Raw genomic sequence first — 122,927 nt, 5'->3', positions numbered from 1 at the left:
ACAGCCAGTTTTTTAAAAAAAACCTGCCGAAAAAAATGAGATCATCAAAATGATGATAAGAGGCATGGAGGAGCTCAGCTATGAGGAAAGATTAGAGGAACTGAATTTTTTCTTTCTTGAGAAGAGGGGGTTGGGGGGACGGTACGGCGGGAAATTCAAAAATAACAAAAAGTGATATTCACTCAATACACTAAAATCCCATAGTAAAACGTTACTGTATCAAACCATTTCACATACATTTTGTCCCGAGTGCTTTGTCCTGCACCCTGCCTACATTTTTACTGTTCTTTCTGCCTGGAAACTGAGAAACATTCATGGCATCCAAAAAGCGTCCCTTTAGGTCAAAATCGGTTTTAGACCGGCTAGAGAACAGCGATAGTAAATCAGAACCACTTGCAGAATTGAGTGATAATGATTCGTGGGGGAAATTCGTCATCAGACACTGAAAACGATTCTGCGACTTTCCTCAGTGATGTGCAAACTTGCGCTACATTTCAAATTTCAGTGTTTTTGGTTTGATTATATTATTGAATTAAATTTATTATTATATTGTTATTTTTTATGATTATTTATTAAATTATAATTTATGATTTCGGGTTTCAAGTTTTATCCTACCTGGGATGTTCACTAGATTCTTGTTCGGACAGATTTCAGTGAGTTATTCCTAAAAATTACAGGCCTACAATAAAAAAAAATACATATTTCCATGCAAAAAAATGTACCGCTTTGAGCACAGAAATAAGGACATAATCAGACCACTAGGGAGGTTAATGGTTGAACTGGATGGATTTTTTACTTTTTTCAGCCAAACTAACTATGTAACTATGCAAAATAATCACCATGCCTCTTAGTGACATTCCCTATTAACTTCTAAATTTCCTTATATTACTCAAATCATCCCCTAAGTATGAATAATGTCTTCATACATTAGAATACACTGGATGACCATAAAGCCCTGGAACCCAATTTGTGATTTGGGAGTCACATGTTCCCCTTTGGTACTTACTGTTGAGCCCTCCGAAGCTCTGCAGACAGAAGATGTTTTTGTGCTGCTCAAAAAAATTTAAAAAATATTTTTAGATTGGCTTCTAATAGACAAATAGTTTGTTTCACACAATTTTACTTTTTTTCTGTGCTGTCCATCCCTTTTCTCTGTTTATGGTTTTTCTCTTTTGATCTTTTTTATTAGATCTTGCTAAAGGAAATATCAACTCTGGCACAAGAAATGTTAAAGCTGGGTACACACGGTCCAAATATGTCAAAGGACTGGCTGTTGTCAAAGGAACATGTTGTAAAACCAGCATTCGATCAGCACTTGCAGCCAATGGCTGCGGGTGTGCGTGTGGGGGAGGGGACAAAAGGGCACGTTGAGATTGGTACACTAACTGCTTGTGTTAGTACGGTGAAGCTGAATGGTTGTATCACCAGAAATGAGTTGTATCATACATAAAGCAATCTTAAATATTATACCAGTAAATATTGCACTCAGAAGTCAAGAAGGAGAATGGGCATATAACTGGCAGAGAAAGTCCCATAACTAGAGGATCCGAGCATCTGGCCTAAGCAGTCGTTAATGACCTGGCCACCACCACTGCAGGGAGACGCTCATAGTGCTGGCTGGGAAGGACGTCTCTACACAGGATTGCTGTGCTAGTCCACTGGTGATTGGACTTTCTCTGCTTAGTTATATGCCCATTCTCCTTCTTGGCTTGTGAGTTCAATATTTACTGGTTTTAAGATTACTTTACTGAAAATAATCTTACTATACTATGTGGCTGCTTGGCGTCCCTCTTTCCCTTTGTTTTTTTTTACTGAAAATTAAGCCACTTGGTTATATCAGGAGCAGCACTTGAGGCTCCTATATCAAGCTGACCACCATTGACAAAAAAGGGTATTCAAATGGACCTAATACACCAGCGCAGTCAGTTCTAGGTTTCGCGTGAAGGAAACAAATGGTAGAACTAGGGGCAGAGTCAGCGACCGACTGGTGGTAGCCTCTAGCAGCCCACTGGCCGGAATCTCCCAGGGCACGGAGTCTAAGCCTCAGCCTGCTGGTTCACCAGAGCCCCTGATGGTGGGGATGGACTTGAAGCAGCCTGAGACCAGGTTGCGACCACCGAGGAACACCAGCTGTGGTAGAGGCGGAAGCCAATGGCGTAGAGCAGGTGAGAGCCAGATGTGAAGAGGTATGCGTGGTCAGACGGGCCGGGTCAGTAACAGCGGAGCAGACAGTGCAGAGCGGCAGGCAGAAGAATAACAGGTCACAAACCGGGTTCAGTAACAGCAGGTCAGGCAATCAGGAACAGGTAGAGAATAGTCAGGACTTAGCCAGGGGTCAGAGCAGGAGAAGGCAGCAGTATCAGGAACAGGCTGGGTCGGCAACAAGGTATCAGGAACACAGGAGTAATCAGGAACACAGGAACAGGACAAGACCATAAGGCGATTTGGGCAGGTTTAAATAGGCTGCCCTGTGCTCTCATTGGTGCGGCCGCGATCACTAGTGCGCATGCGCTTCTGTCGCCGCGATCGCCTAGTATTCAGTGCTCGCTGGATCGGACGAGTCGGCGCTCTGCGCATACGCGCACCGCCGAGGCGCCAGGCGGACTGACAACTCATGGGGCCCCCGGGCAATAGGGGATCATGGGGCCCCTGTATCCTTGCCCAAACTCAAAAAAGCCTATGAAAAAGGCACCAGGGGCATCTCATGGGGCCCCCTACTGACCCCGGGCCCTCGGGCGGTGCCAGAGTTTCCAAATGGTCAATCCGCCCCTGGGCAGAATGCGACACATTATGCTCATGATGGGATCCATAGTGAATACAACCAGAAAAGACAGGTCATCTCAACACATACTGCTCTCTCTGCTTCTGCTCTCTCTATTTCTCACAAAATGTCTGAAATAGTTATTTTTTTACTATTTTCAGTGCATTCTGGGCATTTGGGAAGGTCTCCTGAGGTTATCTTTTTAAAACGCTTCTATAATATCACCATGACAAGGCTATGAACTGTCACAGAGAATAAAACTGGATTTTTGTACTTGTAAAATCCATTTCTTGGTGTTCGTTTACCGCGTAAAGAGAAGCCATGTTAACCCTTGCTCATTAGGGGTATGCACCACCAACAGGGGATTGGACACTGGCAAAAAATAGAGGAAATTATCTCCTATATAACCCCTTCCGTACAGGAAGTACCTCAGTTTTGTAGCATGCCATCCACCCCAACATAGAGGGGAAGGACCTCTGTGTCTCCTGATATACTCCAAAATATGGACTTTACAGGTAAGTACAAAAATCCAGTTTTCTCTATCGTACATCATGGGATGTCCATGACGGTGACCATTCAGAATCTGTCTGGTCCATCCTTGCAGTGATGATTGGAGAGTAGAGAAAGCAGCAAGGATTTCCGAAGGTAAGTACTGCAGGGGCTGCGGAGGGGGTCAAGTGTTAGGCCATCTTTACATATTTTCTGTAAAGGTGAACTAACCCTTTAAAGATTTACATATATTTCTGTTCTATATCCCCCATGTCTATAATTTGTTTTTAATTTTATGCCCCGAGTTTTGGAGATGTTATCCATAACCTTCTTGAAAAACGTGTCATTATAGATCAACTGTGAAAAATCAATTCTACAGTATACAAAAATACAACAAGGTATTAACTATGTAAAAAAAAAAAAGTAGATGAACTCAGAACCTTACCTTCATAATGACCATGTCACCACATGTAACATGATTACATACCTGTAATATCTACTAGCTAAAGCAAACCTGAGAATTGTCCATTCAGGCCAAACCAACTGAATGATTTTATTGGCCCACCTATAATATATTGGTTGTTTGCTGTAATATAAATCATAGCTGAAAAAAATTCACTTACATACATCAATGTATTTATGTATGTACAGTATGAAAATGCTTTGCATGCATTTCTGATGATGAAAAAAGGCTCTGGACAGCATCTGGATCAGTTAAAAAACGCTCCTAAACGCAAAAGCTGCTAAATGCAGTCAACCGCGTTTACAAGCGTTTGGTATTTGAAACGCCAGTAAAATCTACTGCTGAACGCAATTTTGGTGCATTAAAAAAATGCCTGTAAATGACGATGTGTACATGGACACATAGGAAAACATTAGGGTGAGTTCAGGGGCTGCTGAAAAAAATGCTGAACAGCTCCTGAATGTCAGTTTAGGAGCTGCAGTGTACATGAGCCCTAAGACTTAGGCTCCATATACACGGGACCAGGGGCGGACTGACCATTTGGAAACTCGGGCACTGCTCGAGGGCCCGGGGTCAGTAGGGGGCCCCATGAGATGCCCCTGGTACCTTTCTCATAGGCTTTTTTGAGTTTGGGCAAGGACACAGGGGCCCCATGATCCCCTATTGCCCGGGGGCCCCATGAGTTGTCAGTTCGCCCCTGCACGGGACATTTGGAAACCACTTCTGAACGATGGAAACTGACTGCTGGAAAATGTAGGTTAAAAAATGTCTGTTTAGCTGCATTTGCATACCGCGTTTATGAGGGTTTGCGTTTAGAAGCGTTTTTTAAGATAACCTCAGGAGACCTTCCAAAATGCCCAGAATGCACTGAAAAACAGTAAAAAAAAGCAACTATTTCAGACATTTTGAGAGAAGCAGAAGCAGAGAGAGCAGTATGTGTTGAGATGACCTGTCTTTTCTGGTTGTATTCACTATGGATCCCATCATGAGCATAATGCGGCACTTTCTACCATTGTTTCCTTCACGCAAAGCCTGGAACTGACTGCGCTGGTGTACCGGGTCCATTTGAATACATTGAAAATGCTTTCCATTCATTTCTGATATTGAAAAAAGGCTTTAGACAGCATTTGGATATGGAACAGTTAAAAAACACTTCTGACTGCAAACGCTTATAAACGCGGTTAGCCGCATTTACAAGCGTTTACAAGCGTTTGGTGTTTGAAATGCTGATAAAATCTACTCCTGAATGCAAGTTTGGTGCGTTCAAAAAAACGACTGTAAACTCAACTGCCTGTAAACGACGATGTGTACATGGACACATAGGAAAACATTAGGGAGAGTTCAGGAGCTGCTGAAAAAAATGCTGAACGGCTCCTGAACGTCAGTTTATCAGCTGCAGTGTTCATGACACTTATTGCTCAGCTTACCTGATCAGTTGCGCCTTTATCCCACTACTGACAGCAAATTGATAGGATCAGTTTCTGTCTGTATGTAGCCCAACTTGTCCTCACTTATCTCTACCACTGGATCCAGGAGAAATAAAGCTCCAGACACCGAAGTGTAAAAGCAGTGTTTCTAAAAGTTTAATACAAAGCAAGAAAGGATATACAGAGCTCAACAGGCGTTGCTTAATTCAGGATAACCAATGAAACATTACACTCTTATCAGGATAGTTAAGTGAGAAGCATATAAGGTGCATCCATTTACAGAGAAATGAAAGCAATCCCTGAGAAATGAAACACAACTAAAGCTGTTACATCTCCGAATGGAGGCATTATACAAAATGGATGCCAGTTTAAAGATATATCTTTTTACAGTGTTAAGTTCAATTTTATTCATTGCAGTACACCTTTCACCACAGCTTATCACATTGAGGCCCAGACCAGGGGCGGACTGACCATTTGTGCTCTCGGGCACTGCCCGAGGGCTCGGATCAGTAGGGGGCCCCATGAGATGCCCCTAGTACCTTTCATAGGCTTTTTTGGGTGTGGTTTGAGTGTGGGTGAGGACACAGGGGCTCCATGATCCCCTATTGCCCGGCGGCCCAATGAGTTGTCAGTTCGCCCCTGGCCCAGACTGTCTAGCTCAGTGTTTCTCAACCTTTTTTCAGTCAAGGCACCCTTTAAAATGATGGACAATTTCAAGGCACCCTTTAAAATGATGGACAATTTCAAGGCACCCTTTAAAATGATGGACAGATCCCAAGGCACCCTTTAAAATGATGGACAATTTCAAGGCACCCTTTAAAATCATGGACAGATCCCAAGGCACCCTTTAAAATGATGGACAATTTCAAGGCACTCTTTAAAATGGACAATTTCAAAGCACCCTCTAAAATGATGGACAGATCTCAAGGCACCCTTTAAAATGATGGACAATTTCAAGGCACCCTCTAAAATGATGGACAGATCCCAAGGCACCCTTTAAAATGATGGACAATTTCATGGCACCCTCTAAAATGATGGACAGATCTCAAGGCACCCTTTAAAATGATGGACAATTTCATGGCACTCTTTAAAATGGACAATTTCAAGGCAATTTTTAAAATGATGGACAGATCCCAAGGCACCCTTTAAAATGAGGGACAATTTCAAGGCACCCTTTAAAATGGACAGATCCCAAGGCACCCTTTAAAGTGATGGATAATTTTAAGGCACCCTTTAAAATGATGGACAGATCCCAAGGCGCCCTTTAAAATTATGAACAGTTTTGAGGCACCCCATTCTAAAATGTAAAGAACTATTCAAATAGTTTTTTATAACACAGCAACATCCACACACGTAGGGCACCCAACATTAGAGCATGCGATTTGTGTGCAGTGCAATTGGAGCCATACATTTTGTATGGCTCTATTCGCACAGCACCCGCACCAAAAATGTGCAGGAATCTTTTTTTGGTCTGCACTACAATCGGATCACATGTGTATTCACACCTATGCGATCCGAATCTGCACATCACACTGCGTTTTGCGGACCGCTTTTTGGGTGTTGTTAACTTAACATATACACACCGGCAACGGTTTGCATGAACAGGGTGCGATTCTGATGCGGTGCGGAATTCGCACTGAAAATGCAACGAATTCCACACCACATCAGTATGAACCAGGGCTTAAAGCAGCATCTCCAGTTACACGCAACTGAATGATCTTCAATTTTGGGAGCAATTAACAAGTTCAGAACTGGTGCTAGATTTCCTAACAGATGACCCAGCATGCACTGAATAGAAGCAGCCAATATTGAATGTTTATATGTAAAATAAAGACTTTATAAAAATAAAAAATAGCAACGTAAAAGGAATTAAATTTCAATTGATCAGAATCCACCATAGCTACCCTTTAAGCATGATATTCAGATGACCTCTTGTGGAATTAAAATCTGTTAATGAAATACAGCATCAAAATACAAACCAAAAGAGCAAAAAACAAAAACGTGCGAATAATCGTAATTGTATCCTTTAATATTCTTAGCAGATAAATACAAAATGTAACGTATCAGCAGATTATTTTTTGAGCCTGTACTGGGACATACAAATCCATGAGAATGTGTTTCTGTTTTATTGTTTGTTCTAGATTAATGAGAAATTTGGGAGCAAAAGAGTCTAGGTATTATTTAAACATGGTTTTAACATTTGCTGACATTGATTTCTCTTTGATTACAGTTAGAGAAACAACAGATGGGACAAAGAAAAAATCTGGAAGTAAACGAAAATCAACGTGAAATTTGATGGAGCACATATGTAAAGTTCCACACATTTGTACATACATATGCAGTATTATGATTTAACCATTTCAATACCGGGCAATTTTACACCTTCCTGCCCAGGCCATTTTTTAGGTTTCAGCGCTCTCACACTTTGAATGACAATTGCGCGGTCATACAACATTGTACCCAAACTAAAATTGTATCATTTTCTTTACACAACTAGAGCTTTCTTTCGGTGGTATTTAATCATTGCTGGGGTTTTTATTGTTTGCAAAATTAACAAAAAAGTCTGAAAATTTTGAAAAAAAACATGTTTTTCTTCGTTTCTGTTATAAAAGTTTGCAAATAAATAATTGTTGTTCATAAATTTAGGCCGAGATGTATTCTGCTACATGTCTTTGGTGAAAATAACCCAAATTAGAATGTATTTTTTAGTTTGTAGGAAAGTTATAGAGTTCACAAACTATGGTATAGATCTGAATATTGATCAATCCTGAAGTACTGACAGCCAATCTAATTTCTTGAGGTCCAAGAATGTCAGAACAGTACAGATATCCCCCAAATGACCCCTTTTTGCAGAGTAGACAGTCCGACGTACTTCATAAGAGGCATGGCAAGTTTTTTGAAGTTGTATTTTTTTGTCATAATTTTTCGGAAAATGAAAAAATAAAAAAAATTATTTTCACTATTTTTTTTTTACATACTGTCACCAGTGCAGTACAGCGTCATCATATAACTGGCATGGCGGTGATCAGGGACACTGACTGGTGACAGTGTGAAAAAAAATATATATATATATTTTTTATTTAAAATTTTTTATTACATTTTTTTTCTTTTTTTTAAGTTTTTTTTTTCATGACCAAAGTAGTACAATCTTACCATAGTAACATTGTACTACTTTGGGGAAGTGATCAGTATTTTTTTTTTTTTTTTACACAATTTGCTTATAGCAAAGAATTACTTTGCTATAAGCAAGCATTTACCTGAATGACATTGATTCATTCAGGGTTTTTTTTTTTTTGTGCTTAGCTATGATTTGGCCACAGCTAATCACATGACATGTGCATGTGATTAGCTGTGACCATTCACAGATAGACACTAGTATACAATGGATGGCATGAATGAAGCCATCCATTGTATACAGCTGTCATGTGACCTGCTGTGATTGGTCACAGCAGGTCACATGGTACCGGCAACGGGAGCCGGTACTCAGATCTGTCATCGGCCGTGTCCGAGGTACACAGCCGGTGACAGATCGTGCCGCTGCGCAGCTGCGGACTCCATTTGGCCATAGGCTGGGCGTCAAATGATTAATATAAATCGAATTATGTTAGTGTTTGATATTACATTTAAGAATATAAAATATGTAACATGCAGTAATGTTTTCTTCCTTGATATTTTGATTGTCTTGGACAAAAACAACAGAAAGTAGGTGGGAATAATTTTGGCATCCTCTGATTTAATTTGGGTTTAAATTAATTCTATTGCAATAATTCTTATAACTGTATTTTTGTTACCCTTTTTTGCTTATTATTTGGGTGGTGCAGTTGGTCATGTCTTTGTAGAATATACTTGGGAAATCAGGGCCTATGTCTAACTGTGTTATTATTTTTGCATGACCTAGGTCCTGATTGCCCAAGCTGCAATAACACCTAAAGAGGAAAATTCAGTAAAAGTTTAAATTCAAAATGTCCAGGCTCCCTTCCCTTGTAAAATTCAGTGTATAATAGTACCTGCAAAGAAAAAAGTGGATTAATACCTACATAGTTAGTCTGGCTGAAAAAAGACAAAAGTCCATCAAGTTCAACCATTAAAAAAAAAAAGTTATAATCCTATATTCACAGTTGATCCAGAGGAAGGCAAAAAAAAAAAAAAAACAAACCATGACCCAATTTGCTCCTGCAGGGAAAAAAATTCCTTCCTGATCCCCCGAGAGGCAATTGGATATTCCCTGGATCAACTTTACCTATAAATGTTAGTATCCAGTTATATTCTGTGTATCCAAGAAAGAATCCAGGACTTTTATAAAGCAATCCACTGAGCTGGCCAGAACCAACTCTTGAGGGAGTCTATTCCACGTTTTCACAGCTCTCACTGTGAAGAAACCTTTCCGTGTTTAGAGATTAAATTTCTTTTCCTCCAGATGTAAAGAGTGCCCCCTTGTCCTCTGTGATGACCTCAGGGGGAATAACTCTACACCGAGTTCACTATATGAACCATTGATGTATTTATACATGGAGATCATATCCCCCCTTATGTATTATACATGGAGATCATATCCCCCCTTATGTATTGTACATGGAGATCATATCCCCCCTTTTGTATTATACATGGAGATCATATCCCCCCTTATGTATTATACATGGAGATCATATCCCCCTTATGTATTATACATGGAGATCATATCCCCCCTTATGTATTATACATGGAGATCATATCCCCCCTTATGTATTATACATGGTGATCATATCCCCCCTTATGTATTATACATGGAGATCATATCCCCCTTATGTATTATACATGGAGATCATATCCCCCCTTATGTATTATACATGGAGATCATATCCCCCTTATGTATTATACATGGAGATCATATCCCCCCTTATGTATTATACATGGAGATCATATCCCCCTTATGTATTATGCATGGAGATCATATCCCCCCTTATGTATTATACATGGTGATCATATCCCCCCATAATGTATTATACATGGTGATCATATCCCCCCTTATGTATTGTACATGGAGATCATATCTCCACTTATGTATTATACATGGAGATCATATCCCCCCTTATGTATTGTACATGGAGATCATATCCCCCCTTATGTATTATACATGGAGATCATATCCCCCCTTATGTATTATACATGGTGATCATATCCCCCCTTATGTATTATACATGGAGATCATATCCCCCCCCCTTATGTATTATACATGGAGATCATATCCCCCTTATGTATTATACATGGTGATCATATCCCCCCTTATGTATTATACATGGAGATCATATCCCCCCTTATGTATTATACATGGAGATCATATCCCCCCTTATGTATTATACATGGAGATCATATCCCCCTTATGTATTATACATGGTGATCATATCCCCCCTTATGTATTATACATGGTGATCATATCCCCCCTTATGTATTTTACATGGTGATCATACCCCCCCTTATGTATATAAATGGGGATCATATGCCCCCTTATGTATTGTACATGGAGATCATATCCCCCTTATGTATTGTACATGGAGATCATATCCCCCCTTATGTATTATACATGGTGATCATACCCCCCCTTATGTATTATACATGGAGATCATATCCCCCTTATGTATTATACATGGTGATCATATCCCCCCTTATGTATTATACATGGAGATCTTATACCCCCTTATGTATTATACATGGTGATCATATCCCCCCTTATGTATTATACATGGAGATCATATCCCCCTTATGTATTATACATGGAGCTCATATCCCCCCTTATGTATTATACAGGGAGATCATATCCCCCCTTATGTATTATACATGGTGATCATATCCCCCCTTATGTATTATACATGGAGATCATATCCCCCCTTATGTATTATACATGGAGATCATATCCCCCCCTTATGTATTATACATGGTGATCATATCCCCCCTTATGTAATATACATGTTGATCATATTCCCCCTTAATCTTCTCTTCTCAAGAATAAATTCAGTTCCTCTAATCTTTCCTCATAGCTGAGCTCCTCCATGCCTCTTATCAGTTTGGTTGCCCTTCTCTGTACTTTCTCCAGTTCCCCAATGTTCTTTTTGTAAATTGGTGCCCAAAACTGAACTGCATATACCAGATGATGCCTTACTAATGATTTGTACCGGGGGAAATGATATCTCTCTCTCTGGAGTCTATACCTCTTTTAATACAAGAGAGGATTTTGCTTGCTTTAGAACCCGCAGCTTGGCATTGCATGCCATTATTAAGCTTGTGATCTACCAGAACCCCCAGATCCTTCTCCACCATTGATTCCCCCAGTTGTACCCCCCCCCAGTATGTATGATGCATGCATATTCTTAGCCCCCAAGTGCAGAACCTTACATTTATCAACATTAAACCTCATTTGCCACATAGTTGCCCAATTAAACAGAGTATTGAGGTTGGCTTGTAAGTTGGAGACATCCTATAAGGAGGTTATTCCACTGCACAGCTTGGTGTCATCTGCAAAGACTGAAATGGGATTTTTAATCCCAGACCCTATATAGTTTATAAATATATTAAAAAGTACGGGTCCCAACACTGAACCTTGGGGTACACCACTGACACCCCTAGACCATTCAGAGTATGAATCTCCACTCTCTGAATATGAAAGAGTAGGTGAGGGTGATGTAACGCTCCTTCCAGTGAGATCCTGGGGAATGACGAACAGCCAAGAACTTTGTAAGGGGATAATCTTACACTTCAGTATCTTCTTGCAAGATTTTGGGTATTTCTCATTTCCTGGAAATTTTGCCAGAAGGATATTGACATCACACCCTGCAAAGCAGAAGACAGCGATGATGTAAACATGAAATTACTTTGCCTGATATATCTGTTACTTTTTCAAATGTGAGCAAAATACTGGTTCAGTTTATTGTTGTGTAGGCTCACCACAAGCCTTCAAAAAGACAAAAGGATACAACGAATAAAGTGTGCTAAGCCTATAGGTAACTGCCGCCTGTAATACTTGATTGAAGGTGATCCCTTTCCCCACTCACCTTGATAAAGTACACTATTGATGCTGCTCCCCTACAGTTCAAAATGCAGCGCACACTGCTAACTCCACTTCTGTTATCCCAGGACCTACAGCCACAAAAAAACCCAAGAAAAACCTCCCAGTCACCTGATGACCCCAGGGCCGGCGCTACACTATTTTGCGCCCTAGGCAAGACCAGCTACTTGTCATGTCCCCTCCGAGGAATGCCGATTACCGGCTCTCCTCTCCTCTCGAGCTGTCAGTGTGACAGCTTGTGAGGACAGAAATGCCGATAACCAGCATTTGCCTATTTACATGCGATCAGCTGTGATTGGACACAGCTGATCACATGACCGAGCCGACATCTTCGGCTATTTCCATTGATCGGTGATCTGCTGTGCCCGAGGGACACAGCGCACCACCGATCACCGCGTTGCGCGCTCCCGGAGCCGCGCACGCGCGGTTAGAGTGGTAGGACGTCATATGACGAGAACGAGAGAACCGCCTTGCGCCCGTCATTACCATGTATGGCTGGCAGGAGGCGGTTAAAGGACTTCAGACCAGATAGATGACACAGTTTCAAAGACTTTACTTAACCCATTCACACCGGCGCCTCCCGACCCTTTAAGGCAGTGGTTCTCAACCTTCCTAATACCGCGACCCTTTAATACAGTTCCTCATGTTGTGGTGACCCCCAACCATAAAATTATTTACCCAGTAATTATAATTCATGAAGTGTCGTTTTTATCTCCAATACTGCTTCTTTCAACATGGTAGCTGCTTTTAACAGAGTAGCTGCTTTCAACACAGCAGCTGCTTTCTACACAGTAGCTGCTCTTTACACATCGGAAATATGTGTTTTCCGATGGTCTTAGGCGACCCCTGTGAAAAGGTTGTTCGACCCCTAAAGGGGTCGCGACCCACAGGTTGAGAACCACTGCTTTAAGGGGTTTATGAGGCCGGGAGGTGGGGCGGGGCAGTACATTTGTTTTAGAATGGTATGCAAATATGCAGCCACTCAGTGTCAAGGCCCAGCCACCGAGAGGCCGCATTTTTGCGTACCGTTGGCGTGAAAAGTTTAAAAGTGCAGACCAGCATACAGTCCAAAGAACACAAAGTCCAAAGTACAACAGGACTTTTCTAAGTACTTTCAAAGACAGTCATTGTTCCTAATTCCCTAGTCCCTAACCTAACCAGGCTATGTCTGCTTTTGGTGTTCCTGCAGCAGTAGAGTCCATGTGGTTAGAGCATCCAACAGAGGCATTCCCCAGCAGCCGGTGTCTTTGGGGCGAACCCCAAGTTTTGCATCTTGATGGCAGGCTGTGTCATCTTTGTACCTTTTCCAGGTGTAGCTCTCTTTGGAGAACCAGGGAGATAGCCAAGACTTTGGACAAGAACCAAGACTAGACAATAGCAACAGCAGCAATGGACCTCTTGACCCGGCCCACTGTTCACTTTTATATACAAAAGTGTAGTGGGTTGGACCCAAAGATTTTGCCAAAAGCCAAGAGTCAGGAAGAACATAATCTATTTATGTACTTATAAAGTGCCATCAATTTACTCAGCGATTTACATACATATATCGTTCATTCACATCAGTCCCTAACCCTCAAGGGGTGTACAATCTAAGCTCCCTAACTCACATTCATACATACACATACTAGGGACAATTTAGACAGGATTCAATTAACCTACCAGCATGTCTTTGGAGTGTGGGAGGAAACTGGAGTGTCCAGAGGAAAGTCACGCAAGCACAGTAAGAACATGCAAACTCCAGGCAGGTGGTGCCGTGGTTGGGATTCGAATCAATGACCCTAGTACTGCCAGGCAGAAGTGCTAACCATTACGTCCTTGTGCTGCCCATACATTAACCCCTACTCTCCTGTCCGGGGCAGCACCTAAGTAATTTCAGCCTGCCTACATGCCTGTTCCTTGAGCGGGTAATTTGGAATGGTGATGTTAACCGCTTCCTAACCGCCCTATAGCAGAACTACTGCAGGGTTGCGCAAAATCACGTATATACGTGATTCCATATTTCCGGGTAGGGGGCTACAGCTGTTGATCACCGGGTCCCAGCCAGCACCCCGTGATCGCCATGTATTACTGACGGGGGAGAGACCTGTATGTAAACAACACAGATTTCTTCCGTCAGCACCAGCATGCAGCTTTGTATTGCTCTGCATTGCAGAGCAATACAAAGCAATGTGCTTACACAGTAAAGCTCACACAGACAAATAGTAAAACAGCACACAGTTAACCCTTTGATTGCTCCTCATGTTCACCCCTTCCTGCCCAGTGTCATTAGTACAGTGTCAGTGCTTTTTATTAACACTGATCACTGTATTGGTGTCACTGGGGATGTCAGTGTCAGTTAGTCAGTTTCCCCTCAGTGTCAGAATGCCCCGCAGTCCCAGTATAATTCACTGATTGCCGCCATTACTAGCTTTATTAAAAAAAAAAAAAATCCCAGTATATATACCGCCATTTGTAAACGCCATAACTTTCACCTAAACCAATTAAGTTACACATACTAGATTTTTGTTTTAGCAAAGACATGTCGCAGAAAACATTTTGGCCTAAATTTATGACAAAATTTCTTTTTTTAATTTTTTTTACTGGATATGTTTTATAGCAAACAGTCAAAATATTGTTCTTTTTTATTCAAAATATCAATTTGTTTTGTTTATAGCGCAAAAAATAAAAAATACACAGATGATCAAATACCACCCAAAAGATATCTCTATTTGTGGGAAAAAAAGGATATAAATTTAATTTGGTTGCAGAGTTGCATGACCGCGCAATTGTCAGTTAAATTAACGCAGCACCATATCCCAAAAAATGGCCTGGTCAGGAAGGGGGGTAAATCCTCTAGAGGGCAAGTGGTTAGCCCTTTGAGGACCGTAAAAGACACTGAAAACGATTTTGCGACTGAGCTCAGCAATGTGCGAACTTGGCGCTATATTTCAAATGTCAGTGTTTTTGGTTTGATTATATTATTGAATTACATTTTTTATTATTTTTATATTATTTTTATGATTATTTATTAAATTATAATTTACGATTTTGTGTTTCAAATTTTATCATACCCGGGATGTTTACTAGACTCTTGTTCGGACAGATTTCAGTGAGTTTTTCCTAAAAATTACAGGCCTACAATTAAAAAAATACATATTTCCATGCAAAAAAATGGTACCGCTTTCAGCACCAAAAATCTGAAATAATCATACCGCCAGGGAGGTTAATCAGATGATACACACAATTAAAAACATGGAACAAATACGTCCCTTGGTCCTCAAAGGGTTAAAATGGAATTATAGGCAAAAAAAAAAGACATCACAGCAGTTTTTGTTTTTCTTATTCCAACCAGTAACGTAGTTTTTTTAACTTTTGATCCCACCAGTAGACCAGTTACTTTTCCAATTCCTGTAACAAAGTGACAACGCTGTTTAATATTAAGTGAATTAGCACAGCAGTGTTGTCACCCTGTGGACAAAGTAGTCCTAAATAGACTTGTAGCTTTTAAATGGACTATGAGTAAAAGACAAGCATATTAAAGGCCTGTTCATACCAGAAGCTGTGTTAGAACTTAGTTACTGGTGTGTAGTGTGATGACAGTGGGGCTGATGCACTTTACTGCAATATCACAAAGTGAAGATTCAGTAAGTTCCATTGGCCACAGTACGGAGTAATGTGTCAGAGTGCTTTGCATTATGCCGCTTTACAAAAAGTACTTCATGGTATATTTTGTTTCAGTACACAGCACCACAGTGCAGTGGTATAAATGTGAATTGGCCTGATAGGAACAAAGGCTTGCCTTGCCCAGTGCAGTCCCGATGCACCTAGTGTGAACAGGCTCTGAAGTCCAGATCCAGCTATCATTTTTTATGAAGTTGCAGAAAGGTGATTCTTTTTTTTAATAAAACCTGACTGCTGTAACTACTACAACTGCGCTGGCGTCTATTCAGTCAATTCAGGCACATAGGCTATATAAAGAAGTGACGCACGGAACAGGTGTAATGGCTATACCTTGCTGAGGAAGTGCAATTGCTGAAACGCGTCCAAGGAGCCATTACGCCGTGACGTCCTGCCACCAGGCTCCTGTTATAGGTCCGGTGGCCCCCTTTAATATATTGTATGGTCAGTATACTTTTACTTTTATTTATTTATTTACATACCTTGAGTTTGCCATTTACCCACGTGGATTAATAAATTACTTTTATCAAAATACTACACTATGGGCTATTATTTTTGTTGACTCCCCCGAGAGCCAACAATTCATTCCTAGAGCCCACACCTCTTGGCACAGGAGAGATCCCTATATTGCTGACACCAACCTACCACCACCTGAGAAGAACGCCAGATCCAGGGTGACCCACCAGGCTCTATATCTGAGAGGCTTCCACTGTGGTATTCGGTGATTCCCCAAGAGAGACGACTACTGACCAGACCAATACCAAGAGGGAGAGTCCGTTATAAGCGGTTCAGCTCATCCATCCCATCCCTGAGGGGGACCTCTGGTTATTGATTATATGCATATATAGGATACGCATCTGGTGAGTACGTATTTTAGCTATTTTATCACCTCGCCACCTGGAACATTGAAGTCACTTATATCTCCTGTTACCATCACCTACCACTGATTGTCACCGCTTTACACATTTATTTTACATACTGTGATTTTAACTTTTATCATATGTTCAGCTGGTTTATGGACTGGAAGTATTAATTTGCAATATTTTAGCGCTGCACTCTCTTTTCTTTTTAAATACTATAACTGCCACTTTTGCTGGACAGCTTTGCCTTGTACAGGAAGTGGAGATTGGCCTATTACGTGGAAGGTGTGTTTTTGTCTCCGAGTCGGTGCGTTGCGGCTGCAGTCCTAGTATGAATATTATGGTTAAGGTTCCGCAGGGGGATATCAATATTGTTTGGTGCCTTCCTAGACCAACAACTTCGCCTGTATGTTTCTGTTTTAAGGAATGTTTTTGTGATTTAAGTTGATATGTTAATAAAAGGCTGTGAAGGCCATTTTACTCCAACTGTGTTTGGTCTCCTTTATTGGTAGATGGGGAGTTGGGGGGGAAGGGGTATTTCAAGAGAGTCGGGTTGGTATGGTTTTAGTTGCTTTGGTCTTAGTAACACATCTCTTCTATACTAGTCAAGTGGTGCCCGTAGCGAAAAAGAAAAGAAGAGAAGAATAGCAGAAGGCAGACATGACTAGGTGAAGAAGGGAAAGAAAGATAGGAAGGGGTTAAGTTAAAGGGGATGGTCTAAAACAGGAAGGTTACCTGATTGGTGATGGTAGTACAGGGTGGGATCTTCGATGATTTTGGGAAGTGTTGGGGGGCAGATGATCCAGTGCTGATATAGCAGTTGAAGAGGAAACATCCCTCCTGCCCTCCCCTGGGATGTTTTGGGTCTTTCAGTGCTTGCTTTGTTTAGTTTTGGGGGCAGTTGTTGGCCTTTGGAGGTGGCAAATTATTTTAAGAAAAAGGGTATGGTTGGGACCCAGCTGTGGTATGGTGTGCCCGGGTGCATTCCTGTTAACCAAGGTTTAACTGGAAAGTGGAGGTTCTACACTGCGGAAGGTGTGTTTTTGTCTCCGAGTCGGTGCGTTGCGGCTGGAGGCCTAGTATGAATATTATGGTTAAGGTTCTGCAGGGGGATATCAATATTGTTTGGTGCCTTCCTAGACCAACAACTTATCCTGTATGTTTCTGTTTTAAGGAATTTTTTTTTCATTTAAGTTGAATTGTCAATAAAAGGCCGTGAAGGCCATTTTACTCCACTGGTGTTTGGTCTCCTTTATTGATAGATGGAGAGTTGGGGGGGAAGGGGTATTTCGAGAGAGTCGGGTTGGTATGGTTTTAGTTGCTTTGGTCTTAGCCAACACATCTCTTCTACACTAGTCATGTGATGGTGGAGGTGAGCAGTAACTTAGCAATGTCCTGCGAGTATTCCAGTCAGGCTTCACGAGGTACGTAAATAGCCTACACCTATAGCAAGGACATTATTCAACTTTAGTCAGAGACACACCAAGGTTTATTTACTAAAGTTGGAGAGGGAAAAATCTGGTGGGAAGGGATATTTCGAGAGAGTCGGGTTGGTATGGTTTTAGTTGCTTTGGTCTTAGCGAACACATCTCTTCTACACTAGTTATGTGATGGTGGAGGTGAGCAGTCACTTAGCAATGTCCTGGGAGTATTCCAGTCAGGCTTCACGAGGTACGTAAATGGCCTACACCTATAGCAAGGACATTATTCAACTTTAGTCAGAGACACACCGAGGTTTATTTACTAAAGTTGGAGAGGGCAAAATCTGGTGGGAAGGGGTATTTCGAGAGAGTCGGGTTGGTATGGTTTTAGTTGCTTTGGTCTTAGCGAACACATCTCTTCTACACTAGTCAAGTGAAGGTGGAGTTGAGCAGTCACTTAGCAATGTCCTGGGAGTATTCCAGTCAGGCTTCACAAGGTATGTAAATGGCCTACACCTATAGCAAGGACATTATTCAACTTTAGTCAGAGACACACCGAGGTTTATTTACTAAAGTTGGAGAGGGCAAAATCTGGTGCAGCTGTGCACTGTAGCAAATCAGCTTCTAACCTCAGCTTATTCAGTTAAGCTTTGGCAATAATTAACTGTGGATCAACTAAGATTATAACTTATTTTTTTTATAATGGTTGAACTGAATGGACTTTTCTCTTTTTTCAGCCAGACTAATTATGTAATAAAACCTGGAAGCTGATTGGTTTCTGTGCAGAAGTGAGCCTGATTTTGCCCTCTCCAAATAAACCCCACAGTTTGTTATTATCCACCGACACCCCTTATCTGCACAGGCAGGTTTCTGGTAAAGATGAACTAACACTTTCATAATGCCATTTGGATTTTGAGACCCAAGTTTAGCAATTTTGGTGTATTCAAAGAGTCCCCCCAATGGCTGAACAGCCTGTCCTGGGAGTGGTACACCAGTTCATGCCTTACCCCCTGCACACATATAACAGGGGGGAGGTGCATCCAAAAGCAATGACCTGCAAAAAACCCACAAGAAAGAAAAGGATACAGCACCTCAATGGCTAATGAACAGGATATATTTAATGGACGTAAAAAATGACAATGCACATCCCATGCATTCCCTCCCCCCACCGCCCACCCAAAAACCAGTATTCATAGAGAACTGAACACACAAGTTACAACTTAAATCAATAATTGATTAGTAAGATAAGTTTAGGTAGAATTTTAAACATACCTTGTATACAAAATAAATGTATTCCTAACATTCATCATTTTTGTCCCTTGTGTTTACGGGTGTATACCTATACTGTAAACCATTTGCTCTCCAGAGGATTTACCCCCCTTTCCTGTCCAGGCCATTTTTTGCGTTACAGCGCTGCGTTATTTTAACTGACAATTGCGCGGTCATGCAATGCTGCACCCAAATGAAATTTGCTTCCTTTTTTTCCCACAAATAGAGCTTTCTTTTGGTGGTATTTGATCACCTCTGCGTTTTTTATTTTTTGCACTATAAACATAAAAATCCAATCAATTTTGAAAAAAAACACAAAACTCTATTTTTGACTTTTTGCTATAAAACATATCCAATGAAAAAATTTTAAAAATCAAATTTCATCATAAGTTTAGGCCAAAATGCATTCTGCTACAAAAAAAATCTAATATGTGTAAATTAATTTGTTTATGTGAAAGTTATAGCATCTACAAATGGCGGTATATATGCTGGAATTGTTATATATATATATTTTTTATACTAGTAATGGCGGCGACTTATAGCGGGACTGAGGTGGGCATTCAGACACTGGGTGGGAACAAGGGGCGAACTGACAACTCATGGGGCCCCCGGGCAATAGGGGATCATGGAGCCCCTGTGTCCTCACCCACACCCAAAAAAGCCTAGGGGCATCTCATGGGGCCCCCTACTGACCCTGGGCCCTCAAGCAGTGCCTGAGTGCCCAAATGGTCAATCGGCCCCTGGTGGGAACTGACTAATGGCCACTGACATTCCCAGTGACAGTAATACAGTAATCAGTGCTAATACAAAGCACTGACACTGTACTAATTACACTGGTAAGGAAGGGGTTACCATCTGTGGCAATCAAAGGGTTAACTGTGTGTTATGTTGTCCTCACACTGTGTGCTGTTTTAGTACGGAGACATGCTGCTGTGCAGAGAGAGAGAAAGCAGCATGTCCTTGCTGACAGGAGAGATATCTGTGTTGTTTATACACAGATTTCTCCCCTCTCAGCTTTACTGCTGATCACCGAATGCCGATCGAGAATCGCCGAACAATCCCTGTTCTGGCCAAAATTAGGGTAGCTTACACCGATTTCACTGCACATTGTGAGCTTTACACAGTTCACAGCAAGTTAGATAGCACCCATCTCACCCGACAGGAGACTCTCTCACATCATCTAGCACTTTTCTTCCTTTTATCCATTGGAGTTCATGGGGGTTATGGCTGAAGCTATCAGCCATAACCCCCCTTTTTTTGTCTGCCAGCAGTTTTCTATCTCATGAAAGCTGTCTGAGCAGCTAATTAGCCACTGGATCACTTTCATAGGCGGCAGGAGGGGTCAGGGTCGTCCCTCCCCCCAACTCCCCGCATGCTTACCGGTGTTTCCTGGGCTTACTGCTTTTACCGACAAGCCCAGAAGCGATCCGATGGTTCAAGCGGCTGGCAATAGAAGTGATCAGAGACCAGATCATCTCTGATCGCCTCTCTGATCTTGGAGGACCAGAACGACATCATGATGTCACTTCTAGTCTAGGGTGGAAGTAAACCTTTTTTTTTTTTTTAAAGCAAAAGACCCCAGATCTCTCTATAAAGAGGACCTTTTCTTACCTTATTTCTATTACAAGGGATGTTTACGTTACTTGTAATAGGAATAAAAGTGCTAAAAAAAAAATTAATTAAAGTCGCACACGCATATGTAAACGGTGTTCGCACCACAGACTGTGAGGTATCGCCATGAATTTTAGAGCGAGAACAAAAATTCTGGCACTAGACTTCCTCTAACTCCAAACAGGTAACCTGTAAAAATGTTTACAGCGTTGCCTATAGAGATTTATAAGTATCGCAGTTTGTCGCCATTCCACAAGAGTGCAACATTTTAAAGCATAATTTTTTAAATATATTCTTCAGATTTTTTTTTTTTTAACCTCTTGCCACTGGCCGAATACAAATGTGCAGCCTCCCGGCGACTGGGCCTAGACACAGAGCGGCCGCACATTTGCGTTCTATTAAAGAAAATGTGCTGAGAGCGTGCGCCCTGCGCGCTCCCAGCACACAAGTTCGGTACTCACGGAAAGGTCGCGATCTCCTCTTTCGATTGGGACCTTTCCCAATCATGTGACCGCCGTGACAGCAAATCACGGTGGTCACATGACCCTAAAACCCAGCCCCACCTCCTGGCTTCTGGAATCCTTCAAGGGCCAGGAGGCGCTGGCGCCAAGGGGTTAACATATAAAACAGTAATTTTAACATATATTTTTACATATATTTGAAAATTTATTTTAAAAATATGTTTCATTTCAACATACAAAATGTATTTTGTAATAAAAACGCATTTCAACATACAGTATATATATATATATGTATATATTATATATTTATTGAAATATATTTTGAAATATACTGAATATGGCAAAATTGTAGCATTTCAAATATATGTAAAGATATGTTAAAATTACTTTTTTATATGTTAAAAAAATCTGAAGAATATATTTAAAAAAATATATTTTAAAAAATATTCTTCATATACTTTGTAATATATCAAAAATGCATTTCAACATGCAGTAAATATATATATATATATATATATATATATATATATATATATATATATACACACACACATACATACATACACTGAAATATATTTTGAAATATATGGAATACGGCCAAAATTGTAGTATTTTAAATATATGTCGATATATTTGGGAAGAATATCTTTAAAATATATTTCAAATATAATTTTCTTCCATGTGGGTGTATATATATATATATATATATATATATATATATATATATATATATAGTGTTTTTTTCATTCATCAAAGGGTATTTTTTGCTCAAAAAAATTGCGTTTCAAAAAATATTGCGCAAATACTGTAACAAAGTAAAAATGGAAACAATCTCCATTTTATGCTCTAGGGTCTCTGCTAAAAAATTATATATATATATATATATATATATATATATATATATATATATATGTGTTTGGGGTTCTAAGTAATTTTCTAACATAAAATTCTGATTTTTACTTGTAAACCATAAGTGAACAAGTGGACAGAGAGAGTTATCTTATTTTTGTACATGAACTTTGTAACTCGTATATCTATACTTCCACTGAAATAATGCAAACTTTCACGAATACCGGTAATTCACTCTTTTGGAAATTGATTGGCATATGTTGCAATGCATTCCGCAGAGTGTTACTCTGTTAATCTGACAGCAAAGTTTACTTTATGCAATTCTGGATTCACCGACCATTACAAGACTGAATACAAAGTACAGTCTTTTTTTTTTTTGCATTACAGCGGGTAAACCTCCCACCCATGTCATTCTTTAACAGAGATTGTGAAATAATAGTAAGGGTGTAGTTCTTTGAAACACTAAAATCAAGGCTAGTGAGTGACCCAGAACATTTTATCTCCTGCTGGAGCACCGTATATATCATATAATGACTTTACCAGAATTTTTATTTTTATTTATCGGCGTAATATGCTGTAGGGCAGAACCAGCATCTGTATCCGAATCAGCTCCAGGTAAGACATACAGACACCCATGATAGCTGCCAATAAGATGCATAATATTTGACGGGCTGACATAAAAAGAAAAAAATTGTGCATTATGGGGTTGATTTATTAAAGGCAAATAGTAGACATCTGCATGCCAGAAATATTTGCTTCGTTTCACATACTTATTTTTGTTGAAGAATTTTGTTTTGTGATACTTTATTTATTTATTTTAGGTACTTATATAACGCCGTAGTTCACAGTTAGAACTTACACTACTGTAGTTATCATGGGGAAGAATGAAATTAAACCATACCCATAATGTGGATAATATTAAAAAAAAAAACATCCAATACATAAATTAAATAAAATATAGCTAGATATAGAATGTAATTTATATTTATTACTATTTATAAATAGCTTAAAGTAAAAAGAATTGTCGAGTATTATTATTTATTTTATGTAATTATATAGTGCTGTCAATTTACGCAGAGCTTTACATATATATATTGTACATCTGCATCAGTCCCTAATCCTCAAGGGACGTACAATCTAAGGTCCCTAACTCACATTCATACATACACATACAGTTGCAAGACAAAGTATGTGAACCCCTTGGGATTACGTGGAGTTTTGCATGAATTGGGCATAAAATGTGCTCTGAACGTCATCTAAGTCACAACAATAGAAGAACACAGTCTGCTGAACATAATACTACACAAACATTAGATGTTGCCATGGTTTAATTGCACATAACATGTAAACATTCACAGTGCAGGGAGGAAAAAGTATGTGAACCTTTGGACTTAATAACTGGTTGACCCTCCTTTGGCAGCAATAACCTCAACCAAATGTTTCCTGTAGTTGCAGATCAGACCTGCACAACGATCTGGCGTAATTTTGGACCACTCCTCTTCACAAAACTGTTTCAGTGTAGCAATATTCTTGGGATGTCTGGTGTGAATCGCTCTCTTATGGTCATGCCAAACCATTTCAATCGGGTTGAGGTCAGGACTCGGACTGGGCCACTCCAGAGGGCGTATTCTGTGCTGTTGCAGCCATTGTTTTGTTGAATTACTTGTATGCTTTGGGTCATTGTCCTGTTGCATCACCCATCCTCTGGGGAGCTTCAGTTGGCGGACAGATGGTCGTACGTTTTCCTGCAAAATGTCTTGATAAACTCTGGAATTCATTTTCCCATCAATGACAACAATCCGTCCAGGCCCTGAGGCAGCAAAGCAGCCCCAAACCATGATGCTCCCTCCGCCATGTTTTACAGTGGGGATGAGGTTTTGATGTTAGTGTGCTGTGCCTTTTTTTCTCCACACATAGTGTTGTGTGTTCTTCCCAAACAACTCAATCTTGGTTTCATCTGTCCACAGTATATTTTCCCAGTAGTGCTGTGGAACATCCAGGTGCTCTTTTGCAAACTTCAAACATACTGCAATATTCTTTTTGGACAGCAATGGCTTCCTCCGTGGTGTCCTCCCATGTACTTCATTCTTGTTTAATGTTTTCCTTATTGTAGATGTGTCAACAAAAATGTTAGCATGTGCCAGAGATTTCTGTAGGTCTTTAGCTGACACTCTGGGATTCTTCTTTACCTCATGCAGCGTTCTGCGCTGTGCTCTTGCAGTCATTTTTACAGGACGACCGCGCCTAGGGAGAGTAGCAACAGTGCTAAACTTTCTCCATTTGTAGACAGTCTGTCTTACCGTGGAAACATGAACATCAAGGCTTTTGGAGATACTTTTGTAACCCTTTCCAGCTTCATGCAAGTCAACAATTCTTGATCGTAGGTCTTCTGAGAGCTCTTTTCTGCGAAGCATGGTTCACATCAGACAGTGCTTCTTGAAACCAGTAAACCCAAAACAGGTGTGTGTTTTTTAAGGGCAGGACAGCTGTCAGCAACACATCCAACATCATCACACTGATTGGAGTCAAGTTTGGCTCACTCCTGGCTGCAATTAGCTCTGGGAGAAGTCATTAAGCTAGGGCCTCACATACTTTTTCCTCCCTGCACTGTGCATGTTTACATGTTATGTGCAATTATACCATGGCAACATCTAATGTTTGTGTAGTATTATGTTCAGCAGACTCTGTTCTTCTATTGTTGTGACTTAGATGACATTCAGAGCACATTTTATGCCCAATTCATGCAAAACTCCACGTAATCCCAAGGGGTTCACATACTTTTTCTTGCAACTGTACTAGGGCCAATTTAGACAGGAGCCAATTAATCTACCAGCATGTCTTTCGTTATGTTGAACCAATTTTTTTTCCCAGAAGATTGCTATATATTTTCGGGTGGATTTGATATTCATATATTAAAAACTATTCTGAAGGATTCAACATTTTTGAACACAATGGAATAAATATAATGAAATATTTTTAAAACCTACAAATTGCATTAGACTGTTGAACTGAACTGACTGACTGTGACAATTTTCAAATTCAATTTAAATCACCAGTTTACTTGAATCCAAATTATTGAAAACATTTGAAAATTCAATTAATTTCCCCATGGGCCTAAACTACTATCGCATCATGTGACGTCATCTGAATGAAACGAATGAAATTATTCCATTCCATAGAATGCATGAATGTAAAAAAACCTTGAGCCTTTACAACCACTTTAACTCCAGGAATTCAGCCATTCTACAAAATGTTCTGGCATACTGTGAGTTAAATCCAATGAAGTACGCCACCATGTGGAGTCATCTCTCCAATTAAGATCTCACAGTTTTATGAAGCTCCGGGAACACAGTTATCATTACACTCCCGGGACTCTGACAAGAGTAAAGATGCCGTCTCATACAACAGTCGCTCCCTCCCATTTCACAACCCAGCGCTCCAGAGAGAGCTGAGCGGGCAGAGTAGATGGTGGTCACAGACTCAGCGCTGTCTGCTCAGAACGGCATGGAGCAGACAGTTAGACACACTTAGAGCCTGCCCCTCAACTCTGCTGCCCATTCACAAGAGCATATCTTGTTGCAGATGAGTTCACATAACAAATGCTCTGTGACTGGGATACAGACTGGGATCGGGCACAGAAACTGCATGCAACTCTGCAGCTGCTGGAGCGGAGACCAGGAGGTCCAGTGTTCTAGTGCTGGAAGTATAGTAAACGCTATGCCAATGGCACTCTGTAAAAATGTAAATTTTAAATTAAAGAGATATGTCCATGAGGTGGCATGCACCTCTTTCGATGTAATCCCTAGTGGAACAGAAAGTGGCTGAACTCCCGGAGTTCAGCATTAAATCAATGTAAATACATTCCAGCTGCATCAGAACAAAAGCTGTGCAAAGTCTTACAGGTCACAAGTAGCCACAGCCTGAGTAGAAAAATGTGTCCCCCTACCAGTATCTTTGCTCTTTGTGTGGAAGCAGAGAGTAAGCGTCAAGTTTAAAGATAGCAATTTATAAGAGTGCCTGCTTATAAGAGCATTGTTGTTTCTGACCAAATAATATTTGGGTGATTATGGTGCTTTAATATCTTCAAACTTTATGCTGGCCAGATACAGGATCATGTCTAACAGAAGAGACAAGCTCAGTGAGGTTTCTTTGCTATACTAACACCAGTTAGCAACCTTCTAAGAAGAAGTATACTGATGTTTCTCTAAAGTAGAACTGAAGCAGGGGCGGACTGACCATTTGGAAACTCGGGCACTGCCCGAGGACCCGGAGTCAGCAGGGGGCCCCATGAGATGCCCCTGGTACCTTTTTCATAGGCTTTTTTGAGTTTGGGCAAGGACACGGGCCCCATAATCCCCTATTGCCCGGGGGCCCCATGAGTTGTCAGTCTGCCCCTGAACTGAAGGCAAAACTTTCTCCATTTTTGGATAGAGTAGGGAAGGTTAATCCCCCTTGGCAATTTCCTCTCTATTACTGTTCTGATGACAACCTCCATTTTGATTTATTTCGCTTTTGGTGGTAACGATCATCCAGATAAATAGAGAGGGTTATTCTTCATAAGAGAGACTCAGGTAGCAAAAACAACCTTAGATGTGTTCTAATCCCTCTTTACTCTACATAAAACTAAAAAAAAAAAATTCTTCAGTTATATTTTTGGGTCATCTTCAGCTTTTTGGCTAACATCAAGTGCAGTATCTGTTCATATCAGTGTCCACTAGGGGTGCTCTACCATCATCCTGGCATTGTGGCTGGGGTGGCTGGCTGGTATGATGGGGGGCTTCACCCATGAGGAACAGAAACTGGGTGCTCACTGGGTAAGTTGGGGCACAGGAATGACTCTCTAGTGGAAGAACCTGAGGGGCCCCATGCCTTCTGATTTGGCTGTGCTACCTTGTTTGGCAAGGCAGGGGGCCTGTGGTGTCAAGCACCCCCCCCTGGGAGTGGTACCCTATGGGGTGCTGGAGTAGCACTATGGGTTTTGGGACCCCACTATGTGAAACTGCACTTGGCCATGACACCTAAGCTTTTTTCTGCGTTACACCTCATGGGCTCCCTGGCCAGCTCTAGGTGTGTCTAACTGTCTGCTCCCTGACGTTCTGAGCAGACAGCGATGAGACAGTCACCACTGTCTGTTCTGCCCTCTCAGCACTTTTTGGAGTGCTGGGTTGTGAAATGGGAGGGAGCGGCTGGCTCGGGCTCTCAACGACTTGCTGAGAGGCTGAGCCAGGTGCCGCTCCAGACTCTGGGGTGGATCCCAACTTTGAAGTCAGGATCTGTCCCCAGCCTGGACCAGCTGAGTGAAGTAGCTGAAAACAGGTCACAGTAGTGCTAAAGGAACTGCACTCCTGTGATCCAGAGAAGTACAGCCAAAAGAGCTTTAGTTGTACTTCTTCTTTAAGGCTACCAACTCCTGGGTGTTCATGGCTCTTGCCCCTTGTGGTGAGCTATAAATACAAGGTGAGGCAGCCTGAGCTCTCCTTGCATGGGAAGATCAATGAGAGGGAACTGGTGCATGATGTTATCTCTGCTTAGGTGTTTCCTCCATTGAAAAGGGAAACACCCAGTCAGGGTGCTGAAGAGAATAAAGGACTTTATAGACTATACACTATTCTAAGGTATGGGTTCAGCAGCCTGGATAGGAAACTGCCTGAATGGAAAAAAGAGCTAGAGTTGGGGAAGAAGTGTCTGTATAGCAGCCTCTCAACCAGGGTGCCCAGGCACCCCGGGGTGCCTTGAGCTTTCTTCAGGGGTGCCTTGGCAAAATGTCTAAAAATTGCCCAAAACTTGTATACAAGCCAGCAGGTGGATCAAGCCTACCTTTTAGTTACACAAAGCCACAGGTTTTCACCATTACAACCTTCTAGCCACTGGTGTCCTGACTGTTACGGATCCGCCAGTTGGCACCTCTGGCAGCCCACTAGGCGGAATCACCCGGAGCGTGGGGTCTAAGTCCCGGTCTGCGTTTTCACCAGGGCCCCTGATGGTGGGGATGGACTTGGAGCAGAACCAGGACCAGGTCACGACCTCCGAGCAATACCACCCGTGGCAGAGGGAGCCTCCGTGGATAGAAGTAGGACAGAGTAGAGTCAGATGTGAGGAGGCCAGCAGGACCTGGCAGGATAAACCGGCGGTTGTCACCGTGGGAAATGGCGTGGTACCGAGACAGTAGGCAGAGAGTGGTCAGGTCGCACGCTGGGTCAGTTACCGGGGTCAGTTCGCAGAATGGTCAAACAAGCCGGGGGTCGGGACAGGAGAAGGCAGCGTAGTCAGGGACAATCCGGGTCAATCACAGGGGAAGGCAGCGTAGTCAGATAATCCGGGTCAGGGCAGGAGCAGGCAGAACGTCAAACAATCCGGGTCACAATCACAGGAAACACAGGTATCAGATCAGACCTTGCGGCGATTTGTGACAGTGCAGGGCATCTTTAAATATCGCGCCCTGCACTGCCATTGGCCGCCCAGGACGCGCCCCCGGGCTGTCATTGGTCGCCCGAGGCGCGCCCGCGGCTCCTACTGCGCATGCGCGGCCTCCTGTCAGCCGCGGCCCGCCGGGATCTGGTGCCTGTGTTTCGGCGTGAGCCGCCGCTATTGCGCATGCGCCGGGGACGGAGCAGCGGCGGACCCTGACATTGCCCCCCCCTACGGGCACCCTCCGGGAGCCCCACTGATTTCTCCACCGCGGGTGGCCACGAAAGAACTCCCGGATGAGCCTGGGAGTTTTCCTCAGGACCATAACCCTTCCATTTTATCAAAAACTGCGTCTGGCCTCCCCTCCTACGGCAACTGAGAATCGTTTCTACCTCGTACTCTTCTTGTTCACCTATGGTGACTGCCTCAGGAGGCCTGGATTCCCGATCCGGGAAAGGGTCCGATGCGGCCGGTTTCAGAAGAGACACATGAAACACCGGGTGAATCCTGAAAGACTCCGGCAGTTCGAGTTCGTAAGCCACCTCGTTGATGACTCGCTTGACTTGGAACGGGCCAACAAATTTCGGACCCAATTTCCTTGATGGACACTGCATCTTCAAGTTGGCAGTGGCCAGCCAAACCCGGTCTCCAGGTTGAAGCGCCAGTTGCCCCCTTCTCTTCCTGTCAAATGCCTTCTTGCTGTCCTCCTGGGCTTTCGTGATGGCCTCCTGAACTGTTTTGTTATTGGTCGAAAGGAAATTTAGGATGTCTTGAGATGCTGGTACTGAGCTCTCTGGCATGAGATCGGGAAGAAATGTTGGATGGTAACCGTAATTGGTGAAGAACGGGGATTGCCCCGTAGCGGAGTGGTTCGAGTGGTTGTAGGCAAACTCCGCTGACGGTAACAGCGTCAACCAGTCGTCCTGTAGGTAGGACGTGTAGCATCGGAGGTATTGCTCTAATACTTGGTTGGTCCTCTCTGTTTGCCCATTGGTCTGGGGATGGTAAGCGGACGAGAGTGACAACTTGATTCCCAATGCTTCGCACAAGGCCTTCCAAAACCTTGAAGTGAACTGGGCTCCCCGATCTGATACTATATCCTCGGGAACTCCATGTAGTCTAACTATTTCCTTGATAAATATTCGTGCAGTTTCCGGCGCGGATGGTGTCTTTTCCAGGGGTACGAAATGGGCCATCTTAGAGAAGCGATCGACAATCACAAATATGGCAGTGTGGCCTTGAGATGGTGGGAGTTCGACAATAAAGTCCATGGCTATCATTTGCCAGGCCCTCTTTGGAATTGGCAACGGGCGCAACAATCCCCAGGCCTTGCTTCTGGAGGGTTTATTCCTCTGGCAGGTAGGACAAGTCTGAACGTAGCGCTCGCAGTCCTTGACCATGTTTGGCCACCAGAATGAGCGCTGCAGAAGTTCCAGGGTCTTCGTAACTCCGAAATGGCCCGCCATTGGATGGTCGTGGCAGTGGCCCAGGACCATGGTTTGGACTCCTTCGGGTACTACGATCCGACCCTCCTTCCACAATAACCCTTCACGGTTCAGGAGAGGCGTCCCAGGCGGCGCTGGTAGTCCCACGGAAGCGTCAAGAAGTTTGGAGCGGAGTTCCGTCTGTAGGACGAGGAAGTTTCCGGATGGTAGGATCGTGTCAGGTCTTGGTGTATCGTCGGGGTCCTCAAACATGCGGGACAGCGCGTCCGGCTTAGTGTTCTTAGAGCCAGGTCGATAAGTTATGTGGAAGGTAAACCGGGAAAAGAAAAGAGCCCATCTCGCCTGGCGTGGCTTCAGTCGTCTGGCTGTCCTCAAATACTGCAGGTTTTTGTGATCGGTATATATCAGGATGGGGTGTGTAGCTCCTTCCAGCAAGTACCGCCATTCTTCCAGGGCGGTCTTTATGGCCAGGAGCTCCCGATCTCCGATGTCGTAGTTTCGCTCGGCAGGTGTCAATTTCCTGGAGAAGAACGCTACAGGATGTAGCAGCTCCTTGGTGCCGTTTCTTTGAGACAGGGCCGCTCCTACCGCGTTTTCTGAGGCGTCCACTTCCAACACGTATGGGAGAGAAGAATCGGGATGACTGAGTATCGGAGCAGAGGTAAAAAGTTTCTTTAGAACTTCAAAAGCAGTTTGTGCTTCGGTAGACCACTTAAAGCGGATCCCCTGTTTAGTCAGTTGCGTGATTGGGGAGACCAGTCCGGAGAAGTTCTTGATAAATTTTCGATAAAAGTTTGCAAAACCGATAAAACGCTGCACGCCCTTCTTATCGGTGGGTATCGGCCAATCCAGGATTGCCGAGACTTTCCGGGGGTCCATCGCGACCCCCGCGGGGGAGAGAACCAATCCCAGGAATGTGATCTTATGCTGTTCAAAACAGCATTTGTCTGCTTTGGCGTATAGCCTGTGTTGGCGCAAACGTTCCAACACCCGCATCACGTGATTTCGATGAGCCTCCAGAGAGGGCGAGAAGATTAAGATGTCGTCCAAATAGACAACCATGAAGATATCAAGGAAATCACGAAACACGTCGTTTATAAAATGTTGGAAGGTGGCCGGAGCGTTACAGAGCCCGAACGGCATGACCAGGTATTCAAAGTGTCCGTATCGCGTACGGAAGGCCTTCTTCCATTCATCACCTTCCCTGATACGAACTAGATTGTAGGCCCCCCGTAAGTCTAGCTTAGTAAAAACCATTGCGGACCTTAACCTCTGGAGGAGCTCGGGAACCAGGGGTAACGGGTAGCGTTTTTTCACCGTGATCCTATTCAGGTCGCGGTAGTCTATACAGGGCCGCAGTGTCTTGTCCTTCTTCTCTACAAAGAATAGCCCGGCCCCGGCTGGGGACATGGAAGGGCGAATAAACCCCTTCTGAAGGTTTTCGTCTATGTATTCCCTCAAAACTCCTGACTCGAGCTCCGATAAAGGGAAAATACGGCCGAACGAAATTTCAGATCCGGGCAGGAGGTCTATGGGACAGTTGTAAGATCGGTGTGGGGGAAGTGTGTCTGCCCCTTGCTTACTAAACACGTCCAGAAAGTCGTGGTAGGCCGGGGGAATAACCTGGGACAGATCTGTATCCCCATCCATGCATAGGAGTAATTGGGGGACCACGGGCCCTGAGACGTGGCAACTTTTCAGACAGTATGTGGACCGAAACTGCACGGTTCCCTTCTCCCAGTCAATCTGGGGGTTATGGGCTCGCAGCCAAGGAAGCCCCAGAATGACCGGGAAAAGGGGGGACGCGATGGCGTCCAGACGGAGGAATTCCTGGTGATGATCAGCCATTGAGGCGAAAATAGGGGGTGTCTCCTGATTCACCACTCCCAATTTTAAGCTAGACCCATCCGCCAGGAAGATGTTCAGCCCCCTTTCCTTGGTCTGGAGTGGGATACCTTGCTGGTGAGCAAACGTGAGATCAATAAAGCAGCTACATGCCCCCGAATCTATGATAGCTGTCACCGTCAAGGTTCTTCCTGGGAGCTGTAAAGACACCGGTATTGCCAGATAACTTGACTGATCACCCCTTTCTGCAGATAACGGAAAAAAACTAGAAGTGGACTTACATTTTTTCGTAGGACAGGAGCGCACCCGGTGGCCAGCTTCTCCACAGTACAGACAGAGGTTCTGTGATAGTCTCCTCTGACGTTCTTCGGCCGATAATGTGGACCGAGCCAGTCCCAGTTGCATGGGTTCGGAGGTGTCCTCAGGTTATGAGCTCCGGGTAGTGCTTCCTGTGGGCGGGAATAATCCCCTTGATGGTACCCAAGCCGCCCTTTGACCCTGGTTGCTTCGTTCAAGCCGGCGTTCTCTCAGTCTGCGGTTAATTTGTATGGCCAGCTCGATTAGCTTCTCTAGGGAGTCAGGTAGGCCTACCCGTGCTAACTCGTCTTTGAGTGACTCAGATAGCCCGATGCGAAATTGGTGACATAATGCCGCATCGTTCCATCGGGTGTCCCCCATCCAGCGTCTGAATTCAGACGCGTACTCCTCGGCTGCCCGGCGACCCTGCCGCAGAGAGTACAAGGTGGACTCTGCGGAAGCAGCTCGCTGAGGGTCGTCATATAGTATGGCCATGGCTCTAAAAAATTCAGTCACGGAATCAAGATGGGGGTCGTGATTCTCCATCAGGCGATGAGCCCAATCCTGGGGCTCATCCTGAAGGAGAGAGACTATAAACCCCACCTTGACGGTCTCGGTGGTGAACGTGCGGGGCTGCAGGTCGAAGAACAGGATGCACGCATTCCGGAAAGCCCTGAAGCGGCTTCGGTCTCCACGGAAGCGTTCTGGTAAGGGAACGCGGGGTTCAGGAGTAGGGGGTGCGGCCCCTGCTCCGGGAGCTGGGGTAGCAGGTGATTCCCCAGGAGAAGCTGCGGGACTCGGGCTCTGTGCCGGGGATGTAAGGGTGACTAACGTCTCCATGCGGTCCTCAAGGTGGGAGTATCGGGTATGAAAAGTCTGGACCGCTTGGGTTAGGGTCGCCAGATGCTGGCAGATATCCTCCAGGGAGGCCGGGCCTGTTCCTGACTCTGTCATGGCCGCAAGGTACTGTTACGGATCCGCCAGTTGGCACCTCTGGCAGCCCACTAGGCGGAATCACCCGGAGCGTGGGGTCTAAGTCCCGGTCTGCGTTTTCACCAGGGCCCCTGATGGTGGGGATGGACTTGGAGCAGAACCAGGACCAGGTCACGACCTCCGAGCAATACCACCCGTGGCAGAGGGAGCCTCCGTGGATAGAAGTAGGACAGAGTAGAGTCAGATGTGAGGAGGCCGGCAGGACCTGGCAGGATAAACCGGCGGTTGTCACCGTGGGAAATGGCGTGGTACCGAGACAGTAGGCAGAGAGTGGTCAGGTCGCACGCTGGGTCAGTTACCGGGGTCAGTCCGCAGAATGGTCAAACAAGCCGGGGGTCGGGACAGGAGAAGGCAGCGTAGTCAGGCACAATCCGGGTCAATCACAGGGGAAGGCAGCGTAGTCAGATAATCCGGGTCAGGGCAGGAGCAGGCAGAACGTCAAACAATCTGGGTCACAATCACAGGAAACACAGGTATCAGATCAGACCTTGCGGCGATTTGTGACAGAGCAGGGCATCTTTAAATATCGCGCCCTGCACTGCCATTGGCCGCCCAGAACACGCCCCCGGGCTGTCATTGGTCGCCCGAGGCACGCCCTACTCCTACTGCGCATGCGCGGCCTCCTGTCAGCCGCGGCCCGCCGGGATCTGGTGCCTGTGTCCCGGCGTGAGCCACCGCTATTGCGCATGCACCGGGGACGGAGCCGCGGCGGACCCTGACACTGACAACCAATGACATCATCATTTAAGGAGGATGTCAGCTGCCTGCACAGGATCTTAGTTTGCCCCTCCCCTGCCCCTCTCCATCAGTGCTGGGGTCACATTAGCTCAGTGATGGAGAAAAACTGAGGGAGAAGAGAAACATTGGAATACTAGTCAGTACCAAGGGTGCAAAAGTGTATTTGCTTTGGAAGAATAAACCACCTCTAATGTTGGGTGTCCTACATGTGTGGATGTTGCTGTGTTATATAAAACTATTAGAATAGTTTTCCATATTTTAGAATGTGGCACCCTTTTAAAATGATCAACAGCCTTGAAGAACCTATTTTAAAATGGGGTGCCTCGGGAATGTCCATAATTTTAAAGGGTGCCTCAAGACTGTCCATAATTTTAAAGGGTGCCTCAAGACCAGGGGTGGACTAACAACTCATGGGGCCCCCGAGCAATAGAGGATCATGGGGCCCCTGTGTCCTTCCCAAACTCAAAAAAGCCTATGAAAAAGGTACCAGGGGCATCTCATGGGGCCCCCTACTGACCCCGGGCCCTCGGGCAGTGCCCGACTTTCCAAATGGTCAGTCCGCCCCTGCTCAAGACTGTCCATAATTTTAAAGGGTGCCTCGGGACTGTCCATAATTTTAAAGGGTGCCTCAAGACCAGGGGCGGACTAACAACTCATGGGGCCCCCGAGCAATAGAGGATCATGGGGCCCCTGTGTCCTTCCCAAACTCAAAAAAGCCTATGAAAAAGGTACCAGGAGCATCTCATGGGGCCCCCTACTGACCCCGGGCCCTCGGGCAGTGCCCAACTTTCCAAATGGTCAGTCCGCCCCTGCTCAAGACTGTCCATAATTTTAAAGGGTGCCTCGGGACTGTCCATAATTTTAAAGGGTGTATTGATTGAAAAAAAGGTTGAGAAACACTGCTTTATAGGAACTATGTGCTGTATTGACTTGCAAATTCTCAGTAAAAGTTCCCGAGTTATTTCAAAGGTGCCTGGTCTAACGTTATTACTAGAGATGAGCGAATCGAACTTGGCGAAGTGGAATTCGTTTCGAATATTAGGAAAAATTCGATTCGCATCGAATCCGAATTTTAGCAAACTTCGGATGCACGAATCGAATTTTCCCCGATCAGCCGGCAAAAGTGTCACTGCAGAGAGCTCCGCTATTTCTGACAGTTCTCTGACAGTTCTGACAGTTCATTTACAGCGGTTGAAACATTGTATCTATTTGTTTCCATTTAGGATACAGATGTTTTTATTCGGAAATAAATAGATACAATGTTTCAACCGCTGTAAATGTGAAGGAACTGTCAGAGAACTGTCAGAAATAGCGGAGCTCTCTGCAGATACACTTTTTGCTGTACTGGAATTCTTCTTCTTTTCATTCTTCTTCTTCTTTTCATTCTTCTTCTTCTTTTCATTCTTATTTTCATTCTTCTTCTTCTTCTTTTCATTCTTCTTCTTCTTCTTTTCATTCTTCTTCTTCTTCTTTTCATTCTTCTTCTTCTTTTCATTCTTCTTTTCATTCTTCTTCTTCTTCTTTTCATTCTTCTTTTCATTCTTCTTCTTCTTTTCATTCTTTTTCTTCTTCTTATCATTCTTCTTTTCATTCTTCTTCTTTTCATTCTTCTTCTTCTTCTTTTAATTCTTCTTTTCATTCTTCTTCTTCTTTTCATTCTTCTTCTTCTTTTTATTCTTCTTTTCATTCTCTTCTTCTTCTTCTTTTCATTCTTCTTCTTCTTCTTTTCATTCTTCTTTTCATTCTTCTCATTCTTCTTTTCATTCTTCTTCTTCTTTTCATTCTTCTTTTCATTCTTCTTCTTCTTCTTTTCATTCTTCTTCTTCTTTTCATTCTTCTTTTCATTCTTCTTCTTTTCATTCTTCTTCTTCTTCTTTTCATTCTTCTTTTCATTCTTCTTCTTCTTCTTTTCATTCTTCTTCTTCTTCTTTTCATTCTTCTTTTCATTCTTCTTCTTCTTCTTTTCATTCTTCTTCATCTTCTTTTCATTCTTCTTTTTATTCTTCTCATTCTTCTTTTCATTCTTCTTCTTCTTCTTTTCATTCTTCTTCTTTTCATTCTTCTTCTTCTTCTTTTCATTCTTCTTCTTCTTTTCATTCTTCTTCTTCTTCTTTTCATTCTTCTTCTTCTTCTTCTTTTCATTCTTCTTCTTCTTCTTTTCATTCTTCTTTTCATTCTTCTTCTTCTTCTTTTCATTCTTCTTCTTCTTTTCATTCTTCTTTTCATTCTTCTTCTTCTTTTCATTCTTCTTCTTCTTTTCATTCTTCTTTTCATTCTTCTTCTTCTTCTTTTCATTCTTCTTCTTCTTCTTTTCATTCTTCTTTTCATTCTTCTCATTCTTCTTTTCATTCTTCTTCTTCTTTTCATTCTTCTTCTTCTTTTCATTCTTCTTCTTCTTCTTTTCATTCTTCTTTTCATTCTTCTTCTTCTTCTTTTCATTCTTCTTCTTCTTTTCATTCTTCTTTTCATTCTTCTTCTTCTTCTTCTTTTCATTCTTCTTCTTCTTCTTTTCATTCTTCTTTTCATTCTTCTTCTTCTTCTTTTCATTCTTCGTCTTCTTCTTTTCATTCTTCTTTTCATTCTTCTCATTCTTCTTTTCATTCTTCTTCTTCTTCTTTTCATTCTTCTTCTTTTCATTCTTCTTCTTCTTCTTCTTTTCATTCTTCTTCTTCTTTTCATTCTTCTTCTTCTTCTTTTCATTCTTCTTATTCTTCTTCTTTTCATTCTTCTTCTTCTTCTTCTTTTCATTCTTCTTTTCATTCTTCTTCTCATTCTTCTTTTCATTCTTCTTCTTCTTCTTTTCATTCTTCTTTTCATTCTTCTTCTTCTTCTTTTCATTCTTCTTCTTCTTCTTTTCATTCTTCTTTTCATTCTTCTTCTTCTTCTTCTTCTTTTCATTCTTCTTCTTCTTCTTTTCATTCTTCTTTTCATTCTTCTTCTTCTTTTCATTCTTCTTCTTCTCATTCTTCTTTTCATTCTTCTTTTCATTCTTCTTCTCATTCTTCTTTTCATTCTTCTTCTTTTCATTCTTCTCATTCTTCTTTTCATTCTTCTTTTCATTCTTCTTCTCATTCTTCTTTTCATTCTTCTTCTTCTTTTCATTCTTCTTCTTCTTCTTTTCATTCTTCTTTTCATTCTTCTTCTTCTTCTTTTCATTCTTCTTTTCATTCTTCTTCTTCTTCTTTTTTTCATTCTTCTTCTTTTCATTCTTCTTCTTCTTTTCATTCTTCTTTTCATTCTTCTTCTTCTTCTTCTTCTTCTTCTTCGTCGTGCCCCATGACTGCCCAAATGAGTGAAGTGTGCGGTGATTCTAAGATCGACGGCACTCATCTGCATGTCATACTGACTGACAGTATTATTTCTCTTCCCCAGCAGACTCCAAGGGCATTTAAATTAAAGGTACAGTGTTCTGCACTAATATAAAGGCTCTCTGAAGCCTAGAAACCCTTTTAATAAGTTAAATTCGCGGCGAATAAATTCGCATCGAATCGAATTTCTCCCGCAAATTCGGCGAATCAGCCGAATCGAATTTTTGAATAATTCGCTCATCTCTAGTTATTACAAACGGGGATGCAAGTAATGATGTATCGAAAGAACAGAGCTTATATCAGGGCATGTGTATTATCAAAGGTTCACAAGTGGAGAATGCCGTAAGTAAGAGACCTGATTTCCATTACCATGGCTAACCAGTGGAAGGCTTGGTGCTAAAGCTGCCATCCGAATGACCATGTACTGTCCTACAAAGCAGGGATGAGAAACTTAGAGATCTGTTAGTAAAAGCAGGACACTTTACACATAGTTAGGCAAACATTTAACCCCTTGATCTCCCTAGATATTAACCCCTTTCCAGCCAGTGTCATTAGTACAGTGACAGTGTATAATATTATCATTGACCACTGTATTAATGTCACTGGTTATGTCAGTGGCATTTAGACAGTTCCCCCCAGCATCAATTAGTGTCAGATTGCCCTCACCCCCATTATAAGTCGCTGATCACCACCATTAGTAGTATAAAAAAATAAAAATTCCAGTATGTACTGTATACCATAGCTTGCAGACACTATAACTTTCATGTAAACCAATCAAAATACACTTACTGGGATTTTTTTTTTTTTTATCAAAGACTTAGCAGAATACATTTTGGCCAAAACTTATGAAGAACTTATATTTTTTTTTTTTTATTTATTGGATATGTTTTGTAGCAGAAAGTAAAAAAAAATGTTTTTCAAAATTTTCAGTCTTTTTTTTTAATATATATCGCAAAAATTTGAAAACCCACTGATGATCAAATACCACCAAATGAAAGCTCAGTGTGTGTGAAAAAAAATGATATATGCAGTATATTGTTTGGGTACAGCATTGCATGACTGTGTAATTACCAGGTAAAGTAGCGCAGTACTAAGTAGCAAAAAATGGCCTGTCATGAAGGGGGTAAAATCTTCCAGAGCTGAAGTGGTTAAATAACGTTTCCAGTTTGTGGTGCTCAAATACAGGTAGTGTTCCGTTCTCAAAACACTGACTATGTGTGGCTCTAAACGGACAGCTAAACCCTTGTCAGAATCTCCAGCAAACAGAAGCCCACTGCTTGTGTTGTCTACCAAAGAATCCAACTTTATTTTATAGGTGAAACTGAAACACAATACAATAACAGCATATCAGTATACATAGAATACCTAGTGTAACATAAATGACAGATGACACAGAAGAAAGGCACTTACAGGTGATGATGTCTCAGGCCCCTTGGGAGAGAAGCAAGCACACTGCATCCCCAGTGAATAGAAGTCTAAAATGGCTGACGAGCTTCCTAAACCAAGAGTCACTTCCTGTCTGAGAGCTTACATATGCAGAGGAGACCTGCCATTCATGTTTGCCACTAGATGGCAGTGGTTCACTACATGTCCCATATAAGTAACTTCAATTCAATTAGCCTGTGAAGGCAACACACTCCCTGCCTGATATAATATATTATATCACTGCCCATGCATATCTACTGTACAGGGAAAACACATAAGAAAATACATTTCGGCCTAGATTGGTAACATAAACTAAAACATGAGTCCACAACATATCAGGGTCTTTTGGCTATGGTACTTCAAGCTTATGGCCCACATGAAGAAATAGTTTAGTCCATAAACCCATCTTCGGATTGGAGTAGCCGCCCAAGGCCAAACTATCTCCAACCCCAATTGTAATCCACAGGATGGAATTTAACTCAATGGCGAATGTCTCGCCTGAACGCTATCAGTGAGGAGCTCTCTGCTATGTATTGTGCCAACTACACAACAGAAATGCTATTCAAAGGAGAACAATGACATCTGAAACTGGTCTAGTATACACTTTAGCAGTCCCTTGTTTTGTCACTTTGACTTCAACCTTTCTGACATTACCATCTTTACTTGGCAATGTATTTGTGACAATTCCCACAGGCCAGTTGTTTCTGCTTTCTTGACTATCTTTCAATAAAACAACATTTCCATCTTTTACGTTGGGACTGGTCTCAGTCCATTTCTTGCGACTTTGTAAGGTACACAGGTATTCTCTCCTCCATCTCTTCCAAAACGTATCAGCCAGGCATTGGACTTGTTTCCATTGCTTTACATGAAGTTCTGTTGTACTAAAGTCCCCATAAGGGGCCGATAAAGAGTCTACCTTTTGGGTCAAGAGCATGGCAGGCGTAAGAACTGTAGGATTATCAGGATCTGTAGATAGAGGTACCAAAGGTCTTGCATTAATGATAGCCATAACTTCTGCCATGAAAGTACTCAAAGTCTCATGAGTCAAACGAGTAGGTTTAGCTTGGAGTAACATTGCATCTAAAATGTGCCTAGCTACACCTATTAATCTCTCCCAGGCACCTCCCATGTGAGATGAGTGTGGAGTGTTAAAGATCCATGTGCATCCTTTGTCTTGAAGATAGTCTAGAAGTTCTGTATCATTTGAGCATATATGCAGCTCTTTGCATGCTCCTACAAAGTTAGTACCTCTATCAGAGCGAATCAACTTAGCTGGACCACGAATAGAAAAGAATCTTCTTAGAGCGTTAATGAAACTGGATGCCGACATGGACTCAACCAATTCTATATGCACTGCTCTTGTAGAAAGACATGTGAAAAGAACAGCCCAGCGTTTGCTGTCAGCACTGCCTCCTCTAGTTCGTCGTGTTACAACTGCCCAGGGGCCAAACACATCAACACCCACACTAGTGAAGGGAGGTTCAGGATTGACTCTATCTTTTGGCAACTCTGCCATCTTTTGGCTTTCCAATCTCCCTCTGAGCTTACGGCACACGACACATTTGTGAATAATTGCAGACACTAAACGTTTTCCACCAAGAATCCAGAAACCTGCAGCTCTGATTGCACCTTCTGTTATGTGGCGCCCTTGGTGAACTATCTGGTTGTGATAATATCTTATGATCAATGTAGCAATGTGGTGATCATGAGGAATGATGACAGGATGCTTCTCCTCATCTGGCAGCGTGGCAAAGGATAAACGGCCACCTACTCTCAATAGTCCATCTTGATCTACAAAGGGACTCAGTTTTGTAAGACGGCTTTGTTTTGGAAGTGTCCTTTGTTGTTCAATACAGTCATATTCTTGTCTGAAACATGCGTGTTGTACAGAAGAAATTATAACTGTTTTGGCCTGTGAAAGTTCTTCTAAACTGACTCTTTCATGGAAAACTCCCCAGCTTCCGGGTTGATCATCATTCGTTTTCTTTTGGAAGCTTTTGGCAACATGAATTAATTTTGCTATAACCCTGCTTAGTCTCTTCCAGTTGGAAAATCTTTCGAAACAATGCGTCCGTAGTCTGGTGTCAAAGGCTTTAGTACTGAAGTTTACTACTTCTGACCTAATTTCAGGATCAGCTTCAGGATCCACTAAAGGATAAACATTGTTGTCATCAGGACTATCTACAGCTGTCTGATACAGAAAAGGTGGACCGGAGAACCATATAGAGTTCTGAAGGCAAGCTATCTGTGTAGGCCTGGTAGCATAATCTGCAGGATTTTGTTCTGAGGGTACGTAGAACCACTGCTCTGGACAGGTTGTTTGTCTGATCCTATTCACCCGATTGGAGACATACAAGAAGAATCTCTTTGTAGTGTTGCAGATATAGCCTAAAACTGTTTTACTGTCTGTAAAGAATTTCACAGCATCTAGGCTTAGGTCTATCTCGTCTCTCACTAGCTCATATAGTTCAACCGCTAGTACAGCTGCACATAACTCTAGGCGTGGAATTGTATGTGCCGGCCTAGGGCTCAGTTTGGATTTTCCCATTACGAATCCAACATGACAGACATTTCCTGCATCACTTACCTTCAAGTAAGCGACTGCACCTATTGCTATAATGGAGGCATCTGAAAAGATGTATAGTTCTCTCTTGCAGGCCTGTGACAATGAAACAGGAACATAACATCTGGATATTTGAAGACATTGTAAAGCTTGTAAAGACTCTGTCCATTGTACCCACTCATGGAGTCTCTCTTGTGGAAGTAAGGCATCCCACTCACTTTCTCCACTTGACAGTTCACGAACTAAGGCCTTACCTTTTATGGTGACTGGTGCTACAAACCCGAGAGGATCATAAAGACTGTTCACAGTGGATAGGATCCCTCTTCTTGTGAATGGCTTTTCTGCTAAAGAAACCTGAAACACAAAGCAGTCTTTATCTAGATCCCAGCTTAGGCCTAAACTCTTCTGTAAAGGAAGGGTGTCTGTTCCCAGGCACAGGTCTTTGAGATCTTTAGCTCTATCTTCTGCGGTGAAAGCTTCCATGACTTGTTTGCTGTTAGAGGCAATCTTATGTAGTCGCAGATTAGACTCCGCCAGCATCTGTTTTGCTTTGTTGAGAATGTCGACTGCTCCTTCAGGTGTGTTAGCTGAAGCAAGTCCATCGTCTACATAGAAATGTCTCATCACAAAGTGTTTGGCATCTTGACCATAACTTTCTGCACCTTTCTGGGCAGCTTTGCGCATGCAGTATATGGCAACAGCAGGAGACGGGCTGTTACCAAAAACATGTAGTCTCATTCTGTACTCTGTCACCTCTTTAGCTATGTCATTATCCTTGTACCACAGGAAACGCAGGAAGTCACGATGGTCCTCTCTCACTAGGAAACAATAAAACATCTGTTGCACATCACCTGTGAAAGCAATAGGCTCTTTCCTGAAGCGTAAGAGGACTCCCAAAAGTGTGTTATTTAGATCTGGGCCACTCAGTAGTACATCATTCAATGAAACACCTCCATGTTGAGCACTGGAATCGAACACAACTCTTATTTGGTCTGGCTTGTGTGGATGGTAAACGCCAAACATCGACAGATACCAGTGTTCTTTACCTTCATCCAGTGACGGTGCTACTTCAGCATGATTATTATCAAGCATCCTTTTGATGAATTCTGTAAAGTCTTTTTTCACTTCAGGCTTTCTTTGCAAGGTTTTACATAGTGTGTTCAGGCGCTTCAAGGCCTGCTCTCTGTTACTGGGTAAGTAACACCTTGGTGTGAGAAAGGGTAATGGAGCTACCCAATTGTTGTTTTCATCTTGGAAAGTCTCTTTATCCATGATATGGAGAAAAGCTCGATCATCTATAGACATTGCTTGTTTGTCGTCATCTTTTGTTCTCTGGAATACTGAGTTCCCTAAAGTGTCAGACTCCATGCCACTACTAATGTCTCTATTGTAACTAGAAGGAAAGTCACAGTATGGTTTTGGGATGTTAAGGGTTTCTTTCACAACAAAGCTGTTTTGGCATGGACTTAGAAGGGATGTGCGTCCATTCAGTAGCACAGATGTCTTTGACGTATTGACACTGTCAGGCCGATGTACTGCTCCTAGACAAACTTCTCCTACTATGACCCACCCTAGGTCAAGTCTTTGGGCATAGGGGGCATTAAAGGGCCCATTAATTTGTTGGCGTACCTTATGTACTTGTAGAATGTCTCTCCCAAGAAGTAGAAGAATAGAGGCATCTGTCTGGATAGCTGGAATAAGGTGAGATATTGAATTGAGATGAGGATGATGACGGGCTACTTCTGGTGAAGGGATCTCTGTTTTATCATCCGGTATCATATCACACTCTATCAAAATGGGAAGTGAGAGATGGACTCTCTTGTCAAGAGACTCAATAGTAAAGTCAGTAGCTCTTCTTCCTGAAGTTTCTATCATTCCTGCACATGTCTTTAGGGTGTATGGGATAGCACTTGATGTAATGTTGAAGGCATCGAAAAAGTCTGACCTTGCCAGTGATCTGTTACTCTGTTCATCCAGAACTACATACATCTTAACTGCCTTCTCCTTTTTTCCTGTGGGGTACACTGTTGCTAGGCAGATCTTGGCACATGAGCGTGGACTTGTACTGTCGCCACAGATTTCAGTGCATTTGGACATTACTGGGGTAGCTGAATTATCCTTTTGCTCCCTGCCCTCATCTTTCTGCTCTTCAGCGACCTCTAGTGGTTGATGCAATGTATCAGGGTGTAAAGCTGTGATGTGTCTGTTACTGCCACATTCTGAGCAATCCGCTTGTATTTTGCAGTCTTTTGCTAGATGCTTAGTGGATCCACAACACTTGAAGCAGATGCCGTTTTGTCTAAGAAAGGCTATCCTTTCCTTGATGGGTTTACTTTTGAACCCTTTGCACTTGTTTAGAGGATGGGGCTTTTTATGAAGTGGGCAAAGTCTGTCAGGACCTTCAAAGGTGTTTACCTTGTAGCTGCTTGGACAGCCTGGGTCCTCAGAGGGAACCGCTGTCTTGTGGGCGATCACTGAAGTCCTATTGTAGGATCGAAGTGGCTTTTCTGCCTTTGGCAGTTGACTGCTGGTGATGAAGGAAAAGCTGGGATCACACCGGATCCTTGCTTGCTGCTGTACAAATCTAGAAAACACAAAGAAAGGGGGAAAGGGGACATCATATTCTTCTTTGTATTTGGCTCCAACACTCACCCATTTTTCTTGCAGGTTGTGAGGTAGTTTCTCCACTATTGGCTTAGTACCGCTGGCGGTATCTAAATGTGCAAGTCCTCTTAAATAGCCTTCTTCTTTGGCACACTGGACTTCCCAAAGAATATCACCCAGCTCTTGCAGTTTCAAGTTGTCTTTGCTGTTTAGCTTGGGAAAAGACTCAAGTCTTTTCATTAGAGCACCTTCAATTGCCTCTGGTGATCCATATCTTTCCTCTAGCCTTTGCCAGGCCATATCAAGTCCTGCTGGAGGGTTAAATATATGTACCCTGCGCATCCTTCTTGCATGTTCTTCTGACTCCGTCCCAAGCCATTTTATCATCAGGTCCAGCATCTCGGCTGCTGATAAGCCTAAGTCTTTGACTGCATACAGAAAAGAAGACTTCCATGCCCAGTAATTCTCAGGGCAGTCATCAAACTTGAGAAAGCCCGAATTAACCATTTCTTTACGGATAAGATATTTAGTGACATCTTGTGTACTCTGGTGTTTGGATTGCTGTACTAAGGATTCATTTTTAATCGCTCTGGTACTGCTGGCCTCATCGGTTTGTTTTCGTACACTCAGGGGTTCTGCTGGTCTTGGTTTAGATTCAGCTGATTCTGGATTGGTTTGTTTTTGTACACTCAGGGATTCTGCTGGTCTTGGTTTAGATTCAGCTGACTCTAGATTAGGGAACTGTTTTGTTGCATTGCTGCTTGAAAGTTCTTGGACATACTCCCTTGTGCGTTCTACTGAGGAGAGGGGTTTCTCAGGCACATATGGGCCTTCGTGGATAGACCCACTTCCATACCGTTCCATTTCGGCATAAGCTGCGGCCTCTGCTGCGGCGGCGGCGGCTGCACACTGACGCTGAAGAATATGCAACTTTGCTTCTTGTTCTGATTTTTCTTTTTCTTTCTCAGCCCTTTCCTTTATAATGGCAGCCTCTGCTGCTGCAGCGGCGGCTTCTTTCTCAGCAATTTCCTTCATAACGGTGGCCTCTTTCTCAGCGAATTCTAGCTGAACACGAGCTGCCTCTGCTTTGGCGCGAGCTCTGGCTAAAAGGGCACTTGCTGATGAAATCTGACTGGACCTTGCTGATCTAGACGAGTGTGAGCGTGCATCATCTTGCTGGACACTTGGCATGCTCTCCCTGCCTTGATGTGTCCCGGGTGGCTGATCTTCAGCCTTATACTGTCTTCCTGATCTTAGACTCATTCTGTCTGTGCAGTGACTCCTATCTCCAGGCTTGTTGCGCATCACCTTTTCACTGTTCCATTCTCAAAACACTGACTATGTGTGGCTCTAAACGGACAGCTAAACCCTTGTCAGAATCTCCAGCAAACAGAAGCCCACTGCTTGTGTTGTCTACCAAAGAATCCAACTTTATTTTATAGGTGAAACTGAAACACAATACAATAACAGCATATCAGTATACATAGATAAACTAGTGTAACATAAATGACAGATGACACAGAAGAAAGGCACTTACAGGTGATGATGTCTCAGGCCCCTTGGGAGAGAAGCAAGCACACTGCATCCCCAGTGAATAGAAGTCTAAAATGGCTGACGAGCTTCCTAAACCAAGAGTCACTTCCTGTCTGAGAGCTTACATATGCAGAGGAGACCTGCCATTCATGTTTGCCACTAGATGGCAGTGGTTCACTACATGTCCCATATAAGTAACTTCAATTCAATTAGCCTGTGAAGGCAACACAGGTAGGTTCTGCTTTAAATCAAATTTACGTTTGTTTTTCAGGCAATGAAAAGAGCTGTAGTCGCCCACCGCCAGTCCAGAATGGATACATCATAGAAATACTAAAGCAAAGCTATCCATCGGGTTCTATTGTAAGATACATATGTGTGAATTTTTATAAACTTGAAGGAAAGGAAATAATAAGATGCAAAGATGGAGAATGGGAACAGGCGCCAACGTGTCGAGGTATCTTGGTATATTTTTATTTGTTAAATGATTAATTGTCCCCCAAAGTGAAAACACTGGGTCCCCCTTACCTGTTCAGAGGCTGCCCACCCTGTTTTCAGTCCCAGTAGCACACCAACCAACTCAGGATCCAGTCTAGAGGCCTTTTTAAGATTTATTGCAGATCTTGAACAAAATACAGGGAGGAAGGTTGAAGGTGTAGGACAGGGGTGTCAAACTGGTGGCCCTCCTGGGCCTCATGGGACTTGTAGTCTGGCAACAGATGGAGGGCCACCAGTTTGACACCTGTGGTGTAGGATGCCCAAAGTACAAAAAATCTTAAAAGGACAGCTTCCTGAATATCCTGCTTCAGCAGTACTGGGCTGTGTAGTAGCAACCTTCAAAAATAATGTTGATAGAAGAGGGGACAACCAGTATATCTGTAACCCCATGTGAGCATTCATATTCTTCAAGCAGCAACTTCTGCTGTCTCACCCTCAATAAGTACTTGCATACCTGGAATTACAGGCGAAAGGTCCCACCTCTCCAACCCAGCTCCCACAGGTAGGTTTCCTTCAGGCCTTCATCCCCTAGCTCCTGCTGAGGCCTAGTGACAATAGCATCTCTGGAACCCACACATGCCCCCTCCGGGGGGGAAGCCCCAGGGGAAGAGAGTCTGATCGGCATTTATCTCATACCTTCCAGCTTTCTGAGATGGGAATAAGGAACACCTATTAGCAAAAGTATGTAAGCATAGAACACACCCCCTGCCACGCCCCCTTAACTTGTTGCCGAACGCAGATAGCCGAATGACAGCTGCACTGCGGCCAGCCAGTTCTGGGAGGGTGTCATATGACGTCCTCCCAGAACGCGCTCTCCTGCGCACTCCTGGGGGTGCGCACCCGGCGATCTCCGTGATCGCTGTGTCCTACAGACACAGCTGATCACGTGATGTGTTAAAAGGCCAATCACAGCGGCCTTTTACCATATCGTGATCAGCCGTGTTCAATGACACGCTGATCACAGGGAAATGCAATTGCCGGTTCTCGGCTACACTGTCAGAGCGTGAGGAAAAGTACTGCCGAGAACCGGCAGTTGTCAGAGCAGGGATCGGCACCGATTATCAGGGCACTGATGATCAGCGCCCTGATGATCAGTGCCCAGCAGTGCCACCCACAGGGGCGGACTGACAACTCATGGGGCCCCCGGGCAATAGGGGATCATGGGGCCCTTGTGTCCTTGCCCAAACTCAAAAAAGCCTATGAAAAAGGTACCAGGGGCATCTCATGGGGCCCCCTACTGACCCGGGCCCTCGGGCAGTGCCCGAGTTTCCAAATGGTCAGTCCGCCCCTGGCCACCCACCAGTTCCACCCACCAGTGCCCATCAGTGCCACCCACCTGTGCCCATCAGTGCCACCCACCTGTGCTACCAACCTGTGCCCAGCAGTGCCACCCACCAGTGCCCATCAGTGCAGCCCAGCAGTGCCGCCAGTCAGTGCCGCCTATCAGTACCCATCATCAGTGCCGCCTATCAGTGCGGCCTATCTGTGCCGCCTCATTAGTGCTGCCTATCAGTGCCGCCTACCAGTGCAGCCTATCAGTGCAGCCTCATCAACGCACATCAGTGAAGGAGAAAAATTACCTGTTTTCAAAATTTTGTAATAGAAACAAAGAAACTTTTTTTCAAATTTTTTGCTCTTTTTTTGTTTATAGCGCAAAAAGTAAAAACACCCAGCGGCAAGTAAATACCACCAAAAGAAAGCTTTATTTGTGAGAAAAAAATGATTTAAAAAATTCCATATGGGTACAATGTTGCATGACCGCGCTTTGAATTGTCATTCAAAGTGCGACAGCGCTGAAAGCTGAAAATTGGCCTGGTAAGGAAGGGGGTTTAAGTGCCTGGTAGGCAAGTGGTTAAAGGAGAATTGTGCAAAAATGATTAGTTAAACCCACAAGTGCTTTTTTTTTTTTACCACTACTATTCCTTTATGTTGGCTTTTGACATTTACAAATGCAGCAATGTAAACATTAGATTAAAAGTTTGGCACTTTTTCTAGATAAATAGTGCATTTTATATACTACTATATATGTAGCACCAGGGGCGGACTGACCATTTGGAAACTCGGGCACTGCCCGAGGGCCCGGGGTCAATAGGGGACCCCATGAGATGCCCCTGGTGCCTTTTTCATAGGCTTTTTTGAGTTTGGGCAAGGACACAGGGGCCCCATGATCCCCTATTGCCCGGGGGCCCCATGAGTTGTCAGTCCACCCCTGTGTAGCACCCACCTAAGGGACAATTGAGGAGGAATGAAGGACAGAGGGACTTCGTTCCAAATGAGGGACAGTCTCTCCAAATCAGGGACAGTTGAGAGTTATCTTCTCTTCAGGCACACCTCCTGGGTCAGCCCCCAAGGATTATTTAAAGTCCAATAAACATTCATAACCCCAGCGACTGATCCTCCCACTCTATAGCTGGAATATTCTTCCATCAGCAGACAGGAGCAATCTACCACCAAGCATAGGGAAACACTTGAGTAGACCAAAAAGGTTATTTGCAGCTCAGCTGGCTACAGCAGACCATATTCTAAATGTATCCAGCCCAGGACATGGGTGCTGCGTAAATTTGAAATATCGGGTTTAAGTGGGATCAAGTTTTCATGAGATCAAAAGGCCCAGGGAAAGCAAACAAATATGTCTGTTCCATTTTAGCAGATACATTTTAAATTGAAATACACATAGCTTAAAAGACAGCTTCAGGTTTAGTGACGCTGTCCTTTAACCCTTTGGCTGCCAGCACCCGGAACTGCCCCCACCCCTACCCGCCATGTATCTGAGCTCCGCTTGCCCATTTGTGCACCTAGGGAGCGCCATGGCAGGTGGAGGGGAAAGAGGAGAGCGGAAGAACTCCTCCACTTCTTTCTGTGAACCGGAAGGGGACATGTTTGTTGTCCCTTCCCGGTCACTTACTTGGCTAGCACGGTCAAGAAGCAATGTATTGCAATGCGGTCTGCATTGCAAAACATTGAGTGGAGCTCAGAGGAGACATTGGTGGTCTTTTAGACCCTGCATGTCTCAAGAAAGAGAACCTGCCACCTAAAAGTCATCACATAGGGGACTTTGTGTTTCCTATATGATGAAAATAAAAGGTAAGTAAGAGAAAAAGATGTGTACACGTGAAAATGCTGATTGCGATACATGTTACATATTACCGCACACACCGGAGTGAGAGCAATCATTCTAGCATAAGACATCTTTAGTAACGCTAGAAAGATGACCTATAGGGGCTTTTGAAGCATTGCCTATAGAAAAGTTAGGGTACTAAAGTTTGTCGCCATTTCATAGGCGGACACAAATTTAAGGTTTGGCTTGTTCTGTATCTATTTACTCAGGGCAACCTTGTCTTTTATATTTTGCCAAAGGTTTGGGTAATTTATTGCCTTTGTTTTTCCTAAAATTCACTTTAGTGCATTTTTTACTGAGATTTAGCATTTCCTAGACCTTTGCAGTAATATTGTCTGACATAAAAAAAAATTGGAACTGCCACTATTTTATTCTCTAGGGTGTCTGCTTGCAGAAAATATATCAAGTTTTGGGGGTTTTGTGTAATCTCCAGGCCTAAAATTATATTTTTTAAATGTCTGCATAAAATGCAAAAACGGCTTTGGCAGTGAAAGGGTTAAATGTTTCCCACCACCTGTCTGCCTGGCAGTCACCTAGCACTGTATCTATGAGCTGATTAATTCCATTTTTTTCATATATCCTTTCTCCATTTGCAGAACCTTGCACCATTACCAGTGCTGATATGCTACAGAACAATATTCGTCTAAAATACAAGAGTGGAGATGAAAAAACAAGGAAACTATATGTTACGCATTTTGATAACATGACATTTGAGTGTGTACCAGGATATGAGATAGCGGATGCAAAACGTTTGAGAACTCAGTGCTTGAATGGTGTAGTAAAATACCCAAAATGCCTAAAGGAAGGTGAGTAGTATAATCGCTGTACGTTCTCCACTAATACACTAATAATAAACATAAAACAATGAAAAGAAACATTACAAAATATGTCTATTGAACTATTTGTAACTGTCAGTTCATTACTGACTATCATAAAGTCATAAAGACTTAGGCCTGGTTCACATTGGTACGACTTGTGACACACAGAGTCACATGACAAGTGAGATCTCATTATGTTCAATATGTAACTGTCAGTTCATTACTCACTATCATAGAAAGACTTAGGCCTGGTTCACATTGGTGCGACTTGTGACACACAGAGTCGCATGATAAGTGAGATCTCATTATGTTCAATGGTGGCCATGCCAATCAGTGTGATCCAAAACACTGATTTTTAAAAAATTTCCTGCACTACTTTGGTGTGAAGTCTCATCAGCATTATATAAGAAGCATTCCTGAGACAATTTGATAAGCTAATTTTTTTTTTAACCCTCCCAGGTCATCAGTGCTGCCTAAAAACTCTCTTGCCAAGTGCACTTCATTTGCACCTTCACACCTTTTTTAAGTCCCATGCCCCCCCCCCAGTAGCTCCAGAACCCTTTCAACCATGGAGTGTTACATGTTTTGGTGGAATTGTAGCGTGCTAAAACATGTGTCTGCAAACCATGATTGGAGTGTGATTAAAAATTAGAATAAAAAAATTTCCAAATGCATGGCAACCCATACAGAGAACACAAGCTTTGCTATTATTTATTTCAGGTACTTATATAGCGCCGTCAATTTTCGCAGCACTTTACAAATATATTGTATATTCACATCAGTCCCTAACCCTCAAGGAGTGTACAATCTAAGGTCCCTACCTTACATTCATACATACACATAATATGGACAGTTTAGACAGGCTCCGATTTACCTACCAGCATGTTTTTGGATTGTGGGAGGAAACCAGAGTACCCAGAGGAAACCCATTTAGGCACAGGGAGAACATGCAAACTCCAGGAAGGTGGTGCCATGGTTGGGATTCAAACCAACAACTCTAGTACTGCTTGGACTAGGCTGTCTCTTTGCTGGACTGGGCAGTCTCTTTGCTGTATGGGAATGTCACTTTGCCGGATTAGACTGTCTCTTTGCTGGATTTGGCTGCCTCTTTGCTGGACTGGGCTGTCTCTTTGCTGGACTGGGCTGTCTCTTTGCTGGACTGGGCTGTCTCTTTGCTGAACTGGGCTGTCTCTTTGCTGTATGGGAATGTCACTTTGCCGGATTAGACTGTCTCTTTGCCGTATTTGGCTGCCTCTTTGCTGGATTTGGCTGCCTCTTTGCTGGATTTGGCTGCCTCTTTGCTGGACTGGGCTGTCTCTTTGCTGGACTGGGCTGTCTCTTTGCTGGATTTTGATGTCTTTTGCTAGATGGGGATGTTTCATTGCTAAATTGGACTGTCTCTTTGCTGCATATATAGGAAACACTGGGATTAGAGAGAAAGCACACATATGTCACACTCCTTGTACCCCAAAAATACCATAGGAAGGCAGGTCTAAGCAGTACTTTCAAATAAATTGCTGTGGAAGAGCAGCTAGTACTCACTACAGGTACAAGTAGGTTGAGGTTGTGAGTATTGTAGGAGGTTGGAGGAATTGAGGAAGTTATTGCTGAATAACTCCCAGCTTTCTGTTCTAAGTATTCTGTGAGTATTGCAGTAATGGTGGATGAGAGGAGGGGGGGTAGTGGATAATAACCGCCAGATTTCTGTTCTGAGTATTCTGTTGAGTGTGTCACTGTTGTGGAGGAATCCTCAGAGTCAGTTGCTGAGGGGTGTGGGCTACAGGTAGAACTACTGCCATGGGAATTGCGTGGCCTTGTAAAGTCCTTTCCGCTTCCTCTGATGTTGAATGGTGCTGGGAGGGTTCTGCACCCAAGCCACCCAGGAAGGTCCACTGCCACTTGTAAACATAGAAGCCAGCAGAGAAAGGTCTTCCACAACTCACTTCCTATGTGGCTCCGACTGATGACATCTTCTAATACAGAGGCAAGCAGAAGAAGCGGGTAATGGAAGACTTCCTCTGCTGGCTTCTGTGTTTACAAGTGGCAGCGGCAAGTTACATAGTCTGAATGAAAAAAGTCAAAAGTCCATCCAGTTCAACCATAAAAAAACAAGTTTTAATCTTATATCCACATTTGATCCAGAGGAAGACAAAAAAAACCAGCAAAGCATGATCCAATTAGCTCCTGAAGGGCAAAACAATTCCTTCATGATCCCCTAATAGGCAATCAGATATTTCCTTGGCCAACTTAACCTATAAGTGTTGGTATCCAGGTATTTATTCTGTGTATCTAGGAAAATAATCCAGGCCTTTTTTAAAGCAATCCACTGAGCTGGCCAGAACCAACTCTTGAGGGAGTCCATTCCACATTTACATTTACTTACAGCTCTTACTGTGAAGAAAAAAAAGAGTGCCCCCTTGTCCTCTGTGATGACCTCAGGGTGAATAACTCTACAACGAGTTCACTATATGAACCACTGATGTATTTATACATGGAGATCATATACCCCCTTATGTATTATACATGGTGATTAGAGATGAGCGAATTTCTCAAAAATTCGATTCGGCTGATTCGGCGAATTCCAGTATGAAATTCGATTCGATGTGAATTAATTCGCTACAAAGTTAACTTATTAAAAGGGTTTCTAGGCTTCAGAGAGCCTTTAAATTAGTGCAGAACACTGTACCTTTAATTTAAATGCCCTTGGAGATGAAAACAAATGGAAACAAATAGATACAATGTTTCAACCGCTGTATGGAGGGAATGTCATAGAACTGTCAGAAATAGACTATTTCTAACAGTTCTGGGACACTCACTCCATACAGCGGTTGAAACATTGTATCTATTTGTTTCCATAAATGGATCCATTTATGGAAACAAATAGATACAATGTTTCAACCGCTGTATGGAGTGAGTGTCCCAGAACTGTCATAAATAGTCTATTTCTGACAGTTCTATGACATTCCCTCCATACAGCGGTTTCAACCGCTGTATGGAGTGAATGTCCCAGAACTGTCATAAATAGTCTATTTCTGACAGTTATGGAACATTCACTCCATACAGCGGTTGAAACATTGTATCTATTTTTTTCCATAAATGACATTCTGCAGATACACTTAGAGGAGCGCTGCAGATACACTTTTTGCCGGCTTGGAATTATTCTTATTTTCATCCTACTTCTTCTTCATCCTCATCCTCTTCTTCTTCTTATGAGGATGAGGATGAAGAAGAAGAAGATGAAGAAGAAGTAGGATGAAAATAAGATTAATTCCAAGCTGGCAAAAAGTGTATCTGCAGCGCTCCTCTAAGTGTATTTGCAGAATGTCATTTATGGAAAAAAATAGATAAAATGTTTCAACCGCTGTATGGAGTGAATGTCCCAGAACTGTCATAAATAGTCTATTTCTGACAGTTCTGGGACATTCACTCCATACAGCGGTTTCCGGCAAAAAGTGTATGTGCAGAGTTCCTCTATTCTGCAGATACACTTAGAGGAGCTCTGCAGATACACTTAGAGGAGCTCTGCACATACACTTTTTGCCGGCTTGGAATTATTCTTATTTTCATCCTACTTCTTCTTCTTCATCCTCATCCTCTTCTTCTTCTTCTGAGGATGAGGATGAGGATGAAGAAGAAGAAGAAGAAGAAGAAGAAGTAGGATGAAAATAAGATTAATTCCAAGCCGGCAAAAAGTGTATGTGCAGAGCTCCTCTAAGTGTATCTGCAGTGCTCCTCTAAGTGTATCAGCAGAGCTCCTCTAAGTGTATCTGCAGAATAGAGGAACTCTGCACATACACTTTTTGCCGGCTTGGAATTATTCTTATTTTCATCCTACTTCTTCTTCTTCTTCTTCTTCTTCTTCATCCTCATCCTCTTCTTCTTCTTCTGAGGATGAGGATGAGGATGAAGAAGAAGAAGAAGTAGGATGAAAATAAGATTAATTCCAAGCCGGCAAAAAGTGTATGTGCAGAGCTCCTCTAAGTGTATCTGCAGAATAGAGGAACTCTGCACATACACTTTTTGCCGGCTTGGAATTATTCTTATTTTCATCCTACTTCTTCTTCTTCTTCTTCATCCTCATCCTCTTCTTCTGAGGATGAGGATGAAGAAGAAGAAGAAGAAGAAGAAGTAGGATGAAAATAAGAATAATTCCAAGCCGGCAAAAAGTGTATGTGCAGAGTTCCTCTATTTCTGACAGTTCTCTGACAGCTTCTTCACATGTACAGCGGTTGAAACATCTGTATCCTAAATGGAAACTAATAGATACAATGTTTCAACCGCTAAACATGTGTTCCTTCTGTCAGAGAACTGTCAGAAATAGCGGAGCTCACTGCAGGGACACTTTTGCCGGCTGATCGGGAAATATTCGATTCACGCACCCGAAGTAGGCAAAATTTCGGATTCGACGCGAATTGAATATTTCCTGAAATTCGACTCGAATTCCGGTTCGCCTGGTTCGATTCGCTCATCTCTAATGGTGATCATATCCCCCCTTATGTATTATACATGGAGATCATATCCCCCCTTATGTATTATACATGGAGATCATATCCCCCCTTATGTATTATACATGGAGATCATATCCCCCTTATGTATTATACATGGAGATCATATCCCCCCTTATGTATTATACATGGTGATCATATCCCCCCTTATGTATTATACATGGAGATCATATCCCCCCTTATGTATTATACATGGAGATTATATCCCCCCTTATGTATTATACATGGAGATCATATCCCCCCTTATGTATTATACATGGAGATCATATCCCCCCTTATGTATTATACATGGAGATTATATCCCCCCTTATGTATTATACATGGAGATCATATCCCCCCTTATGTATTATACATGGAGATCATACCCCCCTTATGTATTATACATGGAGATCATATCCCCCTTATGTATTATACATGGAGATCATATCCCCCTTATGTATTATACATGGAGATCATATCCCCCCTTATGTATTATACATGGTGATCATATCCCCCTTATGTATTATACATGGGGATCATATCCCCCCTTATGTATTATACATGGAGATCATATCCCCCCCTTATGTATTATACATGGAGATCATATCCCCCCCTTATGTATTATACATGGAGATAATATCCCCCCCTTATGTATTATACATGGAGATCATATCCCCCCCTTATGTATTATACATGGAGATCATATCCCCCCTTATGTATTATACATGGAGATCATATCCCCCCTTATGTATTATACATGGTGATCATATCCCCCCTCTTATGTATTATACATGGAGATCATATCCCCCCTTATGTATTATACATGGAGATCATATCCCCCCTCATGTATTATACATGGAGATCATATCCCCCCTTATGTATTATACATGGAGATCATACCCCCCTTATGTATTATACATGGAGATCATATCCCCCCTTATGTATTATACATGTTGATCATATCCCCCCTTAATCTCCTCTTCTCAAGAGAGAATAAATTCAGTTCCTCTAATCTTTCCTCATAGCTGAGCTCCTCCATGCCTCTTATCAGTCTGGATGTCCTTCTCCAGTTCCCCAATGTTCTTTTTGTGAATTGGTGCCCAAAACTGAACTGCATATTCCAGATGAGGTCTTACTAATGATTTGTACCGTGGTAAAACGATATCTGTCTCTGGAGTCTATACCTCTTTTAATACAAGAGAGAATTTTGCTCGCTTTATAACCCGCAGCTTGGAATTGCATGCCATTATTAAGCTTGTGATCTACCAGAACTCCCAGATCATTCTCCCCCATTGATTCCCCAGTTGTACCCCCCCCCCCCCGCAGTATGTATGATGCATGCATATTCTTAGCCCCCAAGTGCAGAACCTTACATTTATCAACATTAAACCACATTTGCCTCATAGTTGCCCAATTAAACAGTGCATTGAGGTCGGCTTGTAAATTGGAGACATCCTGTAAGGACGTTATTCCACTGCACAGCTTGGTGTCATCTGCAAAGACTGAAATGGGATTTTTAATCCCAGACCCTATTACTCTAAATGTATTAAAAAGTAAGGGTCCCAACACTGAACCCTGGGGTACACCACTGACACCCCTAGACCATTCAGAGTATAAATCATTAACCACTACTCTCTGAATACGATCTTTTAGCCAGTTTTCTAACCATTTACATATGGATTTTTCCAAGCCTGTAGAATTTGCTTTACACAATGGCCATGTGTGGGGAACTGTGTCAAACGCTTTTTCAAAATCCAAGTATACTACGTCCACCGTTATCCCTCTGTCCAAGTCTATCATGTCCACCGTCACCCCTCTGTCCAAGTATACCACGTCCACCGCCACCCCTCTGTCCAAGTATACCACGTCCACCGCCACCCCTCTGTCCAAGTATACCACGTCCACCGCCACCCCTCTGTCCAAGTATACCACGTCCACCGCCACCCCTCTGTCCAAGTATACCACGTCCACCGCTATCCCTCTGTCCAAGTCTACCATGTCCACCGCCACCCCTCTGTCCAAGTATACCACGTCCACCGTCACCCCTCTGTCCAAGTATACCACGTCCACCGCCACCCCTCTGTCCAAGGTTTTGCTCACCTCCTCATAAAAAGAAATCAGATTTGTTTGACAACTTCGGTCTTTCATGAATCCATGCTGCCTGTTGCTTAAAATATTTTTTTCCAGCAAGAACTCATCTATGTGGTGTTTTATTAAACTCTCCAGTATCTTCCCAACTATAGAAGTTAAACTAACAGGTCTATAATTACTTGGTAAAGATTTTGACCCCTTTTTAAATACTGGCATCACATTAGCCTTAGACCAATCCAGTGGTTCTATGACAGAGTTCAATTCTTTAAGGACCCGTGGGTGTATGCCATCTGGTCCAGGTGCTTTATTCACCTTTATTCTCTCTAAATATTTCCAGACCATATTAGTGAACAGATCATCTGGAGCTGTGTCAATACCACGCCCATTATGGACAAGAGCTCCCCCATGCTCCTTTGTATGCACAGAGCTGAAGAAGGGATTTAATAAATTTGCTTTCTCTTGTCCCCAGTCACCCACTCTAGATTATTTTGTAAAGGGCCTACATGCTCAGACCTGACCTTTTTAATAGTAATATATTTGAAGAATTTTTGGGGGTTTGTACTGCTATCTTTTGCAATCTATCGTTCATTTTCAATTTTTGTGGCCTTGATTTCTTTTTTACATATTCTATTATATTCTTCGTAATGTTTAAACGATGATAGCGTTCCTTCATTTTTATAAAAGTTCTTTTCTTATTACTTATAGCTTCTTTAACTATGGCCATAAGCCACATAGGTTTGATTTTTAGCCTTTTAAACTTGTTGCCCATGAGAATATATTTTTCAGTTTGTTTACATACAGTCTTTTTGAAGAACTCCCATTTCTGTGTTGTGTTCATCAATGCCAATATTCCCTCTTAGTCTGAGTCTTGGAGAGCAGCTCTCAGCATTGGAAAATTAGCTCTTAAAGTTGAGCATTTTTATTTTCCCATATGTGCTTGTTGTATACAGCTAACAATAAATTAAAGCATGTTATGGTCTCTGCTACCTAGATGTTCTTTTATATGGACATTAGTAATAAGCTCTGCATGGTTTGAGATTCTCAGGACCAGCAGAGCATAATTCCTAGTTGGGGCCTCTATGAACTGTACCGTAAAATTGTCCTGTAGTAGACTGATTCATTTTTGCCTTTTAACTGTTCCAGCAGTGCCATTACTTCAGTCAATTTAGTATCCTGAAAACAGGACCAGTACTGGGAGGTGTCGATACAAAGTACTGTACCAGCATGTTGCTGCCAAAAAAACCTGTCTGGAGATATGTATAAAGCGGTATGAAACCTATTTGGTTCTTGTCTAGGTTACTGTACATTGCAAGAAACAGAAATGGCACTTAATAATGTTCGCTATAGTGAAAGCATGGAGATTGAAAATGGACAAGCTATTGTATTCATATGTACTGAGGGAATGGCGCCAGAAGAAAGCCTGGAAGCCAAATGCCAGAACAGAAACATAAAATACCCAAGATGCATTGCTCCACGTAAGTTTAAATAGTCATATTTTAATATTTATTTTGTGTTTCATTAGATTGCAGCATACGTTAAAACAATGCAAGTAAAGCAAACTGTTGCATCATAGTGACACAATAAAAGTGATCAAAGAAAGTCCCAACTGCGGTGACCTAGGGTAACAATGCACACTAACCAGAAGTGCACATTAATAGTGCAGTGTAGGAAGGATGGAGTTCATAAAGTAGTCATTAGCATGGGAAGGGTTGATGAGGTACGAAGTAGAGCAGAGGAGTGGGGAGCATCTTTTCTCCCAGATATCGTTGGTGCACAGTGGAGGAGCAGTGCTTTTTTGGTGGAGCCGTGATCATTTTCTGCCATCTAGTGGATTTCTTCTGCCCAGCTCTGTACCATCGTGTGGACCTTCATTGACCAAGGGAATACATCTACCCTTCCCATGCTGATGACTACTTTATGAACTCCATCCTTCCTACACTGCACTATTAATGTGCACTTCTGGTTAGTGTGCATTGTTACCCTAGGTCACCGCAGTTGGGACTTTCTTTGATCACATTTATTTAATTTCAAGCGCTGCACTTTTATTTTATTTTCATGTGAGGATTTTTTTGGTTATCCTGTGTGCCTTAGCTGCTTGTTTATTGAAAGCGCTCACTTATTCTCTGTTTGATGCATCATAGGTAGAGGTTGTTGTCATCAATAAAAATCAGATTCTTAGGGCAAGGCTTTCGGTATTACATAACATTTGCAGACAAACTACGCCTAAGTAAGTTCATTGGTGAGGGACACCCTTGTATGTATTATATACCCAGGCACCCAAAGGTAGTACACTGGCCTAAAGCATTGCCCAATCGGTGTGCCTGGGTAGAGAAAGTATAGTATTAGGAGAAAGTATGAAGAACAGAGAGATAGTAGGAGTAGAGAGGAAAACATATAGTGGGAGGAAGGAGAAGGATAAGGTAAAGGTGGAGATAATGTAGCCCCCCCCCCATCCAATAGTGCCCAAAAAAATGCTTGAACAATAAAAGTTTATATAAGTAACAGGGAATGATCAAAATGATTTAAAAAATAATGATTTATCCATGGTGTCCAGACTTTTCAGAATTTGCTCACAGAGTCACCAAACATAGTAACCATTTTCCCATTTATTAAGTACCATGTCATCTTATTTTTGACCTGAGAAACCATTGGTAACTTAGACCACCATGCTCTATCCAAGGTTTGTTTGCCAACTGTAAAGATTTTGTAAGTAGTTTTGTTTGATATTATGTGCAAGCATTGGGTTGTAGTTTAAGGAGAACCTCGTAGAAGTTTCTACGTATTCCTTTTTCCTAAACCGTATAAACCAGCTTGTAAACATCAATCCAAAATGTTTTAATTTTGAGACTTTCCCAGCAGTTATGTTTAAGAGTACCTAGCTCAGTGGTGGTCAATGTTCATGATATGGAGGGCCTCAAGTGCGGCCCCTGACATCACCAAGGGGCTGCACGTAAAATTCAGTTATTCATTATCAGAGACAACAGAGAGAACATAGTCAAAGAGATTGTCAGAGACTGTGGACATAATACAGGAGATGGTCAGAGATTACAGACATGATACAAGAGATGGTCAGAGATTACAGATATGATATAAGAGATGGTCAGAGACTGCAGGCCTAACACAAGAAATGGTCAGAGACTGTGGACATCCTGCCGGAGACTGTTAGACACTGTGAAATAAGAGTTGCTGGAGACTGGGAACCTGACTGCTAGGAATCACTACTATAACAATGCAATATGGAAAACAGATTTGTGTCTCCAGGAGTCTTGAGGACCTCACAGTATGAAAGGGCTACATGCAGCCCCCAGGTCACAGGCCAGTCACCAAAAACCTAGCTCTTTACACCCTCTAAAGAATGGATTCAAAGAGTGATACCAGAACTTCCCGGTCCCAGTGGAAGAATATACCACCTTAGTTTATAATTATCCTCTACAAATGCTGAGTTAATTGAGCCATGGGCCGTGACCTTGGACTCTGCATATCAGAGCCATACAAAGCAGTGTGCTTACAGGTGAAAGCACTAACACAGCCCACAGTAAAACAGCACACAGTTAACCCTTTGATCACCCCAGGTGTTAACCCCTTCCTGCCCAGTGCCATTAGTACAGTGTCAGTGCTTTTTATTAGCACTGATCACTGTATTGGGGTCACTGGGGATGTCAGCGACACCAAGTCAGTTCCCCCCAGTGTCAGAATGCAGTTCTGCTATAGGTCACTGATCGCCGCCATTACTAGTAAAAATAAATTTTTAAAAATATACCGCCATTTGTAAACGCTATAACTTTCACGTAAACCAATTAATTTACATGTATTTGGATTTTTTTTTAAGCAAAGACATGTAGCAGAATACATTTTGACCTAAATTTATGACTAATTTGATTTTTTAAATTTTTTTTTACTGGACGTGTTTATTAGCAAAAAGTCAAAAATATAGTTTTTTTCTCAAAATTGAGTCTTTTTTTATAGCACAAAAAAATAAAAATGCACAGGTGATCAAATACCACTGAAAGAAAGGTCTATGCTTGGGGAAAAAAAGGACATACATTTCATTTGGTTGCTGTGTTGCATGACTGCGCAATTGTCAGTTAAAGTACTGCAGCGTCGTAACGCACAAAATGCACTGGTCAGGAATTGGGGGGTAAATCCTCTGGAGGGCGAGGGGTTAAAGATTTATTGATGATTACAGACCTGCATTTATTTTTATTTACTATTTTATATATTTTTTTATATCTTTAAAGTGGTTGTAAAGGCTCACAGTTTTTTACCTTCATGTATTCTATGCATGAAGTAAAAAAAATCTGTGTTGAGCAGTGCCCCCAGCCAGTAATGTATTTAGGTTTTGTGCTGCCCTAGGCAACACAAAAATTGTCTGCCCCCACGGACACCGACTAACACCCCCCCTTCCCCCTCCCATGGAGAGAGCCTGACATTGCTAACATTGACGAACAACACCCCTGCCCCCCACCCGGGACAGCGTTCCACTACACCCCCCTTTGGCAGACACTCATCTTCACAGCTCCGAACATCCCCAGGAACGAGAGTCAGGCTCTACATACACTATCAAGCAGCTCGCAGCTTCTCTCGGATCCCACCTGGTTCCCATACCGCGCGTGTCCCTTCTTTCATCCCTTCTTCTGGGGGGAGGTGCTGCCCCCCTGAAAACTGCTGCCCTAGGCAAGTGCCTTGTGCTAAATACACACCAGCTCCCTCAATACTTACCTGAGCCTCATTGTGATCCAGTGATGTGCACAACAGCCTCGGCTGTCTCGAGTCTCTGCCTCCTCATTGGCTGAGACAGCAAGCGGGAGCCATGGTCAATCACAGCCAGTCAGCCAATGAGGAGAGAGAGGGGGCGGTGGCAAGCCGCAGCTCCGTGTGTGAATGGACACATGGAGCAGTGGGTACCCCCATAGCAAGCTGCTTGCTGTGGGGGCACCTGACAGGAGGGAAGGGCCAGGAGAGCCCAGTGGTGTATTTAGGTTTCGTGCTGCCCTAGGCATCACAAAAATCAGCTCCCCCCCTCATGGAGAGACCCCAACACTGACCAACACCCTCCTCCCCAATGAAGAAAGCTTGACACAACACCCCAGCCCCCCCAACCAAGAGAGCCTTCCAATACGAAATGCCCCCCATACACTGGCAACCCCCCTCCCACCCCATCAAGAGAAAAGACACTCACCCCGAGAACAAGAGTCAGGCTCTGCATACACCATCAAGCAGCCCGCAGCCTCTCTGATCGCACCTGGTCCTCATGCTGTGTATGTCCCTTCTTTCGGGGGGTAGTGCTGCCCCCATGAAAAATGTTGCCCTAGGCAAATGTCTTGTTTGCCTTGTGGTAAATATACCCCTGGGAGAGCCTGCAGGGGACAGGTAAGTATAACATGTTTGTTATTTTCCAAAAATAAAAAAAATTAACCTTTAAAATCACTTTAACCATTTGCCACTCAGCACAGTAGAGTTAAAAAACGTTGCCGTCTGCTTTGAGGTTTGGGGGGCACATTAGCGCACCCCCTGCTGACCTGCACTGTGGTTGGACACAGCGTGATTTTGTCAACAGATTTCAGCCAATGATTTATGGCTGAGACCTGCTAATTGGCACAATCACAGCACAGAGCCCTGTGTTAACGTGCAAAAAGCAGCGACCTGGCTGTTTCTTCTCCCTGCAAAGCAGGGAGAAAAAACAGTCAGATCTCTTAGTAAAAGCAGCATATATTACACACATTATATTTGTTAGGCACACATTTAACCCTTTGACTGCCCCTTGATGTTAACCCCTTCCCAGCCAGTGTCATTAGTACTGTGATTGTGTACAGTATTATAGGCGTTCACTGTATTACTTGCACTAATATTGTATTAGGTGTACTATTGATGTCAGTCAGTTAGTGTACCTCCCAGCGAGGGTCTGTTAGCACCAGAATGCCTTCCACACTATCACAGTCCCACTATAAGTCGTTGATCACCGCCATTACCAGTATAGCAACAAAGCTGCGTGAATTCCAGTATATACGCATGCCGTAGTTTGTAGACATTATAACTTCCACACAAACTAATTAATATACAGTAACTGGGAATACATGTAGCAGAATACATTTTGGCCCCTCAAATTATGAAGAAATTGTATTTATTTATTGTTAGATATATTTTAGAACACAAAGTAGAAAATGTAATTAGTTTTTTCAAAATGTTCTGTATTTTTTCTATTTATATTATTATTATACAGGATTTATATAGCGCCAACAGTTTGCTCAGCGCTTTCAATATAACGGGAGACAATACAGTAACTATACAGTTCAATACAAGAGGGATTTGAGGGCCCTGATCCTGGGAGCTTACAATCTAGGAGGGAGGGGCTAGTGGTACAAAAGGTAGTAACTGTGGGGGATGGACTGGTAGGAAGAGTAGAAGATTCCATTATTAGCTGAGGGCAGGATAGGCTTCCCTGAAGAGATAGGTTTTCAGAGATCGCCTAAAAGTGAGCAGAGTAAGCGATAGTCTGATAAATTGGGGTAGAGAGTTCCAGAGGATGGAGGAAGCTCTGGAGAAGTCCTGGAGACGAGCATGGGAGGAGGAGACAAGGGAGCTAGAGAGCAGGAGGTCTTGCGAGGAGCGGAGAGTATGGTTTGGGTGATATTTAGAGACAAGATCGGTGATGTCATTTGGGGCAGAGTAATAAATGGCTTTATACGTTATTGTTAGTGTTTTGAATTTTATATAAAAAAAAAAATTAAAAACCCAGGGGTGCTCAAGTACCAGCAAAAGAAAGCTCTGTGTGCATGAAAAAAAGATCTAAATTTAATTTGGGTTTTGCATGACCGCGCAATTGCCAATTAAAGTAGTGTAGTGCAGAAGGCCCTAGTCATGAAGAGGGGTAAAACCTTCCAGACCTCAAGTGGTTAATTATAGCCTGCAATATATATTCTTTATTATATTTTTAGGGATCTGTGACCCTCCTGAGATTTCAAATGGAAAACTGATTCCTAAAAAAGATCGCTATGATGCTGGATCTTTGATAACTATCGAGTGTGAGGAGCTTTATGTACACAATGGGCAGAACAATGCAATATGTGAAGAGGGTCGGTGGAGTGAGCTACCACAGTGCTTCAGTAAGTACCATAGCAGTAGAAGTCATTTTGGACCATGTTAACCTCTGGTAGACCTAAGGAAATGGAGTGATCAATATTACCGTTCATTGGCTAATTGGGTTTATATGGGAAGGTGTCTGAAAAACATTCAGCTGTTTTCCACTCTTCCAGTACTACACATCATTTCTTTAGATACACTTTTTCTACCTAGCCAAATCTGAATTTATTTTTTTGCAGAGCCTTGTACAGTTTCCAGCACCGGTTTAGATAAAAACAACATTGAGCTTGTCTCACCAGAAGATGCTCTTATGACACATAAGCATGGCACAGACATAAGAGTAAAATGTAAAAGAAAATTTAGACGCCGAGGGCAATTATCGGCTTTCTGTTATGATGGAGAGATGAAATATCAAAGATGCTTTTCTGGAAGTAAGTAGTCTTTTTTATACCTTATTCCTGCCTAAAGTGTATGTCCAAACATGTTTCTGATAGGATGCAGCCTCAAGTGTGGCAACCAACATCACCAAAGGGAAGGGCTGGGACAAGGGGTGGGCCGAAGGGATGTTTGCCCTGGGCACAGTAGGGTTTTGGGGGGGTTATGCTAGAAGGAGTGGGGGAGGTTGCGCTAGTAGGAATTATTGGGGACATTTGGTAAGGGGAAATTTGGGGGGAAGGAATAGTACTAGGAGAGGGGATCTGGGGGATTTGTGGTGGGAGAGGGGGATTTGGAGGGGGGAGGATTTATGCACGTAGGGGAAATCTGAGGGGTAGAGGATTTGTGCTAGGAGGGGGATTTGTACTGGAAGAAGGGGGAACTTCTGTTTGGGGAGGATTTTGGTTTGCAAAGGGAATTTATGTTTAGGGAGTAATTATGAAGATTAGTGCTTGAATATTTTTTTTTTGGGGGGGGGGGTTTGCTGACACAATGTCCACACATTTGGCGGGGCGCCATTTGATATGTTCACCCTGGGCGCTAGATGACCTTGTCCCAGTACTGCCAAGGGGCCAACCATAAAAGTGGGTATTTAGTGCCAGAGATTGCGGTCGTGATAGAAGAGATGATCAGAGCCTGCAGACATGACAGAAGAGATAATCAGAGACTGCAGGCATGATAGAAGAGATGATCAGAGACTGCAGGCATGATAGAAGAGATGATCAGAGACTGCAGGCATGATAGAAGAGAAGATCAGAGACTGCAGATATGAAAAGAGAGATAACCAGAGACTGCAGATATGAAAGAAGAGATGATCAGAGACTGCGGACATGATAGAAGAGATGATCAGAGACTGCAGGCATGATAGAAGAGATGATCAGAGACTGCAGGCATGATAGAAGAGATGATCAGAGACTGCAGGCATAATAGAAGAGATGATCAGAGACTGCAGGCATGATAGAAGAGATGATCAGAGACTGCAGGCATGATAGAAGAGATGATCAGAGACTGCAGACATGATAGAAGAGATAATCAGAGACTGCAGATATGATAGAAGAGATGATCAGAGACTGCAGGCATGATAAAAGATTATCAGACTGTGGACGTCATATAGGAGTTGTTCTAGACTGGGATCACTTCAATAATATTGGGAAACACAGACTAGTGTCTGCAGGGGCCCCAAGGGCTACACAAAAGGTTCCAAAGACCCACAGGGTGGGCACGATAGGTTTAGAATCTTTGTCAGGTTTTTGCTGCTATTCAGGGGTCCAATATGGTGACTATACATGCTTGGATAAATTATCAATTTATTTTCCAATCAATCTTTTCTCGTAAAAATAATCAATCTATTCGACAACCAATTTGTTTAATATGACACACAGGGAAGTGGATTTTGATCGATACTTGATAGTTGGAAGATACGATCACATGTTATCGATCGTATCTCTGTTTTCACTATCTTTCCCGTAGACGCCGATCCAACTGAGTAGCGAGCAGGATAAGGTTCTCCAAGGAGGAGCTTCCACCCTAGCTAACTTGTTCTTGAGGGACTCGGACAGGCCTAGGCGGAACAGGTACTTCAATGCTGCATCGTTCCAACTGGTGTTTGCAGACCATTAATGGATAGTCCACTATGTAGTCCTCCACAGGCCGCTGACCCTGTAGTAGAGCATGGAGGGCAGACTCAGCAGTGGAGGTCCTCTGGGGATCGCCGTAGAGGGCAGCCATGGCTTCAAAGAATTCACTCACTGAATTAAGTGCTGGGCTCTTTTATTCCAGAAGACTATGTGCCAAAGACTGAGGTTCTTCAGACAAGAGGGAGATGATGAACCCGACCTTGACCGCTTCCAGAGAAAAGGTCCTGGGTTGCAGAGCATAATATAATTCAGAGGCATTCTTGAAAGCTCTGAACTTATGTCTATCCCGGAGAAAACTTCCAGGAGTAGGAACTCTGGGCTCCAGAGGTGGTAACACTATAGCAGGAGTGGTGGCAGGAGACTGACTGGCAGGTGCGGCTACTGGATTGGAACTGGTGGAGGGATCCTGGTCCACAGAAGTAGACAGGGAGTGAAGACGCCCTTCTAACTGGAAGTGTCCTTGCTGTAGATCCTTCACTGCTTGGGTAAGTGCCGTCATCTGTTGGCACAGGGCCTCTAGTACGGAAGCGCCTCTCTTGGCCTCGGACATGCTGGCTGGATGATACTATCACGTACCTGGTGATGGAGGCCAATGGAGAGAGGGCTTCCCTTGTGGCTAAGTTCCAGACTCCCCTGAGAGTGGGACAGCAGGAGTCTGGCTCAAAGTTGCACAGGTCGCCTGTAGGAGTGCTGGTTGGTGGTCCATTCAGAAGCACAGCTGGTGCATGGAGATAGGTCTGCAGACAGGAGGTGCCTGTGCATGGTATGTAGGCCCTCCCGGGATTTAGATGTTTACTGGGTAGTTGGTTCAAGCCAAGGTCAGGTACCAGGTGGGAATCAGAGCAGATGTAGTCAGATGGGATAGCCGAGGTCATACACAGAGGAGAGAGAGAGTATCAATAAGCCAGGCCAAGCTCAGATCAGGGGTAAGCAGAGTAAATAGGTCCAGGAGCAAGCCGAGTCGGTAACAGGAAATCACAGGTCAGAATCACAGGAAACAGGAACATGGCACAGGGAGCTAGAGATCATCCAGCAACTTGAGGAAGTGATGAGCCTCCTTATAAAGCCCGTCTGGCACCAAACTGAGGCCGATGTGTACTTCTGCGGCCATGCAGAGTTCTGGCACAAATTCCAGATCTTCCAGAACTTCTGCCGTGGACAGGACCCTGACAAGAGGTGGAGAAGTGCAAGAGGCCCAGATCTGACTTTGGCCAATTCCCTGGCAGGAGGCTGAGCATGGTGACCAAGGACAACCCTTAAATATTCCACAGCCTGGGGAGCAGTGTACAGTGTCGGGTGGAAGATGGACTGAGAGGAAAGCTGGAGTGTGGAGCCTGGGAGGGGTAGAGGAGCCTACCTACAGGCTGGTTACTAGACAGAAGTATCTCCACTGTTCCACCATCTCCTAGGGGGGCCAACCTGTATGCCGGGAAGAAACCAGCCCAGCAAAAAGCCTGAAAGCAGCTTTAACCTGCAAAGCTAACTGAATAGGACTTCTACACCCCCTCGTCCAGATAACGGGAGAGGGCGGTCAGGTGGAACACCCAACTAGTTCTCATGCCTAACTTCTAGCTCTTGGAATCCTTTCCCAGGGATTTCCTCAGTGCAGCTGGGTGAAGAGGAAGATTCATTCCTGGATCTGAGGAAGTACACCAATGGTACTTAACAGAGACTGTTGCTATTTTTGCCAATCCACCTGTTTTGTATAGTATTTTCTTGCCAAGAAGTTCATCCTCAAGTTTTACAGTTCTTTAGGAATCCCATACAACCTCATCAAAACTGTTAACTCTTTGATAAAAGCAACTAAAAATCAGATCAAGGACTGTTTTACTGACACTGTACATGTACATGGCAATCGGATATTCCCTGGATCAACGTTACCTATAAATGTTATATCCAGTTATATTCTGTGTATCAAAGAAAAAATCCAGGACTTTTTTAAAGCAATCCACTGAGCTGGCCAGAACCAACTCTTGAGGGAGTCTATTCCACATTTTCACAGATCTTACTGTGAAGAAACCTTTCCGTATTTGGAGATTAAATTTATTTTCCTCCAGACGTTCTAATCCTTCCTTCCTATTCTATGCAAAACTAGAAAAATGTTTGCTGTTGACTTACTTTAAATGGATTTAGGATTGCTTAAAGTTGATGTAAAGCCTTCACCCAGTGAAATGACTTGCCTCAGGTCAGGGGTGGACTGACAACTCACGGGGCCCCCCAGGCAATAGGAGATCATGGGGCCCCTGTGTCCTTTCCCAAACTCAAAAAAGCCTATGAAAAAGGTACCCCATTTCATGGGGCCCCCAACTGACCCCGGGCTCTCGGGCAGTACCCGAGTTTCCAAATGGTCAGTCTGCCCCTGCCTCAGGTGATACACAGAGAAGACACAAATCATCCAACATAAGTTGTACCTGTTTATCTGTTGTATTTTCTTCTATACGGCCATTCAAAGTGCAAGATGTATACAGCTTGTTTGAGCTTTCAGAAAGAAGGGAATGGAGAGCTAAAGTTACATTCAGTGAGGAGAACTCTGAGAGCTGATTGGAGGGAAGGGACACAGGGACACACACCCCTTCAAACAGCACACAGGAACAGAGCTGAGGCTGGCAATAACAGGCTGTGTGCCGGGAGCTTCCTCCCCTGTCAATGTGTTTTTTCTTCTGGTGTCAGGAAAACCTGTCAGAAGTTATACTGATAGAAGAGAGAAATGACATGAGAGGGGAAATTTACTAAAACTGGTGCACTCAGAATCTGCTGAAGCTGTCCATGGTAACTATTCAGCTTCTAACTTCAGCTTGTTCAATTAGGATTTGGCAATAAAACCTGGAAGCTGATTGGTTACCATGCACAGGTGCACCAGATTCTGTGTGCACCAGTTTTAGTAAATCTCCCCCACAGGTTAACATGGGGGGTGGTTTAGAGACATAAAATAAAAAAACATAAAGCGCTTGTAAAGCAGGTTTAAATTTATGAAAAAAGATTATTTATTTGCAAAAATGCAAGTGCAATGCAGAAACGAAGAAAAATGTATTAGGCTTTCAAAATTTTCTGTCTTTTTTTGTTTAGCATCCAGTGGTCTGATGGGACCATATTGTATATGTAGATGGGTATTCCTCCATACTGAGTGCATTATATGACTGGCATGGGTCTAATAGGTGACTGACCACTGCAGTACACTGGGCTGTATGTGACATATTCCTGACCACTGCACTCTGTAAGCTGGGCTATATATATATATACTGTGTATAGAGAGAGAGAGAGAGAGAGAGAGAGAGAGTTTTTTCATATCTGGTATTTTCATTGTGTCATGCATAACCATGAGTGAGGGAGGGGTAGTAAAGTTAGCGAATCAAAGTCCATGTCATTGAAAAAAATGCTGTCAGTTTAACATTGGCTGCCTCTATACAGGAGGGGATAGTTGGACATTAATAAACAAAGGAAAGTAAAAAATCTCCAGCATCATCCTTGCATACTTGTATCTCTGACCGATTCACATTTTTTTTCCATTTTTCTTTTTTTTTTTTTTGTATTTATTTTATATCTAGGAACCTGTCACCTAGACCAACAACAAATGGATGACAACTCCTTAGAGCTGCACGATAAACATGATGGGGAATCATTGTACGGAGAAGGTGAAACTGTCCAGTTTATATGTAAGGCTGGATATTTTAATAGGGCTTCATTGACCGCAACATGCGCTAAACCAACAGATCCTTACAGTGTCTCAGCTGAACCTGCACTGGCTTATCCATCTTGCATAAGTGAGTGAAAATTTATCACAATTACTAACATAGTCATTTATATTGCACAACTTAAATGGGTTTCTTTTAAAAAAAAAAATTGTCATTCTCCCATTTGTAACCAGTGTTGCCCTGTATTTTGTCTAACATGATTATTTTCTATGATTGGCAGCTCCCTCTAGTGGCCAAAACACAGTATATTCCTGAAATACCTCTCTCTTGAAAATACTGCAAAATGGTCACTAGATGGAGCTGATTACCATGGAAAATAATTATATTATAATTAAATTATGAGGAAAATTCATTACAGTTGGGTAAATGCTTCAGACATATTGTCCAGCGATTTATATATTTTTTTCTATAAATAGATCCTATAGTGAAGCATGTGCAAGGAATTAAAAGTCCATGTGAAACCCAATGAATAAAAGGTGCTGGCCAGGATCATTTAGACTGGAGACAAAGAGATACATGGTGCTGGAAATCCTCCAGCCAGGAAATGAGGCGGGTTCTATTCGACCTGCTGCAACTTCCAATGCACACTGTGAAGCTCACAGTGTGCAGTGAAATCAAAGTAAGAAATTTCAGTCCAGGAGAGGAGCCTGAACAATTGTGGCAATATTAGGATCACTTTGGAGTGGCTACTTTAAAAAAAAAAAAAAATCATTATAGGGAGGTTCTTACTATCCTGGCTTTTCTATTTTAATAGAATTTTTTTTCATTTTTGATCTTTTTCCATATAAATAGTAAAAATAGAAAAAATACCCAGTTTCCTTCACCACGTGCTGGTGTGAATGGACCCTTAACCACTTCCAGTCCGGACACTTTCACCCGCTTCCAGTCCAGGCCAATTTTTAGCATTCAGTGCTATCACACTTTGAATGACAATTGCGCGGTCATGGAACACTTTGTCTATATGAATTTGTTAGCATTTTTTTGAGACAGATAAAAACTTTATTTTGGTGGTATTTATTCACCACTGGAATTTTTATTGTGTTGCTATATAAATGAAAAAGTCCACACATTTTGAAAAAAAGACGTGTTTTTCTTATAAAATTTTGCAAATAAATAATCTTTCTTCATATATCTTAGCCAAAATGTATTCAGCTATCTTTTTAGTACTACAAAAAAATAACCCAAATTAGTTTATAACTAGAGATGAGCGAATCGAAGTATCCGAAGTGGAATTCGAGTCGAATATCGGCAAAATTTCGATTCGTGCCGAATCCGAAAAATAGCCTACTTCGGACGCGCGAATCGAAATTTTTCAGAAAATGGCGGCTGACATGTGCGGCGACGGAGCGGGGATGTCTGGGAAGGCGCGCAGACAAGGCGCGCTGACCCATAATGCATTCCTCAACTACATGTGATCGCATCAGCCTATCAGCAGCCAGCCAGCCAGCACTGTGTAATGGTCGAGCTATAAATAGCGGCCATTTTGGAATTCTTCATTTGCCTGCAGTTATTGAACAGAGGCAGACCGCTCTGTACTAGGGACAGGGACAGAGTTAGGGCCACAGAAACGATAATTGGGGACAGAGAAAAGTTACTTAGGGACAGAGAACCATTACTCAGGGACACAGACTTGTTAATGAGGGCCACAGAATCGTTATTTAGGGACAAAGAAACGCTAGTTAGGGCCACAGAATTCATAATCAGGGACAGACAGAATTGTTACTCAGTGCCAGAGAATTGTTACTTAGGGCCACAGAAACGTTATTAGGGCCACAGAATTGTTACTCAGGGACAGACAGAATTGTTACTGAGTGCCAGAGAATTGTTACTCAGGGACAGACAGAATTGTTACTGAGTGCCAGAGAATTGTTACTTAGGGCCACAGAAACTTTACTTAGGGCCACAGAATTGTTACTCGCACAGACACAGAATTGTTACTCGCACAGACACAGAACTGTTACTGAGGGCCACAGAAACTTTACTTAGGGACAAAGAAACGCTAGTTAGGGCCACGGAATTCATACTCAGGGACAGACAGAATTGTTACGGAGTGCCAGAGAATTGTTACTCAGGGCCACAGAAACTTTACTTAGGGCCACAGAATTTTTACTCAGGGACAGACAGAATTGTTACTGAGTGCCAGAGAATTGTTACTCAGGGACAGACAGAATTGTTACTGAGTGCCAGAGAATTGTTACTTAGGGCCACAGAAACTTTAATTAGGGCCACAGAATTTTTACTCAGGGACAGACAGAATTGTTACTCAGTGCCAGAGAATTGTTACTCAGGGACAGACAGAATTGTTACTGAGTGCCAGAGAATTGTTACTTAGGGCCACAGAAACTTTACTTAGGGCCACAGAATTGTTACTCGCACAGACACAGAATTGTTACTCGCACAGACACAGAACTGTTACTGAGGGCCACAGAAACTTTACTTAGGGACAAAGAAACGCTAGTTAGGGCCACGGAATTCATACTCAGGGACAGACAGAATTGTTACGGAGTGCCAGAGAATTGTTACTCAGGGCCACAGAAACTTTACTTAGGGCCACAGAATTTTTACTCAGGGACAGACAGAATTGTTACTGAGTGCCAGAGAATTGTTACTCAGGGACAGACAGAATTGTTACTGAGTGCCAGAGAATTGTTACTTAGGGCCACAGAAACTTTACTTAGGGCCACAGAATTTTTACTCAGGGACAGACAGAATTGTTACTGAGTGCCAGAGAATTGTTACTCAGGGACAGACAGAATTGTTACTGAGTGCCAGAGAATTGTTACTCAGGGCCCCAGAAACTTTACTTAGGGCCACAGAATTTTTACTCAGGGACAGACAGAATTGTTACTGAGTGCCAGAGAATTGTTACTCAGGGACAGACAGAATTGTTACTGAGTGCCAGAGAATTGTTACTTAGGGCCACAGAAACTTTACTTAGGGCCACAGAATTGTTACTCGCACAGACACAGAATTGTTACTCGCACAGACACAGAATTGTTACTGAAGGCCACAGAACTGTTACTTAGGGCCACAGAATTGTTACTCGCACAGACACAGAATTGTTACTCGCACAGACACAGAACTGTTACTGAGGGCCACAGAACTGTTACTTAGGGCCACAGAATTGTTACTCGCACAGACACAGAATTGTTACTCAGGGCCACAGAACTGTTACTTAGGGACAAAGAAACGCTAGTTAGGGCCACAGAATTCATACTCAGGGACAGACAGAATTGTTACAGAGTGCCAGAGAATTGTTACTCTGGGCCACAGAAACTTTACTTAGGGTCACAGAATTTTTACTCAAGGACAGACAGAATTGTTACTGAGTGCCAGAGAATTGTTACTCAGGGACAGACAGAATTGTTACGGAGTGCCAGAGAATTGTTACTCAGGGCCACAGAAACTTTACTTAGGGCCACAGAATTTTTACTCAGGGACAGACAGAATTGTTACTGAGTGCCAGAGAATTGTTACTCAGGGACAGACAGAATTGTTACGGAGTGCCAGAGAATTGTTACTTAGGGCCACAGAAACTTTACTTAGGGCCACAGAATTGTTACTCGCACAGACACAGAATTGTTACTCGCACAGACACAGAACTGTTACTGAGGGCCACAGAAACTTTACTTAGGGACAAAGAAACGCTAGTTAGGGCCACGGAATTCATACTCAGGGACAGACAGAATTGTTACGGAGTGCCAGAGAATTGTTACTCAGGGCCACAGAAACTTTACTTAGGGCCACAGAATTTTTACTCAGGGACAGACAGAATTGTTACTGAGTGCCAGAGAATTGTTACTCAGGGACAGACAGAATTGTTACGGAGTGCCAGAGAATTGTTACTCAGGGACAGACAGAATTGTTACTGAGTGCCAGAGAATTGTTACTTAGGGCCACAGAAACTTTAATTAGGGCCACAGAATTTTTACTCAGGGACAGACAGAATTGTTACTGAGTGCCAGAGAATTGTTACTCAGGGACAGACAGAATTGTTACCGAGTGCCAGAGAATTGTTACTCAGGGACAGACAGAATTGTTACTGAGTGCCAGAGAATTGTTACTTAGGGCCACAGAAACTTTAATTAGGGCCACAGAATTTTTACTCAGGGACAGACAGAATTGTTACTGAGTGCCAGAGAATTGTTACTCAGGGACAGACAGAATTGTTACGGAGTGCCAGAGAATTGTTACTCAGGGCCACAGAAACTTTACTTAGGGCCAGAGAATTTTTACTCAGGGACAGACAGAATTGTTACTGAGTGCCAGAGAATTGTTACTCAGGGACAGACAGAATTGTTACTGAGTGCCAGATAATTGTTACTCAGGGCCACAGAAACTTTACTTAGGGCCACAGAATTTTTACTCAGGGACAGACAGAATTGTTACTGAGTGCCAGAGAATTGTTACTCAGGGACAGACAGAATTGTTACTGAGTGCCAGAGAATTGTTACTTAGGGCCACAGAAACTTTACTTAGGGCCACAGAATTGTTACTCGCACAGACACAGAATTGTTACTCGCACAGACACAGAATTGTTACTGAGGGCCACAGAACTGTTACTTGGGGCCACAGAAACGTTAATCAGGGACACAGAATTGTTACTGAGGGCCACAGAACTGTTACTTAGGGCCACAGAATTGTTACTCGCACAGACACAGAATTGTTACTCAGGGACACAGAATTGTTACTCAGGGACACATAATCGTTTAATTAAAGAGTATGTCAGACAACATGCAGAGGAGTGGCAGAGGAGGCAATGTTTTAGGAGCGAGCAGACGTGGCAGCAGAGGAAGGGGTCGAGGCAGCACTATTCGCAGCCAGAGGCCAGTGCTCCCGGTGTCATCCAGCGGTCGTGTCTCCACCGACAACCCTGCCGTCGTCGATTGGTTGGCTCGGTCGTCTTCCTCTTCCCAGGTCACCTCTGACACCTACAGCCAACGGTCGGTGGGTACGTCAGACACAACCGTTAGTTGGCATGGCCCGGGACCAAGCCCACTGAAATCACGTGTCCTCTACCTGCCCCTGTCCTTTGGTGTTCCCTCACCAAGCGAAGTATCGCATGCTGTGGGCTCAGCCCCACTGTACAGTGAGGAAGAGCTAACAGAGGGCGGTCAGGAACGGGGGGAGACATCCGCCTTTTCAGCAGCCAGGCGAAGAAGTAGTGGCGAGGAGAGTGGCTCGGTAGCCGGTCTAGAGACAGGTCTGTCTCCTGACCCAGACGCAGCCGAGGGGGCTAGTAGTGAGGCGGAGACCCTACTTGATGATGAGGAGGTTGATCGCACTTGGCAGCCTCGTCGTCATCAGGCAATTTCTTCCGCATCATCAGGAGAAGAGGGTGGCAGCTTGGCAGCGAGCAAAACAGTCGGTGGGTTGCCCAGGAGACAGCAGCAGGGTCGCAGCAGTGTCAGTGGAGCCAAACGTCCACGGAGTAGAGCACCAGCTCCACTGCAGCCTACCACCACGGCCAGTAGTGGTGCCGGTGTGCACGGAGGAAGCAGCAGTCAGCCAGTGAGGAGTATCGGGGGCAAAGTTTCCTACTCGGCGGTGTGGCAATTTTTCGTCAAGCCGCCCGAGGAAGTAAACGTAGCCGTATGTCGACTATGTGGCCAGAAAGTCAAGCGTGGCCAGGGGGCCCATGTTGGGACTACAGCGTTGCGGCAGCATATGCAGCGTCGCCATTTGGTGGCCTGGGAAAACCGTGATAAAGATACGGCGGTTCTGCCCGCCCCAGCCCCCGCTCCATCACCCGCTCCGTTACTTGCTCCGTCACCCGACGTCAATCGCCCTCCATCAGCCAGTCAAGGCTCCAACACCTCTGCTGAGGGGAGTTGTCGCTCGTTGGCATCTTCCGCTCGTTCAGATGCTCCTTCTCCTGCTACTCCTCTTCACGGATTCCGTCAGCAGTCTTTCTTGGAATCCGTTTCCAAGAGACAACAGTTTGCGAGCACGCACCCGACGGTGCAAAAGCTGAACGTCCTCCTGTCCAAGTTGCTGGTGCTGCAGTCCCTCCCTTTCCAAGTGGTGGACTCAGCACCTTTCAGAGAAATGATGGCTTGTGCCGCGCCGCGGTGGAGAGTGCCAAGCCGTCATTTCTTCGCCAAAAAGGCAGTGCCAGCCCTGCATTCACATGTAGAAGACATGGTGGGCCAGTCTTTGAGCATGTCGGTCTCTGCCAAAGTGCACGGCAGCGCCGACGTGTGGAGCTGTAACTATGGTCAGGGACAGTACATGTCATTTACGGCCCACTGGGTGAACGTGGTGCCGTCACAGCCGCACCAGCAACTTGGACAGGTCACGCCGCTTTTGCCTCCACGTTTGCACGTCCTTGGTCCGGCAAAGATGTCCGCCTCTACCACCTCTTCTTCCGCCGTGTCCTCAGCCGCCACCCCCGTGCCAAGTCCCATTACCCGACCGGCATATCACATGTGCAGGGCGCAACGGTGTCACGCTGTTCTGCACCTGGTATGCCTTGGCGAACGTAGTCACACAGGGGAGGAACTTCTGAGTGTAATGAACAGAGAAATCGACAGATGGCTGTCTCCGCGCAAACTGAAAATCGGAACCATGTTGACCGACAACGGAAAGAACATGGTGTCTGCTCTGCGTCAAGGAAGGTTGTGCCATGCGCCATGCATGGCTCACGTGTTCAATCTGGTTGTCAAGCGGTTCTTAAAATCCACCATCCCACTGCAAGACATCCTTAAAATGTCACGTAAACTTTGCATGCATTTCAGCCATTCCTACACCGCAAAGCACACCCTCCTTGAGCTGCAGCGGCAAAACGGAATTCCACAGCATCGCCTGATCTGCGACGTTGCAACAAGGTGGAATTCAACCCTACACATGTTAGACCGCCTTTACGAACAGCGAAAGGCCATCACCGATTTCCTGATGTTACAAGCGGATAAAGGTACTCCCCTGTGTAACTTCGATGTCAGCCATTGGCAGCTCATGCGTGACACCTGCCGCTTGCTCAGGCCCTTTGAGGAGGCCACGCTATTCGTGAGTCGGCAGGACTATGGGATGAACGACGTCATTCCTCTGTTGCACGTCCTTGAACAAATGCTGTTAACAATGGCTGGTCAGGGTGCGGTAGACGTGGCGCACAGATCTCAACGCCACATGACCCCTGTGGGGGCAGGACAGGAAGAAGAGGAGGAGGTAGAGGAGGACATTTGTGCTCAGGAATTATTGAGTGAAATGGGTGGTTTTTCCACTCAGCGGACAGGAGTGGAGGAGCAGGAGCATCTGGTAGAGGAGGAGGAGGAGGAGACAGAGGACCCAGACGCACCGTGGCAGTATGCTGTGGAGATGGAGGCAGGGAGTCCCTCGCATTCCTTGGCACAAATGGCCCATAGCATGCTCGGTTGCTTGCGTAGCGACAGCCGAATAATAACCATCAGACAGAGGGATGACTTTTGGCTGTCCACCTTGTTGGACCCTCGCTACCGTTCCAAAATGGTGGCCTTTTTCACACCTGCTGAGAGGGAGGCCAAAATAACGTACTATAAAAACCACCTATGTAGTCAGTTGGTCTCTGCCTTTGTGCGCCAACGTCCATCCTCAGACACTGTGGGCCCTGTGCGCTCGCGTTCCGCTGCCATGGCAGCAGGGGAGGGGTGGGGTGGTAGGAGCAGTGGCAGCTCCACCAGCAGCGGCTGCCTCAGTCTGCAGTCGATGATGAGTAGCTTTCTTCACCAGCGCAGTGAGGAAACTACTAACCAGCCGCAGCAGCAGCAGCAGCATCAGGTGGACCTGGAGCAGGACCTCAAACAACAGGCTTGGGCCTACTTGGACAGCACCCTGCCAACCGAGGTAGACAATCCCCTTGACTACTGGGCAACGAAACTTGACCTTTGGCCCCAACTAGCTGAATTTGCCCTTGAAAGGCTGTCATGCCCGGCCAGTAGCGTGGCATCGGAGCGCGTGTTTAGTGCGGCAGGAGGTATTGTAACTCCGCGGAGGACACGACTGTCCACCCAAAGTGTAGAGAGACTCACGTTTGTGAAAATGAATCAGGCGTGGATTAGTCTGGATTTCAAACCACCAGTTCCTGACACAACTGACTAAATCCGCCATGAATCATGCCTCAAACATGTGCCACTTTGAGGTCTCCTCACACACTGCTGGTGTGTTGAATTTTTTGACATAGGGTGCTGGCAGATTATGGGCCTCCTATAGCTGCTGCCAGGCCCCTAATCTGCCATAGGCCCCTATATACCGCTTCCTCATGCTGCTGCCAGGTCCAGAGTCTCTCATGGGTCCCTGTACGGCCTCCCATTGCTGCTGTCTCCATCGCCACACTCTGCCATGTGCCACTTTCAGGTCTCCTCACACACTGCTGGTGTGTAGAATTTTTTGACATAGGGTGTTGGCAGATTACGGGCCTCCCATTGCTGCTGCCAGGCCCCTAATCTGCCATAGGCCCCTATATACCGCTTCCTCATGCTGCTGCCAGGTCCAGAGTCTGTCATGGGTCCCTGTACGGCCTCCCATTGCTGCTGTCTCCATCGCCACACTCTGCCATGTGCCACTTTCAGGTCTCCTCACACACTGCTGGTGTGTAGAATTTTTTGACATAGGGTGCTGGCAGATTACGGGCCTCCCATAGCTGCTGCCAGGCCCCTAATCTGCCATAGGCCCCTATATACCGCCTCCTCATGCTGCTGCCAGGTCCAGAGTCTGTCATGGGTCCCTGTACGGCCTCCCATTGCTGCTGTCTCCATCGCCACACTCTGCCATGTGCCACTTTCAGGTCTCCTCACACACTGCTGGTGTGTAGAATTTTTTGACATAGGGTGCTGGCAGATTATGGGCCTCCCATAGCTGCTGCCAGGCCCCTAATCTGCCATGGGCCCCTATATACCGCCTCCTCATGCTGCTGCCAGGTCCACAGTGTCTCATGCCATGTGCCACTTTCAGGTCTCCTCACACTGCTGGTGTGTTGAATTTTTTGACATAGGGTGCTGGCAGATTATGGGCCTCCTATAGCTGCTGCCAGGCCCCTAATCTGCCATAGGCCCCTATATACCGCTTCCTCATGCTGCTGCCAGGTCCAGAGTCTGTCATGGGTCCCTGTACGGCCTCCCATTGCTGCTGTCTCCATCGCCACACTCTGCCATGTGCCACTTTCAGGTCTCCTCACACACTGCTGGTGTGTAGAATTTTTTGACATAGGGTGTTGGCAGATTACGGGCCTCCCATTGCTGCTGCCAGGCCCCTAATCTGCCATAGGCCCCTATATACCGCTTCCTCATGCTGCTGCCAGGTCCAGAGTCTCTCATGGGTCCCTGTACGGCCTCCCATTGCTGCTGTCTCCATCGCCACACTCTGCCATGTGCCACTTTCAGGTCTCCTCACACACTGCTGGTGTGTAGAATTTTTTGACATAGGGTGCTGGCAGATTATGGGCCTCCTATAGCTGCTGCCAGGCCCCTAATCTGCCATAGGCCCCTATATACCGCTTCCTCATGCTGCTGCCAGGTCCAGAGTCTCTCATGGGTCCCTGTACGGCCTCCCATTGCTGCTGTCTCCATCGCCACACTCTGCCATGTGCCACTTTCAGGTCTTTCACACTGCTGGTGTGTAGAATTTTTTGACATAGGGTGCTGGCAGATTACGGGCCTCCCATAGCTGCTGCCAGGCCCCTAATCTGCCATAGGCCCCTATATACCGCCTCCTCATGCTGCTGCCAGGTCCAGAGTCTCTCATGGGTCCCTGTACGGCCTCCCATTGCTGCTGTCTCCATCGCCACACTCTGCCATGTGCCACTTTCAGGTCTCCTCACACACTGCTGGTGTGTAGAATTTTTTGACATAGGGTGCTGGCAGATTATGGGCCTCCTATAGCTGCTGCCAGGCCCCTAATCTGCCATAGGCCCCTATATACCGCTTCCTCATGCTGCTGCCAGGTCCAGAGTCTGTCATGGGTCCCTGTACGGCCTCCCATTGCTGCTGTCTCCATCGCCACACTCTGCCATGTGCCACTTTCAGGTCTCCTCACACACTGCTGGTGTGTAGAATTTTTTGACATAGGGTGCTGGCAGATTATGGGCCTCCCATAGCTGCTGCCAGGCCCCTAATCTGCCATAGGCCCCTATATACCGCCTCCTCATGCTGCTGCCAGGTCCAGAGTCTCTCATGGGTCCCTGTACGGCCTCCCATTGCTGCTGTCTCCATCGCCACACTCTGCCATGTGCCACTTTCAGGTCTCCTCACACACTGCTGGTGTGTAGAATTTTTTGACATAGGGTGCTGGCAGATTATGGGCCTCCCATAGCTGCTGCCAGGCCCCTAATCTGCCATGGGCCCCTATATACCGCCTCCTCATGCTGCTGCCAGGTCCACAGTGTCTCATGCCATGTGCCACTTTCAGGTCTCCTCACACTGCTGGTGTGTTGAATTTTTTGACATAGGGTGCTGGCAGATTATGGGCCTCCTATAGCTGCTGCCAGGCCCCTAATCTGCCATAGGCCCCTATATACCGCTTCCTCATGCTGCTGCCAGGTCCAGAGTCTCTCATGGGTCCCTGTACGGCCTCCCATTGCTGCTGTCTCCATCGCCACACTCTGCCATGTGCCACTTTCAGGTCTCCTCACACACTGCTGGTGTGTAGAATTTTTTGACATAGGGTGTTGGCAGATTACGGGCCTCCCATTGCTGCTGCCAGGCCCCTAATCTGCCATAGGCCCCTATATACCGCTTCCTCATGCTGCTGCCAGGTCCAGAGTCTCTCATGGGTCCCTGTACGGCCTCCCATTGCTGCTGTCTCCATCGCCACACTCTGCCATGTGCCACTTTCAGGTCTCCTCACACACTGCTGGTGTGTAGAATTTTTTGACATAGGGTGCTGGCAGATTATGGGCCTCCTATAGCTGCTGCCAGGCCCCTAATCTGCCATAGGCCCCTATATACCGCTTCCTCATGCTGCTGCCAGGTCCAGAGTCTCTCATGGGTCCCTGTACGGCCTCCCATTGCTGCTGTCTCCATCGCCACACTCTGCCATGTGCCACTTTCAGGTCTCACACACTGCTGGTGTGTAGAATTTTTTGACATAGGGTGCTGGCAGATTACGGGCCTCCCATAGCTGCTGCCAGGCCCCTAATCTGCCATAGGCCCCTATATACCGCCTCCTCATGCTGCTGCCAGGTCCAGAGTCTCTCATGGGTCCCTGTACGGCCTCCCATTGCTGCTGTCTCCATCGCCACACTCTGCCATGTGCCACTTTCAGGTCTCCTCACACACTGCTGGTGTGTAGAATTTTTTGACATAGGGTGCTGGCAGATTATGGGCCTCCCATAGCTGCTGCCAGGCCCCTAATCTGCCATGGGCCCCTATATACCGCCTCCTCATGCTGCTGCCAGGTCCACAGTGTCTCATGCCATGTGCCACTTTCAGGTCTCCTCACACTGCTGGTGTGTTGAATTTTTTGACATAGGGTGCTGGCAGATTATGGGCCTCCTATAGCTGCTGCCAGGCCCCTAATCTGCCATAGGCCCCTATATACCGCTTCCTCATGCTGCTGCCAGGTCCAGAGTCTGTCATGGGTCCCTGTACGGCCTCCCATTGCTGCTGTCTCCATCGCCACACTCTGCCATGTGCCACTTTCAGGTCTCCTCACACACTGCTGGTGTGTAGAATTTTTTGACATAGGGTGCTGGCAGATTATGGGCCTCCCATAGCTGCTGCCAGGCCCCTAATCTGCCATGGGCCCCTATATACCGCCTCCTCATGCTGCTGCCAGGTCCACAGTGTCTCATGCCATGTGCCACTTTCAGGTCTCCTCACACTGCTGGTGTGTTGAATTTTTTGACATAGGGTGCTGGCAGATTATGGGCCTCCTATAGCTGCTGCCAGGCCCCTAATCTGCCATAGGCCCCTATATACCGCTTCCTCATGCTGCTGCCAGGTCCAGAGTCTGTCATGGGTCCCTGTACGGCCTCCCATTGCTGCTGTCTCCATCGCCACACTCTGCCATGTGCCACTTTCAGGTCTCCTCACACACTGCTGGTGTGTAGAATTTTTTGACATAGGGTGCTGGCAGATTATGGGCCTCCTATAGCTGCTGCCAGGCCCCTAATCTGCCATGGGCCCCTATATACCGCCTCCTCATGCTGCTGCCAGGTCCACAGTGTCTCATGCCATGTGCCACTTTCAGGTCTCCTCACACTGCTGGTGTGTTGAATTTTTTGACATAGGGTGCTGGCAGATTATGGGCCTCCTATAGCTGCTGCCAGGCCCCTAATCTGCCATAGGCCCCTATATACCGCTTCCTCATGCTGCTGCCAGGTCCAGAGTCTGTCATGGGTCCCTGTACGGCCTCCCATTGCTGCTGTCTCCATCGCCACACTCTGCCATGTGCCACTTTCAGGTCTCCTCACACACTGCTGGTGTGTAGAATTTTTTGACATAGGGTGCTGGCAGATTATGGGCCTCCCATAGCTGCTGCCAGGCCCCTAATCTGCCATAGGCCCCTATATACCGCCTCCTCATGCTGCTGCCAGGTCCAGAGTCTGTCATGGGTCCCTGTACGGCCTCCCATTGCTGCTGTCTCCATCGCTACACTCTGCCATGTGCCACTTTCAGGTCTCCTCACACTGCTGGTGTGTAGAATTTTTTGACATAGGGTGCTGGCAGATTACGGGCCTCCCATTGCTGCTGCCAGGCCCCAAATCTGCCATGGGCCCCTGTACCGCCTCCTCATGCTGCTGCCAAGTCCAGAGTGTGTCATGGGTCCCTGTACGGCCTCCTATTGCTGCTGTCTCCATAGCCACACTCTGCCATGTGCCACTTTCAGGTCTCCTCACACTGCTGGTGTGTTGAATTTTTTGACATAGGGTGCTGGCAGATTACGGGCCTCCCATTGCTGCTGCCAGGCACGTAATCTGCCATGGGCCCCCGTACCGACTCCTCATGCTGTGACGTTGCAACAAGGTGGAATTCAACCCTACATATGTTAGACCGCCTTTACGAACAGCGAAAGGCCATCACCGATTTCCTGATGTTAAAAGCGGATAAAGGTACTCCCTGTGTAACTTAGATGTCAGCCATTGGCAGCTCATGCGTGACACCTGCGCTTGCTCAGGTCCTTTGAGGAGGCCACGCTATTCGTGAGTCGGCAGGACTATGGGATGAACGACGTCATTCCTCTGTTGCACGTCCTGGAACAAATGCTGTTAACAATGGCTGGTCAGGGTGCGGTAGACGTGGCGCACAGATCTCAACGCCACATGACCCCTGTGGGGGCAGGACAGGAAGAAGAGGAGGAGGTAGAGGAGGACATTGGTGCTCAGGAATTATTGAGTGAAATGGGTGGTTTTTCCACTCAGCGGACAGGAGTGGAGGAGCAGGAGCATCTGGTAGAGGAGGAGGAGGAGGAGACAGAGGACCCAGACGCACCGTGGCAGTATGCTGTGGAGATGGAGGCAGGGAGTCCCTCGCATTCCTTGGCACAAATGGCCCATAGCATGCTCGGTTGCTTGCGTAGCGACAGCCGGATAATAACCATCAGACAGAGGGATGACTTTTGGCTGTCCACCTTGTTGGACCCTCGCTACCGTTCCAAAATGGTGGCCTTTTTCACACCTGCTGAGAGGGAGGCCAAAATAACGTACTATAAAAACCACCTATGTAGTCAGCTGGTCTCTGCCTGTCTGCGCCAACGTCCATCCTCAGACACTGTGGGCCCTGTGCGCTCGCGTTCCGCTGCCATGGCAGCAGGGGAGGGGTGGGGTGGTAGGAGCAGTGGCAGCTCCACCAGCAGCGGCTGCCTCAGTCTGCAGTCGATGATGAGTAGCTTTCTTCACCAGCGCAGTGAGGAAACTACTAACCAGCCGCAGCAGCAGCAGCAGCAGCAGCATCAGGTGGACCTGGAGCAGGACCTCAAACAACAGGCTTAGGCCTACTTGGACAGCACCCTGCCAACCGAGGTAGACAATCCCCTTGACTACTGGGCAACGAAACTTGACCTTTGGCCCCAACTAGCTGAATTTGCCCTTGAAAGGCTGTCATGCCCGGCCAGTAGCGTGGCATCGGAGCGCGTGTTTAGTGCGGCAGGAGGTATTGCAACTCCGCGGAGGACACGACTGTCCACCCAAAGTGTGGAGAGACTGACGTTTGTGAAAATGAATCAGGCGTGGATTAGTCTGGATTTCAAACCACCAGTTCCTGACACAACTGACTAAATCCGCCATGAATCATGCCCCAAACATGTGCCACTTTCAGGTCTCCTCACACTGCTGGTGTGTTCCATTTTTTGTCATAGGGTGCTGGCAGATTACGGGCCTCCCATAGCTGCTGCCAGGCCCCTAATCTGCCATGGGCCCCTATACCGCCTCCTCATGCTGCTGCCAAGTCCAGAGTCTCTCATGGGTCCCTGTACGGCCTCCCATTGCTGCTGTCTCCATCGCCACACTCTGCCATGTGCCACTTTCAGGTCTCACACACTGCTGGTGTGTAGAATTTTTTGACATAGGGTGCTGGCAGATTACGGGCCTCCCATAGCTGCTGCCAGGCCCCTAATCTGCCATAGGCCCCTATATACCGCCTCCTCATGCTGCTGCCAGGTCCAGAGTCTGTCATGGGTCCCTGTACGGCCTCCCATTGCTGCTGTCTCCATCGCCACACTCTGCCATGTGCCACTTTCAGGTCTCCTCACACTGCTGGTGGGTTCCATTTTTTGTCATAGGGTGCTGGCAGATTACGGGCCTCCCATAGCTGCTGCCAGGCCCCTAATCTGCCATGGGCCCCTGTTGTCGCTTGTTGGCATATTCCGCTCGTTCAGATGCTCCTTCTCCTGCTACTCCTCTTCACGGATTCCGTCAGCAGTCTTTCTTGGAATCCGTTTCCAAGAGACAACAGTTTGCGAGCACGCACCAGACGGTGCAGAAACTGAACGTCCTCCTGTCCAAGTTGCTGCTGCCAGGCTCGTAATCTGTCATGCGCCCCTGTACCGCCTCCTCATGCTGCTGCCAGGTCCAGAGTGTGTCATGGGCCCCCGTACCGACTCCAAATGCTGCTGCCAGGCCCGTAATCTGTCATGGGCCCCTGTACCGCCTCCCCATGCTGCTGCCACGTCCAGATTGTGTCATGGGTCCCTGTACGGCCTCCCATTGCTGCTGCCAGGCCTGTAATCTGCCATGGGCCCCCGTACCGACTCCTCATGCTGCTGCCAGGCCCGTAATCTGCCATGGGCCCCTGTACCGCCTCCTCATGCTGCTGCCAGGTCCAGAGTGTGTCATGGGTCCCTGTACGGCCTCCCATTGCTGCTGTCTCTATCGCCACACTCTGCCATGTGCCACTTTCAGGTCTCCTCACACTGCTGGTGGTTTCCATTTTTGTCATAGGGTGCTGTATGGCCTCCCATTGCTGCTGCCTCCACCGCCACACTGTGGCTCCACACTCTGGTTTTGGCCCCGTGACTGGCCAAATGAGTGAAGTGTGCGGTGATTCTAAGATCGACGGCACTCATCTGCATGTCATACTGCCTGACAGTATTATTTCTCTTCCCCAGCAGACTCCAAGGGCATTTAAATTAAAGGTACAGTGTTCAGCACTAATATTAAGTCTCTCTGAAGCCTAGAAACACCCTTTTTTAAGTTAAATTCACAGCGAATATATTCGACTCGAATCGAAATTTTTCTACGAATTCGCCGAATCAGTCGAATCGAATTTTTGAATACTTCGCTCATCTCTATTTATAACCAAAAATTTAATTTTTTTTTAACATTTTTATATTATTATTTATGGGGTTTTTTTCAATATACTGTCACCCTAGCAGTACAGTGTCACCATAGTGACACTACTACTTGTGGGGGGTGATGAAGATTTTTTTTTCTTTTTTTACACTGATTGCTTTTACACCCATAAAGGCTATAAAAGCAATCATTTCTCCTTCTCTCTGGCTGCATTCCTGCAGCCATTGAGAATTACTGTGTGAGCTGTGATTGGTCACAGCTTTTCACATGTTACAAGGTTGTTGTGAATAGCTCTGTACCATGTGATCTCTATGATCATTCACAGATTTTACTAGTAGTAAGCAATGATGTCAGGAAGTGACATCTTGTTTACTACTACTCATGTGATCCCTGATTGACCAATCAGGGATCACATGAATCGGGACCTCACACAGAGGTCCCGTACAGCGATCAGTCTTCCACTGTGTCCGGAGTAACAACTTGATAGGAGTTGCTGAGCAGCAATGGAACTGTTGAGCCAGATGAACAGGGAGTGGCATTGTCACAATCAGGGGTCAGGCTCAAAGACCAGTTGCTATAGCAGTGGAAAGGTTCACCTGAAACCAGCAGGATAGGTACACAGGTAGGTCACCGTAGTAGAGGAGTGGACTCACCTTAGGTTCGGAATCTAAGTACTAACCGGAGTTCACCAGAGCTCCTGATGGTGGAGATGGATTTTGCTGTGTGTTAGCACCAGGTCGCGGTCCTCAGGATCACCCCACCAGGAGGTGAGCAAGCGGAGGTCCAGTAGCATATAAGCAGGTAAGGATCAAACGGAAGCGTGGTCAGTAAAGAAGCCAAGGTCGGTAATGAGCAGTCGCAGGTTGGGATCAGGCAGAAGCGTAGTCGAGAACAAGCCAAGGGTCAATAACAAGTGGTAGCAAAATATGGATGACAGCAGAGAAGGCAAGGAGCAAGATATTGGCTGGAGAGGACAATAATTTGGCAAACAGGAAGTGCAGAGGCATGGCTTATATCAGGAAGTTCATGGGAAGAGTAAGGGGTTCAAGGTTCATGACAAACAAGGTCAAGGCAGGATCATCCAAATATTTGTCAAGGGAACTATCCACCATTCAAGGTGGCTCAGCAGGTAAAAACATTGCCACTCACTGCAGAAGGCCCAGGTTCTGACCCAAGCTCTGACAGACCTTGCCCCGAAATGCGTTGGCTCTTTTTATTGGATTTTTTGTTTTGATAGGATATTTTTTTTTTTATAGGATTTTTTGTTTTGATGGGATATTTTGTTTTGATGGGATATTTTGTTTTGATGGGATATTTTGATGGGATATTTTGTTTTGATAGGATTTTTTGTTTTGATGGGATTTTTTGTTTTATAGGATTTTTTTGTTTTGATGGGATTTTTTGTTTTGATGGGATATTTTTTTTATAGGATTTTTTGTTTTGATGGGATATTTTGTTTTGATGGGATATTTTGTTTTGATGGGATTTTTTGTTTTGATGGGATTTTTTGTTTTGATGGGATATTTTTTTTTTATAGGATTTTTTATTTTGATGGGATATTTTGTTTTGATAGGATATTTTGTTTTGATAGGATATTTTGTTTTGATAAGATATTTTGTTTTGATAGGATATTTTTTTTCTAACAAATTAAAATAATCTTTTATCCGGTTATGGTCTGGCACTGGCGTTTCTATACTTTGCTCTGTGGGAGCCTCCCCCGAGCTATTAAACTTGTTTGAAGTTTTCCTTCATCTGACTACACTTGCAAGTCTAATGCAGGCCATACATGGTTCAAATTCCGAACGATCTTTCGTCTTAAAATCGCTCGGTAATCCGATGGTGCCATCAATGATTTTGAATATCGGCTGACCAAGTCATAAAGTTCACCCCATATAACAGGCGAAACTTCTGTTCCTTCCAGGTTACGGCTCATGTGCATTTTCTTTTTGGAAAAACGATTTGACCATCATTGAGTCGAAAATCGGTTGTTTTTCACAAATTTTCCAACATGCCGATCACCGAAAAGGGGAGGAACCACGAAAATCGGCCGGTGCCATTGACCCACTAACAGAGCGAAAATTGGTTGACTCATGTATGGCACTGGGCAGGAAAGGGTTAACATCTGGGGCAATCAAAAGGTTAACTGTGTGCGGTTTTACTTGGAAGACATGCTGCTTTGTATCTCTCTGCTGTGCAGAGAGATACAAAGCAGCATGTCCAAGCTGACAGGAGAGAGACCTGTGTTATTTACACACAGGTCTCTCCCCTGTCAGCTTTGCTGCTGATCATTGAGTCCCAGCCTAGAATCGCCGGCCCGGACCCGGTAATTGACATCCCCAGCTGCCAATAGCAGCGTGGGTAGAGTGGCGATCGTGCCCCCTACCCGGAAATGCAAATCACATACTGTATATAATCATGATTTTGCGCAGTCATGCCGCCCTGTAGCAGTACTTCTGCCATAGGGTGGATGGCAAGTGGTTACGTTTAAAAAGATGAAAATGAATAAATGAAATACTATCTCTACAAGCATTGACCCATATACTTATTAAAATGTATTTAGCCTACCATTAACCCATCTGCAATTTTTGGGGTTTTTTTTCAGGATTTAGACAAAGCTGTGGTCCACCACCAATGGTCCAGAATGGAGATATCTTAGAAGAGAAAAATCTTATCTATCTATCCGGTTTGACTGTACACTATAGATGTGCCAGCTGGTACACCCTTGAAGGGAAGGCGATAATAACATGCAGGCATGGAGAATGGGATAAAGAACCCGTATGTCGAGGTATATTTCGTATTTTGAGATAATAATATATATGCATACAGTAAAGAATCCCAACTCTACTCCCACCTCCTTCTTCCTGGACTCATCTTGTAACTCCTCGGAACCAGCAGTCCTCTGATCCTCCTCCCTTCCTGCCAACTGATTGTTTTATTATAATACATACCCCCAAAACATTGAACTATGGAAGAATTATTAACAATTGGGTCTGTCTGAGACCATGTTGGTCCCAGAAATAAGAGGCGTGTGGATATCTCACAAGGCTATCATTAAGGTAGGGTCTCAGCCCATATAAGCGTTTAGATTTGAAGGCTTCTAGTCTGACACTAGTTACCAGCATGCTGGTAAATTTTCAAGAAACCTTTTTCCTTCACCATCTTTCTATCCTGTGCAACATTGACATATTCTTTGTATGTGTTCTACTCAATTGCAGCTCCTTGTACTGTGAGAACCACTGATATGGTACAAAACAACATCAGGCTGAAATACGCATTTCTAGACGATGTTAGGAAAGAAATATACTCTCAGCATTTTGATAACATAACATTCGAGTGCAAACCTGGATATGGCATTCCTGATGTGAAAAGTCTGAGGATTCAATGCTTGGATGGGGTGCTAAAATACCCAAAATGCTTAAAGGAAGGTGAGTAACAGATTGCTTATTAAATACTGCTTAATATATCTTGGTAACTGTCTATGTATTACATTCCTTCTGTGTATGCTATATTGCAGACACCTTGTCTAAGGCCTCATGCACATGGACTCAAAAAGCACACCATTTAGAGGAGTTTGATATTTTTTTCCACCTCTAAATGCACTTGCATGTTAGCTAATGTACCCATGCACATGCAGACTAGGTGGATCCCTTTGAGAATGTGCGCGTGCACGAAACATGTTAGGGAGGAGCCTACCTGCTGACGTCGCACCGCCGTGTCCATGTGATGGTCCGGCGGCCATCTTTGTAAGTGTTTTTTATCCATTGATGATTTTATGCTCCACGTGGTTACTATCTTTTTAATAAAACATACTACACTCTATGATACTGTCTCCGGACTTGGTCTATGAGCTTGCCCTCTAGGAGGAATCCCTTTCTTTGGTTCACTGTGGGCTGGAGATGGAGACTTGGCTACTCTACTTTTGATTGTTCATTTGGTGCATCACTGGCTTCTGGAGAGATCCCACCTTCAACCGGGTCACCGGCAGGAGGAAGAAGCAGGAACACCCCTTGGTGTCATTCCACTCTGGGCTTGCTTGCTACTTACGTCTGGTGAGTGCATTATGGTGGAGGTGCAGAGCAGAAGTCACAGAAGTCACTACATTTTGATGATTTGATCACATCACTATTTTCGGGACTATTATGATATTTAGAGGACTTATTTATTTTCATTTGTTATACCGTCCATTTTGTTTCTTCATTGGAGTATTCACAATTCCGTATTTCTTTTTTATGATGTTTGCTTTCTCTTTTACGATCACACTGCTCATCATTGATTATAACACACATTTTTATTAGCGCTGCACATTGATATTATAGTGTTTTGTTTTGGTGGAGACAGAGGGTTTGCCACGTTGTGCTAGCTGCTTTATTTTTTCCTTTTTTTGTCTTGCTCTCACCATTTATTCTTTGATTAGACATTTTTGTGCATTTTAGCTTTCGGAGGCAGGAAAAAATGGCCCAAGTACACATTCCCAGACAGCATTTTTGCATTTTTTTCCACGCAAATGGGCATAAACACTCTTAAACACGCATAAATGTGCGCTCTTATACATTAATTTATTACAGTGAATAAGTACATGAATATTCTAGACAATAGATATAGTTTGCACTTGTAGCACTACTACTGCAAAGATTTTGGGTCCCGTATAGTCCCGCACAGCCCGGCAACAAGCATTTTCAGGCAGACTTGCATCCGGGAGTCATCAGTCCTTGAGCTTTGTTTTGTGATTTTATTAGGGGAATTTGAACTGGGATAGGGTTAGGGGGTATAGGATGCCCAATGGAACCAATTAACTGAGGACAACTTTCTGGATCTATTTACAAGCCTCCACTGCAATACAACTTCTGTTGGAGAGCTAGCCAACGTCTCCTAGTCATACCACCCCAGACCCCAGATAGACTCCTCTACTCAGCTGTCTGGAGGTATCCCTGAGCAGGGGATCTGATGCCTGTCACTTTAAGAGATTAGACAGTCCAGTAGGTGGTGAATCTGGTTTCCCACCAGAGAGCTCCTTCCCCTATCCTGTCCAGGGGGTGCAGATCTACTCCCTTAGTCCTTCTCCCGTGCATCTGGTGGATTCGTGGCTGCTACCAGGCCTTCTAGCTGGGGGGGGGGCTCCTTCCCTGCCATACAAGTGGTCCTCTGTCAGGGGGCTGGTGAAGTCCCAAGTTTTCCACCTTCCCAGCTCCACTGCCTGTAGGTGAGGCATCCTCTCCATCTGGGCCCTCTCCCAAGCTCCTGCCTTTAGCCTCATATCTTCTCTCTCTTCCACCTGAATTCTCTCTCCTCCAACTGAGCAGGCTCAGCTACTCTTAAAGGCTGTCCCAGCCCCAAGCTAACCCTTCTGTTTGGGATTGGCCAGGATCCTCTAAGAGTACAGATCAGCCACTCCTAAAATCCAGCCACTGCTTCCAGACCTTTCTCCAAAGTTCTAGAACAGGGGGAAATTCAAGAGGTCTGGTTTGCAAAGCCTCTAAGCTCTGAGCCAAATTCAACCCTGCTAGCTATCACACCCAGGCTGCTACTCAGCCCTCCTAGCTAACAGTTGAACTAGAGCTCCCCCTAGCTAACTAGGAGGGCACTACAGAAGGGAGTTGCAATAGTCAAAGCAAGAGATAACAGGAGTGAATGAGTATCTTGGTGGTTTCATTGGTTATTAAGCAGCACATTTTGGAGATGTTATGAAGGTGACACGTGATTGGATTTGGGGCTGTAGGTTCAGTATTATGAATCAATGAAAGGGGCACATTTATACAGAGGCAGATCCTGAACTGTTGTTTTCTTTAAAGCCTTCACTCATTGCGGATCAGTAGCAACAGCCCTTTATGGGCAAGGAACCAGTAGATATCTTTTCTCTCCCTGTGGAGCTGCTCCCAGCTCCATGGCCTGCAAACACTACCAGCCCTCCTGGCTTCTCAGAAGATCTCCTGGGACAAGGATAAAGGGTTGACATGTCCTTAGAAATTTTGATACATTTGGCACTTTTTCCCCTTGTGTGTCCCAGAGAGTGCTGCTGTACTCACTTTTTCCTCTTTGCTCCCTGCTGCTCCAGGCTTTGATCCCATTCATGCCTCACTGCTGAATGTATCCTCCTGAGCCCAGCCTGGAGGTTGGCCTCCCCCTGGACCTAGGGGACCCCTCCTAGGTACCAACAATCTCCTCAGCACTCCATCGTCCACCTGACTCTCCCATATTTATGGGCCAGTCCACCATTCCACCAGGGCCTCCAAACCTGGGATTGGCCAGACCCCCATGAACATGCATCTCCACCTCCAGTGCCATCCAGTGCACTGTGGATAAATGCAGCACTGCACATCACACCAATGATATGGTATGCATGGGTCACATTGAAATCAAAGTGTTTTCTATTTGCCCTAGTGCTGACTGGTATTGATCCAGCTTGGAAAACAGCCAGTTACCACACATAGTGAGAACGGATTTGTAGGGGTTGATTTATTAGCCATGAATAGACTGTGCACTTTGCAAGTGCAGTTTCTCCAGAGCTTAGTCAATGAGGTGAAGCTTCACTTTGCAAAGAATATCCAATCACATGCAAGAAAAAAAAACAAAAAAAAAACTGCATTTTTGCTTGCACATAATTGGATACTGTACATCAGCAGAACTTCCCCTCATTTACTAAGCTCTGGAGCAAATGCCCTTGCAGAGTGCAATTGCACCTGCAAAGTGCACAGTCGATTTGACTTTAGTAAATCAACCCCTATATGTATTATAGATAATACCATTTCCAATATTCTGATGATATTTTTGTAAGGATATTGTTTTGGTTCTGGGTTTCTGTATAATACAACAGCCAGAAATGGCCTTAAATTACATTCGATACAGTAAAGACGCCGTGATTGAAAATGGACAAACAGTTGTATTTGAATGCGCTGAAGGAATGGTGCCACTTAACAGCCTGGAAAGCAAATGTGAAAGTAGACACATAAATTACCCAAAATGCGTCTCTACAAGTAAGTTTTCAATCATTTTAAATGTTTTTTTACTTTTTACATTTCTCTTTTTGACTTTTAAACATTTCAGTTCATTAAAAATCACACAGACTAATCCCAGGGAAAAAAAAAAATGCAGGGCAAAGCAGGTTCACTCAAAGTGGAACTGAAGTCCACCACACAAAAAATACTCAGAGGAAGAGGTTTTGTTTTTGTTTTTTGTTAGCAGAAGTGACTTTGTATTTCCAGTAGCAGGTAGGGATAATCAGAAGCATAGTCAGTAAACAAGCTGAAGGTCATCAACGAGTGGTCGCAAAGTTGGGATCAAACAGAAGCGTAGTTGAGGAACAAGCCAAGGGTTCGTAACGAGTGGTAGCGAAGACAAAGATGGTAGAAGGAGTGGGAAGGGCGAGATATTGGCTGGAGAGTGGACAATAATCTGGCAAACAAGTGCAGAGGCATGGCTTTAATCCTGGCTCACTCTGGGTATGGCTTTGAAGTCGCACTACCGCAGTGTGATTTCAAAGCCGCTAATCAGTCCAACTCCATGTGTCAGTTTGCCAACATCTGTGCAACTTCATAAACAAATGTCATCGCAAGTTGTTTGGGTCCCTCAGCAGCACACCTAGCTCCTCCAGCTTTCCGAGTGCCCCCCTAGCAAACCACTTGCATTTACTCATGCAGGTTTAATTCCAAGCTGCCTCGTGTGCATCTATTGACACACAGTGCGGCTCGAACCACCCCTCACTCCCTCATCTATGGATTTGATTGACTGAGGCTAAGGGTTTTTTACCCCAATGCAGAGAATAAATTTAAGTAGAGGTTCAACATTTTGGATATTGTAAGGGATCATAACCCCTGTCAGATTTTTTTTTTTTTTTGCCATCTTTGTCCCATTGTGGCAATTTCCTTTCACTTCCTATCCCATACCTAAACAGGAATAATGGGAAATCCCTGAAAATTAATGGAATTCCTTGGGGACCTCCAGGTCAGCGGACCCCATTGGGTGTCCCCATTGGAAGATATCTCCTTTATTAGTGTTCTGGGGACAACCCAAAATCTGGGATTTTCTTTTACTTTCAAATAGGACAAATAGAGAGGCCGAATCTCCCTAACAGGGGCACAGACAGCAATAAAAACTGATGGGGGTTCTAATCCTCCACTCTATAAAAAAAAAAAGGTTTGTAAGCCCTGGACCCTTTTGAGAACGTGCATAGCACGAAACGCGTCAAGGGGGGCTACAGCACATCTAAGCCACCTGTGGGTGGCCAGCACTTATATTGCGGTCAGTACTTTTTTCTTTTGATTTTTGACTTTTACTTCAAAATAAAGTCTTTTATGCAGTATCACGCTATGTGATGTCCTTTATTTGGCTCTTTATGAGCGCCACCTTTTCAGTACCAAACTTAAGGAGGGACCCTAGAGCTGCATAAGTGTCTGAGGAACCAGGGAATTTGGCCATGTTGGACGTTTAGCGAGAGCGCAGCCTGACCTGTGATCCAAGGACCCAGATGTACCTGATGAGAGAGGAATTTGCTTTCATGCGTACCTTAAACGCACTTCTGGTGAGTGCGTATTTCACTTATTTCTTGTTCACCTGTGGATCACTCATCGTGGTTTGAAAAGGAGATACGACAGAATTTGTATATCACACTTTTTGTGTGATTTTGGGACAATAAACTGAACCTTAATTATGATCTAATAAGATTATTAATTGCACACTTTTTTTCAATTCATGTTGATATAGCTTTATTGGCATTATTAGCGCTGCACCCTTTTCTCTATATAAAAAAAAAGGTTTGTCTTTAGTTATACTTTAAGGTAAAAAATCTTTAGCCTTTACAATCACTTTAAATAGCATCTAATTCGTTCTGTATCTGCAACCACAGGAAACATGTCAGAATCATCATCTCATTTCCTCAAACTATACTTGACCTCCTCCCAGCATTAATATACATCTCTACCTGGATATTCAGACAGTAAAGGCGATGTATGAAATTTGCTTCTGTATGAATATGCCCCTGGTTGGTGGGTGAGTGGACTCAGTGGGTTAATGTTGATGCCACGTCGTTTATCCGAGGCCCTATAGTTACTAGTAATTACATCTCCACTAATCGGTAATCACACTGTTTCTCACAAACCCTAAAAATAATCTGCAACTCTAGTGAAAACTATATACAGTACTTAGCTTTCTTTTAGCTTGCAGGTTATGTCATAACTTCCAAGAATTGGGCTAGCCACCATAGATAAGGAGAGATATTTTACATCATCAAGGAAGTCCTATATCTGTAGCACTACCCTTGTGAGGGCCACTGTATGGTGTACCCCTAAGCTTTGCTCTGCACATCCAGGCAACAGGTATTTCTCACACAAACTTGCATCCAAGAGACAGTAACCAGTCCATGGGATTGGTTTTGTTGTTTTATTAGGGGAAATCAACTTGGATAGGGAAATAGGGATTATGAGCTGCCCAGTTGGCTCGAATCAATGAAAGGGGGACACTTTCTTACTATGTACAAATGCAGATCCTGAACTGTTGTTTTCTTGAAAGCCTTCACTTGTTGCAGAACAGTAGCAACCGCCCTTTATGGACAAGGAACCAGTAAACCCTCAAAAATCAGCTTAACTTCTCATAACTACATGCAGATATCTTCTCTCCCCCTGTAGAGCTGTTCCCAGCTCCACAGCCTGCAAGTACTACCAGCCCTCCTGGATTCTCAGAAGATCTCCAGGGACAAGGATAAAGGGTTGACTTGTCCTTTGAAAGCTTGATACATTTGGCAGTTTTTCCCCTTGTATATCCCAGACAGTGTTGCTGTATTCACTTTTTTACTCTTTGCTCCCTGCCGCTCCAGGTTTCGATCCCATTCATGCCTCACTGCTGAATGTATCCTCCTGAGCCAGCCTGAGCCCAGCCTGGAGGTTGGTCTCCCCCTAGACCTAGGGGACCCCTCCCAGATACCAACAATCTCCTCAGCACTCCGTCTTCTACCGGACTCCCTGTCAACCTGACTCTCCCATATTTATGGGCCAGTCCACAATTCCATCAGGGCCTCCTAACCTAGGGTTGGCCAGACCCCCATGAACATGCATATCAGGTATCCACCCCTTCCTGCTGACCGATTTCTGGAAGGTTCTATGGCCAGAAGGAGGCAATAGAGCCACAACCTGTTGAGTCATCCAGCTGACTTGCAATAACCTGAGTTCAATCGCAGACTCACTGAATGATTTTGCCTATAATACTGTACACTATTCTGGTAGCACACTAGAGGGTGCTACATATCATTTTCATATGGAGGGTTTAAAATCTTTAAAAAAAACCTGAAAAGGTGAACTAACAACCTACACCCTCCCCACTCCCCTCCCGCTGCACTTACCTCCATGGGTGGTTGAGTTTCACTGTTTATGGAGCCCGGTGCAGTGGTTCTGGGGTTTGAAAACTGTACTGTTCTTCCTCTTCTTTCCTTAGGGACCCCAGGATGGATCAGAGTGGTTCTGATGGTCATGTGACAACCAACCACTTAGATTCATCTCTTAAACTCCTCTCTCCAGCCCTGTTGTGAAATGGGAACATTTTGGCTAATATACACAATGAGGAAAGCATTCAGCGAAGGTATTCCAAGTATGAAACACATGTAGGTTGGAAGCCTGGATACTTGAGAGATCACCCGTAACATATGCCTTGAGTGTTCCACCACTGCTACTTTCAATGGCCACCATCTCTGGACTCAAACTATTTTTTCTTTTATTTGTTGTAAATGTAGCCCCTCCCCTGAAGGTGTCGCTGTTTATTGGGTCCCTTGTTCTTGTGCCCACAACTCTGGACAAAAGCCCCCACACACTCTGACACACCTGTTTGGTTGGGGAATATTTATTGCATATGCAGGACCCCAAAGCCAAAAGAAATGTGAGACAGCAACAATATTACTGCAAACAGTTAAAAAAAATAGCAATGAATATATTGCAAATAGGAGAACAATAGAAAAAAAACCACTATAAAGAAAACAATGAAATTGGTATAGAGGACAACCCTATACAGGGGGCAATTCTAACTAGGGAAAATTACAGCACATTAACAGTTCAGTAGTCTTTAATATACTCAGTACTGCTGGCCAGCTCATTGGAGCCCAACTCTTATGTTGAAGTACTCAGGATAATGTCCTTTTAACCACTTGCCGCCCAGCCACTGTAGATATACGGCGGCAAGGCAGCACTCGCAGGCAAAACCATGTTTTAAAACGTGTGTTTTGTAAACAAATAGGGGGCGAGCGGGAGGCGCGCCGCTGCCCTATCTGTCCCGCCGATCACCGCCGCAAATGTGAGTCGCCAGGTCACAGCCGGTCCTTAGCGGCTGTTTCCTGGCGATCGGCGGCAAACAGTGACAGACAGCACAGCTGCAATAGCTGTGCTGTCTGTCACTTCCCTGTCAGCTCGAGGATGAGCTGATTGAGAAAGAACAGTTTCTCTTTCCCGATCAGCGGTGTCCCGTCCAGCACACCCCCCCACCCCCTAGTAAAACACTCCCCTCACTCCTATAACCCTTCCCTGCAAAATAAAGTTAACCCCTTCCTCCCCATTGCCATTAGTACAGTGTCAGTGTTTTTTTTTTTTGCACTGATCACTGTATTAGTGTTTTTGGGGATGTCAGTGACCCCAAGTCAGTACCCCCCAATGTCAGAATGTCTGCCACAGTCCCGCAGTCCCGCCATAAGTCCCTGATCGCCACCATATTTCGCTGATCGCCGCCATTATTAGTATAAAAAAAAAACTAAAAATCCCAGTATCTTTCCCGCCATTTGTAGACGCTATAACTTTCACGGAAACCAATTAATTTACACGTATTGGGTTTTTTTTTTAGCAAAGACATGTCGCAGAATGCATTTTGGCAGAAATTTATGGCTAAATTTGATTTTAAAATTTTTTTTCTGGACATGTTTTATAGCAAAAAGTCCAAAATATTGTTTTTTTTTCCTCAAAATTGTCAGCCTTTTTTTTTATAGCGCAAAAAATAAAACCCGCACAGGCAATCAAATACCACCGAAAGAAAGCTCAATTTGTGGGGAAAAAAAAGATGTAAATTTCATTTATGTATCGTATTGCATGACCGCGCAATTGTCTGTTAAACTAGTGCAGCGCTGTATAGCAGAAAAATGGCGTAAATTGCAGTATCTATACCATAGTTTGTAGACGCTATAACTTCCACACAAAGCAATCAATATACACTTATTGGGATTTTTTTGACCAAAAACATGTAGCAGAATACATTTTGGCCTAAATTTATAACCAACTTTGAGTTTACTATATATTTTTGATAGCTGAAAGTAAAAAAATAGTTTTTCTTCAAAATTTTTGGCCTTTTTTTGTTTATAGCGTGAAAAATAAAAAGTGCACAGGTGATCAAATTACACCGAAAGAAAGCTGTATTTGTGTGAAAAAAAGGACGTAAATTTCGTTTGGGTGCAGCATTGCATGACCGCGCAATTATCAGTTGAATTAGTGCAACGCCGAGTAGCAAAAAGAGGCCTGGTCATTAAGGGGGGTAAATCCTCTGGAGCTCAAGTGGTTAAACATTGATGATGGCACTGATTCTGGTCCCTTTTAAACACTGATAAGGACACTGGCTCTGGTTCCATTAAGCAATGAGAAAGGTACTGACTCTGTGATACTTGTAGACAATACGGTCCCATTTGTCAAAATGTAGTGAGGATATGTCCTGTGGTCTTTCACCAACTCCTGTGTCAGCAGGTGATTCTCTCTCTGTTCACTGTGTAAAGTGCAGCTAGTCAGTGTCCATAGCATCCTTCCCCTTGGTCAGGAAGTGGGCTCCTCCAATATCTGTGGCTCTCTCTAATGTCCCAAAAAGTCTGTCACAGTGCCTCTCTCTTTTAGGTGCAGTGGTCAGCAGTCAACTAGCGGCTGAGGGTATGTTAAATATCATGACACTTATATTATTTAAGTGTCTGTCTTTAGGCGTTTGAGGCAAAGTGTTCTAGTGCCAGGCTGATTTAAAACAGTGTGACTTTTATTTAATTCACACTTGGCATCAAAAATGAATACAAAAGATAAAATAAAATACAGAGTAAAATATAACAAAAGTTGTAGATTATGGAAAAAGAAATAAGCTTTGGAGAAATGTCTAATCTCTTGCCTGTTCTATGACAAGTGTTTCAGTCTTGGCAAGGAAGACAACAGGTGTATCAAGGCTTTGCAGGCCTTAAATATGTCAGTGCGTGTCAGCTGTATAATGTCTTGATGTATGAGTGTGAGTGAGTGTATGTGCCTTTCTATCTCTAAGGCACATCTTATATATATTTTACCAGACCAACCCACTAAACAGTTATTTCCTAATTCAGTGTTAGCTAAATAAGTAAAACCCTTATTTGTACTTCTTCTAAACTTATACTCTTAGTGTCCATATATGTAAACCTTCTAAACTTATATTCTTAGTGTGACGTTATCTGCAAACCTCTTAGACGACAGAAATACATGATACTGTAATATAATATACAATGGCTTCACATATCTTTAGCAAGGGACAATGTTCACATAAATGCATATATCCAACAATAATTGATACTAAACTTATCACACACTATTCCTAACTAATAAATTGATTATAAATAAGCATCCAACTAACTATATTATAGATTAGACATGATTTTCTTTATAAAAGACATATCCTTTCTTTGTTCTACTACATATCAATATCTTTTTGACATTCCAGTTTCTATTCTTAAGAGAAGCTTATGACCTGCTGACCTCTTAGACATGAATATACCATGGTTCATCTTTAACACCTGTTTTCCAAAGCTTCATACACACGCTAAGTTAAAATTACTTCTCAATGACTTTGCTGTCATTTTGAAAGATATGAAAAAATACAGACGTCTGTTTTATGATGAATTAATTTCTACAATATTCCCCCTAAATATAATTTATCATATAATATTATATATACATTCATACTTCATTCATGGCCCAACTATACACACTCTGAATCAGTTGTTCCAGATGCACCATTTTCTATAACCAGGTCAGTTAGGTCAGAGGTAACCTTCCTTCTAATAATACCTGACAGGATTTTCTCACCTTCTTTCATTTGTTTCTTAATCAATTTGTAAAATTGTTTCATTCTAATCATAATACAGATTTGAAATAAAATACATAAAATCATAATAATAAATATAATAATTAATGGGTGTAATAATATATTTCCAACAGCTGCTGTTACTGAAGTTTTTCCCCACATTGATACAGTATTTTTAAATTTTGACCACCATGAACGACCTGAAAATTCAGACCAATCATGTTCTATCTCTAGTAGATTTCCTTGTTCATGCTTAAATATTATTTCTGCTTTCTGAAGTTCTTCAGACAAAGCAATTAATAATCCCTTATCCTTTTGTATGATCTCTGCCCATTCCTTCCATGGAAACTCATCTACTTGAGATATATTATATTGTATAGGTAGAACACTCACATTTTTCATAAGTATATTAGTTAAATTTACTCTAATTCCATTTAAACTAATTCCTGTAAGATCTCCTTCTATACAATACAAGCCTCGACTCAGGATATCTGTATGTGTGCAGGATAGGAAGAAAGCTTTAACTGTTTCAGTGTCTGTCATGACTTGAAAACAGACTTTCCTCTTTCCTACAACAGTGACTAGGTCAAATGAAGTTTTTACTTTTTCTATTCTTGCTGTACATAATGAATGATTATGAAAACAAGAGTGAAAAATACTTTTGTCCTGATTAGGCAAACATATTACTTTTGATTGAAAATGTAAACAAGAAGATAAATCTAGTTGTTCTGGTTCAGATGTATTAGTATCCAAAGCAAAATCTACAAACTGTAATTGATAATATAACAACTGAGTATTACTAACTGGCAATCCTAAGACTGTAATTGGAACTAACATTTGTTCTTTCCCAGCTATGGGAATCATTGAGGTACCAAAGCATTCATGTTGATTACATCCTACCCATTTATTTACCCATAAATCTGTATGATTTTTTGCAAATACATATTCATTAGGTAAACTTTGCAAAAGACTTAGAGGAGTTATTCCACTTTGGAATGCTTGTGCAATTATTTTAAAATTGGTAGAATACTCTGTCTGTATTTCTAGACATGTTCTGGCTATGTGGGAATGTTGTTCTCTGTCCATTAAATTCAAAGTAACATCTTGTAAGTGGACTACAGCTGGGCCTATAACCGTAGCTGTCTTCATTAACATATTTTCTAATATTTGATTTACATTTCTTTGAACTTTAATACTTTTACTACCCACTAAGCCCGCTGTTTCCAGATCAGACTTTAATGTATTAATATCCATACTATTGGTAATACTTCCAATAGTACCAACTCCACCTAAAATTCCTTCTACGATACCTCGTTTATTCCTATTGTTATTTTTATTATTAGCTCCAAACCATTTATCCATACCCAATTCCATATTAATTAAGTATTCTTGACATTGAGGATACTTTGATGAAGTTTTCCATTCAGAAACATTAAATTTCCAAAGTATAATCACAAAATGTCCTTCTCTTAAGAGATGTCTGGGTTGGAAATGATTAATTTGAAATGGACTAGAAGGAATACATTTTTCATCAGTACACTTAATGTTCTTAGGAGATGAAATTATAACATTTGCAGTATCACATTTCATTGGATTATTTTCTAATGATATGCAACATTCATATATGCCTCTGTCATTAAGATTTGGACTACTGTGTTGATAAATAAAGTTATTGTTAGTCCAATCTACATTTCCAAGATTACTCTTACGAATTATATTAGTAGAACTATGGAAAAGACTACCCAAAAATTCACCATTTCTTTTCCAAGTTAATAGGGAATTTTGAGGTAAATATATTTGTGTAGTACATATCAAATTTAAATCATCCTTTCCTTCAATAATTTTAACAGCTTGAGGAGATACTTTTATATCTGGAATAATCAAGTCTTCAATTGAAATAGTCACTCTCACTTTAACGTGAGCTGAACCTCTTGTTATTTGAAAATCCCATACTCTAATTACATCTCCTTCTTCATCTCCTGTAATCTTTAAGTGTTCAGGATCCATAAACTGCAAATAATATTGGGTCAAAAACCAAATATCTGTTTTGGATCATCCTACAGAAGAAGAACCTACTCTATCTCCAGTTACATCGCCAGTCCAAATTGTAGACTCATTTCCTTTTAAAACTATGGACCAGAATCCCATCTCAGTTAAATTACATTCATATGTACCAGTTTTATTATTATGTACATATGATCCTTGCATTTTTGTAAACTTTGTTTTAGATTCTATTCTAGCTTGTATTTCAATAGAGTTACTATGAAGAAAATAAAACTGCATACAACAAGTAGCTCCATGACCTATACAAGCAAGTCCATACAAGTCTACGGCTGTGTCAATGTCACTGTATCTTGGAAAATGTCTCTTGTTTCTGGATAAAGGCAATTCTCTTTTATGCAGGGTTTCAGACTTGTTCTTCTCTGCTGGGCTGGAAAAAGTCATATAAGTTTTTAGGAATAAAAATGTCATTAATGAGAAAAGGAGTCCTGTGATGACGAATTTTCTCCTTTTAATGTTCTTCCTTTCTTTTCAATTTTCTGATGTTGTCAGTATTTCTTTTTGGAGTTTGATGTTCCTCCATATTTGATTATCAGATGTCATTTCTGCAAAAGAAATGCAGTATCATTATCTTGGCATAAACAGCTTGCATTGATCAGTGTGAACCCATATTTTTTGTTGTCTCCGTGCATTTTTAACAAAATTGAGAGGTCTTTGGACTTGTATCATTACACCACGTGTGTCCAAAATTTCAAAAGGACCTTCCCAATTACTTTGCCACGGCCCACTTTTTCTAAATGTTTTAATCATGACTTGTCCACCTTTCTCAAATTTTGAGGAGTGTGGAAGGATCATTTTCTGCATGTGAGTAGCTGCATGTGGCAAAATGGCATTTAGATTGTCTTGCAACATCTGTAACCATTTGGTTTTCTCAATTGCTTCTTTCTGCGGAGTTGACAAAAAACACGGTTCATGTGGAAAAACAAGCGGCATTTTTCTACCTGTCATCAGTTCAAATGGACTGTATTGTGTAGATGAAGATGTTGTACTTCTGATACTCATCAGAACAAAAGGTACGGCATCTACCCATGTATGTCCTTTGTCTAACAACATTTTAGCAATTCTGGATTTGATAGTCCTGTTCATTCTTTCCACAATACCTGCAGATTGCGGATGGTATGGAACATGAAATCTTTGCTGGATTCCCAAAATTTTACACATTGCCTGCATTACTTTACCTGTGAAATGAGTTCCACGATCTGAACTGATGTCAATTGGGATCCCCCAAGTTGGAAAAACATGATTAATTAACATTCTTGCAGTTGTTAGTGCATCGTCTGTGCGTACAGGTAAAATCTCAACCCATTTTGAGAAAACATCAACAATTATGAGAGCATATTTGAAACCATTTTTTCCTGTTGGTAATGGTCCTGTATAGTCAAGTTGTAATGTGGACCATTAGCTGGAGGAGTTCTTTGTAAAGGAGGTTTCTGTCCTTTTGGCCTGGGGTTCACTTGAGCACAAATAAGACAAGATTGAATTACATTGTCTGCAGTCTCATCCATTTTTTCCCAGAAAAATTTCTCTTTGAGAATCTCTAACAATCTCTGCTTACCTACATGGCCTAAACTTTCATGATTGTATTTTGTGAACTCCACTTGTAAATGTTTTGGTATGACAGGACGCAGAACCCCGTTACAGTCATGAAACAAAATCTTGTTTTCAAAAACAAAGGAAGATTCTGTATCAACCTGAGAAGCAGAAAGGGACGGGTCCTTTTTCTGTTCTTCTGCAAATGAGGGGATCTGTGTATCTGTTTTTCTGACTGTGTTTACTGAAACTACTTCAGATGGAGTCTCTGACTGTTCATTAACAGCTGCTTCTTTTGCTAATGTGTCAGCTATCATATTTCCTATGCTCAGTTCATCATTGTCTTTCCTATGCGCTGGTACTTTAACAATTGCATAGGCACAAGGGTTTATCCCTGCTAGTGCAAAAATTGACTCTAGTATCTCTCTGTGTGCTAAAGCTTTGTTTGAAGCATCTACAAAACCTCGTCTTTTCCAAATTGGAAGATAATCAGTAAGAGAACGCACAACATATGAACTGTCACTATAAATCACTAGCGGACCTTGATTCTCTTCTTTGTCTACAGTTAACACTGTCTCAATGGCTATCAGTTCTGCTTTTTGTGCTGAAAAATGTCCTGGAAGTCTGTGTTGTATGGCATATCCTCTCTTTGGAAACCAGATTGCATAACCTGAAAAATACTCCCCTGAGACACAATAACGTGAACCATCGACAAACACAGGTTCATCAGTCTTCTCTGCTTCTCTGCGAAACAGAGGAGAGTGAGTGTCTTGGACTTCACATGAACACTCATGTTCTGATCCATTATATTCCATCAATTGAGGGAGTACATATTTGGCATTATGTTCAACCTGGATCTGTTTGGGTGATAAAGCCAACAACCATTGTGAAAATCTTTGATTGGAAACACCTGGGATGTTTTTTTTCAAGGAGAAATTTCAGGGTGGAATGAGGTGTTTGTAAGATAATTTTGTTGAATCCTACAATGTGCTCAGTTGCTTTTACTGCATAGTGAACTCCTACCAGTTGTTTAACACATGTGTCAAAACCTTTCTCAACAGGTGTTAAAAGCCTAGAGAAATATGCTAGGATCCTCCAATTTCCTCCTTGTAGCTGAAGCAACACCGAAGAAATAGCAGTTTCAGATGTATGCACCTGCAAAGCAAACGGTGCTTGCTTTTCTACTGTAGTTAGGGCTGGTGCTGTCTGCAAATCTTTTTTCAAAGATTCAAAGGCCTTTTGCTGAACTTCTGTCCAAGGACCAAAACCATTTTCCTCATTATTCTTTAGAAGTTCATACAGAGGTTTTGCTTTATCAGCAAATGACTCAATGAACTCTCTAGAAAAATTCACTAATCCTAGGAATTGTCTTAGTGCTTTGAATGTTGTTGGTACAGGAAGTGCAGCAATAGCATTAACCCTTTCTTGCAAAGGTTGGCGTTTACCCGGACTGATCTGAATGCCGAGAAACTTAACCTCGCGTTTCATGAGCTGAACCTTACGAGTATTCAGCTTGAGACCTGCATCTTGCAGCAGATCAAACAATTCTGCCTAAAGGGTTAAATGTTCTTGCTCATTTTCTGTTGACAACAAGATATGGTCCACATGTTGTAGGATACATTCTGGCCTAGAAAATTTAGATAGGACATCTGCTAAAGCTTGATGAAATATACTTGAGCTCAAATGTAGGCTTTTCACAAGACGTGTGAAGGTATACTGAGCATTTTCAAAGGAGAAGGCAAATTTATATTGACAGCTTTTAGATAAAGAGATTGAGAAAAATCCATTTGCAATGTCAATCACAGAGAACACTTTTGCTTTTGCATCAATTCGGGACATCATATCTGGTGTATCTGCCACTATTGGAGCGCAGCTTGGGGTATATTTATTCAGCATTCTGAGATCTACCAGAAGCCTGAATGATTTAGGGTCATCACGTTTAGGTACTACCCATAATGGATTGTTTGTTACAGAATTTGTTTTTCTGATAATACCTTGTTGCAGAAGCTCCTGTATGACTATTGATACTGGTTCAATAGATTCTGGTGGCAATTTGTATTGCTTCCGTGGGGGCGGATCCTTGCCTTGCACGTCTACTTCTATGTCTTTAAATAGACCGGCCTCATTTTTGCCTTGGCTCCAAAGATTTTTGTATGATTTGACCAATTGTTCTAATTGTTGATTGTCACCACTATCTGGCCATTTATGGTCTGCAGCAAGCACTTCTGTTAAACAGATACTGCCGACCTCACAGTAATCTGCTGGGTCAATTACCACAGGCTTACGATTAATGGAACCTTTCCATACAATGCCATTACCAAGATCAATTATCCAACCTCTTCGTTGAAGGATATCTGTCCCAATGATATTCTCTGCACCTTGACAATACCAAATATCAATCTCAGTATCCAAATAATCAGGGATTTCAAATGAAACATTTTTACACATTGAAGCTTTCGAATTACCTGATCCGTTAAATCCAACAACTGTACATACTGTTGCATCTGTCAAAAGAGGTAATCTTACACCAGTAATAGAAATTTCAGCACCTGTATCGATTAAAAACTTGAGCTTTTGTCCATTCAATTTTGCTTTAATGTAAGGGCGTCCACATTTATCTAGACATATTGGTGTTACATATTCTAGATGATGAGATTTTATTTCCTTTTTATTGTCTAGTCATGGAGTAGGCAATAATGGAGCTGAATTAACAGTGGTTGACTGCAAGTTCTTTTCAGTCAAACCGCTGCTGACTGATAACTCTCTGATTTGTTTTATTAGAGGAGCATAGGGAGAAGAAGATTGAGTTTCCTTCTGACTAGGAGGAGCAGATGGTTCAAGAGAGATAAGTCCATTTTCTTTACCTAAATTTCTTGAATCCTTTATCTGCATATCCTTTAAGAATTTTTTACACTTCCATTTTAAATGTCCAGGCTTTTGACAGTAGTAACAAGGTATTGGCTCTTTCTGTCTCACCTGCTTGTATCTGTCACTTTTACTAAGAGCAGTCATTCCTGTCTTAGCTGTAGTTTGACCGTTCCTATTTAAAGTGTCATTTTGAACTAGAGCTATCTTAGACTTGAGATAGTTCTGTTTCATTTGTCTTCTGATTTTATCAATGAATGAACAAGCATCTGTAATCAAATTTTTATCTTGCACAATGGCCAAAGAAGTTGGATCAAGATATTTAAATTTTTTTACAAATGCTTTTATCATACCTGTATCGTTTTCATCATCTACGCCCAAGACCATTTTGTATGCCTTTGTGAATTTAATTTTAAATTCATAAGGGTCCTCTCTAACTGAAGTCTGTAATGAGTCTAGTACTTCTAAAGAAGGTACTTCCTCACCTGTGGTACATAACAACAATTGTCGTAATCTGTCTGATGCGTCACTATGTATCTCCTGTCCGTCATCGTCAATAACAGGTGATTGCACAAGTCGTCTAGCAAAATGAGCAGGTATCCATAGATAATAGATACGGTTACGCTGTTCGTCAGTCAAGTGATAACGATCTGTATAAGACTCGAAGATGTCCGCATTATAAAAGGCATCGACCTTTGAGTCATACGCTGGAATATCTTTTAAAATCTTAATTAATTGATCATGAATTTGTAACCTTAATTTAGCTGCACGGTCAAGTAGTTTTTTCTTTCTAACTTCGGCTTCGTCATTTGCGTCATCATTTGCGTCATCTTCCCCCATTTCAGGAATGCAGGAAGCTTGAGGCTTTGACTTTTTAGAATCAGTCTTTTTACCACCTTTTGTTAATACAGCAACCTCTTTTCTGTCATTCTGCAGTCTTAACAAAAGATTTGTTTTAGAATCAATTTGCTCCTCAAGATTTTCTATGTAGTTACAAAGAATGTCACAATTTGGACAATTAAGAGGATCTTGAGACAAATTTTCATGCATTTCTGTGTTCTGTACAGTGCTACATTCTGTCTGCTTTAGTGTAGAAACACTTTTAGCAGGTAAGTCAATATTCAAAATCATTTTGTTGAATATTCTTACCAACTTTAAGATATTAGATATCTTCTTATGCTTTTTGTTTACAGTAAATCTAGATTTATCTATCTGAACATTGGCCTGTAAACATTCCTTGTACATGTACTGCCATAATTTACCATCATCAGGATATAAAGAAACATCCTTAAACTCTAACTTGCTTTCTATAGCTAGTTTATCAATAAATTCCATAACTTTTACTTACCGTAATCAGATGATTTTCTTTTTTGCAGCCGGTGGCTCAGTCACTGGACCTCTCGTCCACGTCTGACGAAACACAAACGCCTTCACTTCTAGGTTCTTTGCACCGTGTTTTTTCCCAAAACTTGATCAGTCTGTGCTTTCTCCCCCTTTATCAAGGAAGGAAAAACCGGAAAAAACTGTGGCGGAGGCTGGCTTAGCCAAATGTTAAATATCGTGACACTTATATTATTTAAGTGTCTGTCTTTAGCGTTTGAGGCAAAGTGTTCTAGTGCCAGGCTGATTTAAAACAGTGTGACTTTTATTTAATTCACACTTGGCATCAAAAATGAATACAAAAGATAAAATAAAATACAGAGTAAAATATAACAAAAGTTGTAGATTATGGAAAAAGAAATAAGCTTTGGAGAAATGTCTAATCTCTTGCCTGTTCTATGACAAGTGTTTCAGTCTTGGCAAGGAAGACAACAGGTGTATCAAGGCTTTGCAGGCCTTAAATATGTCAGTGCGTGTCAGCTGTATAATGTCTTGATGTATGAGTGTGAGTGAGTGTATGTGACTCTCTATCTCTAAGGCACATCTTATATATATTTTACCAGACCAACCCACTAAACAGTTATTTCCTAATTCAGTGTTAGCTAAATAAGTAAAACCCTTATTTGTACTTCTTCTAAACTTATACTCTTAGTGTCCATATATGTAAACCTTCTAAACTTATATTCTTAGTGTGACGTTATCTGCAAACCTCTTAGACGACAGAAATACATGATACTGTAATATAATATACAATGGCTTCACATATCTTTAGCAAGGGACAATGTTCACATAAATGCATATATCCAACAATAATTGATACTAAACTTATCACACACTATTCCTAACTAATAAATTGATTATAAATAAGCATCCAACTAACTATATTATAGATTAGACATGATTTTCTTTATAAAAGACATATCCTTTCTTTGTTCTACTACATATCAATATCTTTTTGACATTCCAGTTTCTATTCTTAAGAGAAGCTTATGACCTGCTGACCTCTTAGACATGAATATACCATGGTTCATCTTTAACACCTGTTTTCCAAAGCTTCATACACACGCTAAGTTAAAATTACTTCTCAATGACTTTGCTGTCATTTTGAAAGATATGAAAAGATACAGACGTCTGTTTTATGATGAATTAATTTCTACAGGGTACATTCACTTCTCTCGGAACAGCCTCCACACTTCCCTTCCTCAGCCCAGGAAAACAGCAGGGAACCACTTCTCCTTCTTACCTCAGTGTCCATTCACCTCATTAAGCCATCTCCATTTGTCAGAACTACACCTCCCACAAGCCTTGAAGTCCATATCCTGAGTGCCTTCCTATTGGGCAGAGGGCAAGTTCAACACTGTCTGTACCAGGGGCGGACTGACCATTTGGAAACACGAGCACCGCCCGAGGGCCCAGGGTCAGTAGGGGGCCCCATGAGATGCCCCTGGTACCTTTTTCATAGGCTTTTTTGAGTTTGGGCAAGGGCACAGGGGCCCCATAATCCCCTATTGCCCAGGGGCCCCATGAGTTGTCAGTCCGACCCTGGTCTGTACACAGCACTACAATAAGAGTCTCCTCCTGTAATTATGCCTGCGTAAAGATCTCCAATGCTGATAGATAGATAGATAGATAGATAGATAGATAGATAGATAGATAGATAGATAGAGCAGTATAGGGCAGTACTATGGTCATTGGTTTGAATCCCAACCACGGCACCACCTGCCAGGAGTTTGCATGTTCTGCATGGGTTTCCTCCGAGTACTCCAGTTTCCTCTCACATGCCAAAGACAGCTGTTAGGTTAATTGGATCCTGTTTAAATTGGCCCTAGTGTGTGTAGGAATGAATGTAAGTTAAGGACCTCAGATTGTACACTCCTTGAGGGTTAGGAACTGATGTGAATGTACATTACATTACATTACATTACATTGAGTTTATATAGCGCCAAAGGGTTTGCTCAGCGCTGTACAATAGAGGGGGGGACAATACATGAAACATTACAGCAACTACAAACAGCACACGAGGGGTTATAGGGCCCTACTCTTTCGAGCTTACAATCTAGGAGGGAGGGGGTAGTGGTACAGGAGGAAGTGGCTGTGGGGGATGGAGTGGTAGGAGGAATGAAGGAGAGCAGCAGTTATGTGAGGGTGGGGTAGGCTTCCCTGAAGAGGTGGGTTTTCAGGGAGTGCCTGAAGGTGAGGAGGGAAGGTGACAGTCTGATGGATTGGGGTAGTGAGTTCCAGAGGATGGGGGAGGACCTGGAGAAGTCTTGCAGACGTGCGTGTGAGGAGGAGACCAGGGAGCAAGATAGAAGGAGGTCCTGTGAAGAGCGAAGGGTACGGGTAGGGTGGTACTTGGGAATCAGGTTGGTGAGGTAGTTAGGGGCAGTGTTGTGAATGGCTTTGTAGGTCAGAGTGAGTAGTTTGAATTTGATGCGTTGGGCGATAGGGAGCCAGTGGAGGGAGAGGCAGAGGGGGGTGGCAGAGGTGGAGCGGGTGGTGAGGTGGATGAGTCTAGCCGCTGAGTTGAGGATGGTCTGAAGCGGGGAGAGCCTGCACTGGGGTAGGCCGGTGAGGAGGAAGTTGCAGTAGTCAAGGCGTGAGATAATCAGGGAGTGCACAAGTAGTTTAGTGGTGTCTGGGGTAAGGAAGGAGCGTATTTTGGCGATATTGCGGAGGTGGAGTCTGCATGTGTTTGTGAGCGATTTGACATGAGGTTGGAAGGAGAGGTTAGAGTCCAGAATGACTCCAAGGACTTTGGCTTGCGGGGCGGGATTGATGGTGGTGATGTTAGTAGTGATGGATAGGATGGGGGGGGGGCGCGGGCAGGAGGGAAGACGAGAAGCTCGGTTTTGGAGAGGTTGAGTACAATATATATGTAAAGAGCTGTGTAAATTGATGGCGCTATACAAGTACCTGAAATAAATAGATAGATAGATAGATACTCTGTGTATATATATATATATATATATATATATATATATATATATATTTGATAACCAGAAGATTATTGTACAGAATACTTTTACTGACCTAAAGTCTAAATGACCTCTGCTCTCTATTTCATTTCAGGATACGGAGAGAGCTGTGGTCCACCTCCAGCCATCCTGTATGGAGATACCGTTGATACAAAAAAGCCTAGCTATCAACCTGGCTCTAGTGTGAAGTTTAAATGTGCAAGTTTTTATGTTCTTGAAGGGAATGAACTTATTACATGTAAAGATGGAGAATGGGGAAAAGAACCAACTTGCAGAGGTAAATTGATTTCAGTTTCAATTTCAGTTATCATACAGCTCTGGTGGATTCACTTTTCCTGGGGCTAAAACGGTTGTAAAGGCTAAAGGTTTTTTTTACCTTCATGTATGCTGCTCCCCCCACAGCTCCCCCAACACTCACCTGAATCCCCTCTCGATTCAACAAAGTGCACAGGAGCCTCGGCTGTCCTGGGTCTCTCTCTCCTCACTGGCTGAGACAGCAGTGGGAGCCAGGACTTTTTCGTTTAAGTCATTAGGCATAGTAGCTGGCTGAGAGCTTGAACAGGAGGCTGCTGCAGATATGTACACTGAGGGGTTCATTTACCAAATGCAAATAGATTGTGCACTTTGCAAAGTGCAGTTGTGCTAAAGCTTAGTAAATGAGGTAAAGCTTCAATTTGCAAAGAATACCCAATCACATGCAAGGAAAATTAAAAAAAATTGCATTTTTGCTTGTGCATGATTGAATGATGGAAGCCAGCAGAGTTTTTGCTCATTTACTAAGCTCTGGAGCAACTGCTCATGCAAAGTGCACAGTCTATGTGCCGTCTATAAATCAACCCCATAGTTTGGTGCAAATGAATGGCTATAAGATAAACTTTAGACCTCATTTAAATGGATGTACCAATCCATACACATAGTTACATAGTTAGTCTGGTTGAAAAAAAGACAAAAGTCCATCCATACACAAGTGAAGAGCCATCTTCACCCACACAGGATGCATAGGAGTTCCATGCCGCTGGTCTTAATTTGACAGCCTTGCTGGTGTGTGTCCTCTGCCTAACAGTGCCAGTCAGTGCTACTTATCAGTGCCAGTCAGTGCTGCCTATCAGTGCCAGTCAGTGCTGCCTATCAGTGCCATATATGAGTGCTGCCTTTCAGTGCCCATCAGTGATGCCTGTCAATGCCCATCAGTGCCACCTACCAGTGCCTCCTCATCAGTGCCCATCAGTGCCACCTATCAGTACACATCCAGTGCAGCTTATCAGTGCCCATCACTGCAGCCTTATTAGCACGCATCAGTGAAGGAGAAAAATCACTTATTTACAAAATTTTATAACAGAAACTAAGAAAAAAAGTTTTTTTTTCAAAATTTTCAGTTGTTTTTGGTTTGTTTCGCAAAAAATAAAAAACCCAGAGGTGATTAAATACCACCAAAAAAAAAAGCTCTATCTAAAAAAAATGATAAAAATTTAATATGGGTTCAGTGTTGCATGACCGCGCAAATGTCATTCAAAGTGCGACAGCGCTGAAATCTGAAAATTGGCCTGGGCAGGAAGGGGATGAAAGTGCCCTGTAGGCAAAGGGGTTAAACACACACACAGGCATATTTTATTTAATTATCTTTTTTACTTATTTGCAGCGCCTTGTACTATTACCACCTCTACTATGCTAGAAAACAACATTCAATTGAAGTATAAGCCTGACGGGGATAAAACAAGGAAATTATATGTTTCACATTTGGATTATGTGTCATTTGAGTGTGCTCCAGGATATAATATAGATGATACAAAACATCTGAGATTTCAATGCTTGGACGGGGTAAAAACATACCCAAAATGCCTAAAGTAGGTAAGTAACAGGATACCCAATAATGCACCTTCTCCACCTACAATCATACAAAAATATTAGATGTGTTATATAATCTGTCAGCTAAATTATAGAGAGTGAGATCTATAGCTGCGTATGTGTGTGTGTGTGCGGGGGGGTTTTCAGCGGGACTATGGGGGGAACACAGTTCTTGCACCTCCAGCACTGAATGTAATGGCAAGGGGTGCTGGGGTGTGCTGGAGGGTCGATGATGCTGGGAAATCTATGGGTGCTAATGGGGGAACTATTGTTGCTGGGGGGGGGTCTTATGTTGCTGGGTGGCATCTACTGTTAAGGGAGGGGTCTATGGTTGCTGGCTGATGAAGGGTTTGTTGCTGGGAGATCTATTGTTGCTTCTGAGGGTCTATTGTTGCTGGGACGGTATTTTGTTGCAGGGAGTCTGTTGTTGCTGGGGGGTCTATCATTGCTGCTGGCTGCAGGGGATCTAGTTTATTGTTTTTCTTGCTATCTTTGACAAATTCCATACAAACTACTTAGAACCACAAAATGATACCTGGTTCTGTATTTTTTAAAAGGGGTGGTACTGGGAAGTGGGTAAGGGGTGGAACAAAGGGGGTAGGGGGCGGAGACAAGGGTGACTCGGAAGGGGGTTCTACCTGCACCTATTTTCTGAGAAAAAAATCCCTGCTAATAATCATTGGACAGTTTCAGCAAGACGTAACGATTATAGTAATCAATTTAAATTCTTTTTCACTTATTTTTTTACTGTAATATAACTGGATCAGAGGCGGACTGACAATTCATGGGGCCCCCCGGGCAATAGGGGATCATGGGGCCCCTGTGTCCTTGCCCAAACTCAAAAAAGCCTATGAAAAAGGTACCAGGGGCATTTCATGGGGCCCCCTACTGAGTCCGGGCCCTTGGGCAGTGCCCGTGTTTCCCAATGGTCAGTCCGCCCCTGAACTGGATACTAACATTTATAGGTAAAGTTGATCCAGGGAATATCCGATTGCCTCTCGGGGGATCAGAAAGAAATTTTGTCCCCTGCAGGAGCAAATTGGATCATGCTTTGCTGAGTTTTTTTGTCTTCCTCTGGATCAATATATAGGATTATAACTTTTTTTTTTTTTAATGGTTGAACTGGATGGACTTTTGTCTTTTTTCAGTCAGACTAACTATGTACAGTAACTATGTAATTGGTAAACTTGCCACAAGAGAAATTTTGTGTACATACCATCTTCCTGCACCCCTCTTTCCCCTATCACTTTTAAATCATAATTATAATTTCTCCAAGATTTCCATTGTGTGGCCCTCTTAGCACTACAAGATCTAGGGCCAAAATCTTCATCAGTTTCTGAGATGGCCATCGAACTGCACAATGGCCAATGTCCACATCAAAGAAAAGCTCACCAGTCTATCAGGTTGAGGATGCGCTTTCAAATGAAATGAATTGCTTTGCAGTTTCCTGGGTACAACGTGACATTTTGGGGCTTTTTCAGTCCAGTTCCTGGTAGGTTGACTTTCCTGATCAGCAAATGTGTTCAGGTCATACTGAAGCCAGAAGATCAGCATATTAGCCAGGAATCTTTTTCTGAAGGAGGTCCACAATGGCAGACACTATTCATCAATCTCTTGGGAAACTTCCCTTGCAAGCTGAAGAACCTATTTGTCTTTTGTAAAGTAACCACTATATTCTCCGTCTTCCAGTTGCCCAGTGTCACCTAAATAGATTCTTCACCCTAGAAAGACAACAATAGAAGTCGGCAGCTACAAATACTGTAGCTGCTGACCAGGGGCGGACTGACAACTCATGGGGCCCCCGGGCAATAAGGGATCATGGGGCCCCTGTATCCTTGCCCACACTCAAAAAAAGCCTATAAAAGGTACCAGGGGCATTTCATGGGTCCCCCTACTGACCCCGGGCCCTCGGGCAGCGCCCGAGTTCTCGAATGGTCAGTACGCCCCTGCTGCTGACTTAAAAACCACTTGCCCTCCAGAGGATTTAGTAAAGAGGTAATTCTGGCGCACAGAGGTGAAGTAATATATAAGCAATATATGTAAATAAACCGATGTAGAAGATAGTAATGATATAAAGCACTGTAAATGAAAGTATAATGTTCATAAATACACAAAAAAAGTCCTTATAAGAGTCTCTCGGGCTATCGTCCCAAAGATTAGCACAAAGTAGCGGCAGCCATCCTCGGAGCAAATCCAGCTCTGTATACAAGGACAAAAAGAGAGAAACAGAAGGTGCCCATCTAAGTGCAGTGATTGAAACTGTATTTAATGGCAAAGGAATAAAAACACTCACAAGAGTAGTAAGAAAGCAAGCTCATCTGTGTATATAAGGTGACCGATCTTCAACGTCCTGCAGGCACCATCAATGTATATAGGGTGACCGCTCCTCAACGTCCTGCAGGCACCACCAGTGTATATTGGGTGACCGCTCCTCAATGTCCTGCAGGCACCACCAGTGTATATTCGGTGACCGCTCCTCAACGTCCTGCAGGCACCACCGGTGTATATAGGGTGACTGCTCCTCAACGTCCTGCAGGCACCACCTGTCAGGGCCTGGACTTGAACCTGGGACTTCTACTGTGTCAGGCAGTAACTCTTCTCACTGAGCTACCTAGGATGCTGGACAACACTCTGCCTCTTCTATTGGATAATCCTGCCTTGTGCCTTGTTTGCTCTTGAACCTTGAACTCCTTGCTCCTCCCATGAACTTCCTATATAAGCCATGTCCTTGGACTTCCTCCTTGCCAGATTATTGTGCCTTTGCAGCCAATATCCCGCTACTGTTCCTGCTGCTGTCTACACCTCCGCTACTGATCTTTGGCTTGTTCCTGACCACGATTTTGTCTCATCCTAACATACTACGATTGATCTGCTACTATTTGTGACCGACCCTTGGCTTGTGACCGACTCTGCTTTTGTCTGATCCCTAACTTGTTGATCCGCTATTGGTTCCCAGTCTGCTCATTCCCTGGTGGGGTGATCCTGAGATCTGCGACCTGGTATTAACACGCAGCCCAATCCATCTCCACCATTAGGAGCTCTGGTGAATACCGGTTAATACTTAGACCCCTGCACCTCAGGTGAGCCTGCGTCATTCCCACGGGGATCCGCTGGTGTACCTATCCTGCTGGTTCCAGATAAGCCTTTTACTGCTATAGCAACTGGTCTCTGAACCTGACCTTACACCGTGACACCACTGGTGTATATTAGGTGACCGGTCCTCAACAACCTGCAGGCACCACCGATGGCTGGGGGATGTGTGCTGGGCTGATGGAGATGTATGAAGGCACTGTAAGGGTCAATCCTGCAGAGTAATGGTGCTGTGAAGCCAATCCAGTGGCGTCTGTGCAGGAAGGGACTGTGCAACCAGTTTGAAGCGCAGCGGTAGAAGTGACGTCACCAGAAGAGGCAGAGGGCTGGTAGGATCAGAAGACATAGATGTAGGACAGGCAGGCTATGAGTACAAAGTCTCTAGCTCCTTCTGTTGGCCTGGTGGTGCTGGGGGCGGTTACAGCTTAAGTAGAGGACGCTGTCAGCGTTGAACAACACCGCTCAGCGGGTATTTAAAGTCGCAGTGCCATAACAGGAAAGCATAACTGGTGTGAAATAATAATGGTCACAATATACCATATTTTTCGTCCCATAAGACGCACCTGACCATAAGACGCACCTAGGTTTTAGAAGAGGAAAACAAGAAAAAAAAATATTCTGAACCAATGGACTGCAGACATAGTACAGGAAATGACCAGAGACTGCGGACTTGGTACAGGAAATGACCAGAGACTGCGGACCTTTGGGAAGCGGGTACCTGAATTTGACAGGTACCCGCTCCCACTTCCACCTAGGTGATCGGAAGCAGAAGTTGTCCTCCCCCCTCCCTCCCCATAATCTTCTGGGACACTTGACAGGTCCCAGAAGACTATGGGGCCATTCACAAAGCGCAGCACTTCTCGTGAATGCGCAGTGGGCACCCGGCTGTGAAGCCACAAGCTGTCATAGCCGGGTGTACACACTAAAGATGCCGGCGCCAGGGATAGAAGACGGCTAGTGAAACCAGCGGTGGTGAGGACACCACTGGACCGAGGAACAGGTAACTGGTTGTATTTTAAAAGTCAGCAGCTACAGTTTTTGTAGCTGCTGACTTTTTTTTTTCTTGGACTCCTCCTCTCTTCTGCCACAGAAGAGCCGAGTGGCCGGCCTGATATTCTAACATGGCGGCGGCGACAGGGGGAATACCAGGCCGGCCGCTCCATATTAGCTCCATAAGACTCACAGACATTTCCCCCCATTTTTGGGGGGGGGAAAGTGCATCTTATGGAACGAAAAATTCGGTAAGTGCACCAATGTTATGAGCAACAATGAAAAAGGAATTAATAAGGGATATATGTGCATAAGAGTGTAAATACACTGGTATTAACAATACAGAAGATATGTTAAACTAAAAGATGATGATAAATGATGAGAATGAAAATAAAACACATTAGTATGAGTGAAGTAGATTATAAATGTAATGAAAGGAAACATTACAGTAAAAAATAGAGAGCTAAGACATTATAAAAGGAAGCTAAAGACCATCTGGCCATATACGCATGCCGGTATATACAACTATACTTGCAGAATATAAAATGCGTTCATGTCAATGAATAAATGAAGATATGTGAAAAAATGAGCACATTTTTACAGTATTGTATGTATTTCAATCTCTTCCTTCAGCCCTCCTGGAACTAGGATACCTAAAGTGTAGATCCAATATGTTTTACGTTGACAGAGGCCTTTAGAGCATTCTGCCACAGAGGGTAATGTGGGAATGTGTTCCAGGATCCACACAGTCCCGTGTTGGATTTGTCATGTGTTCTATAAAATGTCTGGAGACACTACATTTATCAGATCCTGCTTCAATGAGACATCTATGCTTACCAAAACATTTACGCAACGTTCTGATGGTCCTCCCTACGTAAAATAATCTACATGGGCATATCAGACAGTAAATCACATATTCAGTAGAACAGTTATAAAATTCTTTGATGGAGTAGGTCTTCACTTTGATGGAATACATTTTCTGACCATGCTGAATGAAGGAGCATGTGAGGCACAACACCTTTTTTACATTGATACATCCCAACCAAATGGATCAGTTTGGTACGTGGTTTCGGATTCGAAGTGCGTTTAATTTTGCTAGTGGCTATTTGGCTTTTGATGCTTTTGGCTTTCCGGTATGAGACTTTGGGCATTCAGTAATAGATGTATGTAGGAAGGGATCATGTAGCAGTATAGGCCAGTGTCTGCGCAGGATGTTCTCCATTTTCTTATATTGAGTGTGAAATTGTGTGGTGAAACAAATGGGTTGTGCGTTTTCATCTGGGACTAATGTGTTGGGCTCACGGGCTGGTCTATCTAGGTATTATTGAAAGGAATCTTGTATGAGGGGAGCAGGGTATCCTTTTTCCAAAAATGTTTTAGACAGGGTTTTGCTATGGTCGATATAATCGGTCTTCCAAGTGCAATTATTTTTTTGCCAGCAATATTGGCTCTTAGGAACATTTTTAACCTATTGGGGATGGTGGCAACTCTGAAAATGAATATATGAGTTCCCAACAGTGGGTTTATTGTAGTTTTTGGAGACGATCTTATCATCCTCGTGGCAGAGGTGTAGATCAAGGAAAGCAAGGGTATGGGGATCTTGTACATTGGTGAAGGATAGTCAGAGATGGTTCTGGTTACAGTATTGTGCGAATGTGTCGACAGTCTGGGAAGGGCCATCCCATATGATGACAATGTCATCTATGTATCTTCCATAAAACATGATATGGGAGGCAAAAGGATTAATATGGGTTATATATTGGTGCTCCCAGAAGCCCATGGTTAGGTTGGCATAACTAGGGGCAAAATTTGCCCCCATAGCCATGCCATTCTTCTTCAAGAAGAACTCTCCTTCAAATTCAAAATAGTTGTGCCGTAGGTAGAATTGGGTGTCCTCTAGGATAAACGGTGCCTGTCTAGGATAATGAATCCTTCTTGCAGAAGCACTCGGGAGCACTGAGGATATTTGTTTTGTAATTTTGTTTTTATTACAGGTCTTTATAGAGCACCAACAATTTACACAGCACTTTACATATATTGCACATTCACATCAGTCCCTGCCCTCAAGTTGCTTGCAATCTAAGGTCCCAAACTCAAAAGCATACATACACATACTAGGGCAATTAACCTACCAGTATGTCAGAATGTTGGAGGAAACTGGAGTACCCAGATAAAACCTCCCCCAGGCTGAGGAAGACATTGCAAATTCCATGCAGGTAGTGTCCTGGTTGGGATTCAAACTGGTGACTCTAGTGTTGCAAAGCTATGCTAATCCATATGCCTTGAGCTGAGCTTTAACTGCTAGAAAGTTGGATTTTTTTTTCAGTGTTTGTCATTTTTCTTTAATTGACTAATCGCATTTCCTTATCAACTCAATATTAATCCTTTTATTTACTGCTGTAGCTCATAATACTGTTCTGCTTATGTCTTTAATGTTTAAGGTTCTAAGGAAGACCCACCAATGGTTTCACATGGAAGGAAATCGTGCAATAACAAAGAATCCTACTAAAACCTACTTTGTGAATGTCTAGAGATCTATATTGCCTGATCTGGAGGGTCACTAAACCTGTTTTTCTGGTCATTGGAGAACCCTGCCATGCATGTGGGGGTCTGATTTGTAAACAAGAGGCTACATGTGCATCTTTGGTACCTTTTAGTTCACGTTGCTGATGTTTTAGTGTTGTTAAAGGTATTTCAGTATAGTTCATATTTTTTCATAAAATGTTCTGTATGGTTCTGATTTTCTAAATGTACGAGTATCCAGTACTGCTGATAAGTTTCCACTTACCACCCAAAAAAATGAGCATCATTTTTGACTTTCAAAAAGGTGAAGATTTTTTGTAAAACTGTTCTTGTATATTACATGTCTTTGTATGTGTAGAACATTTAAAATGTAAATAAACTCTATTATTGCAACCATGAGTCTCATCTAGTAAATACTACTGAGAGTAGAGTATACTTTATTCTGCATCAACACTTCCAAAGTTATTGCATTGGTAAAACACTTTCACTTTCCTAGGCTCAGACATGTAGACTGACAAAATGGAAATAAATTATTATGTTAGCACGTAGCTTTCGCCTCTGCATTGTAGTTTACAATTTTTTATTTCTAAAGTCAAATATAATCTTTTTTTGAAGAGAAAAATCCCAAAGCTGGAAAGTAATAGTGAGATTGAAAGGTAGATGATGGTTCTACATATGCTTCGTAGCTTGGGGTGGTTCATCTAAGTCAACCTTTCTCAACCAGGGTTTTGTGGTACCCTGGAGAACCTTCAGAAGTTGTTAGTGGTTTTTGAGCAATTTCTGCCTCCCAAATAAGTAAACAAATTACACCAATAATCCTTTTAGTTATCTGTTAGGGACATTTTTCCAAATAAGCAGCAATCTAAGGAGCATTTTTCTCAATGAGCACCGAAGTCAGGAGCATTCTTCCCAATGAGCACTGATGTAGGGGGCATTCTTCTCAATAAGCACCAACGTAAGGGGCATTCTTCCCAATAAGCACCGATGTAAGGGGCATTCTTCCCAATGAGCACTGATGTAGGGGGCATTCTTCTCAATAAGCACCAACGTAAGGGGCATTCTTCCCAATAAGCACCGATGTAAGGGGCATTCTTCCCAATGAGCACTGATGTAGGGGGCATTCTTCTCAATAAGCACCAATGTAAGGGGCATTCTTCCCAATAAGCACCAACGTAAGGAGCATTCTTCCCAATAAGCACCAACGTAAGGGGCATTCTTCCCAATAAGCACCGATGTAAGAGGCATTCTTCCCAATGAGCACTGATGTAGGGGGCATTCTTCTCAATAAGCACCAATGTAGGGGGCATTCTTCCCAATAAGCACCGATGTAAGGGACATCCTTCCCAATAACACCAATGTAAGGGACAGTCTTTCCAATAAGCACCAATGAAAAGAGTATTCTTTCCACTGACCACCAATGTAAGATACATTCTTCCCAATGAGTGCCAATGTAAGGAGCATTGTTACCACTGATCACCAATGTAAGGAGCATTGTTGCCACTGATCACCAATGTAAGGAACATTCTTCTCACTAGCCACCAATGTAAGAAGTATTCCTGATACTCACCACCAGGCTAATGTACTGTTAGCTGTTGATGTAGTAAATATTAGTAGTAGTAAGGATTAGAGATGAGCGAATCGAACTAGGCGAACCGGAATTCGAGTCGAATTTCAGGAAATATTCGATTCGTGTCGAAACCGAAATTTTGCCTACTTCGGGTGCGCGAATCGAACATTTCCCGATCAGCCGGCAAAAGTGTCCCTGCAGTGAGCTCCGCTATTTCTGACAGTTCTCTGACAGAAGGAACACATGTTTAGCGGTTGAAACATTGTATCTATTAGTTTACATTTAGGATACAGATGTTTCAACCACTGTACATGTGAAGAAGTTGTGAGAGAACTGTCAGAAATAGAGGAACTCTGCACATACACTTTTTGCCGGCTTGGAATTATTCTTCTTTTCATCCTACTTCTTCTTCTTCTTCATCCTCAGAAGAAGAGGATGAGGATGAGGATGAAGAAGAAGAAGAAGAAGAAGAAGAAGAAGAAGAAGAAGAAGTAGGATGAAAAGAAGAATAATTCCAAGCCGGCAAAAAGTGTATGTGCAGAGTTCCTCTATTTCTGACAGTTCTCTCACAGCTTCTTCACATGTACAGCGGTTGAAACATCTGTATCCTAAATGGAAACTAATAGATACAATTTGTATCTATTAGTTTCCATTTAGGATACAGATATTTCAACCGCTGTACATGTGAAGAAGCTGTGAGAGAACTGTCAGAAATAGAGGAACTCTGCACATACACTTTTTGCCGGCTTGGAATTATTCTTCTTTTCATTCTTCTTCTTCTTCCTCATCCTCATCCTCATCCTCTTCTTCTGAGGATGAGGATGAAGAAGAAGAAGAAGAAGAAGTAGGATGAAAAGAAGAATAATTCCAAGCCGGCAAAAAGTGTATGTGCAGAGTTCCTCTATTCTGCAGATACACTTAGAGGAGCTCTGCAGATACACTTAGAGGAGCTCTGCACATACACTTTTTGCCGGCTTGGAATTAATCTTATTTTCATCCTACTTCTTCTTCTTCTTCTTCTTCTTCTTCATCCTCATCCTCAGAAGAAGAAGAGGATGAGGATGAGGATGAAGAAGTAGGATGAAAATAAGAATAATTCCAAACCGGAAAAAAGTGTATGTGCAGAGCTCCTCTAAGTGTATCTGCAGAGCTCCTCTAAGTGTATCTGCAGAATAGAGGAACTCTGCACATACACTTTTTGCCGGAAACCGCTGTATGGAGTGAATGTCCCAGAACTGTCAGAAATAGACTATTTATGACAGTTCTGGGACATTCACTGCATACAGCTGTTTTAACCGCTGTATGGAGGGAATGTCATGGAACTGTCAGAAATAGACTATTAATGACAGTTCTGGGACTGTCCTTCAATGCAGCGGTTGAAACATTGTATGTATTTGTTTCCATAAATGGATCCATTTATGGAAACAAATACATACAATGTTTCAACCGCTGTATGGAAGGACAGTCCCACAACTGTCATTAATAGTCTATTTCTGACAGTTCCATGACATTCCCTCCATACAGCGGTTAAAACAGCTGTATGGAGTGAATGTCCCAGATCTATCAGAAATAGACTATTTATGACAGTTCTGGGACATTCACTGCATACAGCTGTTTTAACCGCTGTATGGAGGGAATGTCATGGAACTGTCAGAAATAGACTATTAATGACAGTTGTGGGACTGTCCTTCAATGCAGCGGTTGAAACATTGTATGTATTTGTTTCCATAAATGGATCCATTTTATGGAAACAAATACATACAATGTTTCAACCGCTGCATGGAAGGACAGTCCCAGAACTGTCATTAATAGTCTATTTCTGACAGTTCCATGACATTCCCTCCATACAGCGGTTAAAACAGCTGTATGAAGTGAATGTCCCAGATCTATCAGAAATAGACTATTTATGACAGTTCTGGGACATTCACTCCATACAGCTGTTTTAACCGTTGTATGGAGGGAATGTCATGGAACTGTCAGAAATAGACTATTAATGACAGTTGTGGGACTGTCCTTCCATACAGCGGTTGAAACATTGTATGTATTTGTTTCCATAAATGGATCCATTTATGGAAACAAATACATACAATGTTTCAACCGCTGTATGGAAGGACAGTCCCACAACTGTCATTAATAGTCTATTTCTGACAGTTCCATGACATTCCCTCCATACAGCGGTTAAAACAGCTGTATGGAGTGAATGTCCCAGATCTATCAGAAATAGACTATTTATGACAGTTCTGGGACATTCACTGCATACAGCTGTTTTAACCGCTGTATGGAGGGAATGTCATGGAACTGTCAGAAATAGACTATTAATGACAGTTCTGGGACTGTCCTTCCATGCAGCGGTTGAAACATTGTATGTATTTGTTTCCATAAATGGATCCATTTATGGAAACAAATACATACAATGTTTCAACCGCTGTATGGAAGGACAGTCCCACAACTGTCATTAATAGTCTATTTCTGACAGTTCCATGACATTCCCTCCATACAGCGGTTAAAACAGCTGTATGGAGTGAATGTCCCAGATCTATCAGAAATAGACTATTTATGACAGTTCTGGGACATTCACTGCATACAGCTGTTTTAACCGCTGTATGGAGGGAATGTCATGGAACTGTCAGAAATAGACTATTAATGACAGTTCTGGGACTGTCCTTCAATGCAGCGGTTGAAACATTGTATGTATTTGTTTCCATAAATGGATCCATTTATGGAAACAAATACATACAATGTTTCAACCGCTGCATGGAAGGACAGTCCCAGAACTGTCATTAATAGTCTATTTCTGACAGTTCCATGACATTCCCTCCATACAGCGGTTAAAACAGCTGTATGGAGTGAATGTCCCAGATCTATCAGAAATAGACTATTTATGACAGTTCTGGGACATTCACTGCATACAGCTGTTTTAACCGCTGTATGGAGGGAATGTCATGGAACTGTCAGAAATAGACTATTAATGACAGTTCTGGGACTGTCCTTCAATGCAGCAGTTGAAACATTGTATGTATTTGTTTCCATAAATGGATCCATTTATGGAAA

The 122,927-nt window shown here is 43.4% G+C and overlaps 1 protein-coding gene and 1 pseudogene across 2 annotated transcripts; one reads left to right on the top strand and one right to left on the bottom strand.

The window, feature by feature from the left end:
* The first annotated feature begins 22,777 nt into the window (after positions 1-22,777).
* Positions 22,778-118,702, top strand: LOC149439234 (coagulation factor XIII B chain-like). 2 transcript variants are annotated; one of them, XM_089659296.1, is made up of 12 exons: positions 22,778-22,922; positions 45,738-45,920; positions 49,676-49,885; positions 57,768-57,947; positions 63,408-63,575; positions 63,792-63,983; positions 69,170-69,385; positions 87,616-87,798; positions 88,229-88,438; positions 109,956-110,138; positions 111,501-111,705; positions 118,228-118,702. In XM_089659296.1, exons 1-12 carry the CDS (start codon positions 22,838-22,840, stop codon positions 118,232-118,234), a joined length of 2,022 nt encoding a protein of 673 aa, XP_089515422.1. In that variant the 5' UTR covers positions 22,778-22,837; the 3' UTR covers positions 118,235-118,702. The 2 variants fall into 2 exon arrangements, with proteins under 2 accessions (XP_089515422.1, XP_089515423.1); XM_089659297.1 differs by having other exon boundaries at positions 111,501-111,709.
* On the bottom strand, positions 98,894-102,325 carry LOC149439235 (uncharacterized; annotated as a pseudogene).
* Positions 118,703-122,927: the final 4,225 nt, after the last annotated feature.

Source organism: Staurois parvus, unplaced genomic scaffold (assembly GCF_062004578.1).
Source record: "Staurois parvus isolate SC_StPar_1 unplaced genomic scaffold, SC_StPar_1.0 ptg001146l, whole genome shotgun sequence".
Lineage (NCBI taxonomy): Eukaryota > Metazoa > Chordata > Amphibia > Anura > Ranidae > Staurois > Staurois parvus.
Note: the sequence above shows the minus strand (reverse complement) of the source record. Positions and strands in the feature narration are given on the sequence as shown.

Coding starts and splice junctions, on each gene's coding strand:
- LOC149439234 (XM_089659296.1), top strand. CDS start 22,838: ATGACTTTACCAGAATTTTTATTTTTATTTATCGGCGTAATATGCTGT. Junction 49,886..57,767: donor CCCAAAATGCCTAAAGGAAG/GTGAGTAGTATA, acceptor GTTCTTGTCTAG/GTTACTGTACATTGCAAGAA. Junction 110,139..111,500: donor AAAAGAACCAACTTGCAGAG/GTAAATTGATTT, acceptor ACTTATTTGCAG/CGCCTTGTACTATTACCACC.